Raw genomic sequence first — 123415 nt, 5'->3', positions numbered from 1 at the left:
CAGCGCCGCTCGGGACGGGACCGCCCAGCAACGCCCCGCTCCTCTCGCAGCGGTGGGCAGCGCCCAGGGCCCCGTGTATGCGGGCAGTGCGGGGAGCCGAGTGCAGCTTTTCCCAGCAGCTCTCATTTCCTTCTTATTAAATAGGGAAAAACGAACAAACAGAATTAAGTTCTCTAGTGCAAAGAAACCGAAGCACTATTGATGTTTTATCTAGCTGCCCACCTGGCGTTACAATATCCATTGCACTTATGCGTGCAAACCCAGCTTCCCCACTGAACGGTGAGGCTCACAGCTAGTTTACCAGTAGGTGCATCAGAGCGAGGTGTACACCAACTCCTGCACCCACACAGCCCTGGCACTGCCTTACACCATTAGGAGCTGCACTGCTGCTCACTGCATTTTAGACATCCAAATTCAACACAAAGGCACAGGTCAGGGCAGCTGTGCAGGGACTGCAGCGGGCTTTGGACCCTCAGCTGGGAACAAGTTTCAAATTCCAGCAACCCTTTGTTTATCCAAGGAGATAAACCACGCCGGCTGCTGGACACGCCAGGGGCTGTCTGCAGGGGCTGGAGAACAGCAGGGCTCTGCTCAGAAGGACACCATCACCCCGGGACACCATCCCATGACCAACCAAGACACTGCACAGCCTTTTCCCCTCCCTGTTGCCCCACAGTGCCAGAAGTGGGCAGCTGGGAACTCCAGGAGATCCCAAACCCCTCTGCTACTTGGTGGGGGCCACAGGCCAATGAAGGGTCTAAGAGATGTCTCTGTGCAGGGCTATAAGGGCTGCACTCAGCTCCCTGTCTCCCTGGGGTGCAGTTGTGTCCCCTTCTGTGCTCTGCTGTGCATTAACGGCACGGTGTAACTCACTGCACTGCCCTCAGTCCCCCTGAGGGCCAGGACTGTGCTCTCTCAGCCCACCCACTAAGGTGCCACAGAAGCACAGCCCTGCACAGAGATGCCTGGGTGAGGACACCATGTCTGGGAAAGGCCTCCTTTGGGTCCTGTGCAAGCACAAATAATATCTTTACACTCTTTCATAAGCTTTCCAAAGGGGAAAAAAAGTAAAAATCAGAAACAATAACGCTAGAACTTAGCAGTTGAGATACATGCTTCTGTAGCTTGGAGGATGGCGGTGTGCTGTGGTGCAGCTGATGAATGGCATTTGGACAATGCTCTCAGACACAGGGCTTGCATTTCCGATGGTCCCTTGTGGAGTCAGGGGTTAGACTCAATGACTATTGTGGGTCTCTTCCAACTCAGGATATTCCGTTTCTGTGGTCACTAACATTTGGAACAGCCACCTTTGGCACCACATGGTCAAGAGGACACAGCTTCCCTGACATCCCCAGTATTAAGACAACAACACTCCAGGATGGACATGGGCAAACCATACCCCAACAGCCCCAACCTGGCAGATTCCCAGCCAGGAGGTGAGGCTCTCCACTCACCACTCACCACTCACCACTCACCACTCACCAGCACAGACTGCTCTTCCCAGGCACAAGACTGAGCTGTGTTGCTTAGGTGTGCACAGTGCTCCTGCAGAAGGTCAGGAGACTGCGAGATCCTCAAAGAACATAGTTGTATAATTCATGTGTGGAATCCAGAGTAAGAAAAGAGGAGGACGTAGTTGTATTCCATAGCCCCCCTCACTTTTCACACTGATGGTTCCTGCAACATAAGGCCGTTTTACAGTAATAGAGCAAAAGAATCATTTGAAAAGAAGCCCAACTTCTAATGGCACCCAGGACAAGATGCACCTATATCCTACAAACTATTCTGACTAAACATGTCTCATCTGTGAGAATTTTTGCTAGACACAGTCTCTTTTTTTTATATACACTAAGTACAGCAGATGAGGAAAGCACACCATTTCCATGGCTGTACAAACATTCATTGGCATTACGTTTCTCCTTTCTCTGATGGACAACAGGTGTGCTTTGCTGTGTTCTTCTGCAGAGGTATCAGCAGCTCAGCACCCAAGCCCCCAACCTACAGCAACTTCTGGGCCAAAGCAGAAGGGCTTTGCCCCTGCAAAGATCTCACACAAAGACTGATCTAGGCTGCAGAGCCTGTGGGCAGCTCAGGTCCTTACCTAACCCCACAGCAGCACACAGCACCAGATGACAGGCGATGGTGAGCCATCTCCCACTCCACAATGCACAGAGACGGAGCCCAGGCTGCACCCTGTGCACTCTCTCCCTCCCCCATGGCACGGTGCAGCCCCAGGGCATTCTCCACTCCGATTCTGCTGTAAAATGCACAAGTGAACTGCTAGCCCTGATTTCCGCCTGTGTTTTACTGCCAGACTGTTGTGTTTGTTTACAGCCTGGGGAAGAGGTTTATTGTTTTAAATGTTAATATCCTCCTTTAAATAAAATATGCCCATTGATAATATCTAGAGCAAACATTTGCAGAGCTAACAAAGTGGGAAAACATTGTCATCCTATCCAGAGAGAAAGTTGCAAGCACCAAAGTGCTGTTTGACTTGGAGGTGCACCAGGGGGCTCCGAGGCTGCTTATGCAACACGCAACCTTCAGCTATTTATTTTATTCCGTGCGTGTGCAAGCGAGCTGTTGGGCTTCTTTCCCCCTCTGTTTGCTTTTTCTCTTTAACTTGAGCATGCGTGGACAGAGACTTAAGGCAGAGCCGCACTGTGTGTAGCAAGGGAGCCGGGCTGCGGTGCCACCTAGTGGGAGACGCGGCAAGACGGCTGGGCTCCGGCAGGGCTGCCGGGCCCTCGGGAGGAGGTGGAAGACATCACTTCAAGACCAGGAGCTGTGGGCACAAACCTGCTTTTGCACCTGCTTCTCCTGCAGTAGGGCTTCACAGACGTTGCACATCTTGCAGCAAAGATAAGGGAATTCAAAACATATGGGGCTTCGGTGGTTTCTTGCCTGATGACAGAAAAGGAGGAGAGGGAGAAAAATCCCTCTCCTCCAGAGGATCTGATCCTGGGTGTTTTCTGTCCTACCTGTGAAGAGAAAGAGCAGCTGCAGGGCACTGGGTTGGCGGCTCCAGTTCTCTCACATTGCTCTTCCTTCTTCAAGGAGGCAAAACTGTGCTGCACAGCCACAGGGACTTCAAGCTGCCAGGATCTAAGAAGACAGAGAAAAAATTTATTCCTAGGCTTTAGCCTAGAGAGGACAAACCCCACGGAATTTAGGACAATGTTTTTGGCTTATCTTGCAAATATCTCTGCAATTTTTTTTTTGCACAGCATTCTGTAGCCAAGTGCAACATGCAGGGCGCTAGCTGCTAACAGTGCGCTCCATGCCTGCATCCTGAGAACAGCATGCAGTTGTTTATTTATTCAAATAACACCAGGGGTGAGGTTGCTCAAAACAAAGCAAATCTACTTAAAAGGAATGAATATTCCTTTTAAATTCATTCAGCATTTAGTGATTCATGTAGCTATCTTCAAAAATGAACTTTTCAGTTCATTATGTCTGCCAGGCGGTAACAATGTAGGATTTATACAAAGATACTTTGATTGCAACCTCCCAACTGGCAAGGCTGTTTTAATAGCTTGCAGGAGAGAGCAATGCTAGCACATCTGTCCTGCTGGCTCTGGATGACTTCCTCATCCTTACACAGATCCTTACAACATAGAAAGAAGCTCTGATCCCTCACAGTCAAGTAAGCAGAACTCCTTCAGGACAGAGGAGGCACACTGCTGCTCTCAGTGTGACACAGTGCCACCTCTGGCAGTGGCAATCCTTTGCCCTCAGCCATCTCTGGAACATGGTGCTCCATAGCTGCCTCTTAGTGTTCAGGAACACCAGCATGGTGCTGACTGCAGGCCGCTCAGTACCTGGGGACTGCCACCCCTCACACAGCACAGCCATCGCTCCAGCCAGCAGAGCCCCATCCTGCCAGCAACATCACTGGATCTGATGCAAAATCCATTTGGAGGCCAGCACACCCTTGTGCTGCATCACTCGAGTACTGACACGAGCAATGAATGTTCAAGACCAGGCCATTGCTTTCTCGAGAGAGTGCATCTGCATCCAAACTTTGGCAACGAGATTCAGTTCTTATTTTGCTTCTTCTCATTGAGGCTTCTTGGAGGGAGAGTCACAGAAGTTTGAAGAATATTTACTGTATTCAGGGTCACAGTCTTTCCATCTCTCTGCACATTAATGATAATCTAAGATCAAGTTCCAGTCAGCACCAGAGAATCAGAAATTGGGTTCATTTTTTAGGTTTGAATACTTACTGCCCAGGACATTCATGTCCTCTACCTCCCAGGCAGAGAGACACAAGAGACTGTGGTCTTTTTCACAGCCCATATTTCATTTTACCCTAGATTCAAAGACACCTTGTACTTTGAAAACAGATTCCAGTAGAACTCATTCGACTGGAAACAATCACAAATGTTTGTTTTGTCACCAGTTCAACCCCATATGGCTCTCCCACTCCTAAATTTCTGTTGTGTCCTGCCAAAACTCACTTGAAAGCATCTTGTGACAGTCTAACAAGAACATCAGCACTGCTACCCCTGAAACACCAGGACAGCTTTGCTAAGCTTGGAATGCACCACAGGCACACCACTTGCCCAGGAAGTCAGGCCCTTGGGCTGTTCCCAAGCGTCCCATACTTGTCTTCTCTACCACACCTGTGCAATTAAGTACTGCGTTTTAGTCACCTCCCACTCCTCAGCCAGAATTTGCAACTTTTACACAATATTACACAGTAATTCAGTCAAAAAAAATTCACTTTAAAAACATATAAGTCTTCTCCTGTGGGACATAGTTTGAATTTGTCAGAACTGTTAAAATTCTTGGTCTCTGTGTGTTCGAGAAAGAATGACAGGAGCTGCATGTGTTTCAACAGAACAAATGCTTGAGTCTGAAAGCAATGGAACATGGCACATGCCATCACAAGCAAAAGCAGGGAATCCCACTCATTCTGCTCCAACTTACTTTAACAATTATCTAGACATGTATCAGAAATAACAAGCCAGGCCACGTTAACCTAGCTTCTAACAGATCTCATTTTGTACCAAGACAAGTATTTAAAATACATACCTGGAATCATTTGAGTTGGAAGGAACATTTAAAGGCCATCCAGTCCAACTCCCCTGCAATGAACAGACACCGACAGTTCAATCATGTTGCTCAGAGTCTCTTCCAGCCTGACCTTGGATGTCTCCAGGGATGGGGCATCCGCATCTCTGGGTAACCTGTTTCAGTACCTCATCACCTTGATTGTAACTTCTTTACGTCTAATCTATTTCTCCCCCCTTTTTAGTTTGAAACCATTTTCCTTTGTCCCATCACAACAGACCGTGCTAAGAACTTATCCTCTTCCTTATTACAGACCCCTTTAGATACTCAAAAGGCTGCTCCCAGGTCCCCTCTGAGCCTTCTCTTCTACAGGCTGGACAGCCTCAGCTCTCTCAACCTGTCCTTGTAGGAGAAACTTAACCTGCAAACTCACTGATCTTCCCCAGGGAATCTGCTTCTTTACCCGTACCATTCTCAAAACAAAGATTCAAAGCTCTGAGCACTTCTAGGTTCTTGATACAGACCTACTGCGGTGGTGCAGTGGAGCTTCTCTTGCTCCAAACAGGAGGGATGAAGAAAGGCAAAGCTTAATAGATAAACAAGCAAATTACTGGACGGCAGATTCACAGGAGAGTGTTGCAGGGGAAGAAAAATATGCTGACTTCAGATTTCAAGACAACAAAGAAATATCTTTGCAGGCATTGCAGAACTCTTCTCCGTTAGGAAAGTTGAAATTTAACCTACAACATAGTTTTCTTCTTAAACCAGGCTCTTCCAATTTCTCCTACTTAGTGACTTATCTTAATCCAACATCCTAATCATCATATCTATTCTTTTTACCAACCAAATAGACCCATTTATACTGTCTGTACATTTTTCCAGTCTATCTGCTATGACAGCTGACATATTATGCATTTTAAGTCTCAATTCAGCATTTTGAAGTTGCTTCATTTTATGCTTCTCTTAAAACAGCTGTGATTAACTTACCTGACAGTCCCTGGAATTCTACAGCTAATGCATGCTTTTCTTACGCAACCACACAACCTGAATTTGTGCTTACTGCATAGTCTGTGTGTGTGTTGGCCTGAATGACGTGCCAGTGTTGTTGTTTCTTTTTCTGGATCAGAAAATTCGCATCTTAAAAGAAGTGCTACTACTTAAGTAACATTTCATTCTTTCACTGCTGAACTATAAATGCTAAGAATACAGGGTTGTCTAAGTGACAGATACTTCCAAATCATATCCTCTAAAAAAAAAGAAGAGGAAGAAAAAGAGCAAATCTTTTTTTTTAAAGTAGGAAAAAAAACCCCAACACACAAGAAGTCCCACCCCATAACCATGAAGCTGCCATGAGCACCGTCCTTAAAGCCAAGGAAATCTCTATTATCTATGTTATGCTTCCCTCTACTGTTTCATCTAGGAAGTGCAGTCACCCCCTTTAGAGTGACTACGAAAAGATAATTTGCAAAAAATTATGCATGTTCATTTATTCCTTTATATATAAATCAAACTGAACCAGAAAGGTATTCATGCATTTTGTAAACGCCGATTCGAAGAAACAGTCAATTTGACAAAACAAACTATTCTTTTAGAGCTGGAGCGTGACCTGCATCATCTTTGTTCTTTGGATGTTAGATGTCTGGAATTACCTTGTCCTGAATCAATGTCAGAAGATTCTATGATAAAGATCATACTTCAAAGATCCTGCACCTAAACACCGTATACACATTTCCTCTGAATATTCCTTTAAAAAAAAAAAAAAAATTTAAGTTACTGGTAAAACTTGTAAATCAGCTTAATAAAAGTTTCATTTTGTTCATGAAAAATGAAAGGCATGGAGTAAAACTACTCCCACCTATCTCATGTTAATTATTACATGAAAAATCACCTGCAACATGCTAACATTCCGATGTAGTTATTTACAACCTATGACAAAAAAAACCCAAAACAAAGGGTTTTTTCAGGCAAAAAAGATTCAAAGGCAAAGAAACGTAACTAAATATTAAAAAAAAAAAAAAAGTGAAGCACCAAAGAATTATCGTGGAAACAATTTGTCATGCGTCGCAAAGCAGTTATGCATGTCATGTAACTGATTCCAAGGAATGAATTCCACAGACACATTAAAATCGTCAAAACAGTGGTGGTCTTTATTTCCATCAGACATGTTAACAATTAGGTTAATATGAATTCATTTCACCATCTGTGAGATATGGAAATTAATGATTATTAAAAAAGTGAATAAACCGCCTTCCAAAAATATACTGGATAATACACGTGTCTGAATTTTACACTACCCTCCCGATGAGCCCTTTATGCTATGTGACATGACATACAGCTCTACCAGACAAAATAATTTGTGGACTTCTTCAGCCTCTGATTTGTGAGCCTTCAAGGTTCCCAGGAAAAGCAAGCTTGTCCACCCTATGCAGCTAAGCACATAGATTTCAGAAGGATCTCACCTCAACACAAATATCTGGAGATTTGCCAACCAAACCAAGGTAGAAAATAACATACTGGAACAAACACTTAAACCTTGGTGTCCTGCAGGGAAAGTAAGCCTTAGCTTAAAAACAGAAAATGCATTAGCAATAATCTGTCTAACTTTAGAAACTGGGCTTTGGATAATGCAGTTAACGCTTGGTTTTGATCACCAGCAACTTAGAAATCACAGACTACAGAAAAGTCTTCAAATAAATTGAAGTAATCTCCTCCCTTTCCCACCTATCACCAAGTACGTACCATATAAATAACTACTGTACTACAGAGCTCTTCAGACAAATCACTTTCAACATTAATGGGATTTCATTTTAGTGTCAAGTTAGCAGCCTGTTCCTGATTGTGAAAATCAGGACAACTGAAGAATTAACTTTTCACCACACACTCTCTCTCCTAAAGTTCTCGTGCATTCTTGCCAAGAAACTCACGAAGTCACAGGAAAGCCTGTATTTTTATTTTTATTTTTTGACAGGATGAGGGGAAGGTGTTAAATAAAAGCGACTCATCTAAAGAGAAAAGGCAACAAATCAACAACTAGTTTTCACAGTAAAAATGCATCAGCTTCGTAGTTTCATTTGAAACCAAGAACAAATCATGAAACGTCATGAAAATAAGAAAAAAATCTCCTAGAGTGATTACTAAATGAAGTTAAAATTACCACACTATGATCAGTAAACCCCAGAAGAAAAGCAGATGCCTTGTATCACAGATCCTACATTAAACAGTATACAGTTAAAATAATTCCATAAACTCTGTATGTTTGGCAACGTTGCACATTTTCCCCCTAAAAAATACAGTGTACAGAAAAAAAAAAATCTCAGTATTCCCAGTATGAACTCCGAAGTGTAAGCTCAAAACCCAGAAGTTAAAGATCAGCTAAAAGGATTTTAAATTATTTACAAATCCAGCAGTTAGAACTATCATAATGGCTTCATTTCCATCCTTGTAGTGGCTTTCACTCTTATCCAGCAGCATCTGCAGTAGATATCTCTTGAGACATCTTCATCATTGATCATCTGTCATTTTAAGCAATTCTAAAAGCGCCCCAACAGCTCCAAAATAACCCTTTAAATAAGACCAGAAAAACAAAACTAATCAAACTCCCAAATCAGACATATGCATGAACATGTAAAGCCCCCCATCTTAGTAAAGCAATTAAAAAGACCTTTCTTGCAAGATTGAACCTTGATGTGCCAATCTTTTCAGTATCTGAACTACAGCATAATGTGATCTTCTTTAAGTCCAAGAGAGCATTATATCAAGAAAAGTCTTATACAGTTCTCTAAAACCATTAAAAAATAAATATAAATATATAAATATATAAATATATAACTACAGAAAAACTATAAAGATGCTGTATGAAGGCAGTGTAGTTTCCCTTATAAACACAGCCATCTGAAAATCCCCTTAAAAACATCTGCCAAAATTCATTCTAGTTGAGGTTTATATGGAACAGCCCACAGAAGAGCACATTTGGTACTAGGACCAGGAAGCAGATTAAGATGTGCAACATTTAGTGCAACATAAATACCACAAGATTAGTGGTCAACCCAGGAAGTTAATGAGGGGTATTTTCCAATGAAATCATAATGAAATTATGCAGAACTCAGCTTGCACTTTGAAGCAACATCGTGGAAATTCTCCCCTTCAACTCCCTCAAAAAGTCAAAAACAATAAGACCTTCTCCTTACCAACAGAAATTCAACATATATTTCCTTACCTCATGTTCCAAAAACAGAGCTTTCAGCTGTCCCTTGGACCAGTAATCCATAGCATATGCTAGCACCTTCATTGAAATCATATTAATTCTGAGAAAGTTTCCAACAAATACCACTTTGTCGATGTTCTGTAAAATTGAAAAGCAGATCAGCAAAAATTAGATTCAGCTACGCTATTTGTCTCATTCAACATATACTTCTACCTCTACTATAAAGTCACATGGGTATTTTGAGATACGTATGTTCTCCAGACAGAGAAGTCTCAAAATAATTCTAGTTATTGACCACTACACATTAACGTTGCACGAAAAGAAGTTTTATTCCAAACAGTGAGAGACTGGTAAAACAGATGGGGAATTTTTGCTTAGAAGCCCATGACCTAAGCTTCCACAGGAGTATCGAGGGAACATTAGAAACGTATCCTCCAGAGTCCTCTAGTGAAGACTAACAGCAAAATCCTGCCAAGATAGGAATTACCAAGGGCTATATTCATACAACTCTATAAAGCCTAGCACTTTGTACACTTTGCTCTGCAGCAATCATTTTGCTACGAAGTGCAGTTCTGTGGTGTCCAGCAAGTAACATACTACACAAACACCTTCACCTGAATGCCTACTACTGGAGAGCAGGGATACCCAGATGCAAACATTTATTTAATCTCCAATGACTTGGAGTCACAATTGTGATTACAGTTCTCAAATCAGACACAAGATTACACATTTATTTACATAACTCGGGGTTATAGTAATACATCCACTTAGACCCTGCAGTCTCATCAGCATGCACCTGTATGCTTTCCTAAGGATTTACATTGCTCATACTAGGAAATTCTCAAGCTTCACAAGGCTGCTATTAAAAATGGCCAAAAATACTCTGCATCCTCAGACAAGAAAGATAGAAAGAAAGGATACACATGAAACTATTTTCCTGCAAGTCAACACCACCAGATTGATTAGAACTTGTCTGAATTTCATTCTCATCAAAATTTTTTCTAATGAATATACACAGTAAGCTACTGTTATTAGAAATTCAAGCAAGAAGAACTCAACACAAAGAATTATTAAAAACTTTAATAGTCATATTTGTCTACTAGAATAGCAGCGTGTATTAACATGCAAGTTTCCTATCAGCTCTATTTTCCAACATTAACAATCTTTAACTGCGTGAAATCAAGGAATTTCCTATATGCTAGAATTGAAAACAGCTTTAGCATTTTTTAGGACTTAGAAAAATGAGCTACTTTATCTCTTAAGAGAGTCTTGCCATCTTACTTTCAAATTGTTCACAGCTGAAGTATCTGAAGTTGAAAGAAAGAAGCCTTAAACTCATAAAGGCTAGTGATGAAATGCTTGCCTACGCTAACCAAATATAACATCCTGGCAAAAATATGCACTCTTCCATTCTGGGGTTTTGGCTCTACTATTCAACAGCCTTGCAGTAGAAAACTATAGCATACCTTTGAGTAAAGTACATATTACATACTGGCCAATTTAATTGAACACTGGAATTTATATCAATGATGCAATAAGAAAATCCATCCTGCACATATTTTTGCAAGAAGGCTTGTAAAGATGTCTACATGCTCTGCTAGTATGAGAAGCATAAACCAAGAAGATTGGTTTCCTTTACGTTTATCTGTTGTGCCTAGAACAAACTGTTTCAAATGGTGTGCAGCCAAATAGTTTCAGACTATGGAATTTTTCTACTCTCCTGCCAACTTCGTGCAAGTAAACTTTCCTTTGAAGTTCTGCAGGCTGAATATTTTATTTATTCCCCAGCCTCATTTTTTCCTGCACACATGCAAGTCATTTTCAACACAACATTAAGGATGCAATCACTGAAAAAAAAATTATGAAAACCCATGCTTCAGGGCATAAATTGATTTTGTCAAAGTGAGCTTCAACAAAACCCTAATCTAATACATACAGCATTTCACAAAATAATATCAAATTCAATTGTTTTCTAAGCATACAGCTCCCACTTGGCTATTTCATTCACCAGACTTCTGGCAAGTTAGAGCTGTATCTCACAAAAACAATTTAGGTGTCTGGAGTATTTGTTAGAACAATAGCTTTCTTTGAGGAAAAAGTAACGCTATCTAAAGTAGCTGCCTTGCAACAATATACTACATTTCAAGTATTTTCAAAGGATATATAAAGCCATTGAATTAAGTTTTCTTTTGTTAAAGTCACAGAATAAATTTATTTGTCAAACGTTAGGCAAATTTTACTTTGATGTTGTCTAGGATGTGAAGCATACTTAATATATCACTTACTCTCCTCCATAAAACGCTATGGATCACATCTAGTTTTTATATGTCTGTCCACAAAACATAAGTGTTAGCAACTTTTTCATCATGACACAGAAGCATTAGTTTCATTAGTAGCCTATTTCCTTCTCTGAATGCATCGCATGTGGTTCCCTGCTGCAATTCTCCATGCTTTGATAGCCCTGTACAATGCTGCTTGAACTCCATGCCACAAGGCAACACTGTAAAGAAGCTGAAAGCAAAGAGAAGACTTGAAAGAGAATCATCAGGACTGAAAAACTGCCAAAAACGTACGGAGCCACTTTTCACAGTGAAGCAAGGTCATCAGTAACAATTGATATGAGCACACACAGACGTTTGCCTGTTCAAAATATTTTATAAGTGGCTCTAGAAAGGATATCAGCAACAAACATTTATCGGCATATGAATTTAATCATCAGAATCAAACCAAGAAGTCAATGGTACAGAAATGCTGAAGAGATTTAGCAGCTTGAATCAAAAACGGTAGATGAAATTTGAGATTAAGGAAATGGAATGAGATGGAGACGGGAGAAAGACTTTGGTACTCAGACAAGTTCTAGATCAGCCACTACCATTCAAGAGAGGCTGTGATTAAGTGAGAAATTATTAATTACCTGCTATTTCTCAAAACAACAATGAAAAAAGCACTCAATGAAGCAATCAGATGGCTTATCAGATGGTCTGGGAATTTGTTTGGGATTTTGGATTACCTCTTTTAAAAATAAAAAAAGCACTTTTTCTTTTTAATAGAGAACACTGCAGAGCTAAAAACAGCAGTGCGTGAAAAAAAATCAGACAAATTTCTGGAGATCAGACAGAAAGAGAACCGTTACCATATAATAATGAAGAATGGAACTTACAGATCAAAAGAAATTCCTACATATTTATAAGAAGCTGTAAAGATGTACTCAACAGCCCATCCTTAGTTACCATGTCTAAAGAAAAGAATGCAACAAGCAACTAACAGGGGTCTTAAGTTAGAATAAACTGTATTTTCTTTCGATCCAATATAGTAAATACCATAACTACGACAAAATTTAATACAAAATACAATTCTAATCCATCACACTATGGAAACAAGCCAAGTAAAACAATCTGTCATGGTATAACAAGGTCTGTTATTAGAGGTGATATAAAAGCATTAATTTAGATTACAAAGGCATGCATATTTATCACAGTTTGAGAACAATTGGGCATCTCCAAGTACCAATAGATTAAGCAGAGCTTTAAAGCCAACTGTTCTGCCCTCTTCTCTACTTCTGAAAATCAAAGTACCTTATGTTTTGCCTCAAAGCATACGTGACAAATTCAAAGAGCTAGGAGAGATCATTAAATATATACCTATTTTCCAAGGTACATACCTACCATAAAGCAATTTGAATTTTTGTATTCTGATAACATTACTCCATTGTTGCTAAATAGCTTAAGTTCATAGTAAATACACCATCTTACCTCATTCAGTGCACACATGCGAGCAATAGAACCAATGTTGTTGGTGATAGTAACCAAAGTAGCTCTGGCCAAGTCCTCTTTACTGATAGATTCTCTCTTTTCTTTACTCATCATATGGCCAAAGCTGTGGGAGAAAAATCATTCCTTTTAACATGAGGCATTTAGGAGTGCTAAAAGCCCTTAGAAACATTATTTAATGTTTCGCTTGGCTTTGATATCCGTTATCCTTAGACATAATGAAACTTGAAAAGTGATCATACTGAAAATAGAAAGAAACAAGATGCCTCTTCATTAAGTAACTGCAATTCAATGAAAACAAACTGCAGAGTACTGCTTGTATCTGCTTAAAAAAAAAAAAGGGTAAGAAGTAGGTGAGAGATCCAAGGACAAACTACATGATACATTCAGAGTGACAGTTCCACATGGACACAGTGCATAGTTCAGGGACTATGCACTCAGTTCAACATACACAGTAAGTTTCCTATAAACTCCTTGAAAACAGCTTATTTAAAGTGTACCTTGAGGCTACAGCAGACCCTTGAAGGCCAAACCGCTCATAATCTCCTCCGTAAATATCCTTCACCAGTTTATCCACATTGGTGCTGTCTCCTTTCGCAGCCATTTCTAGTGCTTCTTCAAACGTCTCACAGCCAGTCAGCAAGCAGCAGAGGCCCAGGAATGTTCCTCCTCCCAGGCTAGAAAAGCACATTTCTTTCAGATCAGCAGCTTGAACTAGCTTTCAACAGTTCTTCAGATTCTTGCTTTCAAAATGCTCTACACAGCTACCAATGGTAATACTGCAGCTCTTGAAGAAATGAAGAAAGAACCCTTTACTGAGCTCCTGCTTGACAGACATTCATAGTTCTAACTGAACCACTCTTTCTAATATCTAAATAGAAATGCTTAGTTGACAATATGGCTCAATCCAACTCTGCAGTTATTTGTCTGCTATTGGTGGCACTCTAGCAAGTTTTCTTTGAATAACAATTAGCAGCCAGCAGATCACCTGAGTCAAGATAAGAGAATAAATGGCAAACAAAGCTAAGCATCTCTGCTGAAGTAAGTAGCTAAGATGGATCTTGTCCCCCTGGTAGTGGAACAGTCTAGTTGGATCCTGTTCAAAGCAAAGCATCAGCCCAGAACGTCTGCCTTGGCTTCCAGAGAACTTAGAATAAGGAGAATCATATCATTTGAAAAACTTGCACAGGATGAAGTGCAATATTTACAGACTTGAGCAGGGAGTGTTCTAACAGATTATTAACTCACCATTAAAATCCTACTGTGGACTCTGCTGTCTTTACAGACATGAACTTCAACTTACTAACCTCTAGATACATGCTTACTCTTAACCTTTGATAAAGTTTACTTATTGGCACAGATCACAGTCATGCTGACTGGAGCCAGTGTAAACAAGAGGACCAGTGAGACACATTTGCACTTCACAAAAATCACAGAAGGTTAGACAGGAACACTGTTCAGTCAGTGCTGTTAGATCATTAGGAAGGTCTTTCAGAACACAGCCAGTAGTGCTCTAATACATTCAATATCTGAACAGTGGGAAGCTGACATCAGCCATGAGACAGTATTGATTTCACCATCTGTAACAAGTCAGCAACCCACTGCACTCATGTTTTCCCTTTTATAATGGAAAGGACTAGAAGCTCATCCACTCATACTGAAAGGGCCATGGTTGAAAAACAACCAGAAATGCAAGAAAATCAAAGCCTCTTAAGTTTGTGTTATTTTGTATTATACAGAAAATGGCTCACGTCTACATTTATGTTAAAGATATTTTAAATAATGCAACAGAAGTCACATGTACAGTCATTTGCAGTGAATATACATATGAAAAACTTTATTAATACATACCACGCCCTGAAGAACAGAAAGCAGCTTTGGAAGGGGCTATAACAAATCCAGAGCTCCTCTGGTTGTTGCTTTTGAAGTGGACTTTTTGTTTAAAGTCCTCATATTACTAATATGAAGCATACCAATGAGGAAAAAAGTGCATGGATCCATGTGTGCTTTTAATACTAGTTGAAAACATGCACACCCAGACTAAAATGGTTCCTACATCTAAGCATTTACTGTGGTCACATCTGTGAGTCAACTTAATCATGTCTCAAGCTGTTTTGTGACCTCAAGAGCAAAATTCTGCACCTACACCATTGAAGGTATCCCAAGCTCTTCAACAGAGAGACCACATCTTAATCTTCTACTGAACACAGGCCAGAGGCCCTTTCAACTCAGCTGCATCTCACAAATGATTCCAGAGAGCACTAGCTGACACCAGCAGAAGTCACACCAGTGCTCAAGAACACAGATAATCAAATTCTAGTCTTTATACACTGGCATTCGTTAACCTACCAGCATCATCCACAGTCTACTGCTATCAATAAGGAAGCAAGATCCACTAAGATCCCTCTGCCAAAATCCAGTGGTAGGAGGCAATTCTACAAAGTTTTGCTGTACTCTGGATACACATTCTAACTATTAAGCAAGAGGTTTTTGCTCAGCCCAAATGTTTTTACTTTACTGCTGTGGCTAATATGGAGGATCAAAGCGTAGGGAGAACATTTATATACCAAGACAGCTCTACTTCAGTAACTCACAGCAAGAGACAGGAAGTAGAGAAGAACACCAAGAAGAGATTAAGGCAGCTCTGAAGCTGAGGGGATAAAATATTTCACTGACCCAAACCCCGTTCTGACAAAAACCTGAGCTATTTCCAGTCTTATTACTACTGAGATTTAGAAGGCATGGGAAGATGAACACAATTTGGAGCTGCATACACAACCACTGTCTGCTTCTATCTGTTGAATTTACTGAGCAAATAAATATTTACCTGGATCCTGTAACTCTCTTGTAATTGTCCTTAGAATACACAGCTAGGATGCTGACTCCTGAGCCCATGTTAACCAGCAGCATAGGATATGGATTATCAAGGCAGTAAGGCTTCTTCTGGCACTGTTCAGGATCTGTAGGATTTTCAAAATAATAGCACTCTGGTTGGCCATTGAAACCAACAGAATCAACATAAAGCAGGCCCTGGATCAAACAGTCCAATTCATCCAGTTTGTGGAGTTGCAGATCAGCAATCTGGAGCAGAACAAGAAATTAATAAATATTTCTTAGTATAATCCTACACTGAGAAGGAGAGAAAGCTCTGATGAAGCATTTTGATCACTTTAATAAAAAAGCATCACGCTATTTAAGCAGTGCAAAGGGCTAAGCATGAAATCAAAAGGAAATGGTATCGGCCTGACGACAGGTTCCTCTCAAAACAACGTGCGATGCAGCACTGCCCTTCAGTTCCTTTACCTTCAAAATATTCCGTGCTTCTCAAGCAGTCCAGGAAATATCTCCCTCTCATTTGCTGTCTGTGGTAGTAAATGTCTTTCCCTTTATCCCCATCCCAAGAGAGATGCCCTCTGAAACTTCAGGATAGCATCTGACACTGGTGGGCAAATAAGCAATCCTCAGGACACAAAGTGCTTTAACTCATCATCCAACTACATATTCCCAGCAATTTAATGCAGTGTTTGATAGAACGAGTGAGGTCAGGAAATTGCAGTTAGACAAGAAGATAATTCAAGCTTTACAAAGTACACATTCTTATAATAATATGAATTAGGTATGCAGTGGATTATGCACACAAAACGTTATTTTAAAGCATTTCACCAGTGATATGAAAGCTGTTTCTTTGAATTTCAATCAGTATTTTAAAACACCTCAAGAAAAAATACAGTTTTCCACCAAATGTTGGGAATGCTATCTAAAAAGCAAACAAAAACAACCTCAAGCACATGCCCCCCACATAATGTTTATAGAAATTAAACACTATCAGAGGGCAGAAAAAAATTCTAAGGGCTTAAAACAGAGATTCTTTCAGATCCCACAGGTCACCCAGGACTGTGCTTCAGCGGACAGTCCTACAAGTCACAGCACTCTGTTTACCAGAATTAGAAATTAGACTCATTTCTAGAAATAGGATATGGTGACAATCTGTAGGAAGCTTCCTTTCTAGATGACACTGAGTTCAGAATAGAAAAATTGCTCATCCAAATCCTGAGGTCATCTGTGTCTTCACATCTGCACAAAGCATCTCATCTGCTCCACTTCTACCAGAAAAAGCAACAGGGCACTGGCAGCAAGAAGGAGCTGTACAGCTTGGAGCTGCTTCTCAAATATTTGCATATTACTACATTTTTTTTTTTTTAAACAGCTAATGGTTTATGAGGCTACTTCCCTCCTATTTCTAATTCTGGAAGCTGTATTAAGTCACTATAAAGAGAAGTTATTTCTGTGGAACAGGCACAGCCAACAGGTTACATTCTTTTGAGCTATTTAAAATCTCTCCCCTCAAGTTTTCTCACTCATGAACAGCTCTAACTTGTCTGGACTGAAAGCTGTTATACTGTTGAGGTCTGTCCTTCTTTTGTGTGTGCCAGTACTCAAAACCATAGAAGAGAAATAATACAAGACAAAAACTAGCAAAAAAACCCCAAGCAGATTAAAAGACCTCAGTGCAAATCCAGTTATTCATAGGACAACAGACACAGATGGGGGTCATTTCTTGTGCATCAGCATTTCCTCTGCAACATTTCAAATATCTCTGTGGTTTTCTTTGTTACCATAGGCTACACAAATTTCAATTGCAGAAGTGCAGTATAAAAGACTTGAACTATTCACCAGGCAAACAAAAGGAATAAGCACAAATGGAGAGGTGGAAATTAAAGGAACATTACAAAAACCTTAGGACTATTTTTGCAAACACCTTGGATTTCAGCTAATTCTTGCAATTAGAGGAAAAACCTTCAACTAAGAGTCCTGTGGTAAAAGGGATTAACACAGTAAATGATTCACACACTTCTTCCACAATGTTACACACAGTCCATAAAGTCATGACTAGTTAGAGGCTGTATTTGTTTTATTAAAACCCACAAGCGTTGCAAACAGAATCTTGCTCCCAACAGCTACACCGGCTACAGTAGTTCTCTGGTTGAAGTGCTTCAAAAGCCCCACTTCCCTCATTTACTCTATTAAATGTATGAACTAGATGCAGCATGACAAAGCGTGATCTAACAGAGATGCATTACACACAAAGATGCTGTGAAACAGAAGCCCACAACACGAAGAGTCATTAACAGATTTATGGCCCTTTCTGCCTAAAGCTCTGTCTGCCCTGTGGGCCATACAACCACAGCCACAAGTGTTACACTTTCACCACTACGGAAGCATGAGTGCTTGCACAATACCAACAAGCAATACAAACCTAAAAGAAAAACACTTCTGGCATCAGAGCAGAAACAGACAAAATGCTTGTTTCTACCAACTCTCTGCTCTGCCCACAACAGAGCAAGAAGTTCCTTTCAAGCATAAGTTTTATTAGGTCCAATCTTCCATATACAAAAGACATTAAAATTTACTTTGGTTTTCATGGTTCTGTGCTACATATAATAGCTGATATACTTTAAGGAGAAAAGCCATATGGTGCTTTTTTTAATGTATGATTTGCTAGAAAACAAACCACCTTTCCTGCACAGTTACAACAATCTGTTTCTCATTTCTGGAAGGCTGGAGTCTGGCATCAGCATTCCACACATATGCCTGCCCTCAGAGACCCACAGGCTCTTCGCCCATCCCATCTCCGAGGCTCTGGGCACAACAACAAACCACCAGTTCTTTCCTCCCACAGCACCAATCAGGACACAGTTGCAAGAAACACAGTAACCCAGCCTCATACAAGGAGCCTTGCTGGAGCCAGGGCCACAATCACTTCCCAGTCCCTTTCACTGTGTATAAAACTGCTTTTTCTCCATTCATTCTTTGCTCACAATGACCGAAGCAGCTCAACTGCATCACAAAACAGATGTGCCTGTAAACATCATAACTAAAAACTTACGTTTTTTGTTTTTTTTTTTTCCTGCTACATCACCTGACCTCACTCCACTCTCTTCATCCATACCTTTCAGCTATACGAACCATCTCCCTGAAGGGAGCTGAAGTTTATGTGCAGAAATGCAGAAGAAAAATAGAAGTTCTTTAATTAAGCCAATTTTCATTGGATACTTTTCCTACAACTTCTTACAAAAATGTATTTGTAGATATTTTCCAGGCCTTTACATCCGTTGGTATGAAGGCAGACAGCATACTGTTCTACTTCACCTGCTCAGCACTCCTGCAATCGTATTCAGCATGCATCTCCTCTAGAAGAGTTTTATGTCAAAGTGCTGTGAGAGGAAAAACAGCAAAACAGAGCAGTATGCTGGGTCCTGAAGGGAAAAATTAACATAGGAAAACCATATATACATTTTATAACTGAACTATTTTTCTGCCTTATGGCTCGACCATAGAAATTTCTCTTTCAGACTGCTTTTAAATACTGGGGGAAAGAAGGAAACAGAACACAGTGGACCTCAAAGAATTCCTCAGGACCTCCAAAAGCAGGAGACTCAGGACTTTAACTATTTCAAGATCTGGATGAAACACAGTAAGGGAGTGGTGATTGCTTCCAACTGACAGTTTGAGCCTCAGCAACAAACTCCTAAAACAGCTTATTTCAAGGATGTGCAAAAGGTTCCTTGTTACCATGCACAGACCAATCCTAAGGAAAATGAAAGCCTGCCTCTAGTTTTAAACATCTGAGGAGCACTGGAAAACAACACTGCCTGCTCAAGGCTTTTTTATAATACGCTCAGAATCAAGCCAGCTTTAGCTGTATTCACATATCAGACAGTATGATTGCAACTCAAACCTAGTAAGATCAACATCGTGGTGATGACAGCAGGACAGCTGACAAAGCCTTCCTGACAAAAAAAAAGCCACCAGTGTCAACTTGCTGCTCCTTTCAAGTGTGGAATCACAGGAGGGAAGACTTGGGTCATGTTTGTTTGTTTTCATGAGCATGCAAATATTTCGACCTCAGGCAAGGAGAACACCAAACATCCCAGCTCATCTTCAGATGAGCTGAGGGCAGCCATGACCTACATGCAGACTGGAAAAGCTTCATAAATCAACATCAGTACGCATAATCAGTATGCATACATCCCCTCAGCTTGTGAAAGGCTTCATCTCGTTGAAAATTCAAATTCCAAGCTCTGGAATTTCAAAAATTACGTGCAGTTTTGAGTTCATCTGGTCTAGGAGTTCAAATGAGGAATAGGAAAATACTTCTGAAAGAAACTGTTAGAACTGCAAGAACTTGCAAGGTTTTAATTATCAGTTACAACACCCTTGCTCACTGCATCACCTTGGCTTTTATATTTGTTCCAGGCTTTGCTCCCATTTTTTTTTTATTATATATAATAGTTCAGTCTATCTTTGCTTTTCATCTCCCTCCTATTACCGCTCGTCCACTTTATAATATGTACTTTGCTTTATGTTTTGATTGCTCTGACCTCAAACAAAACCCCTGCTCCCAAACCTGCTCCATTTTGAGCTCTGATGCAATACTCCTCCCAGCTTGTTCCACACCCCGAGGCTGGAAAACATCCACTCAGAATCAAGAAAGACAAAGACTAATGCAACTAAAAGGTCACCATAACATCCACTGAGGCAGAAGAGAATGCAGGACACTATATCAGCTTTGGGCAGTAAAGCACCAGCTTTACTTTACATGCTCCACAGCAGACTCCTTGTCCAGGTGGCTGAAAAGATGTATTCCCTCTTTCAACAGAGAAAAGATGCACTGCCACTCCTCCACTGCCCTTTGAAGTTTCCTAGATTCCTGCAGTGGCAGTAATGGAAGGTATCATGGCTACTTCACCTGTTCTCTAGATCCAGACTCTTAACTCCAGCCCAGTTTCCACACTACAGTCCAGCACCTATAACCCCCAGCAGAGGTTTCCAACCTCCTGAAACAAGTGAGATGCAGCATGATCCTTGCTAGTCTTATGCCAACCTAGAGTTACATAGCTCACATATCCTACAAAACAGGGCAATGAGTTTACTAATAAAGATGAATACTGGAGGGCAGGTTGCAAAGAAGACTGAGCGAGGCTCTTGTCAGTGGTGTCTGGCATCAGGACAGGAGGCAAAGGGCACAAACTAACGCAAAAGAGATTGCATCTGCACATCAGTAAACTCTTCTGTGCTGTGCGGGTTGCCTACAGACGTTGAGTAGTCTCCCTCCTTACAGATCTTCAAAAGCCACCAGGACATGGTCCTGTGTACTGTGTGCTCTGGGTGTCACTGAGCAAGGCATGGACCAGATGAGCCCTAAGGTCCTATCAACTTCAACCACCCTGTGAAATACAGTCTACTAATCACAGAATCACAGAATCACAGAATCACCCGGGTTGGAAGGGACCTCAAGGATCATGTAGTTCCAACCCCTCTGCCTAGCAGGGCCACCAAACGTACACATTCAGATCAGGTTGCCCAGGACCCCGTCCAACCTGGCCTTGAACACGTCCAAGGACGGGGCATCCACAACCTCCCTGGGCAGCCCGTTCCAGGGCCTAACTACTCTCCTTGTGAAGAAACTACTCTCCTTGTGAAGAAACTACTCTCCTTGTGAAGAATCATCCATAGACACTGTTTACGTCACAAATGCTAAGGAAGGAAAAAGTTCTTTTTCTCACAAGTTTTTTTTCTTATAGATTATAAGGAAGTTCAAAATCCAAATTTGCGCTGGTAACAGACTTCCTCTTCCACCTTCCAACTTGCTTTACTAAGTGACTGGCTTTTGGCTCAGGTCCTGCTTCCACTGAAGCCAGCAGTAAAATTTCAGTGGAGCCAAGTCAGGCTCCCCAGTTATCAGGCAACAGGGATTTTGCAACAGGGCAGGCTTAGAGAGAGATCTGAAGGGTCTTTTCTTCCTTCATCCCCCAGCCATCCTTGATCTGACTTCCTTTACAAATCTAAGTGAAGGCCTAAGAGTTTATTTCTCACAATGGCATGTGGAAGTGTGAATGGCTGTGAAAGTAACGTGACTGCTATCACAGAAGATGCAAAGAGCATAAGAGCTTTATATTACAGGTACATGGGGGAGTAAGTCCATGTCCTTTCCAGACCTAAAGAGGCAATATGGCTTAAACATTTATTCTCCCCTATGAAGAAAGGCTAAGTGAACTGGGTCTGTTTAGCCTTGAGAAAAGAAGACTGGGGAAGGGGACCTGATCCAGGTCCATAAATATCTAAGGTGTGGGGGGCAGAGTGGCAAGGCCAGACTCTTTTCAGGAGTGTGTGGAGACAGGACAAGGGGACACGGCCAGAAATTGGAGCACAGGAAGTTCTGCACAAACATGCGCAAGAACTTGTTTATGGTGAGGATGACGGAGCACTGGAACAGGCTGCCCAGGGAGGTCGTGGAGTCTCCTTCTCTGGAGATACTCAAGACCTGCCTGGACACCTACTTGTGTGACCTGGGGTAGGGAACCTGCTTTGGCAGGGGGGTTGGATTAGATGATCTCTGGAGGTCCTTTCCAACCCCTATTGATTCTGTGATTTATATAGAAGATGGGAAGTGACAATAAACGGTTGGAGAATCACACAGAATCACACAGAATTGTGTGAGAATGGAGGGAGAATGATCAGAATAAGCTGACATTCATCTACGGCTTAACTGTACTGTTATCCAAACGTGACATTGAGCCATAAAGACCAGTTACAAAGGGAAGGAAAAAAAGAAACAAAGAACCCCCTCACATATACACAAGAAAAAAATAAGCTGGAAACAGTTTTTTCAGTGAATTACTTGTTGGTGCTCTTCAGTGAGCATTAAAGTATAACCACATTACTGGTAAAATTATTTCATTGGTCTACTTTAATGAATGCATTCACTTTTCCTACTTCTGAGGGAAGCATTCAGGTCTTAGGAGTGAATTAAGTGATCTGAAGGCTACTGATCATTATTGCTAGCAGTCATCACACAGTCTTTGACGACTTTTCCAGGTCTGTTTCTTCCAACAGCATGCATCACAAGACAAGGAGGTCAGTCAGATGATCAAACCTACTTGGCTCTGTAGGTTTAGCTGCCTTCCTATGACAAAATGCACAGTCTTCAGGAAAACAAAATTTTAATTTTTACTTTTTAAATACACAAAAGCAATAGAGGTGTCTAGTAAAAGCTATTCAACTTACTCAGAGATCCAAAATAAGACACCAAAATAAAAAAGTATGGAAGTATTTGCTTGTTTATTTTAAGGAGAAAGAGAAACTGCAATTTTAGAAGCAAACTTTTGGGTTTGAGTACATTATTTTATAATACTTGGATTTTTTCCATCCTAAATCTACACAATCCTAAAAGCCTTGCAAACATTTAGAAATACTATGAAAGACAAACAACTTAAAAGCACGTGCATAGGGAAAAGGAGAACTAGAACAAAACTACATTATCTCTCCAGCCTTTTCATGAGTTTCTTTGCACTTCACCAGATTTCTTCATGAAATTAACTTCTAGAACCATGCTTCAGTTTTTCCACATTCTTCTAACAGAAACAGTAAGATTTAAAGCCTCCTCACTATAAGGTGCTATATAATATCGAGTTCTGCAGCAGCAGGATATTAGGCTTGGCACTTGTCCTCTACTTCTGTAGGTACATTAAAGTCACCAAATATTTGGATTAAGCATTTTAAGACTTTGAGTGCACTTCTACTGACGAAGTTGACACTGGACAACAGCTTCAGAACACACTGAGATGGCTAGCTATTTTAACAGCAGCTGATCTGGCATGACAATTTAAGTGCTTGTACCCAGGCCACTTCGCCCTTCCAGAGATACTTAACAAGCAAACCCTCATGTAGTCGACAGTATTTTGCTTCTGTAATACTCCATGGATATCACAGCTTGAGTCAAGAAATGTTTGTTTTAAAAGACAGTGTGGACTGAGTAACTGCAAGAAAAGGTGTCCGAAACACTCACCTCAGGTGTAAGTGCACTCCACCAATTGCACAATGCTGTAAAATATTCCAGACAGCCTTTATTATAGTGTTTTTCCTTAAACTATCTGCACATAAGCGCTGTAGCACACAACATACGATTTATGTCCATAAGTAATCAGATATGAGACCTCATTTTTGTACAACAGCTAGCCACAACTTCAACTAAAACTTCCAGCACTGCATCCAGCTGAACTTGGTGAGACTGGTGCCTCACTGAAAATTGCCTATTTTCAGCAGATAAGGTCAAAACTATGCAGAGAGATGTCTTGCTGCAACAGTAACCAAGTAACTTCCAGTTCAGTTCCACAGCTAAGGGAGCAAGGTACGCACAATTTCTTATTAAGGAAGCTACTCCAGCTTGCATTGCATGACACGAAAAAGAAATTTGGTAATACTTAGCACTCAAAAGGAATAACCAGCCTCTCCAGAAAGCCATAAAATAACCTCTGATTGTTACTAGATAATGTGATCTGAATCATCCCTGAGCATATGCAACTGGAATTAAGGCCACACTAACTAGTGCTAAGATTCACCTCAGCCTATGGTGCCTGACATTACCTACACAATGCAAAAAAGACAAAACCTGTCCCTTTTGAGAACTCAATCATCAGTAGAGCCTAACACATGACCTGCAACCAGCCTAAAGGACAAAAAACCTGGTACTAGCAGCAGACAGCTACAGCAAACTGGCTTCTTTCATGTCAAATACATCACTTACTGAAAATCACTGCACAACAGAGTTGGAGTTCTTGCTCATCTCCTGTAGAACTCTCTTCCCTTGAGGAATTGGAGGCTCTTAGTCAACTGATAGGTGTGGGGTATTAAAGAAAAAACCTGCTTGTATTGCAGAATGCTTGGAATTAAAAGTAAGCACAAAGTCAAAGTCTGTAATTCAAAAACAGATGTTAAATGGGCATGATAGCTGTCTATACAGAAGCAGTTGCAGATAAACAGCTGCTGTAACTTGTCACCCCCAGCAGCTACCCCTCACCATCAACATCAGGTTGGAAGCAAGCAACAGAAGTGTCAGAACTGTCTAAGTAAATAACTCACATTAATCTTTGCAAGAACACTCTGGCACAGGATAACTAGCATGATAGGCAACTGCCCCCCCATAACTTCCTCAATGAAGTCTCAAAGCTATTGTAATACACCCTCAGTTGATTACAAGGCATCTGATCACCACAGCAATACTCTTCTGTTTACTCAAGACACACAACACAGTAATAATTCAGGTAGGATACACATTAATCTCCACATCCTCTCTTGCCTTCTCCATGTTCTCAGCAATTCCAGCAATTAGCAAATATGCATTGATACTGTTAATCATAAGAATTCTGATGAGTAAAATGTGTTTTCTCTGCAAGTTTTAATTGAGAAAAAGAATCATGATTGGTTTTATTTTTTTTTTTTTCCTTTGCAGTCAGGTGCTTCCCATTGAACTCACACAAACTGTTCACTTACCGTTCTAAAGTCCTCCTCAAATTTGTAAGCTCCTCCTCCTGTGGCACAGAGCGTAGTATGCAAACTGGAGAAGTTCTTTTCACTACCCATCTGTATGAACCTGTGCATGGCACAGCTGGGAAAGCGGATGAAGTGCAGGTTTCCTTTGCGTCCACACATGGTCAAATTTTTCAGTTCTAGGTGGACATCACGAATGCCAGTTTTACCATAGGCTGTATTGGAGGTCAGGTATTTCCTAATGCTTTTCAGGTTTTCCACCTCCTCTTGTTCCTCTTCTGCAGTAATGTCCTTAGGTTCAAAGTAGACCAGTTTAACCAACGTTCCACCAATATCCATTCCAAACCATGGAAACGCTAAGGATGGGGAGTGTGAGGAAGAAGAAAGAGAAAGCCACCATAAATACACAGGTTAGCCACAGCACTTAAAATATTTGTTGAATGACTATTCAGTGACAGTTACAGTATCAGCATCTGTACCTGAAAGCCTGTGGTGACTTACGTGTCCAATTCACATGTACTACATCATAAGATAAGACTCTATTAAGCCTCAGTTAACAAAAAGAATAAAGACAGTCCCAAAAAATCCTTCTCTGAGAAAGCAGGTTTGTAGCAATACAAAATACTTTTCCCAAGAAAACACTTCAGTCAGCACCTTTTGATAGTGCACATCCACAGTATTCATCCAGCCTGATTCTCAGCTCCAATTCTTAAAGTAAACTAGGAAGGACACAAACAAAGAGGAGAGCAACATTCCTTGAGTCACATTCCTACTGCTTCACGCCTACAATTCCCCCTCTGATACCACAGAATCACTGAATACCGATCGGAATTCCCACAACTGCAGTGCTCTGAAGAGCAGCACTCTGTAACTCTCCTGTTCTGGCGGGAGTCTTTCCAACCCACCAGAACTAGTATCTCTGTTACAACTCTTGCACACACTGGCAGAAAGTTTAAAACCAAAGTTTAAAATCCAGAGACAGTCATCTTCTCTGCTGGTGTGTGCATTAGATTATCCGACAGTTACACAAGAAATGCCATTATTTGCTTCTCAGCACGCACGTGCCACAACCTGAATCAGGTTGGTTTGCCTGCTCTGCTTATAAATACACAAGTTACCTGGCTTACTATTTAAAACTTCATTAAGCAACAAGAAGTGAGAATCTTGCACAGGTACTGCAGAAAGAAACAGCTAGCAGCAGTTAGGCATATTTAAATCAAGTACTCAAGAACAGCAGGCATGCAAGCACCTCCCTGCTTGCACCAAGAAGCAGGCTGACATGATAGAAATGCAATCTTCCAAAGCAGGGCATCCCAAATTAGTGCTGAAGTGAACTGCAAACCATGGACACCACAAGCATTACTGTTTTTTTTCTGCTGGTGAACCCAGCTATAAACAACTTGGGAAAGGATTTGAGCAAGCATATCAGATACTGATCACACTTCTTTCTCAGGTGATCACAGAGCAGCATTAAGTTACTAAATTTCAGGCTGAAAGAAGCTTAAAGTCTTATTTCCCACCACAAAGAGCTCAGCCAATGTCTCATTCTTGGCTAGCTGGCTGAGCAGCTCATACGTCTCAGGATATTCTATGTTTCTAAATTTCACAATTGTTATTACAAACAGAAGGAAAAAAAAGTGAAAAACCTTTCAGTGCCAGATGCTTAAAACAGCTGCTTTGTTCCATTATTGTATACCAAATGATGGAATCATCAATTTCTCCCTGCTTTCCATCAGTACAGGGAGAACATACAGAAAGAAGCTCCCATGAAGTCACTTGCTTGCTGTTCACTATCCTTAAGAGCACCAACTGCTATCTATTGTAAAGCCTGTTTAATTTCATTTTCCACTCCCAGCAAGCTGCAAGATGCGAAGACACTGATAAGAAGCCCAGCTTGAGGTTTGGTACGTGGGGTCCCTGAACCATAAACAAGTGTTTTAAAAACAGATTTCATTTTGATGATGCAAAAGACTTCACCATGCAGTAACCTGTAACTCAATCACTTTTAGAATTATAAGACAAATATTTAAGTAAAAATAATCTAGTCACACTGTACTGCATTATAATGCAGTGGAGCTCAGGACATCAATCCCATTAGAGATTTGCACAAATCTTTGCTTAAGCTGCTGAGAACTTTAATTACTTGTCACACTGGAACAGTAAGTCTCTTCCACATAGTATGCATCTTAACTATACAAGTAAAAAGTTTAGTGTTCAAGTGCAGCATGACTGGATTATGCCATGCAGACCTAAACTAATGCTAACTAGAAGCAACATTCCAGTATATTACCTTGCGAACATAAATTCTGCTACAATCCATCTACATCAACAGCTGCAGATGGATTGTAGCAGAATTTATGTCCACATATTTAAGATTTAACCTTTGAGAGGGAAGAAGCATTCCTTGCTCTTACCAAATACAAATCCGGCAACAAAGGCGTGAGCACTACAAGTTAGAGTTACCCATAAATGACTGCTAAGACATTTACATCTTTGCTTCCTGAGAAGCCATAGTTAAATCATTAACAAGTAAGAACTACCATTAAAAAAAAAACAAAAACCACAACTACTCTCAAGTTATTTCAAGCCAGTACAGTTCTTGGCACAGGTACATGATGCTCATCTAGAAAAGAAATGGAAATACAAAGACTTTTTTTTCCAGTTTATTCTCTGTGGATCTAAAGTCCTTTCATTTTGAAGTGAGCTAAATGGTGAGCTGCAGAGAAAAAGGACATCGCTCCTAAAACAGCAGCAGTTTTCTTCAGCACAAGTAAACAAAGAGCACAAGATCAGACAACAACTGTTACTTCAGTCACATGGGGTAACAGCTTAGAATCCTTCACACAGCTGTTAACACTGCAACCTGGCTCCAACTCCCCTGCAATAAAGGAGACATTTTGACTCATTAACCAATTAGGAAATAAACCAAGTGTCCAAGTTGCTAATAAGCTCTGGTGACATTCACATAATTTCCTCATAACTGGAATCACAGTAGAAACACTCATGTATCCCAGTGATTATTTTAACTCTTAGTTCATTGTAGCTTTTGTAACCAATATACCTCTAAACAAAACACACCACTCAAGCACCATTAGGTCTCCTCAGCACCTTCAGACAACTCTCTGTGTACCTGCACACTCACTGCAGCTAATCTTCATCTTCTCAAAGACAGTCTGCAACATGCACAATGGCCCAATGTAACCTATGACTGTGGAGAAAACAAAACTGCCTTACTGTAATTTTGTACTGCAGCAAGCCATAAAAAGTGGTAACACTAAAATGTAGACCTGTATCTCATAGAACTGACACAGAAAGCATCAAGATGAACCATGTGCTCTTAAAGCCTACCATAAATCAAAGGCTTTGCTTATCTTCTTGTGAAAATGCGTTCTCTTTATGTTAATAAACAGCACCAACTACTTATTGGTTTGTTACTGACAGATAAAATTCTTATTAGTCTAAAACCTAGCTGCAGCAGCACGTGACAATGCAAACTGAAGGTATCGCCAGCATTGCATAATGAGGTAATCTGATGCACACTAACAGCTGTGCTATCTAGGGGAAAGGTCCACCCATGAGAAATTCCACGACACACTTCACCTAGTTTTTTCAGCAAACTTTGAACAGTGTGAACCCATAAAGCTTTTCTTATAAGGCATATTCCATCCAGAATTGAAGACGTTTCATTTTTCAAAACCCTGCAGTTGACATACTGCTTAAGGCAGAGAAGAGGGGAAGGAGCATCAAATCCTAACCTACTCCTCATTCACAATTCCTCAGGGGAAGAGAACTCCTGTGTCACTCAGCAACAGTGCCCTGTTAAACGGGTTAACAAAAGGCAACCTCCTTCACGCATTTAAACAACCACAACACAAAGTTGGCTCAATCTTTTTACTCTTCAAATCTTACAATGAGATTATGCCCGATTCCTTCTTCCTATCAATATATTTGTGACCGATTTCCAGCAATTCCTCTTCTGCTAAAGCTGTCTCAGCTCATACATTTCCCCTTGCAAGACTGGCGTAACACCTCTGCAGTCCTCACTGGGCACACCTGGCCAGCTTCACTCAGCCTTTCACTAATTAGGAATTTCTTTCCCTTTTCCCACACTTGTTTTATTTATTTTTTTTTAAATCTCTCTCAAGCAAAGGTACAGTATCTCAATATTTTATCAGTATCTTAAATGGTGCTATCAGCACTCTTTGCTATCTCCACCATGAATATCTCAGATAACAGACCTTAGGTTCAGCTGTCTTTTTTCCTCCCTCCCTGACTCATGTGATGAAATCCTATGATTTCATTTCCATCTCATTTCCATAGCTTGATACACTGGCAAGCTAATAACTTTCCTGCTTTAAATGGGGCTGGAAGAGTGGAGAGAAAGCCAAAGCTAAAAATAGAGGGGGGGAACAAAAAACAAAACAAGAGTCATGGGTCAGATGGGCTAACATTCTCACTGCTGCTTTCCACTTAAGACATTGCTAATGATTTACACATGTTTCAGTTATTCCTTCCCATTATACAATTATTTTGAGTGATTCAAACCTGGCTTAAAATGGAAGTTTTTGTTTTCCTTTGAATGTAAATAGAATATACATCTTTAAAGATTAATTTCAGCTGCTTAGCACAGGAAGTTTTTCCAAACACTGCAGATCTACAGCTAAATAAATTCCCCAAATGTTAAATGACACCTTCCAGACCATTTTCAGCAGTGAAGTCTTGCAGAACACCTGCCTGCTCAGCAGCAAGGGAAAGAAAAACCTTCGTAACAGAAGGCAGAACTGTTTGCCAGGCAGGTGTGACCATCCACACATATGTACTCATTACCACAAACTGATTTCTGAAGATAGCAGTGAGAGACTGGGTCACTACCTGATCAGCACAGTTTCATGGAAAACCAGCTTACCAAATGCCAACCTCACAAAGCTATAAGAAACAACTATCTGCTGAAGAGAAATTCCTCACTAGCAACCAGCTTGACAGCACCCAGCCCAATGGCACTGACAAGATCTGTATACATTTCCCATTCCTGCTGGCAAAGCACAACCTTGGCAGTACAGCTGGAATGCAGTTGGATCTCACAGTAACGCAGGCCACACCAACCAGCTCAAGTGTTTCCCATCAGCCCCATTCTTCAGGCAGCCCTAGCATCCATCTACATGAAAACCAGCTGGGGACCAACATTAAGCAGCACTGCACCAGAAGTCATTCTTAAGATTAAAATCCTGTGGGATATTGCTCTACTCCAGACCAATTTTCAGTTGCCAACACCACATTCACTGTGCTGACCAAAACCATCTCATTTCTGTACTCTCCATTAAAATCTAGACCATAATTGTGGCACTCCACATTTAACATCACCACTAGGTCTTACACAACAAAAAATCCGGGCTTAAGTAACACTGCACAGTTATGCTGCACCCAAGCATCACAGATGTAACAATGTCAATATTGGCCAAAAACATTATTTGCTGAGAAGCAACAACTAATTATTCATAAATTGACCACAGAAGCTACAACATGCATTAGCTGTGAAGCCATGACACCCCTGAGCACGCATTCTGTGACCTCTACCTACTGCCTACTGACTTGGGGCGAGATGCCAGATATTGCTCTGGAGAGCAACCCCAAAGTTTCACTCTCATCTAAGAAAAGCAATCCAATTAAGGCATACAGCTGCTTCTTTCCTATGCCTGTCATAGATCAGAAGGACAATGAAGCAGACCCCAGGCTCTCCATGAGCACAGGCTGAGCAGACAAGAACATGGGCTCCAAAACGAACATTCCCTTCTCTGAGAGGAAAAAGGCCTGAGAATGTAGAAGACTGTCTACAATACTCAGTATTTCATCTGTAAGGATTTAAAAGAATTGTTACTACAGAAAGATAACTTCATGTGTTGGAATATTGGGAAATACTAATTATCTTCCTCCCCACGCAAAGCAAACCCCGCAATCAATACTCAGGGCTTACACATCATGTGGCAACCGCACTGCATTTTGCAATGTGTCCCCGAGCACAGAACAAACATCAGCAGAGGGTGCAATTAAATACAAAAAACCAGAAAAACGGGACTATATAGTGTTCTAGAGACGGATACACCTACAACTTCACAACACCAGAACTGGAGTCAGATTTAATTAACTTTTTCAATCTAAACAATGCCTTGTCACGCTTTCCTGCAAGAAAATGAATGAATGGCAAATTTACTCCTGCACATAAATGAAAAACTACAAAATCAACAAGAACTTATGTCTCTTATTTAGCAAAGAAATACTCCACACAACAGCTTTTAAGAGTTCTGCTCTCACCTGCTGCTCCCATCCCCACCTTCTCCAGAACGCCTACAGCCGAGGGCTCAGCTGTTGCACATTTCAGGCAATACAGCCACCGTCATCCGGCTCTGCACCCTGATTAGCTTTTTCCTTCTCCCCTCAATATATGAAAGAAACCAAATTCCTTGTTCTATCTGGCTTGAGTAACTACACAAAAACATACAAGTCTTTGCTTTGCAACGCTAAAAACTACTCTAAGTTTGAAATGCAAGTTTATATCCTCTTACTTGCATCAAATAAACATGCAGCTTAATCCAAGAGCTGCAGCTTTTCTTCTTGAATGGAAATTTGAAGCTACACAAGAACTCCATAAGAACAGTTCACGCTAGAGAATGATGTGGTCACCAACACGTTACATTTCGTAGGAGCCCATAATTTTCCCCAGGTAGTGCAAGAACTATGCAATTCTGCAACAAAAGAATGTGTTGAGGTGAGGGGCATGCAGAACTTAGCAAAAACTAATCTGACAAGCAGAAGGCACTGATGAAGTGGCCTTGGGAAAGTTGCATCCCTCCAAAGCTATTTCGGACTTTTTATTCTTCTCAAAGAGATGCCTGTGTACATTTGTTTCAGTATTAAAGAAAAAAACAAGCAAACAAAAACCAAAAATCCACTCTGAGTAGTGGAACACATAGTGCTTCATACTGAACAGAGATGTCCCCAGGTTTGGCAGCAGGCAGCTGCAAGCATGCCTCTATCCCTCATTATCCTTTCAGAACATGCTGATCTCGGAAAAGGAAGGAAAAGTGCATTGGTTCTACTTGAAGGAACAGAAGGAACTTGAAGGAACAGTAGTGTGTCCACAGCAGGGTGCTCCCTAGCTGTGCTGCTCTGCTGTTGGTGCCTGCCCGGGCACTGCACAGCAGCTCCATACCTGTATACATGTTAACCACGACCAAGCAAATGAAGCACATTGCTTCCTAATCGCCGAGCCTAACACAACGAAGCACATCAGAAACATAGATGTCACAGCCTTAAATCACGAGGCGAATCCACTGACACCTCCCAGACCAACGAAAAGCCAGAGGCAACGCTCATAAGCAGCACATCACCAAATCAGTTTCTGCTTGTGCGTTTCTCCAGCCCGACGAAGTAGTGCAGAGCTCCCAGCACCGCTCTCGCCTCCGCCCGCGGCTCAGCGCGGCCACTACTTACAGCGCTGCTTGTGCGCTATGAGCTTCATGGGCGCGTCCGGGAGGCTGCTCGGCCGGCGGGACCCTGCTGCCTGGCTGCTGCCTGGCTGCGGGGGTGCCGTCAGCCCGCATTCGTGCCGGGCCGCCGCTCCCCGCCCGCCGCCGCCCCATTGGCGCAGGGCGGGGCCGTGCCCTGCCTCCGCCGCCGCATTGGCCGGCACCGAGGGCCTTCGCTCCGCCCGGCCGGAACGGGAGGGGGGGGGGGGGGCATGCTTGGGGCGGGGGAGAGGGGCTGGGGCAGCGCGGGGAGGGCTGCGGTGCCGGGGGGGGTGGGTGGGCGCCGAGCCGCGCCGCCGCGCCGCCGCGCCCATCACTTACGTGGCCTGTGCCGCCGTCCCGAGTCTACCCTGCGGCGCAACCTGCATTTCTTGGCCGGGGAGCCACGTCCGAGCGGCGGCGGCTCCGGGCGGAGCAGCAGCGGGTGCGGCGTCTCCCCGCAGCCACCGTTGCTGAGCGTCGGGCCCGCAGGGTGGAAGCCGTTGTGCAGCAGCCCGCCGCGCAGCGAGCAGGAGGCGGCGGACGGTGCCCCCGTGGCGGCCGCGGGCTGCGCGCGGAGCTGCTCCCCCATGGCGGCGGTGTCTCTCTCCCCTTTGTCTCCCAGCTCAGCTCCAGCGGGGCGCGGCGGAGCCGCCGCTCACGCCGCCAGCAGCTCCGCGCGCCGAGGATGCGGCGCCCGTCCGCCCTCTCCCCCCTCCCTAGTGGGGACGGCGCAGGCGTGGTGGCGGCCGCGGCGCGCTGCAAAGGGGCGGCCGCCGCCCTTCGGCGGGAACGCGGCGCCCCCAGCTCACGCGACCCCGGCACCTGCGGGCCCCGGGCGGGCGGCTCCCGGCGCCTGTCCCCGCCCCGCGGGTTCGCCCCCCGCCCGCGGGCACGCCCTGCCTCATCCGGAGCCATCGGGGCAGCGCTCCACTCTGTGCCCGGCGTCACGTGTCCCGGAGCGGTCGGGAGCGACGCGCGCGACCTTGAGCGCGGCCGACCTCGCGCGTTTTCCCTATCTCGGCGTTCCCTGCGCAGCGCTGCTGCTCGTCCTCTAACCGTGATTTATGGCCCGGCGGAAAAACACATTTTCTGAATGGAGTGTAAAAACATCAAATATCCAGTGGCTACAGATATACAAATACACAGTGACTACGCTGCGGCATCGCGTATCCAGCCGCACAACGCTCGGTCGGTTCTGCCCCATGCACGAAGGTCACTTCTACACAGCCGCCCGTCGCCGCATAGATGACGGGCCATTATAAGAGCCGGTCGCATAGCGGCTTCTCCTCACACCTACCACTGACACAGGACACGGGCCCTGCACTGCACACCAACCTCACCACAGGAAGGTTAGTTGTACCTGGCCCCAGCCAAGGATACAGCAGTGCAGCCCAACGGAACAGCCTTGAGAGGGATAATGTGAAGTTATCTCCACTTCTCAGCTGAGACCAGAGCACTGTGCTTCAGGAATCAAGAACAAGTCACAGGCAAATGCATGCATGAAACTGGGGAATGGAGAATGTGTTTGGGAACAAAGAACATATAAAGCATCCTTCCTAAAGCCAATAACTAACATTTTGAAGATGATTAAAACACTCTGATTTTTTCTCACAATAGATGAGCAGCTGCTGCAAGTGGCACCCCAAAAGCGGCTGCCCTGAAGATGGTGGGAAGGACCACATGAGCTATGGGGCATCCTAAACTGCACAACTCACTGAGAATCTTACTTACTGAATCACATTTAAGTAAAACCAAGAGCTGTGCTTTTAGGACTAGTACTCAGGGACCATCAGCTGTAGTCCCAGCAGCCAGCTGGGTATGGTTCATATATGGTAACACAGGTCACAAGGAGTCCTTGCTGCTTATGCTCCTCAGTTTGCCCTGGCTCTTGCCTTCTCCATCCCTGACAGTCTGACTGCACACACAGTGAGACTAATGCACAGCAGACGATCATTCCTGCAAACCTGCTTTTCTCTTGCAATTGCAGCATAACTGGGAGTAGATACAGCAGCACTTCATACAACTCAGCCAAAGGGTGGCAACTTTTAACCTTCCTCCATAAAAGCAAACCAACTTTTAATTGTACACTTAGTTTCTGTGTGGTAGGATAAGCAGCCATTCCATTGACTGCAATGGAATGCAGCATCTGTTTCAAGTATTGCAACTAATTTTAAGCATTAAACTTCTGGAATAACTTAAAAAAAAAAAAAAAAAAAAAAAAAAAAAAAAAAGGTAAAATCACAACAGCAAGGTTTTGTCTAGGCAAGAAACGATCTAAAAGCATATTCAAATCTAGAATAAAAGGATAACAGTGAAGGAAATACCCTGTGGCTGCTGAAACAAGAAAAAAATATGAGTGCAAACTGCAGCACGTGAATTTTGATTATGCCTTCAGGCAGATATTCCCTAGCATGAAGTTAGAGAAGCAGTAGATGCATTCAAAGATTGAAGACTGTCCACTACTTCAAGTCTTTTATGAAAGGTTAAACAACTACAAGGAACAGTTTGGGTAAAGCTGATCCTGCCCTGGCATAAAGAGAAGGCCTGGCCTCACACCTTTCTGAGAGTCATTCCCATCTTTGGCATTCAGTGGAAAGTGATCCAAGACTTTTGCATGAGCGAAGTTGAAACTGGGAGCAGATACACTGTTCATCCTACATCATTAGGATGCATCACTACACCACTACACCACTAGCTATGCATCAGCTATGAGCCACATCACCACACTTCAGGATCGCATTGCTTGATGTAGCGATGCAGGCATTCTGTGCTCCTCTAATAATCTGCCAAAGGGCTGAATTGGTGTCACAAAGGCCTCACGTTATTAACTACAATAGTAGTAATATAAATTTATTTTGAAAATCTGGAATGTCTTAGAAAATACAACTCAGAAGAAATGTGACAGGATTAGTTAATCTCCTCAAAACAGTACAGGAAGCAGAAATAAACTTTCCCACTACACCCACAGCTTTGCAGCTAGTTCAAAGACCTGCTGTACAACAGCAACAGGCTGAAGGCACACACTGCTTTTGAGAAGTGGCATTGCCTTCTCTTCTCTTCACACCACACGTACACGTTACTGCTCTTGCAAAGCTCTTGCGAATCAAGAACTAGGTGTGGAGTCTGTAAGATGTCAGTAAGATCATGGCATGTTATTACAGGCTCCGTTTTCCTTTTATCCAGGCTTTCTAAACAAATCCTAAGAGTTAGTTCAGATTTGAGTTCAACCCACAAGTCAACAACACAGGTAGGGGTGCAATATTGACAAACGCTATCTGGGATGCTTGCAGTTCTTTCAATACTAATATTTACACTATATTTCTGTCTTCCTTTCTGAAAAGGCAGGTGTGGAAACTACTTGTTTACTTTAACTCATTTCTTACATATGTCACTGCAAACCAGTAATCTGTGGGAACAGAACGACAAACACAGCATGCTGAAAGACCCAGGACACAAACAAACTCAGAACAGTCAACTTTCTACTATCACTGACCCATGGCATACTACACACTTGCATGGCAAACATTTCATGCCTTATTCTATGCCTGCCTACGCTGCAGGTACCCAGGTTTCTATTACGTCTGTTTACTTGCTTATAAACACACAGACACAGGCTGTAACACTCTGAGCCAATTCCATCAAATTTTAAGATAGTTTGAGATGGGATTGAAAGCACTATTTTAGATCCTATAGTTTCAACCTCAATGGAAATGGGGGCAGGGAGCATGAAAACCACATGTGTTATCATCAGACAATCTTGCCTGAAACCCATGAAGCTCCATGCTCATTTTGAGGAACTCGTATTATTCCTGTTTGGAGGCAAAGCTAAGGGAAGCATCAAGCAGATGCAGTCCACATGTAAACCCGCCACCCAAGAACCCCTCAAAATGCTACAGAGCACTGTCGCTGTTTTTCCTATTCAAAGCCAGCCAGCTACAAAGCTTTGGTCACATTTTGGAAAGTGGTAATTAGGAGTAATAACCTTGATAAGGAGCAACATCCTTCTCAAATTACATAAATCATATTACACAATGCAAAGAGTGTAACGAAACAAACCTCGTTTAGCTGCCTGCAGATTTGTGTTCTAGGGATTGCTGGCACTTTGCCATTCCTGCTTATACTTCCATTCCGGTTACTTCTGTTTTCATCATGCTTCTATATTAGAGGAACACATCTGAGACGAGAAGCTACAACTTACAGAGAGAACAAAGAGCATAAATTTAGTCATATGCCTGAATGTTTGCCAGATTGAGGCCAAGAAAGATTGCATTGAAACCATTAGTGCTTTCCCTCCCCACCCACATCTTAGCTCCTTTTAATTATGCCTGTTGTGACACTTAGTAAAAACTACTGATTTTAATAACTCTTGAGTTGCTTTGTTCCCCTGCAGAGGCAGATCTCATTTCCCCTTTGCTTGCATCATGGGCAAAACAAAGAGAGGCACTGTCTCTAAGTAGCTACCTAACTTGGGTGGTCTGAAGAGGTTCAGGAGGCATGTTCTTATACTTCACTGACGACAGATACCTCATAGATAGACCTCTAAGCCAAGTGCCCAAGCTCTTGTCCAGGTGAGGCAATAGGAATGCAGCCTGGAAAACTTTCTTGAGTAGGACATGACCTGTATATCTAACAACACCAGCTAAGACACAGGAGTAACAGTCAGAAGAATACATAGGTGAGCCTGGCCTTACCAGTCTGTCCCTTCCTATGGACAGATTCTGCACTGGTCCACATGGTTTCCACAGCTCAGGATATTCCTGAGATGAGGTTAGTTGGTGGCTGCTCTCTTTCAACCAAACTGATAAAAGCATGAAGTAGTCACAGAAAACCTACAACCTCTACTTTCTAAAGATTTCTCTGCTAATATCTCTTTTTCTCCATGCCCAGCTAGACAAGTACAAATTACTTTATAGGTGTGTTTCCTCTTCACATTTTCAACTGATCCTTGTTGAAGCTGTTGGTGACCATCTTACACAGAAAACAAAACCTTCTGTGCCTTAGTTCAAACATTTCAAATAAAACTCCTTAAGTCTGTAAAGATTTAAAATCTAGTTTTTGATTATTGCTTTGAAGAACAAGTCAGTGATGATGAAGTAGGCATTGGAGATTAATCATCTTTTAACATGCTATGATCCCTATTTTGCAGAGCTTGTAAAAAAGCCAAAATCAGGTAGCATATTTGAACTATTATATATGTAAAAACCTAAAAATACACTCTTCTTTGCTCCCATCAGTCAATCCACAATCTCTCTCCCTAAGCATTTGGATCAACACACTGGCACTTACCTTAGTCAAACTTAAACACACAGAATTGGAAAGCATATAAATTGAGAACTCACTGATTGGGAAACACTGTTCCTAATCATTAAAAAAAAATGATTGCAACAAGTAGTGAGCATTTGGTAGGGGAAACAATGGCCCTTGCTCCACAACTGTTGCCCACAGACAATTACCCTCCTGTACATACACATACTGGTTTTGCTTGGCTGAGTATCTTCACGGTGGATTTTTTCAACTCAGCGCTCTTTAATGATGGCATTATGAAGCACCATATAAAAAGTGACAGTTTCGAAACAAGCTCTTTGAAATACAACAACTGAATAGTTGACAATTACAACCAACAATTACAAAAGACTTTATTGCTCACTCAGCACTACCAGATATGAAAAGGAGAAACTGGTTCTCCTGTCAGTACTCAGCAAGATTTTCCACTTGCGTTAATTTGTATGCCCAGAGCTTCAATGCTGACATGAAATTCCTGTGGATATCAAGGATTATAGATCAAGTTAAAACAAGAGACCAGACCTATGCCTGCAGGTGGAAGAAAAACAAACTCCTCTCTAAAACATCTATCTAGACATACCTCCAACTGGATTGCTTCTCCAGCTCAGGAGGGAAGGAGCACAGAGTGCTCAACATCTCTTCAAAATTAGTTCACAGACAGGGATCACTGCAAAAGGGAAACAGCACACCTTTGGCAACCACCTTCAGTAGTGGGGAGATGTGTCTCAATGATCATTTAAATACAGAGTTAAGTCCAAACATCACAACTAAGTCTGGAGTTAAAGCTTCAGTATCTCAACAACATGACTTCTCCTTCACACAAACACATCAAAGTCTTATGATGCTTTGATGCTGAAAAAAAATTTAATTTGCCCTTGTGAGATTAAGCTAAAACCACAGACGACAAAGCTCAAATGCTAATCTTTTAAAAATACCTTTTAAAAGTTCATGTTTGCAAAGAACTAGAGACTCTTGTGTAGGATGGAGCTGTGCTATTAATGACAAATTTCTCCCTAAAAGCTCTAGCTACCTAGTAACAAAGGAGGGAAACAACTAAATATTATGCTAAGGCTGGGTTGTTTTGCTGCAGTTATATCCTCTGATATTTCCAGAATTGTTAACGTTTTAGAGTAAATAATACCATGAATAATCTGTTGTGTGCAATGATTTTTTTCCCCCTGGAAGTCAATTTAGAAATTCCAGGTTTTCACACGGTCAATAAGAACTATGTACAAACAAATACAAAGAAAAAAAAAAAAAGAAAAAAAAAAAAAAAGAGACTTCTATCTACCAACTGGATACTCTTTGAAAAATAGATACAATAAAATACAATAACTTGCAGGGTCATTCCTGCATAGGCAACAATTTACATTTCACAGCAGGAACCTTAGTGTTACCAAAACATTTATTTTCGCGTAATAAAACATAGCATAACTGTACATACACATACTTGTCTAACGAAAATAAGATTCAAAGAGACGTATGGGTCATCTAAACACATTCCCTGAATCAAAAAATTAATCTGAAAGTGTCAGAGACACAAGAATCATAAGCCACAAAAGATTTTCGAATATCCTAGAATCATAGAATGGCTTGGATTGGAAGGGACCTCAAAGATCGTCTAGCTTTGACACTCATAAATTATTATCCTTTTTGACTCACAAATGGTAAATCAGAATCCTTAATCTTACCAACATCACCATGAATATGAATACACATTTTTTACCAATAGAATCCTTAATCTATCCAAATTTGTTGCTTCCGTCCTTAGTTTTAACACAGAAGCCAGATAAAGAAGCCACAAAGTTAGTTTTGGCACCAGCCTATTCAGAGATGGGAAGAGAAAACAAAAGCATTTTTTCTCTCTCATACAGCAGGAGAAAAGGACTTATTTTATCTTTTTGTTCGCTTGTTTCCAAAACATCTGTATACTGACTGAAAGCAGAACTGATGGGCCTGAGATATCAATCTCCAATGGTTTTTCTCTGATTGCTCTAAAAGGAGAAGGAACCGATTGATTTGTTTTGTCTCCGTTTATAAAACTTATTTAAAATATCAGAAGAGATGTGAGTTTTCATTCAATTACCTCTTACAAGGAAGGAAGAGGGGAAAAGCATAGTACACAAGCCAGAATGAATGCACAGCTACTCCATAAAGCAAAGATATGGAGAAAATACTGCTGCAGTGATTATGAGGCATCAGTGGTCAACAGTTACTAGGACGAGAACCCCCACAGATTACACAATCTGGTCTCCATTCACAAGTGTAAAACAAGTCTAATGTAAGGTGAAATAGATATTTCTGACCTGAAATTCTAATGGAAGAAAAACTGCCTGATTTCTAGCCTTATTATGCCAGTTTTCAGACCTTAATCCTCCCAAAATACATAAACTAGCAAATTCACGTTTAGAGGGGATTAAATATCATTTTGATACGAGAGCTAACAGCACTGAACTGACATATCATGACTGTTTTTCACAGGATCAGCAAAGACTACTTAATTAATTAATACTTCATTAACACTTACTAACAACAACAACAAAACTTAAATGGTATCTCTTTCCTACAGGGAGAAATTAGCCTGGAGTTCTAGTTTCAGTGAATTACACAGCCCGTGGTTAAGAAAAATAAATACCAAATCTTCTATCTCTATTCGTCAATCAAGTTTAAATTTGATTACAAACAGATTTATTCAGACCACTGCATGGACTGACATAAAGGAAAGATGACTTAATACAGCTCTAATTTCAGTCCTTTGCAATTAAGGAGTGCTTTGTATCTGCAGATCTTCAGATATTTCACAAAACGAATAATTGCTCTTTTCCCCTCCCATTTAAAGAGACAACAGCGGCAATCACAAACAAAAAGTAAGAGAAAAGACAGCTCTCACTTCTACACTAAAACAATTACTTAGATCAGCTGGACAAGAAGTCAAAACGAAAATACCCATGCCCTCTCAACTGTGAAATTTAATAGTAGCCTTCCACAGTCATTCTTAGACTTTTAACCCATTTGCTGTGACAGCAAAATGAAAATTTGGAAGATCTATGTCAGAAAAACATCAGAAGTAAATATCTTAATTTTCTTAAAAAGAATTCCCCTTAATTTCAGCCAATCACAGAACCAACAAGCTGCTTCAGTTCCCCAGAAAACCTATTCTCAGCAAGCTGGCTATTAACCTAGCAGAAATAGTATTCACAGCTGTTTGACTATTAATCTAGCAATGCTTTGGACTGACTGATAAGCAGTTAAACTTACATTTCATCAGACAAAACATGCTGTCTTCCACTTGATACAGGAAGGCCTTGGGAAGACTCCTCTTTCATGCTGCTTGTTGAAAGCAGAATCCATTGAGGCTTTGTTGTCTGGCGTTGTTCATTATTTAAATATAAATAAACAACACAAAAAGCCCATTCCTTGCAGTTTCAGCAAATTAATTCATCAGTATGAGCATTATTTGTTGAAGCTCCTTAAGCTTATTAGAAATACACATTTTCACCCCACTAACATTTTGCTGTTCTGCTTGTAACACTGAGTGTAAAGCTACTTGTTTATATTTGCCCGTATCTCCACCAAAAGTATGTCATTTGGTTGCTACCACTGCGATCAAAGTTCTAAGCACACAGGTTACTGACCTCAAAGCACTGTTTCAAGTCCTTGTTTGACATGTGTATTTTCTACGTCAATAGTTATTTGATCCATGCCCAGTACATTTACAACTGAACAGAAGTAAAAGAATGGAATCTACTCCTCCACGCATTGCTCTTAAGACATTCACTTGTCTCAGTACAATTCACTTATGAATAAAAATGCATATTCATATTGTATGAGAACTGCTGAATCACAGCTTGAACCTCTGATTGACCACCTGAGGTGAGCAATGAGTTAGCCCTGTGAGCACAGGTGAAGAAAATTCTCCTGTGCTACTGGAAGGGTGGGAGCTTGGCTCCGCTCTCCTAGACCCCATTTGAAAGCTGACTACGATGGGAGAGTTTTTCTCCAAGAGGTTGGAGTCTTCTCAGCAAGCTGGATAAGCTTTCCATCTGTTCTTCTTTAGCATGATAACCTGTTCAGCATAACTTTCTTGTATATTTCTTAATTATAACATCTGAATATTTACTGATTACATACACGTATAATAGCTTCTAATATAATTGTCTGTTCAACAGTTTAGGAATTGTAGCTAAGAAATGTTAACATCAAACTTGCTAAACCTTCTTTTTCATTACTTCAACTAAAAATAATTCAAAACTGTTACAATGCAATTGTGTTCTACGCTTTCTTTGCATAATGAATATCTAACATAGATGATAACATCCAACTTCTTTAGGGAAAAGTGTATGTACAGTCAAGTGAGACTGGATTCCATGCAACTAATAACACAGAAATCTGACATGAATTTAGTGATACAAAGAAAGGACAGGAACACAGGAATTGGGCAGGGGTGGGAAAGTGAGCAACAGACTCACCTAATGTGAGGTCAGCATTCCACAGTCTATGGCCCGTGTTGTCTTCCAATCATAGGTAGGCATCAGTAGTGGTTTTGCCTGCTCAGACCAGTATCGTGATAACACTTTACAAGCTGTAGCCAAAGGGAAAAGAACAAAGAAAAGGGTAGGGGGGGGGAGAAAAGAAAAAGAGACACATTTATGATTAGCAGCCTCTCATAACTGCTTTTCATGAAACACTTGATGAGGAACTTCGCAAAGCTGTGTACTCCTTGTCTTTCATTTGTGCTTCAGTAGTTCCTTCTCACCTTCTCCTTCTGTGAGGCAGAGATGTCTAAATAACATACTCTGGAAACATTCACAACAGTAACATTCACAACTGGTAACGTGGAGACTTGAACAAAGTGGATTTGGGCTGAATAGCAGAGGGCATATTTCTGAAAAGGAATAGAAGTGCCAAGAACATCCATACCCGTTTTATGACAGACAGAACACAAAGTTATTAGCAACCTCACTACTTCACTACCTCATGTTCAGAATCATCATATTACCAGAGTGCCACTACAGATTCTACATCTGGAGGCTGAGCTAACTGATAATAAGCAAATTTATTGAAATTAATATATAGTTTAAAGCTTCCGTGAGTAGAACCTAGCAAATATTTTAATGGTTATGGCCTACCGAGAACATATGCAGTTAGTAATACCCAATAAGCATAGCCTTACAGAGAGGTCTACAGGTGGAAAGCATTATTATTCCAAATTACCAAACAGTAAAATCAGGATAAAACAATTTAAAGCTATTTGCTCAAACACAATCTTATCTATATGAAAGTTATGATTCCATTCTCTCTCAAAACCTTTCAAAATAAGCTAAACCAAAACCAAATGTATAAAGCACAACTCCCTTAAGGCATTTAGATTCTTACTGATACAACACTAGATATCTCTATAAAGGGAATTTTACCAAGGTACTCTATCTACCCCAAGCAAAGGTGGGATGAGAATTTCACATATCAATGTTTTCCCAAATCATCAATTTACTACAAATTCTGGGGTGAGAAAAGTTGATTTATATGAATGTTCCTGTGATAAGGCTTCATACACCATCATTCATAGTTCCCATAGGCAAAGAAATACATACCATATTCATTTTTTCTTGTTGAAGTTCACTGCTGAGATTTGTAGTGGCCATGTTAAGAGCTGCTTTACACACCCAGTTGCTAGCTATACTATCCACCAAGAACAAAAAACAAAACATCAAGTCAGTAATTTTGGCCTGTGCAGAATATCCTCATGCATAATTTGTAGGGTTACTTGTAACAGCAATAGCCATCTGATTAAAACAGTAACAATGCTACAGCATCTATTTCTGAATCACTTGTCTTGGAAAATTGATCTTCTGAGAGCATAAGTCATCCAGTTTGAAATTTATTAATTCACTAACTTTATACTAATATTACCCTTAAAATAACAGGATTCCTTCTCACCTGTAAATTGGTGCATTTTTTTGTTCTTTTTACAATGCCAAAATGCTGCTTTGTACTGACTATTTTGATCAACTGTGTAGCATCATTTTATAAAACAACATCCACACAAAGATCTTAGGGTGCTTTTCAAATGTGTATATATATCAAATTTGCGTAGGGGAACAAGTTTTTTGTATTCTCATTGGCACATATATATGGTGGCATGGGAGTACCTGGGCAAAACCATACAAAAGCATCCCAATAGAACTGCAGGTAGATTCTGTAATCTTTTGAAACAGCAAAAAGGAAAATCAGAAGCACAGAAACAAATTACTGATGATGGAATCTAGTTATTTACATATGTATTTGCAAAATGGGGTTTATATTAACTACTGAGGGTCAGATCAGCCAGTGCTTGATAAAAACATCATTTCAGTGAAAACCTTTCAGTTAGCTGTGACCAAACTCTGAGAAAGGAAGTCTGGTTTGTTTCAAAACTCTACGCGTCCTTGGCTGGAAGATTTTTTTTTTTTGCCAGCTTGAGGTGGGACAGCATCGAATGAAGAACACAACTCCAGTTGGAAATTCTCTAACAAGCAGTTCCAGGTATGCTCAAAGGTAAGAATAGTATGCTGTACACCAACCAGTTCTACGAATATTTGACTCCTCTTTAAAGAACTGTCAACGATGCCACTTGACAAAGCAATTTAGCCAATCAATGGGGGCCTAATAAAAGAGAATCAGTCCTGCCCTTTTCTCTCATCAGCGTTTTTGCCTGCTGCTCCAGCATCTGTTTGTTCATACAGATTGGCTTGCCAATCTGGATAAAAATAATGGTGTAAGATTGTGTTTAATCAACCAGCTGTACCATCTTTGTTTTGACAAGCAATTGAAACTTTGCAACTTTTTATCTCCTTTAATCTGTTGGTTGGCTTTCAGCAAGACAAGTGTGACTCTTCAGCACTGCAAAGAGCACTGTAGTCTGACTGCATAGCACAGTCTCTTCAGAAGTATGACTATGCAGCACAGATGTTTTCCATCTATTAAAAATCCCTGTTTTGTTTTTCCTATAGGATGAGCACTGTCCATCCTGAAATATTTATAAAGTATAAGCTTTTAACAGGAGGAAAAAGTGCTCAAAGCAAAACAGGAAACGCCTTGAGCCATTTTCTATTGCCAGAGCTATTATTTTCAAGTACTTTATAATAAGAAATCTGATTTATAAAAAAGCAAGGAATGCACATTCCTAATATTTTAGGATAATAGCTTACCTAACACCAAACACTTGACTTTTAGGTTAGATATAAAAAATTAAGTGGGAAGCTTCAGTGGGAAACTCAGATTGCAGTTATATTGTTTAGTTCTACTACCAAGTGTAACTGCACTTTCAGAACAAGAACTTAACATGTCTGAAGCAATTCTGAGTGCCTCACTGACTTCCCTGAAGGCTCAAACTGAACATCTGAAGGCCACTGGTGCAACTGCCCTATTCCACTTGTGTACTCCCATGAATTCAAGAAGCACAGAGTGCCCAAAGCCTGACAACATTCTGAGGAACAGTACATAATGTCAGAGAACAGCAATGGCTCCTGAGGTCAGGACACAGCTGATGCTGCTGAGTATAAAAGCAACTATGTCTTGGGTGTCAGAGCCAGAAAAATGAGTAATGTTACACAGAAACACTGTAATGGCTACACTGCATCCTGGTCCTTGTATATTGCCCATCTCACACCAGTAGTAAGCTTCTTGTCTTTGAACCACACCTTTTTAAGATGCCTTATATCCTTGAGACACTTCAGTGGCCAATTTTGTGGCATCTGCATGGAACCAAAACATACATAATATACATACTCATATAGAGATGTATTTTAAGCCAGTTTCACTTCTTTCACTTTGTGCTACTCTGGATTCATACTGACTTTGTGCTCCAATGTATTAAGCTTATCAAGTTTCCAGTAAGGTGATGGAGCAAAGGTTGAGAATGTTACAATCAACAGAACGACTTCTATTGGAAACACTTTTTAGGGCTGTTTTGAGGGCTCTGGGACTATTAGACCACTACTTGTAGACTAAAGTTTATATAACACTACAGAAGAAGAACCAGTATTCTCAATAAGAAGCCATCCTGATGATTAAAGCTCAAGTTTCTTGCACCACAAAGCATTTCCATAAGAAGCCTAGAATTGAGATAAAGCTTCTTAAATCTCTACTGAAATAAAACTGAAACATATATTTCATTTTAGGGAAGCGTGTCCTCAGGTTTTATCATTAAATTACAGCTGCCTATGTTGGTATTTATAATGCTCTATGGATGATTGAAAATGAATCAATAGAAATAGAAATAAAGAGAAATAAAATTTCACTAACAGGATCTGGAATTAATTCCCTCTCCTCCACCTGGCTTAACTTACAAGGTAATACACAGTCCTCAAGGAAAATAATTAGCATCTTGCATGGCAAAAGGCCTAGTCTCCAACTTGGAACTAGGAAGACATAAATACACTTGCACAAAATACTTTGTATATGTTAAACAATTGTTTTGAGATACATGATATAAATTTTAAACACCTGCTGACCAACTAAACCATTTGCTACATGTATGGGAACTGCTGAATCACTGCCTGAACCTCTGATTGATTACCTGAGGTGAGCAATGAGTCAACCACGGGAGCACAGGTGAAGGCAATCCACTTGTGCTGCCGGAAGGAGTGGAGCCTGGCTGCACCTCTTCTAGACCCACTTAAGAGTTGACTACCAGTAGGGAAGAATCTCTTCTGGAGATCTCTCCTCTGGAGTTTTGTAGTGAGCCCAGGATGTGGGTAAGCATTCTATCTAGTCTCTTTTTGTTATTGTAACCTGCTTAGCCAAACTCTTGTTTATTTCATAATTATAACATCTGTATATTCATTGATGATACACTACATGACTATGAACCAGGCAGACAACAGCAAATGCTTGTATTAATATGAAAACAGCTCTTACCATTTTCTCCAACAAAGGCCACTTCTGCTATTATACCAACTAACATGGTACTGTGCTGTTCAGCCTGATCAGCTGACCAAATGCTCCAGCTCCTTTCACTAATTCAGCAACAAAATACTTAGCCACTGCAGTGGTCTCATGGTGCTTGTTGCCAGCTACAGAAGGACCCTAGAGAAGGCAGAACAAGACAGTATAGAAAGTAGAACTTTGTTACATGTGCTCATTAAAGAAGGAGCTGCTCAAACTGAAATAACCCCAGAACCCGAGTACACTCATACAGTTAGTAACCATAATGATCCAAGAGACAGTTGCAGCTTTACGTACATTTCGAGCCTGTTGAGAAGAGGCAGAAGTTTCTAATATCAAAATGCTAGATCTAACCTTCAAAGCAGTGACTATTTTTGTTATTGTATAATAGAAAACAATCGATTTTGAAACTGTGTTGTTTAATTACAAGATCAAAGAGTTGATTACAGTTCAGATGTTCTCTTTAGTTCATCAAAGGTTTGAGTAATAGCAAGAAGGTACAGAAGGAATAACGAGAGGCTGTCTGTCTCAACTGCGCTCTTTCCTAAGACAAACTAAATCTTGAGTTATGCAAGCTGAACAAAATACATCTCAGTAAATATATTTCATACCTTCTCCCACTTCAGTTCCCTTGGAAGAAGTAATACTATGTTTTTTCACACACTGGTGTTCATAAAATCCTTCAAAGATTTACAAACAGTTATCCTCATGGCCGGGAGTGCTGTCATGCTCAGTGCCTGCTGGAGGGCAAGCTACATGAGTCATCTGCAGGGGCCAGCCTGTTTGGCCTTGCTGGGCTGCAGGTGGCTACTTCGGTACTTCATGGATCCAGAGGAAGCTTGGACACACACATGCTCAAACACAAAATGACACTGAGGAACCCAAAACATTTTTCTCTCAAGCTTGCGCTTTTAAAGCTAGTCGTAAGATCTCTGGTAACATGAGACCACCTCTTAAAGGAAACCAAATTGAGATGTTATAAGGAACAAGTAGGAAATAGGTAAAGAATAGCAAACCAATATGGACAAAGCTAGGAACTACAAACTCGAGGAAGCAGCTCGTTGCAGTCCAATCATCAACCTGCTCCCATGATGCCCGCTAATCACGCTCCTCGGTGCCACATCTCCATGTTTCTTGAACGCCTCCAGGGATGGTGACCCCACCACCTCTCTGGACAGCCTGTGCCAGTGCATCATCACTCTTTCTGAGAAGAAACGTTTCCTATATCTGACCCAAACTTCCCCTGGCACAACTTAAGGCTATTACCTCTTGTCCCATCACTATTCACATGAAAGAAGAGGCTGACCCCTGCCTCACTGCCACCTCCCTTCAGGCAGTTGAAGAGAGTGACAAGGTTTTCTGAGCCTCCTCTTCACCAGACTGAGCAATCCCCGTTCCCACAGCCACTCCCCATAAGACCCATGTTCCAGGCCCTTCATAGCTTTGTTACCCTTCTCTGGACACATTCCAGGATCTCACTGTTTGCCTTATCCTGAGGGGCTCAAAACTAAATACATACTTGAAGTAAGGCCTTACCAGTGCCACGTACATGGGGATAATCACCTCCCTGCTTCTGTTGGCTGCATTATTTCTGATACAAGCCAGGATGCTATTGGCCAACTAATATCCCCAGATTCTTTTCCTTTGTGCAGCTTTCCAGCCAAAATGAAGATATGGTAAAGCAGAACATACCTATAGCACTATATGAAAATCAGAAAATGAACCATCTGCAAAATGAGTTCATAGAATGAGCTGCATGTGCATTAGACATAATGACACTTGAAGGCCACTGGCTGTAGTGAGGGAACTTCTATATGGAGTCACATGAAAGGCAGTGAGAAATACCTCAACAGCAATGCAAATGATGGGGAAAGGAGTTCATGCAGCACCTACCAAAGAGATAACTCAAGAAATGCACCATTTTCTGCAAGGACACTTCTGTGCCAATGAGCTCCAGACTAGCCCTGCAAGAAGGACCTTCCCTGAAGCAGGGCCAGAAAGTCTGTACGGAGTAAATCCAGGCACTGAGGGTACACAGAGGTGGCTTTGTTAATTTTCCTGGCAAAGGTGAGACTACAGAGCTGCTGAAGCCTGGCTTGGTTTGCTGCTGCTCGACGTGTTCAGAGTGCTGGGCTGAATCCCAGCAGTGCTAATTGTGTCTCTAATTACTTCTGATGGCAAAGCAAAGCTAACTGACACAAACTGTATTGTAGGGCATCTTCCTGTCACTCAGATGAGCAGACTGTCCACAACTTTTGAATCCTGTCCCATATACAGGGAGCATGTGTTTCCCAGGATAAGTGGAAGAGTTCTACTACGTCATTTACAAAAACCATAGGCCCCTGGAGAGCAGTAACCTTGCTCCACAACTTACAGGCAATTTTACAAGAAACGACCAAATTTCAGAGGCAGAAGTTAACAGATTTGGCAACAGATAATTTTGTTGTAACTGGCTGTCCTTGCACAAACCACTTAAGGAAAGCGTATTGGTTGAAAGCCATAAAGTGCATATACATAGATGGAGCGTCATCATAGAATCATGCAAAAGCAGGCTGGGTTATGCCATGCTAATGTTTTCTTTATCAGTGTTTGTATGAGGCTAAGAGCACGTGTTTGCTCTTTTCACATGTTGGTGGTAGACCTCTGAGATGCTAGGTTAAGTTATGCTGCATATGCAGTACAATAAAAACAGCTTTAGAAATCCAGTACTCAAAGAAAACGAAAATGTTGCTTGTTATGTGTTCTTTATTATGTCTCACCTTAGCAGGGTGGTTTTTTATTGTTGTTGTTTTTAATACAGATAGTCTCCAACCTTTCTAGGACTGTATCTTGCAAAATTGTCTGAGATCTTCAATTTACCTTCTCAGCTACTTATACAAAAAAACTGTCAGGTTTGCCCTAGAAGCAAATTTTTCCTTTCTTTCTCAATTGTTCTCAGTCCTCTCCTGATAAAAAAAAAATACAACTTGGAATTAGTTTACATAGAAGATACGTTTAAAAATAACCTTTAACAGAGCCTACAGGAGCTTGTTGGTTTTGCTTGACAAACAATTTCCAATTCAAAGTTGCATGATCTTACACCATTAAAACAGAGCAACTCTTGCAACATGGCCAGCATCCAAATAAAAATCAAGTAACATTTATTACCAATATGACATAACTTCTGTTTAAAGAGAGAAGGGATTTCAAACAGGTTAGCTGAAGCAGCAGGATCTGCACAGAAGGATTTTATACAGAACTGCCTGCACTATACAGCATTCTTTTCTTCAGATGAAAAACAAACCTTTCTGTTTGATAGTTACCAACTACTTCCAAGATAGTTTTCCTTTTATTTCAGCGTAAGACAGACAATTCTCATTGCAGATCAGAAGATTCCTGTCTGAGTCTAAAGGGAAGCTCGTGGCAATTTTTGTTAGCAAAATGCACAAGTTGCCATGCTGCAATTCTGGAACACGATAATCAAATAAAGTAGCCCGAACAATAACTTCCAACAGAGTAAGGTTCCCAACACAGACAGCATTACCCGCAGCTGTATCAGCGCTGTACCCGCAGTGAGGAAGAGCCGAAGTGACACGAGGCCGGCAGTTCGCCAAGCGGAGCGCCTTGGCCTCGGTGCTCCCTGCAGGCAGCGATCAGACCGCCTGCACGCAGCGCACCGCAGCGCAGCCTCCGGGCCCGTGGGAGCAGCAGCACCGCAACCACGCGAGGATCGACGAAAGCGGACTTACAGACATCCTCACAGGCCTGGGGACGCGCGGTGAGAGAAGGGGAGACGAAGGACCCAGGCGATATGCCGTGCAGCGGGAGTCCCGCTGCCCCTAGGCGTTCTGCGCGGGTATGACAAAAAAAAAACAACAACCCAAACTCTGCGTGAACAGCCGCGCAGCCCAGCGCCATCCTGGAGCCGGGCGGCTCTCACGAGGAGCCCTCCTACGGAATCAGCATGACCGAACCACCGCATGCCCCTACGACTACATCTCCCGTCGGGCACTTCGCCACGGCACCGCCAGCGCCGACAGCCAATCCTAGCTCGAACCCAGAATGCGTCGCGGCTCCGCGCAATGCCATTGGCTGAATTTGAAAACAACGCGCGAACGTTAGCGGGCGTGCTCTTTGGACAGCGGTGGCGCTGCGCGCAGGTGGGCGGCGCAGGGGGGCGCTTGGCACGGGATCTGAGGGTGCGGATGGCCAGCGCGGTGCGGGCACGGGCCTCCGAGGGCCGTGGGACTGAAGCGAGGGGCGGTGGCGGACCGATTGGCGGGGTACTGCTGTCTCCTCCCGTGCCACGAAGGTCCTGATGGCGGGTGAAGGCTCGCCGGAGGGGGTGGGGCTGAGGTCTCCTCCAGCCCCCTGCGGCTGCCCTTGCATCCACTGGCAGCCCCTCCTGGCGAGGACAGGCCGACGGGAGAGCACTTCTTCCGCGGTGGTATCTACAATTTCCGCCTCGGGACGTCCGAGGTGTCCACAGCGCAGTCGTGCCTGACAGGGGCAGCTGGGCGTTCGGCATTTCGCAGCGATACCGATGCCAGCGTAACTCTCACATGTAGGGCTACTGTTCCAGCTCTGCGTGCGGCGCACCGCTTGCTTCTGCTTCTCAAACGAGAAATCACAGCACGAGAGCAGGATCCTGCTAAATGCCGCTTTGCGAGCAGCCATCGCTGAACATGAAGCGGCGGTTATGAGACGTGCGGCCCCTTTGGCGGCGTCGGCGATTTGCGGTTGCCTAGCGACCTGCGGGAGCGACCGTGCATGGCGCGTCCTGCTTCAGACAGCGTTTGCAGAAGCTCGGCCGGTATTTCAGGGCGGGCTTTCCCCTGTTTGAAAGCTGTAGGGAGAGGGAAGGGAACGCCTGGCCCGTTCCCTTCAGCGTGACTTTCGGCGATGTCTGCCTAGCCCTGTCCGACTCGGTAGCTGCGTTTTGCTGGTCGGGTAGGAGGGCTGAGCTGTGTGTTGCTCCATGCCGGCTTTTTGTGCTGCTCGCGGAGATCAAAAACGTGACTGCGTGAGAGGCAGCGCTGTCAGCGAGCGAAGGGCCGTGCCCCAGCGCTGGTCCCATCGGCCGCTTTAACCGCTGAAGTTTATCAAACGTTTCCTATTCCCTATTAGCACTTACGGACACTGTATGTGCGCTGCTGGAGCTTGGCGTGAGGGTTTAGGGTTGCAAGGCGGCTGAATCGCTGTCCAAGCTGTAGGAAGCCGGGCAGCACCAAGCGTTAGGGTGCTTTTTGCCGTGGTAGATGAGTGATATCCTGACAAGCTATTTCAGAGGGCAAATATAAACTGCAAAGATGGCACCTGTGGTATCAGAGGAAGAAGTAGCAGGAGAATGAAGTGTGGGCAAAATGCGCAGGTATTTGTATGTCAGATGTGCGTCTTAAGGGTTATTTTGGTGTCCTGTCACGCTGAATCAATTACACTTTCCTTTTCTGTAGCAGATCACTGCTGAGACTGAGATGCACTGAAGGAGTTAAATTGCGGATTTAAAAGCCAACAGTTGTACTCTGGCATGAGGTTTTCTGATGTTTAGTATCCTCTTAATACCAAAGCTACCTGTTAGACTTCACAGTGCCTCTGAGTCCTGCCTTGTGTTCAGCTGCATTGGGCTATCCTTTTTCATACCAACGATTGATTAGGTGCCACAGGGATAAGCCATTGCAATGTTCTATTGCGATAAGCTTTTATTCCAAAAGGAGACTCGAACTGCAAAATGAGATGACGGGAAAGGTTATGTGGAGCGGCCTGCTTTTACTAAATGGTATCTGTGACTATTTCCATCAGCCATCATGGCTCTAGGAAGGCGGTGCTACATGCAAAAGGCTTTTTCCCAATGGGCGGTTGTGGTGTGATTTAGTCTGACAGGCAGCTCGGCACCACAGGGTTTGCTCCTTGTAGGGAGATGGAGGGGAGAATAGGAAAAAGGTTACACTTGTGGGTTTGAGATAAAGAAAGTTGAGTAGAACAGAAAAGGACGACGAAGCAAGAGTCAGTCCACACACACAAAGCAAACTGCAGATATCACTTAGTCTCATATTTCCTAACTGAGCTTAGGAACTCTGCATCATGCATTGAAAGAGCAAAGAATAATTTCTTTTTGTATCATCTTGCAGAATGGAAACAAATTCAGAAGAAGATAAAATTTTGAGACCATCCTATGTAGCTGGCATAGAGCTTCCAGAAAGAACAGGACTGGTAAATGTGGAAGACATAAAAACAAATCTCTCTGATGAGTTTAGTTCAGTTTCTTCAAGCTCAGACATGAGCCAGGTAAGAAAGCTTCAATATTAAAATTAAATGGAACTTGTAAAAGAAACTTCATTCTTTTCATGGTAGAAGAATTAGAATCTTGAAGAAGAGATGACAGTCATCTGTGCCTTTAGACTATGCGTAGATACGTGTGTGTGTGTTGCTTTGATACCTTATGAGGTGCACCAGTCTCGGTGCGTGAAGCTGACGTCACTTCAGAGAAGCAGAGTGATGGAAGACTTGTGCTTATAGTTGGCCTGAATGCAGTACATGAGTGTACTGCAGTATTATTTGTTTTGAAACTCTAGGCTCTCACAAGGAAGTTTAGCTGGGGCCAAAGCACTTGTGAAAACAGAGTGAAATATTCGTGCTTCCTGTGTCATCAAATGAGTCTGTTACAACAGGCTGATGAAAAGAATGCTGTGTAAATGTGCTAATCATCAAAGAGAGGATCTAGTCAGATTTGTAACTTCCAGCTCTTTCAATTTTAGACGTCTAGTTTGGAGCCTAGGGGACACATACAAGTTTGCCTGCGCATTAAGCCCTTTACAGCACTGGAAAGAGCAAATGGATCACAGGTAGGACATTTACTTAATCTTAACACTAAAAACAAACAAACAAAAAAAGCAAACTACCAAACAAAAGAAAACAAACAACCCTTAACGTATACTTGTTTACTTTTCCCCTTATGATGATCTTTTAAAACACTTTTGATGCCTACATTACTTGTGCTTCCTTTTAATAGGGGTGTGTTTCACTTGAGGACTCAACAAGCGTTATACTGAAACCCCCTAAGAGCTCCTGGAGTCGACCGACTGAGAAAACTGCAGGACAGGCGATACAGAAATTCACCTTTTCACGAGTAAATGAATTTTCTTTAAATGCCTCTAAGTTATTTGTGGAAGATGTTGCTTGTCTTCTGTTACTTAATATACAACAAACAAGTTTTTCTTCAGAATTCTCTGTATGATTATAAGCGTGTATCTGACTGCTACAAGTATGTAAGGATTGCTTAAACAATCTAAAGAGATTAACCAGCTTCTTGGTAACGTTCAGGTGTTTGGACCTGAAGCAACTCAAGAAGAATTCTTTGAAGGTACAGTGAAGCAGCCAGTGCTAGACTTCCTAGAAGGATGTAATCGCCTTGTTTTTACGTATGGCATTACAAATGCTGGGAAAACCTACACATTCCAAGGTAAGAGTAGAATTTTGTTTTTTTCCTTGAATTAGTTTCTTAAAGCAGGATTTACTTCAGATTATTTCAGAGAGGGGAGGAAGCCTGGAAAACAGTTGAAAACTTGCATATTTGTTAAATGTGGGATTTTGCTGCGTTTTCTTTTCCCCCTTCTCTTATGGCTAAGCTGATGCAGTATATCTTGGCTGTTTTCAAGTGATGCCCTGTAATGTCTAAGGAATGGGTTGTGTTTCACTAGTAACACTGCAAACGCTGCTTCAGACTGTAACTGGCCTGTACATTTTTTGTGTGTGCCTTGAGATTCAAATCAGTTATCTTTGTCTTCGTTTAGTTTGTACGTTGCTCATGATAATTACTGGGGCCTTTCTTTTGCTTACAGGGACAGAAGATGATGTTGGTATTTTGCCAAGGACGATGGATATGTTGTTTAAAACTATTGGAGGAAGGCTATACACAAAAATGGATCTGAAACCTATTCGGTGGCGAGATTACATAAAACTGACTAAAGACCAAGTGAGAGAAGAAACTGCTCTTAAAAATTCATTGCTTCGTCTGACAAAAGAGGTAGGAGACTACTTCATAAAGAAACGATGAGTACATGCATCTTGAGGGAGCTCAGTGTGATCCTGTGCATTGTGTGATGAAAGAGGCTTGTGTGTTCTCATGTAGTTGTTTATTCATCTTTCTGTTCCTGTCAAAAAAGAATGAAGCATCTTCTTAGTGGCATGCCACACCATAGTGGGGTATTTCAGTTGTGGAGTTAGATTGATCTTATTGAGGAGTTAGTTAAGTGTGCGTCAAAGGCAGGTGGCAGTCAGGTTCTTTCTGAATAACTTTGAGAGCCCAGGCACGTGTTAAGTCTGGCTGCAATGATCTGTAAGTATGGCGGGGGGAAACAACACCTGTCTTCTACATGTGCATGAACCAAAGCTGTGTAAAACTGTTCCAGGTTTAGTGAGGATGTGGAAAGAAAATGCAGTGAACAGCTGTATGCTGATCTTAACTCTGTAATGGAGTAGGATGAGATGTGATCATGTGCTAGAGGTGCCTCCTCTGGTTTCAAGAGCCATGTTTGTAGGTAGATCACTTGACCTGATAAACTGAGTAGCTGCAAGCTTTGCTGCCTACCCAAAGCCAGATCTGTGTGTTGTGTTGATGAAAATTTCCCAATTTTTCTTCTTAAGCATACTGTGTCTGGTAGGTGAGACTCCTCGTCTTCACTTTGGTTAATGGGAATTTCTTTCTACTTCTGTGCTTTAATAGGAAAAAAAAACAACACTCAGAATCTGAAGCCTGGGAACTGATTATATGTGTGTGAACATCATAAGTTCTGGATGTTGGGAACCATTTTGTATTATTAAGCAGTTTGGACAAAGAAAATAGTATATTTACAATGTTTAGAGTTAATTTCAGTTGTGTAAGACTTTGACAGCCTGTGTTAAGAAGCAATGAGCTGCTTACCTACACTAAATGATCAATTATTCTACCTTAACGTTAGTTTCCAAGAGTTGACCTAATAAGCCATAAGGTATGGAAGTCCTGAATTATGAAAATGACAAAAAGAAAAATACTTCAGGAACCCTAGTTTGATGAAATCGAGGGTAATATGCAGACTACAACCGGGCTGTTGAAAATCATTCTGTTAAGTAACTCCTTCCAGTTTGGGATTCTCCTCCATTTTTTCTTTTTTCCCCCTGTATCGGCGAGCTGTAGTATGTTATAGCAAAGGCAATGCCAGGAATGAGTAGTAAGGTAAAAACACAGGAATGTATGAGTGCACTGAACCAATCATAGTGTACAGCCAGGATTTTGGTGTTGGCATATTGAAGCTATGCTGTATTGCTTTCTGGGAGGGCCATATAGCTGTATTTAAAAAAAAAAAAAAAAAAAAAAAAAAAAAAAAAAAAAACAAACAGGCAACAGGTGGTGTGTTGGTGCTGTACTTCAATAATAAATCCAGAAGTCTCTGTTTTCTTTTGCAGGTAGACCATTGCAATAGCCCTAATGGCAAAGCACCGGCTGATTCTAAGGGTATGTTTTGTATTAAACAGTACAGAAGCTTTTCTAACTGCTAAGGTCAAGAACTGGTTCCTTGCTAATGTTAATAATAGAAGGATTATTTGGCTTTTATTTGTGATGGATTGGAATAATGGGCAGGACATCTGGGCAGAAAACAGAAGGGATGAAGTGGTTAGGAGACTACTTGGACATCTAGCATAACCTGGTGTTAAGCACGAGGTGTAAGTAAAACGAAGAGAAAGAGTATGGCTTGTGATAAGATTCCTAGTGATATTCTGACAGGCTTTTAGGGCATTTAAGAACTACATTAAAAAGCCTTTGAAGAGTTCAGAATATTTCTAACCCAACTAGACACGTTAGATTAGGTTTTGGAAGTGAAAAAGCAAGCTCTAAGCAGATGTGTCTTTGCAAAGATGTAGGGCAAGCATATGACTTCCAGATGCTCTGTGTGTGTATGGGAGGAGGGGGATGTCCGTGGTTTTTGCCTGGGAAAAGTTTTCTAATTAACATGGCTGCTGTAATCTTAGTTGTTACTAATTTTAAATGCAATTAGTTTTGCTGTCTCTAGATTGACTTGTAATATTTTCTACTTTGCAGGTGTAGGAAATCTCTCAAAAGGATCAGAACAATCTAGCAGATTATTTCTAGATAATTTCTCAAAGTTCTCTGTTTGGGTTTCATTTTTTGAGATTTACAATGAATGTTTTTATGATTTACTGGCTCCTATGTCAGATGACAAGAAAAAGAAGACACTTCGCCTTGCTCCAGACATCAAGGGATATTCTTACGTGAAAGGTAACTGGAGTGCTTTGCAAATCACCAAGCTTGTCATGGAAAAGTGTCATTTCTGTAATAAAGTTTCTTCTGAGATAGAAGACTCTTAAATGTGTTCAGTTTAGCTCTGGAAATGTCTGCTTGAATGCAGAGGCATACTGTATCTTGTCCTTTTCCATGGGAGGAAGAATCTTAGTCTTATCTCTCATCAGCTTATCGTGTGTCTGAAGCAGACTTAATACAATATTTTCTTGTGTTGACTAAGTGTATTATTCTTTGTTTGTATACCTCATTTCTTGTTCACTTTTCCTTTTGCTAATGAAGCTCACAAAGTCACTTTTCCTTCTTCTGAAAGGTCTGCAGTGGGTTCAGGTCTCTGATTGTGAAGAAGCTTTTAGACTTTTTAAACTGGGACAGAAACACCGGAGTTTTGCAAGCACAAAGCTGAATGCTTGCTCCAGCCGAAGGTGGGAGACTTTGACTGAGGTTGGGTATAAGATGGTGTGGGGAAGAGGGATAAGTGAAAATACTGCCTGTGGCTTTTGTAGGGCAGAAGGCTTTAGAAAGGCTTGATATCGAGTGTTCCATTAGATATCCTGTAACTGCATGTGATTCTAGTGCTTGAAACAAGATGGATTAGTCCTTCAAGCAGATAAGCGTGTACAAAAGCCAATTGTTTTATCAAAAACTCTCAGCAGAATAACTAAGCCTTCTTCCGTCTAAGCACTGGTGGTTTGGGGGAGGGAAGAAAAGCAAAACAAGCTGAGATAAAAGCATCTAGCAGAATTATGAAGTTAATTGAATCTCAAGTAGATCCAGCAGCATTTTGACTAGATGTTGTAGATTTTATTAAATATATGTATTTCTGACTGTTGATCTTCCTTCATTTCTCCTTACTGGTTTTAAATTTCTCCTTTTAGCCACAGTATATTTACCATCAAGTTACTAAAAATTGAAGACCTTGAAATGCCACGAGTGACACGAGTCAATGAGTAAGTTCAGAGCAAAGTTCCCTTCTTCTATTGGGGTGAAACTGTCAGTTGTTTTCAGTGTTGGTGTATTGATACTAGGCTACGTACTCAGTGTTCCCTGATGGAGCCTCGTGTATGAGTGGTGGTTCCCCATTTCCTATCGTCATACGGTACTAAACCATCCAGTTGCAGTGCTGTTCTGCATCTTGTGCCCTCTGTTCAGCACAGTGTTCCTCTATCCTGCTCCACTCGATTTCTGAACTAACGTTAAGTCCTCAGAAAGAAGCGCATGGCAGAAAAATGAAGCTTTGTTGAAGAAGCGTTTGGCAGGAAGTAGCGTGCAGCTTTGCTAGGAAAGCAACATTAAAAAGCATGGGAGAGTTCAAGAAATTCTTCTGTTGGGAGGAGTGGTTGTGTTAGAAATGAAAATAATCAGGGCACGTTCCGAGGCAAGAAAACTTAATTTTCCTTATCTGCCTTCAGGTTATCCCTGTGTGATCTTGCTGGTTCAGAAAGGTATACCAAGACGCGCAATGAAGGTGATAGGCTGAAAGAGAGTGGAAATATCAATACGTCTCTCCTGACTCTAAGCAAGTGTATTAGTGCACTCAGGATCAGTCAGCAGTCAAAGTAAGTCCTTGTACAAACTGGAAACCAGGTGTGGATTTCAGGTATTGCGTGCAACGTTTAAGATATTGTCTAAAATGCAGAGTACCAAACTAAGGCATGAGTGAAAAGTATACGTAGACTTCTGCAGTTGTGTGAAGCCTTGTTGATCTAACAAAGTGGTGTATAAACTTGCCGGCTTTGTTTATTTTTTACTTTTGAGTTTTTTAAGTAAACCTTTGAGTTCTGAATCTTTGAACTTAAGTTATCGTGGACTTAAGCAACTTAACATTGTTTCTTCTGGCCTTGCCTTCTCAAAGAAATCCTGGGATAAGATAGACAATTTCTCTTCACTATTTTCTCTACAATAATGCAGACAGAAGAGAAGCCTACGTGCTATTTTTGCCTGCGGTTGGGCTCTAAGTGAGTGCAGGCAGAACTTTCTGTATTTTAAAAGGATGTAGTATTTATTTAGAGTCACAGCTGGATGCAACCGCTCAGGAGCAGCTTTCTCTGTAGATTCTCATTTGAAGATGTCTTTCTCCCACACAGATTAAGTGTGCTCTGTGCTTGGGAAATGCCATTGTGTGCTTTAAGAAATTCTCTTATTTGCTAACACTCTGCCTGGTAGCCTACTCAAATTGTGTTGTGCTTTAAAGAAGATGAAAATAGGCCTAGCTAGAGGTTTAGTCTCTCGTCGGTCCTTCCTTTCTAGGTAAGAAGGGTGCCGTTAAAGTTAGCAGCTTCTTGAAGAGCTGTGGTGTGTTCAGAACTGTTTTATGTTCTGGTCCTGATCACTTGACATCTTAACAACTCAGAAGAAATGTACTGAAGCTTAATCACTTATAATATTGATAGATGACTTTGATAGTCATTTTCTTAACACGACTCTTGTTTAGCACTCCTGCAGTAGAGCTGCTTATGGGTCGTGTGTGTGTTGTGACAGCAGTGTAACTATCTGAAGCTGTCTTGCACTATTTGCAGAATTCAGTAGCTGTCAAGAGTGCAGTGGGCAACCTCACCAGGGAGGTGAGGATTTCGTACAAGTAGAAACTGTTTTCTGAGAAGTAGATAGGCCGTTTTTGCAAAGATGGTAAGGGAAAGAGAAAGGCGAGAGAGAATTGAAGGTAATGTGAGGCCGTGTGACCTAACATAGGCTAAATGTTGAACGTACTTTTTGTTTTAAATATTCTCGTGCGTTGTCCAAGAAGATAAAGGCTGCGTAGTAGCTGGAACAACCACACAACCTGTCTGCCGACTAGCAAAAAGCGATAGCATTAAAAACAGCCCACAACCCCAAATGATGTAAGGACTACTGCCGCTATTAATATGCTGTCTTCCACTTGGATAGCTCGTACACTGAACTGAAGTGGTTAACTTGTGGGCTTTGCTGTGGTTTTTGTCTCCAAAGGGTGCAGCAGCACATACCGTTTCGGGAGAGTAAGTTGACGCACTTTCTTCAGGGATTCTTCAGTGGAAAAGGGAAGACACACATGTTAGTAAACATCAGCCAGTGTGCTTCAGCCTATGATGAAACGTTCAATGTGCTGAGGTTCTCAGCTCTTGCACAAAAAGTGAGTGTGCTGTAGTCTCTCCTGGGGTTGTTGTGTTTCTTTGGGGTGTGAGGGCAGAAGCCCTTCTCTTCTGAGAATCTTATTCCTAAAAGGTATTCAGCCTAACAAGAAGCCGCTTGTTATATCGGGAGGAAATTCTCCACTATTTACTTAATTTTTCTCTCTTCCCAAAATATGATCCCACCCAGGAAAGCAAATCCAGCTAGCCCATACGTGTTGTAATTTTGACTCTTGTTCAGGTCAAGCCCTGACAATATAAATGGAGCAGCAAAGAGTTTGAAAGGCTGTGTTATGGCCGTAAGAGGCTTCAGTGGGGAAGCGGAGGTTAGTCAGAATGGGTAGGAATGAGAGTCATGATATAAGGATGAAGAAGTTAAAGTGTCTGATCAGTGCTGCAGGCTTGATGGAAGTGTTTGAAGCATTGGGAGTTTGTTGTCTGAAGCGTGATTGGTGGATGTGTGCCCTCGGATTGTGGCCGTATCTAAGGAGGTTAAGTGGGAAAGTAGAAGGAGCAGCCTATGAGGGTGATGTGGTTGTGCAAGCGAAAGACCTGAAAAGATGATGTCCAGTTGCATTGAGTGCAACTGGAAACTGAAAGCAAAAGCAGAAACCTGTGGCTTCGTGAAGCGGCAGTTCTTGCACGTTGTTTGGCTAGTGATAGTCTTGAGACTCAGGGGAGGATTGGAGCCTGCAGTAACTCCTTTCTACTTTCTTGAAAACTGGTTGAAGTAGTGACCAAACAAAGGCTATAGGCCAGGGGAGTAGTAAGCTCTGGAGAGGAAATGACAGCAGGTCCCTCTTGGAAGTACTAGTCAAGGTTGAAGGAATACTGATGGCTTTGTTCTTTTATTTCCTGGGCAGGTTATAGTAACGGATGCATCTGTTCCTCCTCGTGATGAGTCATTTGGCCAGAACTCAGCCAGTGGGTCATCAATGCCTCGTTGCTCTAAAATGACGGTCCCAAGCAGAAGCGCTGGATTTCTGTGGGACTGGACCCTAGAAGATGTAGTGGAAGATGATGACTATGAGATGGAGCAAGAACATAATAAATCAGGAGAAGAAACAGTGCTGAAATACGAAGAAAATAAAGTCCTGGTAGGGAAAGAAGAATATTCAGTAAGTGCCCAGACTGCTTTAAGAGTTAGTGCATCCCTGAGGCTTGTAACAACATCCTTCTTTTCTTCCATCTCCCTCCTCTTCGTTCTGAGCACCCTTTCTGTCCCCAAATTCAATGTTAAGAACTAAGTGGAATCTCAGAATCACAGAATGGCCAGGGTTGGAAGGGACCTCAAGGATCATGGATCTCCAACCCCCCTGCCGCATGCAGGGACACCAACCTCCCCATTCAATACCAGACTAGGCTGCCCAGGGCCCCGTCTAATCTGGCCTTGAACACCTCTAGGGATGGGGTACCCGTAATCTCTCTGGGCAGCCTGTTCCAGCACCTCACCACTTCCTCTGTAAAGAACTTCCCCCTGACATCCAACTGAAATCTTCCCTCCCTCAACTTAAAACCATTTGCCCTTGTCCTGCTGTTATCTGTCCTTTCAATGAGTTAATTCCCCTCCTGTCTATGTATGAATTTGGAATGACTCTGACTTAGTGTCTTGTGTGGGGAAGCTGTGTGAAATGTGTCCAAATTGAAATAGAGCAATGAGGCATGCAGATGTGTTATTATTTTCTTGTGGTCAGTACATAGCAAGAATACAGGTATTTTATTCTCTTTTAGGACCTTGCTTTGCTTCTTTTAAAAGTAACTTCTAGAGAGGGCAAAGAGGCAGGAACAGAAGGCTTGAGAACATTTTGGTAGCATTTAATTAGTATTATCTCTCCCACCACCCCGTTCCCCCTCCCTCCCCCCAACCCCCCCAAAAAAAAAGGGCATCTGCAAAGTAGCAGCTGAATTCTCTATGAATTATCTGCTTTATATTTCTTGGGAAATGACTTATCTGAGCAAGCCTGTAAGTTATTGAGCTAGGACCAAATGTGAAGGCTTCTGTTTATGAATAAGTTAATAAAAGAAGTGGGAGGTCATTTTCAACTAGAGTGAAGGGAGAAAACTCAGTTCTAGGGAAACCACTGAAAAACTTAATACCAAACCAAACATGGGAAACCTTGAAAAACTTAGTAGTGCTGTTATCCTAGGCACTGCTGAATCTTGTGGAAGACTTGAAGAACAAACTTATTGCTGAGAAGAAGGACAAGCTACTGCTGGAACTGAAAATTCGTGATGAAGTGGCCCAAGAATTTACCCGATATTTTGCTCAGCAGGAAACAGAGTTCAAGTAAGTTAGCTTTAAACGCTCTTAAAGTTATTGGTTGAAAAGGAAAGGTGAGGGTGTCTTCCCGTGTTGCTGAGAGTTGGATTGGATGAAAGAATAGTCTACTATTCTGCTGGACTTGCTCTTTTACTCTTACTTGGTCTCAGGTAAGAAATCAATGTCTACCTGGACGGTGGATTTTAGGAGAAATACAGCGTAGGAAAGGCTTTGATTTGGAGGCTGAGGAGAGGAGGGTATCTTTACTGACTGCTCTCTTAGTGGCAAACAGAATTTTTCTGGCTCGAGGAGCTCAGGAAGAAGTCTTCTAGTAAACATTTGCACCTGTTGTCACCTGCTGCTGCTCTCCCTCACCTCCATCAGATCTTGGGGAGTGGGGAAATACATTTCTATGTCAGTGTAGCAGTAATATTCTGTGTATTATTCTGTGGTGCCAAAACAGAGAAACATCTTTGTTTTCAAGAAACTGCGCTAATAACGTAGCGGTTGAGATGGGTTGGCTTTTAGCTGACGTATGTTCTGTCTTTTGTTCTGCAGAGAATGCCTTTCCCAGGAACGAGAACGGCTTGAAGAAAATTCTGAAAAGCGCCTTGAAATTTTCAAGGAACTTGTAAGTGGTTGTGCTGACAACCCAGGCGAAGAGAAACTAAAGAATCTGCCTCGCAGCGAACAAGCTGAACCCCTGGTATTTTTTCGTTCTTGCTTTTTCTTAAATATTTTCCTTTTTACTAGTTAAGTGGTATGGGCACGTCTTAGGGAGCTGAAAGGCTGGTCACAAGGAAGCGCAGGCTGTGTTGCTGTATGATGAGCAAGATGCATCTATTCTTCATCTAGTACGAATGGTTGCTGAGCCTTTCAGAAAGCTTTGGGAATTTGACGGCTTTTCTTTCTGTTTCTGCAACAGAGAATGAAAAATTACCCTGTGTTCAAGGAAAAAAGGAATCCTAGCTTATAGGTTAAATTTGCAGGAGTTGTATCTGTGGTAATATAAAAAAGTCGGGTCGTCAAATACTATAAAATATAATAGCTGTTGCTAGATTGCCAATTCATACCTCCCACTCCCCGCGCCCCCCGATACAACTCTCTGTTAAGTTGCATGTGAACTTGCAAGGTGGGCTTTGAAGGTGGAATTGAAAACTGTTTAGGTGATTGACTTCACAGTGGCTATCCAAACTATCTGTAGAAGTAACAGCTATTGCGTAGGTAGCTTTCCACCAACTGTAACTGACAAGAAATTGTGTTCCAGGGTGGAGAGCATAGCGCAGTGCGTGACACCTGTGCTGATCTTGAGGGCATTCTTGATTCTCTGCAGCGTGATGTTATGGATATTAAAAAGCAAGCTGTGGCAGCACATAGTTACATTGCAACCCTGGAGGATCCACAGGAAGCTATTGGTCGGCTTGAGGAGCAGCTGGAAAAAACTGGCTTTGAACTCATGAAGACCAAGGAAGAGCTGACAGAGAAAAACACCAAACTACTTAAAACTGAGGAAGAGCTGAGACAGAAGAACAAAGGTGAGTTGTGTGATGCCATGGGTAGAAGAAAGAAATAGTTCACTAATCCGAAGTAGAAATAACCAATTTGAGCTGGAAGTAGAGGAGATGTTCTACGTTTGGAACCATCGCCTGTACATAATACAAAGCCTGTGTGCAATATGAAGTGATTGTTTGTTCTGTGCATGTGTTCAGGTTGAACAATTGCACGATTCTTGGTTATTTCATGTTTTTTCCACTTAAGCTGCAGCTAGCAGGCTGAAGCTTTCAGAAGTATGGGGTTAAATGTCTCTGTGTAGATTTTGCTGTTTTATTGTAATCCCTGCTCTTCTTTACATCTTGCTGATGCAACCTTTTCATTCCAACAAATACAACTTTTGAAACACTCCTATAAGTGCAGGCCACGTGCAAATGAATTAATTTCTTCACATCTACTCCAACATCAGAATGTCTGGGAACATCTGGGATTACTGAATAAACTACCTATTGGCTACTTATTAATGCCAGTTTTTCTGTGTGTTACAGACTTTGAAATGCAGGTGATTCAATTGGATGAGTCTGTTGAGCAACTGAAAGAAGCAACCGAGGTAACTTTATCAAGAAAATCCTGTGTAGGATTATTTGATTAAAACCAAGTTGTGGTAGCTTAAAATGTTGTTCCAGTAGGCTCCAGGAGTAGCTTTCTCACCAAGTTTAGCAAAACTGAACTTGCGTTTAAAATGCATTGTGCAATTCGGCTACTTAACACTGCATTGGAAGCTGATGACTGAACTATTTTTTTTTTTTATTATTTCCAAGAGAATGAATGTGCAAAACGAAAGGATTCAAGTGCTAACAGACATCGTGGTGCAGAAAGATGCCATTATTACAAAGCTACAAGACTTGAGATCTCATTTAGAAGAAAAAGTGAAGGACTATGTGAGTTTTGCCCATCTCACTATCTTTACACCGAAACAACCCATCCCGAACCCTATGCTTGTAATGCATTCACTTCTGTAAAAGTGATTTTCTGTATGAAGCTGGTACTGTTTGACATTGTAAACAATTCAGGTTAATCTGAAGATAGTTGTTGTTAACACAAGCAACAAAAATATCAGTGTGTTCCACCAACTGCTACCTCACGCTCCTACATCAAAGGAAGAGCAGGAGTAGGAGTATATTGAGCGGAGTTAGAAGTATGAGTGGATGGCCAGGATACCTCTACATTCTCTGCAGTTAATAGAAGTCTCCTGACTAATGTACTGCAAGCTACTGAGTATGCGAAGAGCAGCTTGGCTAGAAGTGTGTGTGCATACCACTTCTGGTGGCTTTTCTTCATTTTCTACCTTGATGTGTGGTAGCCTGAAGTAGCTCTGAAAGCATTTATAGTTAATTCTGTCACTCTGGTAAACTCCTCTTGATTGTGTGCAAGTCTTTTGCTTTGTAACCTGCTAGGCTCTTGCTCTCCCTTGCATACTGCACCGAGTACTGTGCTCGTCCTTATCTGAAGGTGTACCTGTTCTTGCTGTTGCTGGGATTTGTAACTGACATCTTTAGGGTCACTGGATAAACGTTGCAGCTGTGTAGTTTTGTGAAAATGTTTGCCTACAGAAGATTACTGTGCATTAAGTGGTCCTTTTGTTCAGCTTCAATGTAACTGGTCTTATGTCAATACAGGAAAAGACTATAACTACTTTTAAAACAAAGCTGGCAAATGAGAACTCTAATAAAGCTAGTGAAAGCAGCCGATTCAAGGGACGTGAGGAAAGTGAGTTGGAAGTGGGCAGAAAGCGCTGTTTTGAAGATAAGCCTCCTGTGGAAGAGCCACCTCCAAAGAAAGGTACAGTTTCTTCCATCGCTGAACCAGGGGTCTTCCAAAAAACCAAACTGATTCCTATTCTGGAATGGAAGCAAAAGGTTGTGAAGCGCAACCTTATGGTATGAGGAGAAAATCCCGTGTTATTCTGTAAATAGAAGTAACTGTAATGTAAATATCCCTTTTGCAGAAGGTCCTATGCTGTTCATTTTTGAATGCTTAAAATAAAGGCTTTTTGCACTATTTATTTCCTTTTTGCTGCTTTTTCCTCATCCACAGCTTAGCTGTAGTCCCTTCCTTTCTTGCCTTTCTCTTGCGAAATATGTGCAAGAGAGGAAAGCAATGCCTTGTTTGTACGAGAATGCTTGTCTTGGATGATCTCCCTCTGCCATCTTTAGGATCCAGTATTTATGCCAAATAATGTGACCACTGAATGGTATACGCATATTTGTATTACCAGAGACAGAGGAAGGGAAATACAGCTGATGTGGACTTTGTCGTACTTCAAATTGTAGTAGGCTTGTTATAATCATATGACTGAAGCTCTCATTTAAAAAGTTAATGCTAGTACTCTTGCAGCTAGGAATTAAAATGGATAACTGATACTCACAAGGTCAGCCTTGAGTTTTCTGTGAAGAAATACTGACTATTCAATCATGTTGAATGTTGTTTTTTTAATTTGTATTATAAGTGTCCAATTACTGTTTAATATATTTTCTTCAACTGTATTAAATATACACAATGTAACAATGAGCACAGGTGTGTTGTGCCGATTCTCTTATAGAATTTAGTTATCCTAGTAGCGTGAGCAAAATTTCATTAGAGACGATAGGTTATCTTGGTTTGAAGTTCAGGGTATTTACACCATTCACTGAGCTTTACGTCTCGTTTCCCACGTTTTGGGATCATGCTTTTTCCTTACGTGGTGCATAAGGAGCTTCTAGACTAAACATCACATACCTTCTTCCAGTCTTACTTCTCTTGCTTTAGTGTTTGCTTGTACATTTCAGCACAAAGCATTTAGATTACTTCTAAGTCTTCCAATGGAGGATTTTACTCTCCTTTGCTAGAGGTGCTGGGAGCAATTAAAACCCAAAACCTGGTTTGGGATTGAAGATGCCACTGCTGTTGCTTCAGAACGACTTCTAAATCACTTGGGGGCCATCTATGGAACTTGTTGGATGGGTTAAGAGGCCGTTTCCATGCAATCCACGTGTATCTGTGTGTAACGCTGGCTGTGTGTGGATGCTACAAAGTTCTGCTTTTCTGTGGTTGTAGCAGTAACAGGACTCTACAAAATTTCTGTGGAATATATTGTGCTGTCACAATCCCTAGTCATTTAAGTCTTGACTTATTTTTTAAATGCTGAAGCAAAGTATGCATGTTACTTAATGGACGTAGCTGGATTCTAAAGCAAGGAAGAAGTACAGCAGGAGTCACTTCTGATAGGAAGAAAATGCATGTAATTTTAGTTACTGCTCACTAGTTAAGGAAAAACCAGCCCCAAGCTAATGCAATGCTTATGGAAACTTGAGTCTGCAAATGTGTACCTTTTTCTGAGCAAGCTTTCTATGCAAAATAGTAGGTGTGGACAGAAGTAGGAATCCTCATAAGTTGTTTAGAGACCAACTGAAAAAAAGGAGACAGCAGATACCCACGCTGAAGTGATCAACTTTTCCCGGATTTTATCTTTTTAAAGTAAGAGCACCGTGAGTTTAAATGAAACTTCTCAGAGAACTGTCTAATACCTCTTAGATATATCTGTGTTATAGGGATTGCTGAAGCAGGGAAGGTGGAAGCAATATAGTTGAATTATCTATTTCATTCCCATGTTTCTTAAAACTAACCACATGTTCTACTAGTGTGCAGTGGAAGGTTGGAGTAGTGCCACGGTAAAAGCGTTCTTGCGGACTGAAAGCTCATTGCTGCAAACTATGTCTAGAAGTCTGAGGCACGTGATTACGAGTTCAGAGGGCTTTAACTCCATTTGTACTTTCAAATACCACGAGATGTGAGGGTATGGCTTTCATGTTAAGACAGTTTTTCATTTAGCAGTTGATACTTGGTATTGTGAACTATCTGATATTGTTTTTACTCATTGTGAGCTGCATTCCTTTTCTTGGTTTTTTTTTGCAGTTGTTGTGAAGGAGAGAAAGAAAAAGAGCACTCTAGAGCAAAAGAGAATTGAACACGTGACGCAGAAGTGCTCTGCGTACCATATGGAAGTACTAGCACTGAGGGAAAGAACTGAAACCTTGGAACGTCACTTAGCTGTGCTTGAAGAGCATTGCAGGAGAGAAGAAAATAAAAAAGAAGGTCTCAGTAAGCAGGTCACAAGCCTGCGTACTAAGCTCTCTTTTTCTGAAGAAACAGCTGCTGACCTCTGTGAACAACTTCGGCAGTGTCAAGCTGAGTATCGGGAAGTTGCTTCTGAGCTGGATGAACAGAGATCTGTAAATATGGGGCTAGAAGAAAAAAATGTTCAACTAAATAACATCATAGAAGTTGCCAAACAAAACATAATTGATAAAGTGTCACAAGTAAAAGCAGTGCAGACCAAATTAGGTGACTTATACAAACGTCACTTAGAGTCCTACGCTATCGATACTGACTTAGTCAATGTAGAGGATTCCTCAGGCTCTGAGGAAGATGAACCAGAGAGATCTCAAATTAGTTCTGCATGCCTTCAGTCACAGGCTTCTTCTATGTCAGATCTTGCACAGGACCGCTCCTTTTACCACGGTCTTGAAAGGATTTGGGAAGCATGCAAAAGTATAATTGATGTTTCCTCACAAAAAAGTCAGCGGATCGAAGCACTGCTTCAAGATGTTGAAAGCCTAAGGAAGGGACTGAAAGATGCTGAGAATTGTAATAATCAACTTGAAATGAAGCTAAGCGAGGTTACAAATCTAGATAGTCAGAAAGAAGATCTTATGCATCAGTTACAAGAGCAAATAGAAAAGAAAACCAGGGACTTTGAAAAAAAGGCTGCGGAAGATCACAGAGTAATTGCACAATTTGAGGAGGAAGTTGCCAACTGTGAGGTAAAAATAAGAGAGCTTGAATGTCTCCTGGAAGCTTTCAGAGCAAAGGAAGGCAGCGTGACAAAACTCGAAGAGTTACTTAAGGAAAAGGAATCCATTATTGTAAATCTAGAAACAGTTATGGCAGCTCTGCAGGAGAAGTCTGCTAATGAAGACACAAAGGTTGAAGAGCTAAATAATGAAAAAGCAAATCTGATGGAAGAAGTTGTGCAGCTGAAAAACAGCTTGGAGCAGATGAAACACTCTCTTTGGGAAAAGGAAAAGAGTGAAAAGGAGAAAATGCAAACTATAGAATCGTAAGTAACTCCTGAGATAACTTACAGCCCTTTGAGAACGAGCTAGAGTTAAAACTCGTTCTTGTGAACATCCCTTTGACTTAATGCTTTTGCATGTTTATCAGTAGCCAAGCTACTACTTTAGGATGCTTTGGTTTGCTACTTGAGTTCAAAGGGAAAACAGGAGCGTGCAAGGAAGCAAAGAGTAACTTGGGGATTTCTGGTGGTTTTGTTGTACATCCCTCAGAACAGAATCTGAAGTATTTGTAGCTTCAGAATCTGATTATGAGAGGCAAGCTGAAATTTGAAAGTAATTGTTTAAATCTTGTCACTGATCTAGATAGATCTAAGATTCTATTTTCAAGTAGAAACCAGCAGGCAGGGCCTGGATTAAGGCACAAATGCTGTTTCCATGAGATGCGTACAGTAATGTTCTTTGTCTCTTTATTTTTAACATAAGGCTTAAAAAGGCTGTTGCTGAGAGCTCTGTCCTTGTGCGGAGTTTGAAAAAAGATTTGCAGAGGAAAGAAGAAGAGTATGCAGACTTAAAAGACAAACTTCCTGATGCCAAGAAACAAATTCTGCAAGTACAAAGCGAGGTTTGTAGTCAAGTTTCTTCTGGAAGATTGTGCTTGGCATTCTGTTGTTAGAACTTGTTTGCTCAAACCTTACCTACGAAGCTTAAAAATGTGTCACGCTGGTGGGGCAAGCAGCAACGCTTAGTGAATGTTGCCGTTGAAGCTGTAGAGGAGACCAGAAGTCAAGACATGGTTTCATAAAGATAACAAACAGAGGAAAGTAAACTTTGTTTGTAGTCTTGAATAATGTTTGTGAAAAGAAAGGCTAATGGGCTTCTGGAGGGGGACTTGTGGTGATCTCTGTAGTAACTGTAGCCTTGCCTCTGCTATTTGTGGCAACTCCAAAACCTCAAACCTGACCCTTGTGAAAAGTGCTGATAACTGGGAAGAAAAATAGTGTTTACCTGACGAGAAATAGACTGATTTCCAGAGGCTCTTTAATATTAGGTTTGGGTTTTTTTCTTTATATTCATCTTTATGATATTAATGATTATAATTTAGTCATTAAGCGGGAAGGTATTTTACAACCGATTTTACTGGAACTTAGTTGGAAATATTATGGGAAGTGTTTAGGGTGGAAAATTGAGGCATAAAAATGGTTTTTGGTAACTTGGTTTACAGAAGTCTTAAAATAACTGTGTGCTTTACTTATGTTACAGGTGTCATCATTGCGTTCTTCGGAGAAATCTCTGAGGAACAGAATTGATGAACTTGAAAAGATTAAAAAACAGTTCAGTGAAGAGCTGGATGTCAAAAGGCTTGCTATCCAGCAACTTAGACAGGTACATGACTTTCATTAAGATTTCCTTGCTCATAATTTTTTTAAACCAATGATGCATGTTTTCCAAGCAGCAGGAACAAGTTTGCAGAAATTGGGGTAAAATAAAAGTAGCCAACTGAAATTAGTGATAGACCATGAAAGGTGTTCAAATAATTTCTCATCGCAGAGTGCTGGCAGATTGCTTTAAATACAATAAGCTGCATAGTAAATACATGGTTAATAGCTGCATATAACCTGATTCTGATGAGTGACAACTGTGTACGTTAATTGAAATGTCTCATCTCAAACCCTTCTTATCAGTTTGAATGCTTATTTGTACTTTATGAAAAACTGACTAATTCTAGACTGTCTTAAAAATTTGCTTGTTTCTACTGTGTATGCTTTTCTCTCAATGTGAAATATAGGAGCTGTTGAATAACAAGAAGTTGGAAGAAGTCACCAGACAATATGAGAAAATACGTGAAGGTCAGCCATTATTTTTCCTCTCTCTCTCTCTCTCTCCCTCTCTTTCTCTCCCTCTCTCTCTCTATCTCCGTGTAGTATCCATGTCAATGTTGTCACATCACTAATGACTCTGGCCAATCTTACACTTTTATATTTTAAAACGTGATTTGAAAACTCCAAACTAGATGTTTAGTAGTTAAGCACTGCTTTAAATGTTATTGTATGACTATTATCAAGTGAACTTGAAAGTAAAGCAGCAGATTTGGGAGAAGTCTCCGAGAAAGTGCAGATTTGCAGTGCTTTTTAAAAAGTCTGCTGCTCATGTGCTGTTTTAGTTGACCTTCTGAAGTAAACTCAACCTCTGAAATGTCAAGTTCTGCAATAACAGATTCTGTAGGCTGTAGGATGAACTTAGAGCAGTTGAACTACAGTCATTTTCTCATGTAATAAACTCCATATTCTGATTGTCCCTAGCACTGGAATTCTCACCTAAAACAAGTTGGTAAGACTCACTTAAGAACTCTGTATGTATCTGTATGTGAATATTTCAATAGAGATGCTCTATTTCTTTCAAGAGAGCTTTTGGTCATGGGGGAACCTCGACTTGAAAACTCCTCGGGAGAGGATAACGGGAACTAATAGGGAGTTCATCTGTAAATTTTCAAACCTCCAGATCTGTGTGCAAAAGAAAAAACAATTGAAGTTATGAAGATGACATTAGAAGAACAAGAAGAGACTCAGCTTGAACAAGATCAAGCGCTTGAAGCTCAATTAGAAGAGAATGAAAGATTAGCTTCAGGTAATCTTTCAGTGGAAAGGGAGCAGTGATGCATAAGTGCTTTAGATGTATTGTGATAGCCACTTCCATTTTCATTTGGCTTGGGCATTAATGTTCCATAGTAAACAACAAATTTGTACTTGTTAAAAGCTTCTGTTATTTCTTTGTTCTACAGCAGGCAAAACCTAAGTGGCTTTAGTAAAAAGTCATTAATGTGGTGTTTCAAATACACATTTGAAACGATAAGGTGTCTAACCTCTTTTTGTGTATTGAGTAGAACTGGAGACGTGGAAACATAGATGCAGAGAACTGCAGAACCAGAGCAATATTGACCGGCAGCAAAAGGACAGGGAAAGGGAAGAGGCAAATGTGAATGAAATCCATACAGAATTAATAAAGCTGCAAAAAGAGCTGAAGGTAACTTCACTTTAAAGTTGTAACTTCAACTTAGGAGACTACTTATAACATGATAAAGTAAACTGTTACACTGATGAAAAAATCTTCCTTTACAACCTGCAGTGCAGTGTGCAATAAGGACGAGGTACAGCTAGAAATATTAACTCAAAGCAAATTATAACTTAACATACATTTGTCCAAGCTTTTTTCTATTAGTTGCTTGGGCTATTTGTATAAGCTATCCAAATCAGCACCTAACTTTATCGCCGGGAAGCCTTTTTTTGTTGTGCTGAGGGTCTAATTTTAATTGGCCTTGGTTAAAAGAATTTTTTTTTTTCAAGTAGTTTCTCAGATGCTCTATGCTATATGTGAGTGTGTCTGACAGTAAGGTTGATTGTGATAGAAAAGGAGATAAAGTTGTTGTGGATTGGAGTAACGTTCTTGAGTACACATGGACTATTCCTACAGCATAAATTGTGTTACGTTTCTTTCTTTCAGCCCCAAAGGAGGTGCAAGTTTTCTACATCTCCTGCAAGGCAGCATAAAATATTAGACACTTTTAAGTTAAAATAGTTTTTCATGCAGTGACTTTTGTTGTAAGTTCTATAATGCTTGTGAGAACATTTATAAAGAGAAAAAGTTGTCCTGTGGAGTCCCTCCAGTCTGAATAAGAAATACTGAAAATTATTATTATTAAATGGAAAAGAACTGATGAGTATACAATACATGCACTGGGAACATTCTGTAGTAAAAACTGCTCATGTTTCTGTGATTTTGTAGAAACAAGTCTATTTAATGACGTCCTGGCTTTTAAGACTTTTATTCCTTAACCACTTAGTTTTTCATTTCTGATTCCTTTGAAATAGGCAAATGAGGCCAAGTATCAAACTGATAGAAAGAAGTGGCTGGAGGAAAAAGAAGGACTCCTGAAGCAGGTAAAAGAAGCTGAGAATCTTCGCAACAGAGAAATGAAGAAGTTTGCTGAGGACCGACAACGGCACGGAAAGCAACAAGCAGAAACTGTAAGTGACGAGGTCTTGGCAGAGTCATCCAGAGTCTGTAGTTTGGAGACAACTTCACGCCAAGTACTAACAGTATGGGAACGTAAGAGTAGCTTGTCCAAGTCCCCTTGCTTTCTTATGAAGCCTGTATGAGAATTGCTTGATTTGGAAAAGGGAGGAAAAGGAGGGTCACAAAAAGACAAAGCTTTCCTAACTACGTAATGAAATGTAACGTACGTGGGACTTAAATAAGAAAATTACAGTTGAAAAATAAATTACTGCTTGATGAGTCTAAGAAAACATTTTGAACAATAGGATTTGTTTGTTTTCTTTTCTGGAACACAGAAGGCCTCTAAGCCTTTATAAGGAAGAAAAAGGCAATGGAGTTTCCAAAGGAACCCCACAAACTTCTCTCCAGATACTGAATAAAACTGCTGGGTCAATCTGCTTCCTTTTTTTTGCTCCCTTATCACTTTCCAAGAAGTGACTGATAACAAAGTGGTTGCTTGAGCTGTTCACTGAGCTGTTGTCATGTAACTTTTCAAACATGTGAATCTGTATGGTGCACAAAACCTTTTTTTGCATCCGGAAGTAGTTAGTCCTGACTTTCTGGACCTGCAAGCAGCACAGAGGATGTGAGGAGACTGGTACTGTTAGTAATCACTAAATGAGCAAACCGAAGTGGAGGTTCTTAAATAATACCAATGATAATTTTTCACAAGGAGAGTTACAGAGATTGTCTAATAGAAGCATGGTTTTGCTTCTGTAGTTTGTAGTGCAATAGTTCTAGAGCTCCCGTGGATCTTGAAGAGATCATGCATTTACTAAGACTGTAAAACAGTGCTACCTACCAAACTGTAAGAACCCTTCAGTGTGTGCTAGTGCTGTTCATCGTTAATCTTTTCTTTGTTTAGGCAATACTTGTTGCCCAGCTGGAGGAAAAGGACAGCAATCTTCAAAAGTGGCGTGAAGAGAGAGATCAGTTAGTAGAAGCTTTGGAAGTGCAGCTCAAAACGTTGGCTGCTAATGCCGTGCAAAGAGAGAGAGAAATAGCAGAACTGAAACGATCGGCCTTAAAGGATTCAAGCAAGGTCAGCTCTTTTTTCTTCCTGCCTGATTGGCTACCCATAAATTCTGCAAAACGCTATGCCTGCTCTCTGTATTTTGGGTGTAGTTCTGTTCTTAAACACTGTCGTATTGACATCGCGTGCAGTGCAGCTGACCAAAAAAGCACCAGATTTTACTTCCGTTCTTCAGAAACAGGATTTCTGTTAGTGCTAGAGTTTCAAAATTTTTAGTAGTTCAAATGAACGGACGTCAGTTTGATGCTTTTGATCCCAAGGTTAGTCTGGACGTCTGTAACTTTTTCCCATAATTCCCAGCGTTTCTTGGTCCCAAGCTAGGCTCAATACTTGGTCAGATAGTAGTTCTGTCTCAGGTTTCTTACTTTCTTTGTTTTCTCTGAGCTAGTATCTACAATGGCATGAAAAGACGGAAGGAGATGTGAAGAGAGATGCAGGGAAGCATCAAAGGCAGAGGGGGAATGATCTCTGGAAGTTGCCTTTTTTATTTCACTGTCCAGCTTTAAATCAGGACAGCCAATCTAAGCAGTAGCTTAGATGGAACTTCAGAAGCTAAACAGAAGACTCTATGAGTTGTGATTTTTGAGAATGTTTGGATATCTCCTTCTGTGGGATGAGAGCCGTGCTCATAGCAAAACTTCCCCTACAACTGCTGACAATTCTCACAGTACAGAGGTCTTTGTGAACAAATAAAAACTCTTTTTATTCTTGTATCTTAAGAGAAAGGCTGAAGCACAAGAGTAGAAGAAAAGAAAAGAATTCAATACATATTGTAATACATCTTCCCAGGCAATAAGGTGACTACTGCACTTGTAGCAGTGACCATACAAAACCATGAAATGTTATTGCTCTTGATTAGCTTACTGTCTTAGCCTGCAATTCTGAAACGGTTGCTACTAAGTAACTGCAGTGCTGCTTGTGTGTGTTAGCTCCTTTTGCCAATCCTGCAACTCAACAATTTGTACGGTGTTTATTAGGATAATGAAACTGTGATAGAAGAGTTAAGAAAAGAACTGGCTGACAAAGATGACTTTATAAAGGAATTAAAACAACGCATCAGCCACAATAGCCCCCAGGCTTTGTCAGAAGTACCTTTACTTGAAGAAAGACAAGGTAGAATGGATCGTCCTGTAAATGAAAAGGTATGATTATATTTATAGAAAATATGTACTCAAAGTCTTGTTCACCCCTTTTTGTTCTGCTGCTTTCCTAGAGATACTGGAAATCTCCCAAGAGTTAGAATCACTTTTCTTAACATAGAGTCCTTTAACTACATATTCAGTGATGAGTGTTGGTTCTTTCTGTCTTTCACTCAGGCATGTGCTCTCATCCTCTCAGAAGCATTTTATTTACTGGAACTAAACCTCTGTATATATGCAATGGAACTTTTCCATGTGTTCATGTGTGGACACTAAAGATTAGGCAGAGGTTTAGTCTCTGGCATTCTAACATAGCAGCTGTGAGCGTGCGGAGAGTATGGGCTGAATGGATGACAAGATGACCAGCATTACAGATTTTGTCCCTAAGTAACATCTGACTTGGTCTCTTTTGGAGGTAGAGTACTGAATGAAGCTGTTGGAGAGACCCAGTAGGGTGAATCTGAAGATTACACGATGAATGGATGTTACTACCTTCACAGATTTGTGCTGTGTTTCAACTTACTTGTTCATGTGGTGTCTGGGCTTGAGATTCTACACTGGAACTTTAGAAAGCTCAAAGTATTTTGGAGGTGTGCTGCACAGCCTGATCTTCACTGATTTTAAATGTTCACAGGCTATGAAAAAAGAAAGCAAAACTAAAATCGGAGATGAAGAAAGTATTCCAGGAAGACGTGAAGCTAAAGGGAATTATTCATCAACTCGACGTCCTAGCAGTGTCCCTTCATTAAATGAATCTGAGGTTAGTATGCAACTTCAAATCTGAAAATGTGGTAGTTGTACTGATCTTGATAAAGAATGAGTAGGAAAAGGTCTCGAGTTCTCTACACAATTCTCAAGCTTTGTTTATCCCTTTCAAGGTGATCAGATCATCTGTTTTCATAGCCTTTGGTAGGAATAAAAGCTGTTGAAAGCATTGTGTGATGAATTCCTCTTATTTGCTGTTGAAAACTTTCCTCTCGTTGATGCTTATGACGTGGCTCATGATTAAATGAGTCACCTGGAAAGCAATTTACAGAGCCACTGAAATGGGCACAGCAAATTGAACTTGTTTTCTTCCCCTGCAGGATTTCTAACTTTGCTAGCTTTCGCAAAGTAGCAGTTCTATGTATTTACGGCAGTAGTAGCAGCCATCTGCCATTTCCTGATGTCCCCAGCAGCCCGCCTTCCATGTTCTGTTCAACATCTGAACTTGCTTTTGATGTGCTAGCTACTAGCTGAATTCCTGCCATAGAGAAGGAGGAGTCCAGGTGATCACAGCTCTGACTCTGTTGTTCCTGCCGAGAAAAGCAGGGTTGGGTGGATCTCTGCAACTCTAGTGTAGAAGAGGAAGGGCAAACTGCCTAAAACTAAGCTGCACGATAATAAGGCACTTGAGTCAAAAGCTTCTGTTCCTGCCCAGTTCTGCAGCAGCAGAGTTGAGATGAAGAAAATCCTGTCAGTTAATTGTGGAAAGAGAATGGTTGTCTGTGCCCTTGAGAAAAATGACCTGTAAAGCATCAGGCTCAATGCAACATGGAAAACTTTTTCTGTTACCTTAGATTGGAAACAATAATTTTAATTGTAACAGGTTCTGGGAAAGAAGGGCTAAACTCTGCTGTAACTGAAAGAGACTTCTTCTTCTGTTAGAAGGGTTCTGTAAGCTAACAGCTGGGATACTGCGTGTTTGCATATCCTTTTCCAGATGCATGATTGTTTTTTAATCTCATGGCTTCCCTAACACTTGCACTTCAAATTTCTCTGTGCTATCAGGAGCATTTGGAAACTGACCTCAACTCTTCTGAAGCATCCACAGAAAATGGAAAAACTAGTCGGTTCCCAAAACCAGAGGTGGAAATCCAACTGTCACCTCTGCAACCTGATAAGATGGAGATAAAGCAGCGCGACAGCATGTTACCTGCAAGGGTGAAAATGCCTAGGACAAGAAAGAAGAGAAAAAGTGATGACATGGATGAGGTATGACCTACACCAAACAGAAAACGAAATATCTGATGCCTTTCTACCATTCCTCATTTAAGCTTTAAAAAACGCTACTTCTATCTCAGGAATGTGGTTGAAGCATTTAATTGATGAACCTTGGCGTGGAGAGTCGAAACTTTAATGAAACTAAACTAATAGCCAAACTGGGTGATAATGATTTAAGAGAAGGGAAAGAATTTATCTCAACTCCATTGTGAATTTTCTTTGAAAATCCGTAGACATCAGTCAGCTTTTTAGACTTCTTATACGTTTGCTTTCTATTTTGTCTGAAATATCTGAGTGTCTCCTCTGACTTGTCGACATGCAGTTTTGCTTCTTATGAGTCTTGGGGAGAAAAAAGTGCACTCTGTATGGGGATGGCATCGCATCACAGGATGTCTAATACTGATATCTTAATAAGGCTACCAACCCGTTTGTGCACTTGAAAGTTTGTTTAGTATTTGATTCGCATTGGAATTGTTACTACTTGCAAATACCTCCCTACTACTGAATGCAATAGCGTTGAAAGTGTTTGCTTTTGTGATACACCTAATGAAAAGTGAATCTTTCTAAAAGACTTGTGGCTAAAACTTGTCTTATTTTCCCAGGATTTTGTGATAAGAGAGAACTCGAAAAACACAAAGTCTGCCATGGCTTGTAATTCATCCTCTACAAGTGACGAGAAAATGGTTGGTTTTTGTTCTAGTTTGGAAGCTAGTTTGGGACTTTCTGTCATAGTGTGGCCATTTGAAGGGAGTAAACATTCTTATGCAGCAGCGTCTTATCCTTATTTGTGTAGCTGAATGGGAATCTTTAACTCTTATGACCTCCTCCTATTAAATCCCATGAGCTTATCATAGAGCAAGTCGGTCTGTCCCAAGAGTGTATAATGGCTGGGCTGTAGTGTGGAATGATTTGGTGGAAAGCATATCGCAGACTGAGTAGTTGGGAGGAGAAGTCTGAGCGTATTATCATGCGCTTTTGTAAGTGAAGCCCTTGTATTAAGCTGAGATTCGTGTGATTTATATGCATGGGAATTACTAAAAAGAGATGTTTTAATGTCTTAGCAGTATCCTTGGCATTGTCAGAGTGTGAAGAGTAGGTTTTTCCCAATCTGTTTTCTACCGTTTTGTATTTTTGTTTATTTTTTTATAGTTAGAACAGCTTATGTAAGAAACATCTCCACAGCTTGGGATTAACTTTTAAAGAAACTACTGCTTCTTCAACAAATGTTAAGAAACTTATGCCTTGGAATTGCTGAGGCTTTGACAACTCCCTAAAGGGTATAAAATTGTCTACGTTACTTACAGTTGTAATATCATTAGCATAATAAACAGAGGTGTCAGTAGCAAAGCTCAAAATGTCGGCTTAAGATAACACGGACCTAAAATAAAGCTTAAACAATGCTCTTATTTCTTGTTCACGTGTCTGTTAAACAGAAATCCAGAAAAGAGTACTTCCTAAGAAAGCGAGTGTGTACTTACAGTAGAAGATTGACTAGCAGGAGTGATGGAACTCTACAAAAAGTTGGAGATTTTCTTCAAAGTACTCCTTCTTTTATTCACTCTAAAGGTTGGTGTAGAACAAGTAAGATTTATTCCACCTTCTGTAGGCACTGCAGAATGGCTTGTTTCTGCTGTAGGCTATGAATGTATATATTCTTAGAGAACTTGTCTGCCATGTTACGTTGCTCTTCAACTTATGAAATAAATGCATTTATTCATCTCTTCTGAGATTCATTACTACTTGAATGAAAATCTGCAAGTATGCAGAGGAAGTTGACTCCACCTTGTGCTTCTGTCAGCACAAAAGTTAGGCCTGTTGTTTAGCTCCTGCCAAAGTTCCTCACTTCCAGCAACTTCTGAGTCATGTTTGTTTTTCACACCCTTGATGGACCATTGCAATTTCTGAATATTTTAATTTAAACTTGATGTATCACTTATAAACCAAGTTTATAATGAAGCTTTTGGCATTTGTTGATATAAAGACTCACAAAATCTGTAAGTTGGTTAGTTTATGAATCAAAACAAATTTCTTCTAGCCAAGAAGCTGATGGCAGCCGTAAGCTCCCCAAAATCTCCTGAACCAGAAAGTCTTGGAAAGGAGGAGTTGAAGCCAAAAAGATCCAAAAGGAATCTGTATTCAACTGACATTTCCTGCCCTCTAGATATACCTGCTTCTTGGGTGAGCGATTACACATTACTATTCTGTCCAATGTAATGCATTGCTGTAGTCTTGTCTCAACATAAACTACTCAGGAGTCCAACAAACTTGAAGATTTCACCTATTTGCAGGAGGAGGTTGAAAGTGCTGAGCTATTTCTTTGTTCGACCTAGTCATTCTTGTTGGTCTTCCTGCAGTTTTATTTTATTTTCTCTTTGAAGATCTCTGTATTTGGCTGCTGGCTTACAGCAGCCTATGTAGGGAATGTAGCAATCATGGAGACGTCTTCCAATTTGGAATCACAGTTACTTACAGTGTGTTGGGTTGGGATTTCTCTACTACAGCTATGCTTTTCTAAAGCACAACTTAAACAGCTCTTTAGGTATGCTGAAACTGCGTTGTCCTGCCTAAGCCAACTTGTCAAGGATCTGAAGTGCCAGCACTTGATGCACCATTTCAGAAAGCAATTTTGTGACTCTGCCAGCAGCTATGGTGCTGAGAGTTCTTGCTCTGTTGGAGCCACATCCTTCAATTATGTTAGAGTCCTTTTTCTGTTCAAGATAGTGTTCACTTGCCCACACTGTAACATCCCACTGAATTTTCTGTTGATTTGATGGATGAGGGGGGGCAGAAACCAAAATGGGTTTTGTTAGAGCATGAAGGAAATGAGACAATTTTTTCTCTCACTGTACTTCTGAGAGCATGGAACTGAACAGAGAAGTGAATTGCTGGGCAAGTCATAGCTACAGGGATTTAGGCTAGAAATGTTTTCTGAACACCCCATGTTTCACAAAACGTGCATTAGAATGCTCATTGGAAAATAAGTATTTTAAAGTGAATGCTGCCTTCAGGTTTTCTTTGGGTGTGGGTATTTTTTAAAATAAACAGCATTTTGTACATTTGTCTTATTTGTTCCTTCTGATTAAGCTGCATTAAAACAATCTCTGTATCCTATAGAATCTCTGTATCCTATAGAATTCTGATTAAAAGATAATAAGCAAATGCCATTCTGAAATCCATTTAGGGGAAGAAATATGTCTGCATGGGTCATTGTCAGTCCTGTGTAAAAAGATGAGTAACTTCTGAAATATTTTCTTCAGGTTTCTGTGGAACAGAACAAGAAGGAAAGCGACCATGTAATCATCAAGCGACGACTACGATCCAAAAAACGCTAAATAACCTTGAAGAAGCATGTTTGTTCCACTTAGTCAGGACTTAGTTCTATTATATTGTTATTGTTATACCTGGTTGTTATTGAACGTTAACAGTTGCTTAGTTGTGCTCTTAGGTTTGTATATAGTATAGTATATATAGGTGTATAGTGTCTTCTGACGTTTCAAACTGACTCTTGAAGTTGAAATAAATACCAGTTTTCTTGAATTATGTGTTTGGTGGTTTGTTTTTTTGTTGTTGTTGTTGTGGAGGGGAGAGGGGAAGTTCTTTTTTTTTTTTTTTGCTTCTTTTGTTTTTTGTTTGTTTTGCCTGCCCTGTATAGGAATGGTGTCTTTAGAAGTGTTTGTTATTTACCCATTGTGCAATAGTAATAACATACTTGTTCAGGATGGCCTGAATTGCTGTTTTCAGGTGACTGGTGTACTTAGCAGAACTTTGTGGGAGAGGGATGGGATGAGCACATGATAATGCTTGATTTTTGAATCTTTTTAAAGAATTTTCTTTGGAGAGAAGATAGTGCCAGTTCCTCAATGTGGAAGACAGGCGCCATCTTCTTTCTCACCTCTTCATTCAAATACAACAGAGAATAAGCTGCCCGTCTCTCAAATTTGGCTTTCCTTCCTAAGTAGAGATGAATGCATTTGTCGTGAAATCTTGTTTAATGTTTTCATAGGTGGTTTTACGCTTTGAGGTCCTTTGTCCTTCTGTCCGGATCTTCTGCTTTCTCCCACCTGTGGTTTGGTTATCTATCTAGACTGACCTTTTTCAGGGCTAGAGTTGAGCTCTTTCAGGACTTGAGAAGAGTGCATCGCTGATGACTCTTAGCGAGGTGGTAGGTGAGCGTTTCTGCATTTTATGCAAGTGTCATAGCTGGAGGCATAATAAATACACAAAGTGAAAGTCATGGCACAGTCTTAAACAGTGGGCCGTACTTAGCGTATTGCTTCTTTGCCTTTCTCAGAGTTTTGTCTGCTTTGTTCCACGCTCAGCACAAGTTCAACCAGCTGCTCATCTTGCCCCCATCTTGCTCTTCTGTACAGTTCAAGTTAATTTTAGAACCCATCAATACATGCCTGTCGAGCCGGACTGTTCCTCCCGTTGGGCAACCTTGCTCTTGCCTGCAGAGAGATTCACGGTCCATCACGCTGCTTTGAATGACGGCTTGATTGCTTGTCATTAAATCACCAAATAAGCTTTGAAACCAAGAAAAATCTACAAGGTAAGTGCAGGATAGGAAGCACGTTGAATTCCTTGTGGTATGATTTCTTTGTTGATTTGATTGTTCTTTTCCCCACCAAATGTAAAATGTCGTAGTTTCCAATATTTTCTTCCAGCTCTTGTGGGCAAAAATGTTGCACGTGGAACAGCTGTAACAGTGGGTTTTCCTTGTTGGGTTTTTGCTCCTTTCCATGAAAGGAGAGCCGAATATTTTGGGGAGTCTTCTTTGTGATAGGACAGCTTTAAGTAGGCATGCTAATACCTGAGCTTCTTGGGGCTCGACTTGTGCTGTGACTGAAGAAAAGTCGAGCTATAAACAAGAAGTGCGTACGTGGGTGAGCACGTGCGTCTGCATGCGTGTAGGCCAGCCGGCGCGGCGCCCGCACGATGGCGCTGCGGCCCTTCTGATCCCGAGTCAGCAGCAAAGAAGTGCTTTGCTCCTTTCCGACGCGCCCGCATCTCGGCGCGCTTAGCCGAGCTTCGTGGAGCTATGCTGCTGCTAGTGGAGCTCCTTCAGCTCCTGCATTTCCCTGTCACCTGTAGGGAGCGTCTGTACTGCAGCGCATTCCATGTCTCTCCCCTCTGTCACTTCTGGAGCTACATTTCGCACACTCGCCCTGCTGAAGAGATGTACTGCCTATACAGTGTTGTTTCAGAACGGTGCCCAGCACTTCTTGGGCTTCTGTGCCATTTCCTGTACCTGGAAAGGATTGAAAAGTACATAGCAAGCTCGTCTGAACCACCTGGGGGCAAAGGTTGGGCTGCCCTCTGCGCGCTGGCACCCAGTGCCTGCATTGCTTGAAGGTTTTCCGGTTTTCTCATGAACATCTAGTGTTGTTCCTCAGAACATCTGTAACAGTCGCTAAGGCATCCTCTTGAAAGCTCTCTGGAGAGTGGAATTATTACCAAAAAGTGTATATTTGCAGAATATTTACTTTACCTCTTTTTGGGATCCTCTCAAGTTGGGAGGATTGGCTGATACGCCTGAAGGCTGTGCTGCCATTCAGCGAGACCTGGACAGGCTGGAGAGCTGGGCAGTAAGAAACCAGATGAGGTTCAACAAAAGCAAGTGTAGGGTCTTGCACCTAGGGAGGAATAATTGCATGCACCAGCACAGGCTGGGGGATGAGCTGCTGGAGAGGAGCTCTGCAGAGAGGGACCTGGGCGTCCTGGTGGACAACAGGTTGGCCATGAGCCAGCAGTGTGCCCTCGTGGCCAAAAAGGCCAATGGCATTCTGGGGTGCATTAAAAAGAGCGTGTCCAGCAGGTCGAGGGAGGTGATCCTCCCCCTCTACTCTGCCCTGGTAAGGCCTCATCTGGAGTACTGTGTCCAGTTCTGGGCTCCCCAGTACAAAGAAGACAGGGACCTCTTGGAAAGAGTCCAGCGGAGGGCCACAAAAATGGTGAAGGGCCTGGAGCATCTCCCCTATGAAGAAAGGCTGAGGGAACTGGGTCTGTTCAGCCTTGAGAAAAGACGACTGAGAGGGGATGGAATCCAGGTTAATAAATACCTGAGGTGTGGGGGCCATAGTGGTGAGGCCCGTCTCTTTCCAGTGGTACGTGGAGACAGGACAAAGGGAAACGAAGCTGCAGCAGAGGAAGTTCCTCACGAATGTGCGCAAGAACTTCTTTACGGTGAGGGCGACGGAGCACTGGAACAGGCTGCCCAGGGGGGTTGTGGAGTCTCCTTCTCTGGAGATATTCAAGACTCGCCTGGATGCCTACCTGTGCGACCTGCTGTAGGGAACCTGCTTTGGCAGGGGGGTTGGTCTCGATGATCTCTTGAGGTCCCTTCCAACCCCTACAATTCTGTGATTCTGTGATTCAGAACTTCAAGCTTCATATCAGGATCGTGATGAAACAGTTCATACGTACCAGTGCCAGCTATAACTTGTTTGCCTGTTGCTGCTGACTGACATCTCAGAGGAGCTTATGGACCTATCCTTTATCTTACATGCTGGGGAAATTCCTGCCGCTGAAAAAATAAATAGGCAGAAAAGAGATCCTCTGTAGTTTAAGATCAAGTATGGGAGATCACCTTTGCTAAGGAAGAGTTTGTTTTTGAAGTTGCTGAATTTAACATTCATAGATCCCCCTATTAAGTTCATCTCTAGTTTTTCCCAGAAACATTGATGTAAAACAAAAATGTGATTCTACTCTGGGAGCTTAGAATGCATGTCTAGTAAATGCTACAATCTCCTTTTATTTCTGAGTCATCTACGGGATTGAGATTTCTCCTTTTGAGAAACAAAGTTTGGATGTGTTATGGTACAAAAATTCCAAATTGCACCTTTCCTGCTGGATGCTGAAGACTTCCTGTGCTCTGCGATTTACTGTTGAAAGAAGGTGTCATTGTTTCCGGTGGGATGGAATTGTGTTGCTTCACCATGTCTAGTGACTATGCTATGTTTTGGCTCTATGAGAGAAACAGTGTTGATAACACATTGATGTTTCTAGTTGTTGCTGAGCTGCGCTGCACAGAGCTGAGGACCCCTCAGTCTGTCCCACTGTGCTGCTGATGAGGAGCTGAGAGGCACAGGGTGCCCAAGGAGCTGGCCAAGGCGATATTCCTTGCAGAAGGAGAGTTTGCAAAGGAGGAGGAGTTAATCTCTGGCTCTCTCTTCAAGTGCTTGAAGACTTGCCGGGCACCTGTTGGTGGGTGGTGAGCGATTGCTTGCTTGTGCATCGCTTGTTACATACATATATATGTATGTCATAATTATTTTGCTGCTCCTTTTCTCCATCTTCGTACATAGTTTTATTTTCACCCATGAGTTCTACTTTTTTTTTTTTTTTTTTAATTCTCTCCCCCATCCCACTTGGACAACATTTCCAACTGCTTGAAGTGTGTTCTGTATTAGTCTTTTTCATTGTAAACGTGATGTCTTGGTGTCACTGTGTGCCAGATGGGGGAGCGTGAAAATACGGGGGGAAAAAAGCTGGAAAAGGACAGGTGTACTATCTATTAAGGTGAAGTATTGTACCTCATGCGCAGGTACGGCTGAGAGACCTCATTGAACGTGGGTAATTTTGACCGTATCTGGGGAAAGCTGTTCAGTAATGCTTTCATGTGCCTGTGGTTAACCAAGAAAGATGTAGGTGTTCTTCTCTGCTCCTGTTTGAAGCGTTCTAGCCTGGAGTACACATTTCAGAGTCTTTTCTATCCATCAAGTCCCAACTACAGCTAGAACAGGTAATATTGAGGCAGAGGAGGCCTCCGCAGCGGGGTGCTGTGGTCTCCTGAGCTCCCCGTGCCACGAAACGGCAGGATAAGGGTCGCCGGGTCCCCGGAGGGGGGGAACTGGCAGAGGGGCTGCCCCTGCCACCCCAGGCTGCCCCTCGAGGCGCAGCAGGCGCATGCAGGCCTGCCTTCTGCTTCTCAAGCGAGAAATCACAGCGCGAGAGCAGGATCCTGCTAAATGCCGCTTAGCGAGCAGCCATCGCTGCACGTCAGTGAGGCGGCGGTTATGAGACGTGCGGCCCCTTTGGCGGCGTCGGCGGTTTGCGGTTGCCTAGCGACCTGCGGGAGCGACCGTGCTCGGCGGAGGTCCGTTTCTTTCCCGTAAGACGGCGTTTGCTGGAGCTGGGGCGGTATTTCAGGGCGGGCTTTCCCCTGTTTGAAAGCTGTAGGGAGAGGGAAGGGAACGCCTGACCCGTTCCCTTCAGCGTGACTTTCGGCGATGTCTGCCTAGCCCTGTCCGACTCGGTAGCTGCGTTTTGCTGGTCGGGTAGGAGGGCTGAGCTGTGTGTTGCTCCATGCCGGCTTTTTGTGCTGCTCGCGGAGATCAAAAACGTGACTGCGTGAGAGGCAGCGCTGTCAGCGAGCGAAGGGCCGTGCCCCAGCGCTGGTCCCATCGGCCGCTTTAACCGCTGAAGTTTATCAAACGTTTCCTATTCCCTATTAGCACTTACGGACACTGTATGTGCGCTGCTGGAGCTTGGCGTGAGGGTTTAGGGTTGCAAGGCGGCTGAATCGCTGTCCAAGCTGTAGGAAGCCGGGCAGCACCAAGTGTTAGGGTGCTTTTTGCCGTGGTAGATGAGTGATATCCTGACAAGCTATTTCAGAGGGCAAATATAAACTGCAAAGATGGCACCTGTGGTATCAGAGGAAGAAGTAGCAGGAGAATGAAGTGTGGGCAAAATACGCGGGTATTTGTATGTCAGATGTGCGTCTTAAGGGTTATTTTGGTGTCCTGTCACGCTGAATCAATTACACTTTCCTTTTCTGTAGCAGATCACTGCTGAGACTGAGATGCACTGAAGGAGTTAAATTGCGGATTTAAAAGCCAACAGTTGTACTCTGGCATGAGGTTTTCTGATGTTTAGTATCCTCTTAATACCAAAGCTACCTGTTAGACTTCACAGTGCCTCTGAGTCCTGCCTTGTGTTCAGCTGCATTGGGCTATCCTTTTTCATACCAACGATTGATTAGGTGCCACAGGGATAAGCCATTGCAATGTTCTACTGCGATAAGCTTTTATTCCAAAAGGAGACTCGAACTGCAAAATGAGATGACGGGAAAGGTTATGTGGAGCGGGCCTGCTTTTACTAAATGGTATCTATGACTATTTCCATCAGCCATCATGGTTCTAGGAAGGCAGTGCTACATGCAAAAGGCTTTTTCCCGATGGGCGGTTGTGGTGTGATTTAGTCTGACAGGCAGCTCGGCACCACAGGGTTTGCTCCTTGTAGGGAGATGGAGGGGAGAATAGGAAGAAGCAAGAGTCAGTCCACACACACAAAGCAAACTGCAGATATCACTTAGTCTCGTATTTCGTAACTGAGCTTAGGAACTCTGCATCATGCGTTGAAAGAGCAACGAATAATTTCTTTTTGTATCATCTTGCAGAATGGAAACAAATTCAGGCAAAGATAAACTTTCCAGACCATCCTATGTTGCCAGCATGGAGCTATGTGAAAGACCAGGACTGGTAAGCATGGAAGATATTAAAACATGAGTGTACTGCAGTATTATTTGTTTTGAAACTCTAGGCTCTCACAAGGAAGCTTAGCAGGGGCCAAAGCACTTGTGAAAACAGAGTGAAATATTCGTGCTTCCCGTGTCATCAAATGAGTCTGTTACAACAGGCTGATGAAAAGAATGCTGTGTAAATGTGCTAATCATCAAAGAGAGGATCTAGTCAGATTTGTAACTTCCAGCTCTTTCAATTTTAGACGTCTAGTTTGGAGCCTAGGGGACACATACAAGTTTGCCTGCGCATTAAGCCCTTTACAGCACTGGAAAGAGCAAATGGATCACAGGTAGGACATTTAGTTAATCTTAACACTAAAAACAAACAAACAAAAAAAGCAAACTACCAAACAAAAGAAAACAAACAACCCTTAACGTATACTTGTTTACTTTTCCCCTTATGATGATCTTTTAAAACACGTTTGATGCCTGCATTACTTGTGCTTCCTTTTAATAGGGGTGTGTTTCACTTGAGGACTCAACAAGCGTTATACTGAAACCCCCTAAGAGCTCCTGGAGTCGACCGACTGAGAAAACTGCAGGACAGGCGATACAGAAATTCACCTTTTCACGAGTAAATGAATTTTCTTTAAATGCCTCTAAGTTATTTGTGGAAGATGTTGCTTGTCTTCTGTTACTTAATATACAACAAACAAGTTTTTCTTCAGAATTCTCTGTATGATTATAAGCGTGTATCTGACTGCTACAAGTATGTAAGGATTGCTTAAACAATCTAAAGAGATTAACCAGCTTCTTGGTAACGTTCAGGTGTTTGGACCTGAAGCAACTCAAGAAGAATTCTTTGAAGGTACAGTGAAGCAGCCAGTGCTAGACTTCCTAGAAGGATGTAATCGCCTTGTATTTACGTATGGCGTTAGAAATACTGGGAAAACCTACACATTCCAAGGTAAGAGTAGAAAAGTTTTTTCCTTGAATTAGTTTCTTAAAGCAGGATTTACTTCTAGAAGAGAGAGATGTTTTGACTTCTTACCTAGTGACTCAGCAGGCTTTGTACATTGCCTTCTATTGAATATTAGTAGCCTTGAACAGTCTTCTTCCATGACATATATTACTAAAGTGACAGCTGTAGTCACTACCCGAATTTGCGTATACGTGCAGTGGTAGTCCTTTGTAAGCCAGCAGGAATTTCAGAGAGATGTGCATGACTTCCTTGTCCAAGTACTCCAAATCTCAGGGCGAAGAGAAAGCTGTGAAAACAAACGATCAGTCTGTGAGAAGGGTGCAAATCAGCAACTTTGGTTTTGGTTCCTACAGTGACATTATGCATCTTAGATGCTGTTTTTTATTTGAAGAAAGTATGTCTGAGTTTGTTGGATTTATCGTAGGCAGAGATTAAACATTTTGAAACATTTGAGCAGGCTATTTCCATCTTTTTTCAAGTTTCTGGGTTTAGTAATAACAACGTCATAGAAGCTTGTCTTTTTTGAGCTCTAAGAAAAGGCAGTGGGGAAAGAAGTTGAGTTCCTTGAGCAATAGTTACAAGGCTCCCAGGTATTGGTTAGTAAGGTTGGTGGGATGAATACAGTGGTGTTACAGAGATATCTCTCTGGTTGTATGTCAGGATTATTTCAGAGAGGGGAGGAAGCCTGGAAAACAGTTGAAAACTTGCATATTTGTTAAATGTGGGATTTTGCTGCATTTTCTTTTCCCCCTTCTCTTATGGCTAAGCTGATGCAGTATATCTTGGCTGTTTTCAAGTGATGCCCTGTAATGTCTAAGGAATGGGTTGTGTTTCGCTAGTAACACTGCAAACGCTGCTTCAGACTGTAACTGGCCTGTACATTTTTTGTGCGTGCCTTGAGATTCAAATCAGTTATCTTCGTCTTCGTTTATTTTGTACGTTGCTCATGATAATTACTGGGGCCTTTCTTTTGCTTACAGGGACAGAAGATGATGTTGGTATTTTGCCAAGGACGTTGGATATGTTGTTTAAAACTATTGGAGGAAGGCTATACACAAAAATGGATCTGAAACCTATTCGGTGGCGAGATTACGTAAAACTGACTAAAGACCAAGTGAGAGAAGAAACTGCTCTTAAAAATTCATTGCTTCGTCTGACAAAAGAGGTAGGAGACTACTTCATAAAGAAACGATGAGTACATGCATCTTGAGGGAGCTCAGTGTGATCCTGTGCATTGTGTGATGAAAGGGGCTTGTGTGTTCTCATGTAGTTGTTTATTCATCTTTCTGTTCCTGTCAAAAAACAATGAAGCATCTTCTTAGTGGCATGCCACACCATAGTGGGGTATTTCAGTTGTGGAGTTAGATTGATCTTATTGAGGAGTTAGTTAAGTGTGCGTCAAAGGCAGGTGGCAGTCAGGTTCTTTCTGAATAACTTTGAGAGCCCAGGCACGTGTTAAGTCTGGCTGCAATGATCTGTAAGTATGGCGGGGGGAAACAACACCTGTCTTCTACATGTGCATGAACCAAAGCTGTGTAAAACTGTTCCAGGTTTAGTGAGGATGTGGAAAGAAAATGCGGTGAACAGCTGTATGCTGATCTTAACTCTGTAATGGAGTAGGATGAGATGTGATCATGTGCTAGAGGTGCCTCCTCTGGTTTCAAGAGCCATGTTTGTAGGTAGATCACTTGACCTGATAAACTGAGTAGCTGCAAGCTTTGCTGCCTACCCAAAGCCAGATCTGTGTGTTGTGTTGATGAAAATTTCCCAATTTTTCTTCTTAAGCATACTGTGTCTGGTAGGTGAGACTCCTCGTCTTCACTTTGGTTAATGGGAACTTCTTTCTACTTTTGTGCTTTAAAAAGAAAAAGAACCACACACTCAGAATCTGAAGCCTGGGAACTGATTATATGTGTGTGAACATCATAAGTTCTGGATGTTGGGAACCATTTTGTATTATTAAGCAGTTTGGACAAAGAAAATAGTATATTTACAAAGTTTAGAGTTAATTTCAGTTGTGTAAGACTTTGACAGCCTGTGTTAAGAAGCAATGAGCTGCTTACCTACACTAAATGATCAATTATTCTACCTTAACGTTAGTTTCCAAGAGTTGACCTAATAAGCCATAAGGTATGGAAGTCCTCAATTATGAAAATGCCAAAAAGAAAAATATTTCAGGAATCCTAGTCTGATGAAATCGAGGGTAATATGCAGACTACAACCGAGCTGTTGAAAATCATTCTGTGAAGTAACTCCTTCCAGTTCGGGATTCTCCTCCAATTTTTCTTTTTTCCCCCTGTATCGGCAAGCTGTGGTATGTTATAGCAAAGGAATTGTCAGGAATGAGTAGTAAGGTAAAAACAGGACTTAAAGCAGGAGTGTATGAGTGCACTGAACCAGTTGTAATGTACAGCCTGGATTTTGGTGTTGGCATATTGAAGCTATGCTGTATTGCTTTCTGGGAGGGCCATATAGATGTATATAAAAAAAAGAAAAAAAAAAAGACAAAAACAAAAACAAAACCAAACAGGCAACAGGTGGTGTGTTGGTGCTGTACTTCAATAATAAATCCAGAAGTCTCTGTTTTCTTTTGCAGGTAGACCATCGCAATAGCCCTAACGGCAAAGCACCGGCTGATTCTAAGGGTATGTTTTGTATTAAACAGTACAGAAGCTTTTCTAACCGCTAAGGTCAAGAACTGGTTCCTTGCTAATGTTAATAATAAAAGGATTATTTGGCTTTTATTTGTGATGGATTGGAATAAGGGGCAGGACATCTGGGCAGAAAACAGAAGGGATGAAGTGGTTAGGAGACTACTTGGACGTCTAGCATAACCTGGTGTTAAGCACGAGGTGTAAGTAAAACGAAGAGAAAGAGTATGGCTTGTGATAAGATTCCTAGTGATATTCTGACAGGCTTTTAGGGCATTTAAGAACTACATTAAAAAGCCTTTGAAGAGTTCAGAATATTTCTAACCCAACTAGACACGTTAGATTAGGTTTTGGAAGTGAAAAAGCAAGCTCTCAAGCAGATGTGTCTTTGCAAAGGTGTAGGGCAAGCGTATGACTACCAGATGCTCTGTGTGTGTTTAGGAGGAGGGGGATGTCCGTGGTTTTTGCCTGGGAAAAGTTTTCTAATTAACAAGACTGCTGTAATCTTAGTTGTTACTAATTTTAAATGCAATTAGTTTTGCTGTCTCTAGATTGACTTGTAATATTTTCTACTTTGCAGGTGTAGGAAATCTCTCAAAAGGATCAGAACAATCTAGCAGATTATTTCTAGATAATTTCTCAAAGTTCTCTGTTTGGGTTTCATTTTTTGAGATTTACAATGAATGTTTTTATGATTTACTGGCTCCTATGTCAGAGGACAGGAAAAAAAAGACACTTGGCCTTGCTCCAGACAACAAGGGATATTCTTACGTGAAAGGTAACTGGAGTGCTTTGCAAATCACCAAGCTTGTCATGGAAAAGTGTCATTTCTGTAATAAAGTTTCTTCTGAGATAGAAAACTCTTAAATGTGTTCAGTTTAGCTCTGGAAATGTCTGCTTGAATGCAGAGGCATACTGTATCTTGTCCTTTTCCATGGGAGGAAGAATCTTAGTCTTATCTCTCATCAGCTTATCGTGTGTCTGAAGCAGACTTAATACAATATTTTCTTGTGTTGACTAAGTGTATTATTCTTTGTTTGTATACCTCATTTCTTGTTCACTTTTCCTTTTGCTAATGAAGCTCACAAAGTCACTTTTCCTTCTTCTGAAAGGTCTGCAGTGGGTTCAGGTCTCTGATTGTGAAGAAGCTTTTAGACTTTTTAAACTGGGACAGAAACACCGGAGTTTTGCAAGCACAAAGCTGAATGCTTGCTCCAGCCGAAGGTGGGAGACTTTGACTGAGGTTGGGTATAAGATGGTGTGGGGAAGAGGGATAAGTGAAAATACTGCCTGTGGCTTTTGTAGGGCAGAAGGCTTTAGAAAGGCTTGATATCGAGTGTTCCATTAGATATCCTGTAACTGCATGTGATTCTAGTGCTTGAAACAAGATGGATTAGTCCTTCAAGCAGATAAGAGTGTACAAAAGCCAATTGTTTTATCAAAAACTCTCAGCAGAATAACTAAGCCTTCTTCCGTCTAAGCACTGGTGGTTTGGGGGAGGGAAGAAAAGCAAAACAAGCTGAGATAAAAGTCTCTTTAAAATTCTTACTGCATCCAGTGGAATTATGAAGTTAATTGAATCTCAAGTAGATCCAGCAGCATTTTGACTAGATGTTGTAGATTTTATTAAATATATGTATTTCTGACTGTTGATCTTCCTTCATTTCTCCTTACTGGTTTTAAATTTCTCCTTTTAGCCACAGTATATTTACCATCAAGTTACTAAAAATTGAAGACCTTGAAATGCCACGAGTCACACGAGTCAATGAGTAAGTTCAGAGCAAAGTTCCCTTCTTCTATTGGGGTGAAACTGTCAGTTGTTTTCAGTGTTGGTGTATTGATACTAGGCTACGTACTCAGTGTTCCCTGATGGAGCCTCGTGTATGAGTGGTGGTTCCCCATTTCCTATCGTCATACGGTACTAAACCATCCAGTTGCAGTGCTGTTCTGCATCTTGTGCCCTCTGTTCAGCACAGTGTTCCTCTATCCTGCTCCACTTGATTTCTGAACTAACGTTAAGTCCTCAGAAAGAAGCGCATGGCAGAAAAATGAAGCTTTGTTGAAGAAGTGTTTGGCAGGAAGTAGCGTGCAGCTTCGCTAGGAAAGCAACATTAAAAAGCATGGGAGGGTTCAAGAAATTCTTCCGTTGGGAGGAGTGGTTGTGTTAGAAATGAAAATAATCAGGGCACGTTCCGAGGCAAGAAAACTTAATTTTCCTTATCTGCCTTCAGGTTATCCCTGTGTGATCTTGCTGGTTCAGAAAGGTATACCAAGACGCGCAACGAAGGTGATAGGCTGAAAGAGAGTGGAAATATCAATACGTCTCTCCTGACTCTAAGCAAGTGTATTAGTGCACTCAGGATCAGTCAGCAGTCAAAGTAAGTCCTTGTACAAACTGGAAACCAGGTGTGGATTTCAGGTATTGCGTGCAACGTTTAAGCTATTGTCTAAAATGCAGAGTACCAAACTAAGGCATGAGTGAAAAGTATACGTAGACTTCTGCAGTTGTGTGAAGCCTTGTTGATCTAACAAAGTGGTGTATAAACTTGCCGGCTTTGTTTATTTTTTACTTTTGAGTTTTTTAAGTAAACCTTTGAGTTCTGAATCTTTGAACTTAAGTTATCGTGGACTTAAGCAACTTAACATTGTTTCTTCTGGCCTTGCCTTCTCAAAGAAATCCTGGGATAAGATAGACAATTTCTCTTCACTATTTTCTCTACAATAATGCAGACAGAAGAGAAGCCTACGTGCTATTTTTGCCTGCGGTTGGGCTCTAAGTGAGTGCAGGCAGAACTTTCTGTATTTTAAAAGGATGTAGTATTTATTTAGAGTCACAGCTGGATGCAACCGCTCAGGAGCAGCTTTCTCTGTAGATTCTCATTTGAAGATGTCTTTCTCCCACACAGATTAAGTGTGCTCTGTGCTTGGGAAATGCCATTGTGTGCTTTAAGAAATTCTCTTATTTGCTAACACTCTGCCTGGTAGCCTACTCAAATTGTGTTGTGCTTTAAAGAAGATGAAAATAGGCCTAGCTAGAGGTTTAGTCTCTCGTCGGTCCTTCCTTTCTAGGTAAGAAGGGTGCCGTTAAAGTTAGCAGCTTCTTGAAGAGCTGTGGTGTGTTCAGAACTGTTTTATGTTCTGGTCCTGATCACTTGACATCTTAACAACTCAGAAGAAATGTACTGAAGCTTAATCACTTATAATATTGATAGATGACTTTGATAGTCATTTTCTTAACACGACTCTTGTTTAGCACTCCTGCAGTAGAGCTGCTTATGGGTCGTGTGTGTGTTGTGACAGCAGTGTAACTATCTGAAGCTGTCTTGCACTATTTGCAGAATTCAGTAGCTGTCAAGAGTGCAGTGGGCAACCTCACCAGGGAGGTGAGGATTTCGTACAAGTAGAAACTGTTTTCTGAGAAGTAGATAGGCCGTTTTTGCAAAGATGGTAAGGGAAAGAGAAAGGCGAGAGAGAATTGAAGGTAATGTGAGGCCGTGTGACCTAACATAGGCTAAATGTTGAACGTACTTTTTGTTTTAAATATTCTCGTGCGTTGTCCAAGAAGATAAAGGCTGCGTAGTAGCTGGAACAACCACACAACCTGTCTGCCGACTAGCAAAAAGCGATAGCATTAAAAACAGCCCACAACCCCAAATGATGTAAGGACTACTGCCGCTATTAATATGCTGTCTTCCACTTGGATAGCTCGTACACTGAACTGAAGTGGTTAACTTGTGGGCTTTGCTGTGGTTTTTGTCTCCAAAGGGTGCAGCAGCACATACCGTTTCGGGAGAGTAAGTTGACGCACTTTCTTCAGGGATTCTTCAGTGGAAAAGGGAAGACACACATGTTAGTAAACATCAGCCAGTGTGCTTCAGCCTATGATGAAACGTTCAATGTGCTGAGGTTCTCAGCTCTTGCACAAAAAGTGAGTGTGCTGTAGTCTCTCCTGGGGTTGTTGTGTTTCTTTGGGGTGTGAGGGCAGAAGCCCTTCTCTTCTGAGAATCTTATTCCTAAAAGGTATTCAGCCTAACAAGAAGCCGCTTGTTATATCGGGAGGAAATTCTCCACTATTTACTTAATTTTTCTCTCTTCCCAAAATATGATCCCACCCAGGAAAGCAAATCCAGCTAGCCCATACGTGTTGTAATTTTGACTCTTGTTCAGGTCAAGCCCTGACAATATAAACGGAGCAGCAAAGAGTTTGAAAGGCTGTGTTATGGCCGTAAGAGGCTTCAGTGGGGAAGCGGAGGTTAGTCAGAATGGGTAGGAATGAGAGTCATGATATAAGGATGAAGAAGTTAAAGTGTCTGATCAGTGCTGCAGGCTTGATGGAAGTGTTTGAAGCATTGGGAGTTTGTTGTCTGAAGCGTGATTGGTGGATGTGTGCCCTCGGATTGTGGCCGTATCTAAGGAGGTTAAGTGGGAAAGTAGAAGGAGCAGCCTATGAGGGTGATGTGGTTGTGCAAGCGAAAGACCTGAAAAGATGATGTCCAGTTGCATTGAGTGCAACTGGAAACTGAAAGCAAAAGCAGAAACCTGTGGCTTCGTGAAGCGGCAGTTCTTGCACGTTGTTTGGCTAGTGATAGTCTTGAGACTCAGGGGAGGATTGGAGCCTGCAGTAACTCCTTTCTACTTTCTTGAAAACTGGTTGAAGTAGTGACCAAACAAAGGCTATAGGCCAGGGGAGTAGTAAGCTCTGGAGAGGAAATGACAGCAGGTCCCTCTTGGAAGTACTAGTCAAGGTTGAAGGAATACTGATGGCTTTGCTCTTTTATTTCCTGGGCAGGTTATAGTAACGGATGCATCTGTTCCTCCTCGTGATGAGTCATTTGGCCAGAACTCAGCCAGTGGGTCATCAATGCCTCGTTGCTCTAAAATGACGGTCCCAAGCAGAAGCGCTGGATTTCTGTGGGACTGGACCCTAGAAGATGTAGTGGAAGATGATGACTATGAGATGGAGCAAGAACATAAGTCAGGAGAAGAAACAGTGCTGAAATACGAAGAAAATAAAGTCCTGGTAGGGAAAGAAGAATATTCAGTAAGTGCCCAGACTGCTTTAAGAGTTAGTGCATCCCTGAGGCTTGTAACAACATCCTTCTTTTCTTCCATCTCCCTCCTCTTCGTTCTGAGCACCCTTTCTGTCCCTAAATTCAATGTTAAGAACTAAGCGGAATCTCAGAATCACAGAATGGCCAGGGTTGGAAGGGACCTCAAGGATCATGGATCTCCAACCCCCCTGCCGCATGCAGGCACACCAACCTCCCCATTCAATACCAGACTAGGCTGCCCAGGGCCCCGTCTAATCTGGCCTTGAACACCTCTAGGGATGGGGTACCCGTAATCTCTCTGGGCAGCCTGTTCCAGCACCTCACCACTTCCTCTGTAAAGAACTTCCCCCTGACATCCAACTGAAATCTTCCCTCCCTCAACTTAAAACCATTTGCCCTTGTCCTGCTGTTATCTGTCCTTTCAATGAGTTAATTCCCCTCCTGTCTATGGATGAATTTGGAATGACTCTGACTTAGTGTCTTGTGTGGGGAAGCTGTGTGAAATGTGTCCAAATTGAAATAGAGCAATGAGGCATGCAGATGTGTTATTATTTTCTTGTGGTCAGTACATAGCAAGAATACAGGTATTTTATTCTCTTTTAGGACCTTGCTTTGCTTCTTTTAAAAGTAACTTCTAGAGAGGGCAAAGAGGCAGGAACAGAAGGCTTGAGAACATTTTGGTAGCATTTAATTAGTATTATCTCTCCCACCACCCCGTTCCCCCTCCCTCCCCCCACCCCCCCCAAAAAAAAGAGCATCTGCAAAGTAGCAGCTGAATTCTATATGAATTATCTGCTTTATATTTCTTGGCAAATGACTTATCTGAGCAAGCCTGTAAGTTATTGAGCTAGGACCAAATGTGAAGGCTTCTGTTTATGAATAAGTTAATAAAAGAATTGGGAGGTCATTTTCAACTAGAGTGAAGGGAGAAAACTCAGTTCTAGCGAAACCATTGCTTGATGAAAAACTTAATAGTGCTGTTATCCTAGGCACTGCTGAGTCTTGTGGAAGACTTGAAGAACAAACTTATTGCTGAGAAGAAGGACAAGCTACTGCTGGAACTGAAAATTCGTGATGAAGTGGCCCAAGAATTTACCCAATATTTTGCTCAGCAGGAAACAGAGTTCAAGTAAGTTAGCTTTAAACGCTCTTAAAGTTATTGGTTGAAAAGGAAAGGTGAGGGTGTCTTCCCGTGTTGCTGAGAGTTGGATTGGATGAAAGAATAGTCTACTATTCTGCTGGACTTGCTCTTTTACTCTTACTTGGTCTCAGGTAAGAAATCAATGTCTACCTGGACGGTGGATTTTAGGAGAAATACAGCGTAGGAAAGGCTTTGATTTGGAGGCTGAGGAGAGGAGGGTATCTTTACTGACTGCTCTCTTAGTGGCAAACAGAATTTTTCTGGCTCGAGGAGCTCAGGAAGAAGTCTTCTAGTAAACATTTGCACCTGTTGTCACCTGCTGCTACTCTCCCTCACCTCCATCAGATCTTGGGGAGTGGGGAAATACATTTCTATGTCAGTGTAGCAGTAATATTCTGTGTATTATTCTGTGGTGCCAAAACAGAGAAACATCTTTGTTTTCAAGAAACTGCGCTAATAACGTAGCGGTTGAGATGGGTTGGCTTTTAGCTGACGTATGTTCTGTCTTTTGTTCTGCAGAGAATGCCTTTCCCAGGAACGAGAACGGCTTGAAGAAAATTCTGAAAAGCGCCTTGAAATTTTCAAGGAACTTGTAAGTGGTTGTGCTGACAACCCAGGCGAAGAGAAACTAAAGAATCTGCCTCGCAGCGAACAAGCTGAACCCCTGGTATTTTTTCGTTCTTGCTTTTTCTTAAATATTTTCCTTTTTACTAGTTAAGTGGTATGGGCACGTCTTAGGGAGCTGAAAGGCTGGTCACAAGGAAGCGCAGGCTGTGTTGCTGCATGATGAGCAAGATGCATCTATTCTTCATCTAGTACGAATGGTTGCTGAGCCTTTCAGAAAGCTTTGGGAATTTGACGGCTTTTCTTTCTGTTTCTGCAACAGAAAATGAAAAATTACCCTGTGTTCAAGGAAAAAGGGAATCCTAGCTTATAGGTTAAATTTGCAGGAGTTGTATCTGTGGTAATATAAAAAAGTCGGGTCGTCAAATACTATAAAATATAATAGCTGTTGCTAGATTGCCAATTCATACCTCCCACTCCCCGCACCCCCCGATACAACTCTCTGTTAAGTTGCATGTGAACTTGCAAGGTGGGCTTTGAAGGTGGAATTGAAAACTGTTTAGGTGATTGACTTCACAGTGGCTATCCAAACTATCTGTAGAAGTAACAGCTATTGCGTAGGTAGCTTTCCACCAACTGTAACTGACAAGAAATTGTGTTCCAGGGTGGAGAGCATAGCGCAGTGCGTGACACCTGTGCTGATCTTGAGGGCATTCTTGATTCTCTGCAGCATGATGTTATGGGTATTAAAAAGCAAGCTGTGGCAGCACATAGTTACACTGCATCCCTAGAGGATCCACAGGAAGCTATTGGTCGGCTTGAGGAGCAGCTGGAAAAAACTGGCTTTGAACTCATGAAGACCAAGGAAGAGCTGACAGAGAAAAACACCAAACTACTTAAAACTGAGGAAGAGCTGAGACAGAAGAACAAAGGTGAGTTGTGTGATGCCATGGGTAGAAGAAAGAAATAGTTCACTAATCCGAAGTAGAAATAACCAATTTGAGCTGGAAGTAGAGGAGATGTTCCACGTTTGGAACCATCGCCTGTACATAATACAAAGCCTGTGTGCAATATGAAGTGATTGTTTGTTCTGTGCATGTGTTCAGGTTGAACAATTGCACGATTCTTGGTTATTTCATGTTTTTTCCACTTAAGCTGCAGCTAGCAGGCTGAAGCTTTCAGAAGTATGGGGTTAAATGTCTCTGTGTAGATTTTGCTGTTTTATTGTAATCCCTGCTCTTCTTTACATCTTGCTGATGCAACCTTTTCATTCCAACAAATACAACTTTTGAAACACTCCTATAAGTGCAGGCCACGTGCAAATGAATTAATTTCTTCACATCTACTCCAACATCAGAATGTCTGGGAACATCTGGGATTACTGAATAAACTACCTATTGGCTACTTATTAATGCCAGTTTTTCTGTGTGTTACAGACTTTGAAATGCAGGTGATTCAATTGGATGAGTCTGTTGAGCAACTGAAAGAAGCAACCGAGGTAACTTTATCAAGAAAATCCTGTGTAGGATTATTTGTTTAAAACCAAGTTGTGGTAGCTTAAAATGCTGTTCCAGTAGGCTCCAGGAGTAGCTTTCTCACCAAGTTTAGCAAAACTGAACTTGCGTTTAAAATGCATTGTGCAATTCGGCTACTTAACACTGCATTGGAAGCTGATGACTGAACTATTTTTTTTTTTTTATTTCCAAGAGAATGAATGTGCAAAACGAAAGGATTCAAGTGCTAACAGACATCGTGGTGCAGAAAGATGCCATTATTACAAAGCTACAAGACTTGAGATCTCATTTAGAAGAAAAAGTGAAGGACTATGTGAGTTTTGCCCATCTCACTATCTTTACACCGAAACAACCCATCCCGAACCCTATGCTTGTAATGCATTCACTTCTGTCTGTTAAAAGTGATTTTCTGTATGAAGCTGGTACTGTTTGACATTGTAAACAATTCAGGTTAATCTGAAGATAGTTGTTGTTAACACAAGCAACAAAAATATCAGTGTGTTCCACCAACTGCTACCTCACGCTCCTACATCAAAGGAAGAGCAGGAGTAGGAGTATATTGAGCGGAGTTAGAAGTATGAGTGGATGGCCAGGATACCTCTACATTCTCTGCAGTTAATAGAAGTCTCCTGACTAATGTACTGCAAGCTACTGAGTATGTGAAGAGCAGCTTGGCTAGAAGTGTGTGTGCATACCACTTCTGGTGGCTTTTCTTCATTTTCTACCTTGATGTGTGGTAGCCTGAAGTAGCTCTGAAAGCATTTATAGTTAATTCTGTCACTCTGGTAAACTCCTCTTGATTGTGTGCAAGTCTTTTGCTTTGTAACCTGCTAGGCTCTTGCTCTCCCTTGCATACTGCACCGAGTACTGTGCTCGTCCTTATCTGAAGGTGTACCTGTTCTTGCTGTTGCTGGGATTTGTAACTGACATCTTTAGGGTCACTGGATAAACGTTGCAGCTGTGTCGTTTTGTGAAAATGTTTGCCTACAGAAGATTACTGTGCGTTAAGTGGTCCTTTTGTTCAGCTTCAATGTAACTGGTCTTATATCAATACAGGAAAAGACTATAACTACTTTTAAAACAAAGCTGGCAAATGAGAACTCTAATAAAGCTAGTGAAAGCAGCCGATTCAAGGGACGTGAGGAAAGTGAGTTGGAAGTGGGCAGAAAGCACTGTTTTGAAGATAAGCCTCCTGTAGAAGAGCCACCTCCAAAGAAAGGTACAGTTTCTTCCATCGCTGAACCAGGGGTCTTCCAAAAAACCAAACTGATTCCTATTCTGGAATGGAAGCAAAAGGTTGTGAAGCGCAACCTTATGGTATGAGGAGAAAATCCCGTGTTATTCTGTAAATAGAAGTAACTGTAATGTAAATATCCCTTTTGCAGAAGGTCCTATGCTGTTCATTTTTGAATGCTTAAAATAAAGGCTTTTTGCACTATTTATTTCCTTTTTGCTGCTTTTTCCTCATCCACAGCTTAGCTGTAGTCCCTTCCTTTCTTGCCTTTCTCTTGCAAAATATGTGCAAGAGAGGAAAGCAATGCCTTGTTTGTACGAGAATGCTTGTCTTGGATGATCTCCCTCTGCCATCTTTAGGATCCAGTATTTATGCCAAATAATGTGACCACTGAATGGTATCACGTATATTTGTATTACCAGAGACAGAGGAAGGGAAATACAGCTGATGTGGACTTTGTCGTACTTCAAATTGTAGTAGGCTTGTTATAATCATATGACTGAAGCTCTCATTTAAAAAGTTAATGCTAGTACTCTTGCAGCTAGGAATTAAAATGGATAACTGATACTCACAAGGTCAGCCTTGAGTTTTCTGTGAAGAAATACTGACTATTCAATCATGTTGAATGTTGTTTTTTTTAATTTGTATTATAAGTGTCCAATTACTGTTTAATATATTTTCTTCAACTGTATTAAATATACACAATGTAACAATGAGCACAGGTGTGTTGTGCTGATTCTCTTATAGAATTTAGTTATCCTAGTAGCGTGAGCAAAATTTCATTAGAGACGATAGGTTATCTTGGTTTGAAGTTCAGGGTATTTACACCATTCACTGAGCTTTACGTCTCGTTTCCCACGTTTTGGGATCATGCTTTTTCCTTACGTGGTGCATAAGGAGCTTCTAGACTAAACATCACATACCTTCTTCCAGTCTTACTTCTCTTGCTTTAGTGTTTGCTTGTACATTTCAGCACAAAGCATTTAGATTACTTCTAAGTCTTCCAATGGAGGATTTTACTCGCCTTTGCTAGAGGTGCTGGGAGCAATTAAAACCCAAAACCTGGTTTGGGATTGAAGATGCCACTGCTGTTGCTTCAGAACGACTTCTAAATCACTTGGGGGCCATCTATGGAACTTGTTGGATGGGTTAAGAGGCCGTTTCCATGCAATCCACGTGTATCTGTGTGTAACGCTGGCTGTGTGTGGATGCTACAAAGTTCTGCTTTTCTGTGGTTGTAGTAGTAACAGGACTCTACAAAATTTCTGTGGAATATATTGTGCTGTCACAATCCCTAGTCATTTAAGTCTTGACTTATTTTTTAAATGCTGAAGCAAAGTATGCATGTTACTTAATGGACGTAGCTGGATTCTAAAGCAAGGAAGAAGTACAGCAGGAGTCACTTCTGATAGGAAGAAAATGCATGTAATTTTAGTTACTGCTCCCTAGTTAAGGAAAAACCAGCCCCAAGCTAATGCAATGCTTATGGAAACTTGAGTCTGCAAATGTGTACCTTTTTCTGAGCAAGCTTTCTATGCAAAATAGTAGGTGTGGACAGAAGTAGGAATCCTCATAAGTTGTTTAGAGACCAATTGAAAAAAAGGAGACAGCAGATACCCACGCTGAAGTGATCAACTTTTCCCGGATTTTATCTTTTTAAAGTAAGAGCACCGTGAGTTTAAATGAAACTTCTCAGAGAACTGTCTAATACCTCTTAGATATATCTGTGTTATAGGGATTGCTGAAGCAGGGAAGGTGGAAGCAATATAGCTGAATTATCTATTTCATTCCCATGTTTCTTAAAACTAACCACATGTTCTACTAGTGTGCAGTGGAAGGTTGGAGTAGTGCCACGGTAAAAGCGTTCTTGCGGACTGAAAGCTCATTGCTGCAAACTATGTCTAGAAGTCTGAGGCACGTGATTACGAGTTCAGAGGGCTTTAACTCCATTTGTACTTTCAAATACCACGAGATGTGAGGGTATGGCTTTCATGTTAAGACAGTTTTTCATTTAGCAGTTGATACTTGGTATTGTGAACTACTACCTAATGTTGATTTTCATCAACGTGAGCTGCATTCCTTTTCTTTGTGTGGTGTTTTTTTTCCAGTTGTTCTGAAGGAGAGAAAGAAAAAGAGCACTCTAGAGCAAAAGAGAATGGAATACATGAAGCAGAAGTGCTCTGCGTACCGTATGGAAGTACTAGCACTGAGGGAAAGAACTGAAACCTTGGAACGTCACTTAGCTGTGCTTGAAGAGCATTGCAGGAGAGAAGAAAATAAAAAAGAAGGTCTCAGTAAGCAGGTCACAAGCCTGCGTACTAAGCTCTCTTTTTCTGAAGAAACAGCTGCTGACCTCTGTGAACAACTTCGGCAGTGTCAAGCTGAGTATCGGGAAATTGCTTCTGAGCTGGATGAACAGAGATCTGTAAATATGGGGCTAGAAGAAAAAAATGTTCAACTAAATAACATCATAGAAGTTGCCAAACAAAACATAATTGATAAAGTGTCACAAGTAAAAGCAGTGCAGACCAAATTAGGTGACTTATACAAACGTCACTTAGAGTCCTACGCTATCGATACTGACTTAGTCAATGTAGAGGATTCCTCAGGCTCTGAGGAAGATGAACCAGAGAGATCTCAAATTAGTTCTGCATGCCTTCAGTCACAGGCTTCTTCTATGTCAGATCTTGCACAGGACCGCTCCTTTTACCACGGTCTTGAAAGGATTTGGGAAGCATGCAAAAGTATAATTGATGTTTCCTCACAAAAAAGTCAGCGGATCGAAGCACTGCTTCAAGATGTTGAAAGCCTAAGGAAGGGACTGAAAGATGCTGAGAATTGTAATAATCGACTTGAAATGAAGCTAAGCGAGGTTACAAATCCAGACAGTCAGAAAGAAGATCTTATGAATCAGTTGCAAGGGCAAATAGAAAAGAAAACCTGGGACTTTGAAAAAAAGGCTGCGGAAGATCACAGAGTAATTGCACAATTTGAGGAGGAAGTTGCCAACTGTGAGGTAAAAATAAGAGAGCTTGAATGTCTCCTGGAAGCTTTCAGAGCAAAGGAAGGCAGCGTGACAAAACTCGAAGAGTTACTTAAGGAAAAGGAATCCATTATTGTAAATCTAGAAACAGTTATGGCAGCTCTGCAGGAGAAGTCTGCTAATGAAGACACAAAGGTTGAAGAGCTAAATAATGAAAAAGCAAATCTGATGGAAGAAGTTGTGCAGCTGAAAAACAGCTTGGAGCGGATGAAACACTCTCTTTGGGAAAAGGAAAAGAGTGAAAAGGAGAAAATGCAAACTATAGAATCGTAAGTAACTCCTGAGATAACTTACAGCCCTTTGAGAACGAGCTAGAGTTAAAACTCGTTCTTGTGAACATCCCTTTGACTTAATGCTTTTGCATGTTTATCAGTAGCCAAGCTACTACTTTAGGATGCTTTGGTATGCTACTTGAGTTCAAAGGGAAAACAGGAGCGTGCAAGGAAGCAAAGAGTAACTTGGGGATTTCTGGTGGTTTTGTTGTACATCCCTCAGAACAGAATCTGAAGTATTTGTAGCTTCAGAATCTGATTATGAGAGGCAAGCTGAAATTTGAAAGTAATTGTTTAAATCTTGTCACTGGTCTAGATAGATCTAAGATTCTATTTTCAAGTAGAAACCAGCAGGCAGGGCCTGGATTAAGCCACAAATGCTGTTTCCATGAGATGCGTACAGTAATGTTCTTTGTCTCTTTATTTTTAACATAAGGCTTAAAAAGGCTGTTGCTGAGAGCTCTGTCCTTGTGCGGAGTTTGAAAAAAGATTTGCAGAGGAAAGAAGAAGAGTATGCAGACTTAAAAGACAAACTTCCTGATGCCAAGAAAGAAATTCTGCAAGTACAAAGCGAGGTTTGTGGTCAAGTTTCTTCTGGAAGATTGTGCTTGGCTTTCTGTTGTTAGAACTTGTTTGCTCAAACCTTACCTACGAAGCTTAAAAATGTGTCACGCTGGTGGGGCAAGCAGCAACGCTTAGTGAATGTTGCCGTTGAAGCTGTAGAGGAGACCAGAAGTCAAGACATGGTTTCATAGAGATAACAGAATCACAGAATCACAGAATCACAGAATCACCCGGGTTGGAAGGGACCTCAAGGATCATGTAGTTCCAACCCCCCTGCCTAGCAGGGCCACCAAACGTACACATTCAGATCAGGTTGCCCAGGACCCTGTCCAACCTGGCCTTGAACACGTCCAAGGACGGGGCATCCACAACCTCCCTGGGCAGCCCGTTCCAGGGCCTAACTACTCTCCTTGTGAAGAACTTCCCCCTAACATCCAACCTAAATCTTCCCTCCTTCAACTTGGATCCATTTCCCCTAGTCCTGCTGTTGTCAGCCCTTTCGAAGAGTTTACTCCCCTCGTGGGTGTAGGTTCCCTTCAGGTATTGATAGGCTGCAATGAGGTCACCCCGCAGCCTTCTCTTCTCCAGGCTGAACAAGCCCAACTCCCTCAGCCTGTCCTCATAGGGGAGGTGCTCCAGCCCCCTGATCATCTTAGTCGCCCTCCTCTGGACCCTTTCCAAGATCTCTATGTCTTTCTTGTACTGAGAGCTCCACACCTGGACACAGTACTCCAGATGGGGCCTCACAAGAGCTGAGTAGAGAGGGACAATCACCTCCCTCTCCCTGCTGACCACCCCTCTCCTGATGGAGCCCAGGATCCCATTTGCCTTTCGAGCTGCCAGAGCGCACTGCTGGCTCATGTTCAGTCTCCCGTCCATCAGGACCCTGAGGTCCTTCTCTGCCGAGCTGCTCTCAAGGACCACTCCTCCCAGCCTGTACGGGTGCCTGGGGTTCTTCCGGCCCAAATGCAAAACCCTGCACTTTGCCGTGTTGAACCTCATTAGGTTCACCCGAGCCCAGCCCTCCAGCCTGGCGAGGTCCCTCTGAATGGCATCCCTTCCTTCCACCGTATCAACCGCACCACTCAGCTTGGTGTCATCAGCAAACTTGCTGAGGGTGCACTCAATTCCCTCATCGATGTCATTAATAAAGATGTTAACGAACAGAGGAAAGTAAACTTTGTTGGTAGTCTTGAATAATGTTTGTGAAAAGAAAGGCTAATGGGCTTCTGGAGGGGGACTTGTGGTGATCTCTGTAGTAACAGTAGCCTTGCCTCTGCTATTTGTGGCAACTCCAAAACCTCAAACCTGACTCTTGTGAAAAGTGCTGATAACTGGGAAGAAAAATAGTGTTTACCTGACGAGAAATAGACTGATTTCCAGAGGCTCTTTCATATGAGGCATATATATATATTTTTCTTTATTTTCATCTTAATGATCTTAATGATTATAATCTAGTTATTAAGCAGGAAGATATTTTACAAGTGATTTTGCAGGCACTGAGTTGGAAATATTATTGTTAGTTGGAAGTGTTTAGGGTGGAAAACAGAGGCATAAAAATGGTTTTTGGTAACTTGGTTTACAGAAGTCTTAAAATAACTGTGTGCTTTACTTATGTTACAGGTGTCCTTATTGCATTCCATGGAGAAATCTCTGAGGAACAGAATTGATGAAATTGAAAAGATTAAAAAACAGTTCAGTGAAGAGCTGGATGTCAAAAGGCTTGCTATCCAGCAACTTAGACAGGTTCGTGACTTTTATTAAAATTTCCTTGCTCATAATTTTTTCTTTTTTTAAACGAATGATGCGAGTATTCCAAGCACAGGAAAAAGCTTACAGAAATTGGGGTAAAATAAAAGTAGCCAACTGAAATTAGTGATAGACCATGAAAGGTGTTCAAATAATTTGTCACTGCAGAGCGCTGGCAGATTGCTTTAAATACAATAAGCTGCATAGTAAATACATGGTTAATAGCTGCATATAACCTGATTCTGATGAGTGACATCTGTGTACGTTAATTGAAATGTCTCATCTCAAACCCTTCTTATCAGCTTGAATGGTTATTTGTACTTTATGAAAAAATGACTAATTCTAGGCTGTCTTAAAAATTTGCTTGTTTCTACTGTGTATGCTTTTCTCTCAATGTGAAATATAGGAGCTGTTGAATAACAAGAAGTTGGAAGAAGTCACCAGACAATATGAGAAAATACGTGAAGGTCAGCCATTATTTTTCTCTCTCTCCCTCCCTCTCTCTCTCTCTCTCTCTATCTCTGTGTAGTATCCATGTCAATGTTGTCACATCACTAATGACTTTGGCGAGTCTTACACTTTTATATTTTAAAACATGATTTGAGAAACTCCAAACTAGATGTTTAGTAGTTAAGCACTGCTTTAAATGTTACTGTATGACTATTATCAAGTAAACTTGAAAGTAAAGCAGCAGATTTGGGAGAAGTCTCCGAGAAAGTGCAGATTTGCAGTGCTTTTTAAAAAGTCTGCTGCTCATGTGCTGTTTTAGTTGACCTTCTGAAGTAAACTCAACCTCTGAAATGTCAAGTTCTGCAATAACAGATTCTGTAGGCTGTAGGATGAACTTAGAGCAGTTGAACTACAGCCATTTTCTCATGTAATAAACTCCATATTCTGATTGTCCCTAGCACTAGAATTCTCACCTAAAACAAGTTGGTAAGACTCACTTAAGAACTCTGTATGTATCTGTATGTGAATATTTCAATAGAGATGCTCTATTTCTTTCAAGAGAGCTTTTGGTCATGGGGGAACCTCGACTTGAAAACTCCTCAGGAGAGGATAACGGGAACTAATAGGGAGTTCATCTGTAAATTTTCAAACCTCCAGATCTGTGTGCAAAAGAAAAAATAATTGAAGCTATGAAGATGACATTAGAAGAAAAAGAAGAGGCTCAGCTTGAACAAGATCAAGCGCTTGAAGCTCAATTAGAAGAGAATGAAAGATTAGCTTCAGGTAATCTTTCAGTGGAAAGGGAGCAGTGATGCATAAGTGCTTTAGATGTATTGTGATAGCCACTTCCATTTTCATTTGGCTTGGGCATTAATGTTCCATAGTAAACAACAAATTTGTACTTGTTAAAAGCTTCTGTTATTTCTTTGTTCTACAGCAGGCAAAACCTAAGTGGCTTTAGTAAAAAGTCATTAATGTGGTGTTTCAAATACACATTTGAAACGATAAGGTGTCTAACCTCTTTTTGTGTATTGAGTAGAACTGGAGACGTGGAAACATAGATGCAGAGAACTGCAGAACCAGAGCAATATTGACCGGCAGCAAAAGGACAGGGAAAGGGAAGAGGCAAATGTGAATGAAATCCATACAGAATTAGTAAAGCTGCAAAAAGAGCTGAAGGTAACTTCACTTTAAAGTTGTAACTTCAACTTAGGAGACTACTTATAACATGATAAAGTAAACTGTTACACTGATGAAAAAATCTTCCTTTACAACCTGCAGTGCAGTGTGCAATAAGGACGAGGTACAGCTAGGAATATTAACTCAAAGCAGATTATAACTCTTTGTCAAAGCTTTTTTCTATTAGTTGCTTGGGCTATTTGTATAAGCTATCCAAATCAGCACCTAACTTTATCGCCGGGAAGCCTTTTTTGTTGTGCTGAGGGTCTAATTTTAATTTTCTTGTAGAAACAAGTCTATTTAATGATGACCTGGCTTTTAAGACTTTTATTCCTTAATCACTTAGTATTTCATTTCTGGTTCCTTTGAAATAGACAAGTGAGGCCAAGTATCAAACTGATAGAAAGAAGTGGCTGAAGGAAAAAAAAGGACTCCTGAAGCAGGTAAAAGAAGCTGAGAATCTTCGCAACAGAGAAATGAAGAAGTTTGTTGAGGGCCGACAACGGCACGGAAAGCAACAAGCAAAAATTGTAAGTGACGAGGTCTTGGCAGAGTCATCCAGAGTCTGTAGTTTGGAGACAACTTCACGCCAAGTACTAACAGTATGGGAACGTAAGAGTAGCTTGTCCAAGTCCCCTTGCTTTCTTATGAAGCCCGTATGAGAATTGCTTGATTTGGAAAAGGGAGGAAAAGGAGGGTCACAAAAAGACAAAGCTTTCCTAACTACGTAATGAAATGTAACGTACGTGGGACTTAAATAAGAAAATTACAGTTGAAAAATAAATTACTGCTTGATGAGTCTAAGAAAACATTTTGAACAATAGGATTTGTTTGTTTTCTTTTCTGGAACACAGAAGGCCTCTAAGCCTTTATAAGGAAGAAAAAGGCAATGGAGTTTCCAAAGGAACCCCACAAACTTCTCTCCAGATACTGAATAAAACTGCTGGGTCAATCTGCTTCCTTTTTTTTGCTCCCTTATCACTTTCCAAGAAGTGACTGATAACAAAGTGGTTGCTTGAGCTGTTCACTGAGCTGTTGTCATGTAACTTTTCAAACATGTGAATCTGTATGGTGCACAAAACCTTTTTTTGCATCCGGAAGTAGTTAGTCTTTCTGACTTTCTGGACCTGCAAGCAGCACAGAGGATGTGAGGAGACTGGTACTGTTAGTAATCACTAAATGAGCAAACCGAAGTGGAGGTTCTTAAATAATACCAATGATAATTTTTCACAAGGAGAGTTACAGAGATTGTCTAATAGAAGCATGGTTTTGCTTCTGTAGTTTGTAGTGCAATAGTTCTAGAGCTCCCGTGGATCTTGAAGAGATCATGCATTTACTAAGACTGTAAAACAGTGCTACCTACCAAACTGTAAGAACCCTTCAGTGTGTGCTAGTGCTGTTCATCGTTAATCTTTTCTTTGTTTAGGCAATACTTGTTGCCCAGCTGGAGGAAAAGGACAGCAATCTTCAAAAGTGGCGTGAAGAGAGAGATCAGTTAGTAGAAGCTTTGGAAGTGCAGCTCAAAACGTTGGCTGCTAATGCCGTGCAAAGAGAGAGAGAAATAGCAGAACTGAAACGATCGGCCTTAAAGGATTCAAGCAAGGTCAGCTCTTTTTTCTTCCTGCCTGATTGGCTACCCATAAATTCTGCAAAACGCTATGCCTGCTCTCTGTATTTTGGGTGTAGTTCTGTTCTTAAACACTGTCGTATTGACATCGCGTGCAGTGCAGCTGACCAAAAAAGCACCAGATTTTACTTCCGTTCTTCAGAAACAGGATTTCTGTTAGTGCTAGAGTTTCAAAATTTTTAGTAGTTCAAATGAACGGACGTCAGTTTGATGCTTTTGATCCCAAGGTTAGTCTGGACGTCTGTAACTTTTTCCCATAATTCCCAGCGTTTCTTGGTCCCAAGCTAGGCTCAATACTTGGTCAGATAGTAGTTCTGTCTCAGGTTTCTTACTTTCTTTGTTTTCTCTGAGCTAGTATCTACAATGGCATGAAAAGACGGAAGGAGATGTGAAGAGAGATGCAGGGAAGCATCAAAGGCAGAGGGGGAATGATCTCTGGAAGTTGCCTTTTTTATTTCACTGTCCAGCTTTAAATCAGGACAGCCAATCTAAGCAGTAGCTTAGATGGAACTTCAGAAGCTAAACAGAAGACTCTATGAGTTGTGATTTTTGAGAATGTTTGGATATCTCCTTCTGTGGGATGAGAGCCGTGCTCATAGCAAAACTTCCCCTACAACTGCTGACAATTCTCACAGTACAGAGGTCTTTGTGAACAAATAAAAACTCTTTTTATTCTTGTATCTTAAGAGAAAGGCTGAAGCACAAGAGTAGAAGAAAAGAAAAGAATTCAATACATATTGTAATACATCTTCCCAGGCAATAACGTGACTACTGCACTTGTAGCAGTGATCAAACAAAACCATGAAATGTTATTGCTCTTGATTAGCTTACTGTCTTAGCCTGCAATTCTGAAACGGTTGCTACTAAGTAACTGCAGTGCTGCTTGTGTGTGTTAGCTCCTTTTGCCAATCCTGCAACTCAGCAATTTGTACGGTGTTTATTAGGATAATGAAACTGTGATAGAAGAGTTAAGAAAAGAACTGGCTGACAAAGATGACTTTATAAAGGAATTAAAACAACGCATCAACCACAATAGCCCCCAGGCTTTGTCAGAAGTACCTTTACTTGAAGAAAGACAAGGTAGAATGGATCGTCCTGTAAATGAAAAGGTATGATTATATTTATAGAAAATATGTACTCAAAGTCTTGTTCACCCCTTTTTGTTCTGCTGCTTTCCTAGAGATACTGGAAATCTCCCAAGAGTTAGAATCACTTTTCTTAACATAGAGTCCTTTAACTACATATTCAGTGATGAGTGTTGGTTCTTTCTGTCTTTCACTCAGGCATGTGCTCTCATCCTCTCAGAAGCATTTTATTTACTGGAACTCCACCTCTGTATATATGCAATGGAACTTTTCCATGTGTTCATGTGTGGACACTCAAGATTAGGCAGAGGTTTAGTCTCTGGCATTCTAACATAGCAGCTGTGAGCGTGCGGAGAGTATGGGCTGAATGGATGACAAGACGACCAGCATTACAGATTTTGTCCCTAAGTAACATCTGACTTGGTCTCTTTTGGAGGTAGAGTACTGAATGAGGCTGTTGGAGAGACCCAGTAGGGTGAATCTGAAGATTACACGATGAATGGATGTTACTTCCTTCACAGATTTGTGCTGTGTTTCAACTTACTTGTTCATGTGGTGTCTGGGCTTGAGATTCTACACTGGAACTTTAGAAAGCTCAAAGTATTTTGGAGGTGTGCTGCACAGCCTGATCTTCACTGATTTTAAATGTTCACAGGCTATGAAAAAAGAAAGCAAAACTAAAATCGGAGATGAAGAAAGTATTCCAGGAAGACGTGAAGCTAAAGGGAATTATTCATCAACTCGACGTCCTAGCAGTGTCCCTTCATTAAATGAATCTGAGGTTAGTATGCAACTTCAAATCTGAAAATGTGGTAGTTGTACTGATCTTGATAAAGAATGAGTAGGAAAAGGTCTCGAGTTCTCTACACAATTCTCAAGCTTTGTTTATCCCTTTCAAGGTGATCAGATCATCTGTTTTCATAGCCTTTGGTAGGAATAAAAGCTGTTGAAAGCATTGTGTGATGAATTCCTCTTATTTGCTGTTGAAAACTTTCCTCTCGTTGATGCTTATGACGTGGCTCATGATTAAATGAGTCACCTGGAAAGCAATTTACAGAGCCACTGAAATGGGCACAGCAAATTGAACTTGTTTTCTTCCCCTGCAGGATTTCTAACTTTGCTAGCTTTCGCAAAGTAGCAGTTCTATGTATTTACGGCAGTAGTAGCAGCCATCTGCCATTTCCTGATGTCCCCAGCAGCCCGCCTTCCATGTTCTGTTCAACATCTGAACTTGCTTTTGATGTGCTAGCTACTAGCTGAATTCCTGCCATAGAGAAGGAGGAGTCCAGGTGATCACAGCTCTGACTCTGTTGTTCCTGCCGAGAAAAACAGGGTTGGGTGGATCTCTGCAACTCTAGTGTAGAAGAGGAAGGGCAAACTGCCTAAAACTAAGCTGCACGATAATAAGGCACTTGAGTCAAAAGCTTCTGTTCCTGCCCAGTTCTGCAGCAGCAGAGCTGAGATGAAGAAAATCCTGTCAGTTAATTGTGGAAAGAGAATGGTTGTCTGTGCCCTTGAGAAAAATGACCTGTAAAGCATCAGGCTCAATGTAACATGGAAAACTTTTTCTGTTACCTTAGATTGGAAACAATAATTTTAATTGTAACAGGTTCTGGGAAAGAAGGGCTAAACTCTGCTGTAACTGAAAGAGACTTCTTCTTCTGTTAGAAGGGTTCTGTAAGCTAACAGCTGGGATACTGCGTGTTCGCATATCCTTTTCCAGATGCATGATCGTTTTTTAATCTCATGGCTTCCCTAACACTTGCACTTCAAATTTCTCTGTGCTATCAGGAGCATTTGGAAACTGACCTCCACTCTTCTGAAGCATCCACAGAAAATGGAAAAACTAGTCGGTTCCCAAAACCAGAGGTGGAAATCCAACTGTCACCTCTGCAACCTGATAAGATGGAGATAAAGCAGCGCGACAGCATGTTACCTGCAAGGATGAAAATGCCTAGGACAAGAAAGAAGAGAAAAAGTGATGACATGGATGAGGTATGACCTACACCAAACAGAAAACGAAATATCTGATGCCTTTCTACCATTCCTCATTTAAGCTTTAAAAAACGCTCCTTCTATCTCAGGAATGTGGTTGAAGCATTTAATTGATGAACCTTGGCGTGGAGAGTCGAAACTTTAATGAAACTAAACTAATAGCCAAACTGGGTGATAATGATTTAAGAGAAGGGAAAGAATTTATCTCAACTCCATTGTGAATTTTCTTTGAAAATCCGTAGACATCAGTCAGCTTTTTAGACTTCTTATACGTTTGCTTTCTCTTTTGTCTGAAATATCTGAGTGTCTCCTCTGACTTGTCGACATGCAGTTTTGCTTCTTATGAGTCTTGGGGAGAAAAAAGTGCACTCTGTATGGGGATGGCATCGCATCACAGGATGTCTAATACTGATATCTTAATAAGGCTACCAACCCGTTTGTGCACTTGAAAGTTTGTTTAGTATTTGATTCACATTGGAATTGTTACTACTTGCAAACACCTCCCTACTACTGAATGCAATAGCGATGAAAGTGTTTGCTTTTGTGATACACCTAATGAAAAGTGAATCTTTCTAAAAGACTTGTGGCTAAAACTTGTCTTATTTTCCCAGGATTTTGTGATAAGAGAGAACTCGAAAAACACAAAGTCTGCCATGGCTTGTAATTCATCCTCTACAAGTGACGAGAAAATGGTTGGGTTTTGTTCTAGTTTGGAAGCTAGTTTGGGACTTTCTGTCATAGTGTGGCCATTTGAAGGGAGTAAACATTTTTATGCAGCAGCGTCTTATCCTTATTTGTGTAGCTGAATGGGAATCTTAAACTCTTATGACCTCCTCCTATTAAATCCCATGAGCTTATCATAGAGCAAGTCGGTCTGTCCCAAGAGTGTATAATGGCTGGGCTGTAGTGTGGAATGATTTGGTGGAAAGCATATCGCAGACTGAATAGTTGGGAGGAGAAGTCTGAGCGTATTATCATGCGCTTTTGTAAGTGAAGCCCTTGTATTAAGCTGAGATTCGTGTGATTTATATGCATGGGAATTACTAAAAAGAGATGTTTTAATGTCTTAGCAGTATCCTTGGCATTGTCAGAGTGTGACGAGTAGGTTTTTCCCAATCTGTTGTCTACCGTTTTGTATTTTTGTTTATTTTTTTATAGTTAGAACAGCTTATGTAAGAAACATCTCCACAGCTTGGGATTAACTTTTAAAGAAACTACTGCTTCTTCAACAAATGTTAAGAAACTTATGCCTTGGAATTGCTGAGGCTTTGACAACTCCCTAAAGGGTATAAAATTGTCTACGTTACTTACAGTTGTAATATCATTAGCATAATAAACAGAGGTGTCAGTAGCAAAGCTCAAAATGTCGGCTTAAGATAACACGGACCTAAAATAAAGCTTAAACAATGTTCTTATTTCTTGTTCACGTGTCTGTTAAACAGAAATCCAGAAAAGAGTACTTCCTAAGAAAGCGAGTGTGTACTTACGGTAGAAGATTGACTAGCAGGAGTGATGGAACTCTACAAAAAGTTGGAGATTTTCTTCAAAGTACTCCTTCTATTATTCACTCTAAAGGTTGGTGTAGAACAAGTAAGATTTATTCCACCTTCTGTAGGCACTGCAGAATGGCTTGTTTCTGCTGTAGGCTATGAATGTATATATTCTTAGAGAACTTGTCTGCCATGTTACGTTGCTCTTCAACTTATGAAATAAATGCATTTATTCATCTCTTCTGAGATTCATTACTACTTGAATGAAAATCTGCAAGTATGCAGAGGAAGTTGACTCCACCTTGTGCTTCTGTCAGCACAAAAGTTAGGCCTGTTGTTTAGCTCCTGCCAAAGTTCCTCACTTCCAGCAACTTCTGAGTCATGTTTGTTTTTCACACCCTTGATGGACCAATACAATTTCTGAATATTTTAATTTAAACTTGATGTATCACTTATAAACCAAGTTTATAATGAAGCTTTTGGCATTTGTTGATATAAAGACTCACAAAATCCGTAAGTTGGTTAGTTTATGAATCAAAACAAATTTCTTCTAGCCAAGAAGCTGATGGCAGCCGTAAGCTCCCCAAAATCTCCTGAACCAGAAAGTCTTGGAAAGGAGGAGTTGAAGCCAAAAAGATCCAAAAGGAAGCTGTATTCAACTGACATTTCCTGCCCTCTAGATATACCTGCTTCTTGGGTGAGCGATTACACATTACTATTCTGTCCAATGTAATGCATTGCTGTAGTCTTGTCTCAACATGAACTACTCAGGAGTCCAACAAACTTGAAGATTTCACCTATTTGCAGGAGGAGGTTGAAAGTGCTGAGCTATTTCTTTGTTCGACCTAGTCATTCTTGTTGGTCTTCCTGCAGTTTTATTTTATTTTCTCTTTGAAGAGAAATTTCCTTTCTTTTCAAGGAGAGTGGTTAGGCCCTGGAACGGGCTGCCCAGGGAGGTTGTGGATGCCCTGTCCTTGGACGTGTTCAAGTCCAGGTTGGACAGGGTCCTGGGCAACCTGATCTAAATGTGAATATTTGGTGGCCCTGCTAGGCAGGGGGGTTGGAACTACATGATCCTTGAGGTCCCTTCCAACCCGGGTGCTTCTGTGATTCTGTGATTCTGTGAAGATCTCCGTATTTGGCTGCTGGCTTACAGCAGCCTATGTAGGGTATGTAGCAATCATGGAGACGTCTTCCAATTTGGAATCACAGTTACTTACAGTGTGTTGGGTTGGGATTTCTCTACTACAGCTATGCTTTTCTAAAGCACAACTTAAACAGCTCTTTAGGTATGCTGAAACTGCGTTGTCCTGCCTAAGCCAACTTGTCAAGGATCTGAAGTGCCAGCACTTGATGCACCATTTCAGAAAGCAATTTTGTGACTCTGCCAGCAGCTATGGTGCTGAGAGTTCTTGCTCTGTTGGAGCCGCATCCTTCAATTATGTTAGAGTCCTTTTTCTGTTCAAGATAGTGTTCACTTGCCCACACTGTAACATCCCACTGAATTTTCTGTTGATTTGATGGATGAGGGGGGGCAGAAACCAAAATGGGTTTTGTTAGAGCATGAAGGAAATGAGACAATTTTTTCTCTCACTGTACTTCTGAGAGCATGGAACTGAACAGAGAAGTGAATTGCTGGGCAAGTCATAGCTACAGGGATTTAGGCTAGAAATGTTTTCTGAACACCCCATGTTTCACAAAACGTGCATTAGAATGCTCATTGGAAAATAAGTATTTTAAAGTGAATGCTGCCTTCAGGTTTTCTTTGGGTGTGGGTATTTTTTAAAATAAACAGCATTTTGTACATTTGTCTTATTTGTTCCTTCTGATTAAGCTGCATTAAAACAATCTCTGTATCCTATAGAATCTCTGTATCCTATAGATTCTCTGTATCCTGTAGAATTCTGATTAAAAGATAATAAGCAAATGCCAGTCTGAGATCCATTTACGGGAAGAAATATGTTTGCATGGGTCATTGTCAGTCTTGTGTAAAAAGACGAGTAACTTTTGAAATATTTTCTTCAGGTTTCTGTGGAACAGAACAAGAAGGAAAGCGACCATGTAATCATCAAGTGATGACTACGATCCAAAAATGCTAAATAACCTTGAAGAAGCATGTTTGTTCCACTTAGTCAGGACTTAGTTCTATTATATTGTTATTGTTATACCTGGTTGTTATTGAACGTTAACAGTTGCTTAGTTGTGCTCTTAGGTTTGTATATAGTATAGTATATATAGGTGTATAGTGTCTTTCTGACGTTTCAAACTGACTCCTGAAGTTGAAATAAATACCAGTTTTCTTGAATTATGTGTTTGGTGGTTTGTTGGTTTTTTTGTTGTTGTTGTTGTGGAGGGGAGAGGGGAAGTTCTTTTTTTTTTTTTGCTTCTTTTGTTTTTTGTTTGTTTTGCCTCCCCTGTATAGGAATGGTGTCTTTAGAAGTGTTTGTTATTTACCCATTGTGCAGTAGTAATAACATACTTGTTCAGGATGGCCTGAATTGCTTTTTTCAGGTGACTGGTGTACTTAGCAGAACTTTGTGGGAGAGGGATGGGATGAGCACATGATAATGCTTGATTTTTGAATCTTTTTAAAGAATTTTCTTTGGAGAGAAGATAGTGCCAGTTCCTCAATGTGGAAGACAGGCGCCATCTTCTTTCTCACCTCTTCATTCAAATACAACAGAGAATAAGCTGCCCGTCTCTCAAATTTGGCTTTCCTTCCTAAGCAGAGATGAATGCATTTGTCGTGAAATCTTGTTTAATGTTTTCATAGGTGGTTTTATGCTTTGAGGTCCTTTGTCCTTCTGTCCGGATCTTCTGTTTTCTCCCACCTGTGGTTTGGTTATCTGTCTAGACTGACCTTTTTCAGGGCTAGAGTTGAGCTCTTTCAGGACTTGAGAAGAGTGCATCGCTGATGACTCTTAGCTAGGTGGTAGGTGAGCGTTTCTGCATTTTATGCAAGTGTCATAGCTGGAGGCATAATAAATACACAAAGTGAAAGTCATGGCACAGTCTTAAACAGTGGGCCGTACTTAGCGTATTGCTTCTTTGCCTTTCTCAGAGTTTTGTCTGCTTTGTTCCACGCTCAGCACAAGTTCAACCAGCTGCTCATCTTGCCCCCATCTTGTTCTTCTGTACAGTTCAAGTTAATTTTAGAACCCATCAATACATGCCTGTCGAGCAGGACTGTTTCTCCCGTTGGGCAACCTTGCTCTTGCCTGCAGAGAGATTCAAGGTCCATCACGCTGCTTTGAATGACGGCTTGATTGCTTGTCATTAAATCACCAAATAAGCTTTGAAACCAAGAAAAATCTACCAGGTAAGTGCAGGATAGGAAGCACGTTGAATTCCTTGTGGTATGATTTCTTTGTTGATTTGATTGTTCTTTTCCCCACCAAATGTAAAATGTCGTAGTTTCCAATATTTTCTTCCAGCTCTTGTGGGCAAAAATGTTGCACGTGGAACAGCTGTAACAGTGGGTTTTCCTTGTTGGGTTTTTGCTCCTTTCCATGAAAGGAGAGCCGAATATTTTGGGGAGTCTTCTTTGTGATAGGACAGCTTTAAGTAGGCATGCTAATACCTGAGCTTCTTGGGGCTCGACTTGTGCTGTGACTGAAGAAAAGTCGAGCTATAAACAAGAAGTGCGTATGTGGGTGAGCACGTGCGTCTGCATGCGTGTAGGCCAGCCGGCGCGGCGCCCGCACGATGGCGCTGCGGCCCTTCTGATCCCGAGTCAGCAGCAAAGAAGTGCTTTGCTCCTTTCCGACGCGCCCGCATCTCGGCGCGCTTAGCCGAGCTTCGTGGAGCTATGCTGCTGCTAGTGGAGCTCTTTCAGCTCCTGCATTTCGCTGTCACCTGTAGGGAGCGTCTGTACTGCAGCGCATTCCATGTCTCTCCCCTCTGTCACTTCTGGAGTTATCTTTTGCACACTCGCCCTGCTGAAGAGATGTACTGCCTATACAGTGTTGTTTCAGAACGGTGCCCAGCACTTCTTGGGCTTCTGTGCCATTTCCTGTACCTGGAAAGGATTGAAAAGTACATAGCAAGCTCATCTGAACCGCCTGGGGGCAAAGGTTGGGCTGCCTTCTGCGCGCTGACAACCAGTGCCTGCATTGCTTGAAGGTTTTCCGGTTTTCTCATGAACATCTAGTGTTGTTCCTCAGAACATCTGTAACAGTCGCTAAGGCATCCTCTTGAAAGTTCTCTGAAGAGCAGAATTATTATAAAAAAATGTGTATTTACAGAAGTGACATCAGTTTCACCACTACATTCTATGAAGCTTATACAAATGTCCTTCACCCAAAGCAGAAACCACATGCCGTGTTTGTCAGAAGCTCTCAGGAGATGTTCTCATCAGCTTATAAGCCAGGCCTTCACCCTTTAGCCTTATTTCAGCTCTGTAGCCTTATATGCACACTGCTTGCAAGCAAAAGCTACAGCAAAAGATCTCCTCCCTCAGCTTCACTGAGCTTCTCAGATGCCTTTTTCTCTTTTTCTTTTTTCTTTTTTTTTTTTTTTTTTTTTTTTTTTTCCCATGGTTTGAAGCCTCTGATGTTATCTTTCATCTTGAGCCTCCACTGCCATCCTGGTTCACTCAGGGTTTGCCCTGAAGTGTCAGCAGCAGGCACATAAAAACTGCTGCCAACTTATTGTTGACAGGCTTGGCACCAGTTGGTGGGTTGTGAGCGATTGATTGCTTTGTGCATCACTTATTATGTAGATATATATGTATGCCATATTTTTTTTCCTGTTCCTTTTCTCAATGTTCGTAAATAGTTTTATTTTGACCTGTGAATTCTAAGTTTTTTTTTTTTATTCTCTCCCCGATCCCACTTGGGGGGGAGTGAGGGAGTGGGAGGGGGAGGGGGAGAAGCGAGTGAACAAACAAACGCCTGTGTAGTGCTGAGCTGCCTGCTGGGTTAAGCTGCAATAGATGACTTCTGAAGTTGCAACATTTCCAACTGCTTGAAGTGTGTTCTGTATAAGTCTTTTTCATCGTAACTGTGATGTCTCGGTGTCACTGCATGCCAGATGGGGGAGAATGAACATACTGGGAAAAAACTGGAAAAGGACAGGTGTACTATCTATTAAGGTGAAGTATTGTACCTCATGAGCAGGTACAGTTGAGACCTCATTGAATGTGGATAATTTTGACCATATCTGGAGAAAGCTGTTCAGTAATGCTTTCATGTGCCTGTGGTTAACCAAGAAAGATGTAGGTATTGTCAGCTGAAGCTGCCAGTCTTAAACTAGTATTTCTGTTTGGATGTTGGCTGCAAAACAATACCAAAATGATTATGCAGGTTCTGTGCAAAATCCCAAATACTGTTCCTCCACTCAGCGAGCTTTGAACATTTGGATGCAGTTGGAAGAGTTAACTGAAAGGTTTTCAGCTGGCAGTTTGTCCTTACGTCATCTCCAAGTCCAACAGTTCCATAGATTCAATCACTCAGGGGGTAGAAATGTGGAAGAAAGCTGACTTAGGTGAATATTTGAGAGTTTGATGGGAAGTGAACTGCCTTAAAAGCAGCTGGCAATAGAAAAATATACTTCTAGTGTTTGAAAAAAAACCAGTCATATTATTTGTTGTTGTGCAAATAAGCTTTTTCCTTGCTTGCAGGCTTGTGAGATCCAGGTTTTTGATTTTGAAGGAAATGATTAGTGAAAGATCATGAGAATCATATGGTTTTATGCTTAGCAATCTTATTAAAAACTTGAACTGACCTTTAGAAGCTTTTCTCCATGGTGTTATCTGGACAGATCTGCAAGTGGATGTCAACATGGAAGTTTGTATTGATCTTGAGTAGAAAACAGCATTCATACCTACCAGGTGAGACAGGCAGCTACTGCACACTGATGAAAGCATGAGTACTTTAAATCAGCCTCCTTCCCATTTATTAACCTGCATATGTGAATGCCTCACAGATATGCCTCATGCCCAGATGTCAAAATGAAACACTGCTGCCTGTAGTGATTGGCGACATCATGGAAAATGATTCTGATTAGCTGCAATTTGCAAAGTACTTGCAAATATTTCATTTCCAGAAGACTGCAAGTTATTGACCATGTGACATCGGAGAAAAAGTCATAGTGGGAGGTGAGAGTGAACTTCTCACTATTGTGAGAACTATTCTTGTTCCAGAAGCTATTAACAGAGCTCCCGTTGGTACTGGGCACTTCATGATATGCACTTAATTACACCACAGAAGTGCTACTTTTAAAACGGTATTTTTGTGAAAACAGGCTCATTGCTGCCTTCTCCTGCGTGGGAGAAGTAGTTGCACACTTGGTGTAATCTTATGTTGTTCTTGCTGCAAAACTGACCTTTTTCAAAATGTCATGTGTTTGGTGTTTGGTGAGTCTCAGACTTGACTTATTTCTGTGCGTTTTCATAAGTAACAGCAAGTGAAGAAAACAAGTTGCTTTGTTTAGGGAAAAAAAAAAACAACCACAAATTTTTAACAGCAGTTCTATCAATTTCACAATCCCTGGCGCTTAACCACTGTGTCTTAAATTATCTCAAAAAGCTGTTGACTTTTGAAGGCTCAGTTATCACCAGGCTCCATCCGAGCTTAGGCTTTGCTGAGTGGCAAGGGCAAGAGGCACGGTTACTGCATCACTTTTCAGTACAAATCTTTTGCTGCTCAGAATTCCTAACCAGATGGATGGTGGTGTCCCTTCTCTGTCTGCAGCTTTTGAGTGCTGTCACCTGAAGCCTGGCTGTGGGCCTGTTCAGTTATTGGGAAAGAAACAGACTTCTTGGCTCATTTCTTCTGCAGTCTGAGCTCTCTGTTGTACAGTGGTAAGAGGAATAAAATAACTAGCATTGGCTCCCAGCTCCTCTGGCAATCTTTTGGGAGAAAGTGTAGTGCAGGCACTGTCCAAGTTCTTCAGGAGGCTGCTTCACAAAGATGCCTGTGCTTGTGGGTATTTGGAAAAGACACATAATCCTCCATTGGCAGGGATGGATCTCACTAGTCCTGGTCTGCTATCATGAAATGTGAGGCTGAGTCAGGTAGTTAAACATTATGTGTTCTTCTCAGGAGTATAAAACCCCCAAAAGAAACCGACTCCCTACAAACAGAAAACCACAGCACGAACTTCTCAGGAAAGCTCCACTGACACATTCTGTCATCTCTCCAGTTAAAGAATTTCTGCTGAAATGTGGTGAGAGGTCAGGAGAAAGTTAAGATTTCCCCCTACAATGCGTAAATCCCTTGGAGTGCAGCTTTCCAAGCACTAAGCCCTTTGCAGTTGCTGAGAAACCAAAAGTCTTGGTTTGCTTTCAGCTGTTCAATGAATAATTCTGGAAAGAGGGGGAATGATTGCTTTGTGTGCAGGGATCTCTGGATGTTGCAGGGTTCTCTGGATGTCAAAATTTCCAAGTAGTTTAGCAAGCAGAGTCACATTATCCAAATAATATATTTGAGTAATCTTTGTTTTTTTGAAGTTATTTTCAAACAAATTCTGGAGGAAAGGCATTGAGCTCAATTCATGTCATCTTAAGCACATGATAAATACACAGAATGATGATGATGATAAAGGAAAATTTTCTTATATACAGACAGTGCCAGAAGACAAAGTACTTCATAAGTCAAACACTTCAGTGTTGTGGGAGGTACACATCTACATTCCAGCATGAGGTATATATCCTTCATGCAAGCTGTTTCCTAATTTCCTAAACTTTTGTGATTTATGTAAAATGAAGTATTCTTCTTGATTCAAACATGTTATATGTATAATTCTCAAATAATTTTGAAATATCCAGTTTACTTCAGAAGAAAGGTTTGGCAATCAGTGCAAAAATGACCTTTCTCATCTCTGCTATTGTACTCTTTCAGCTATTATGGAAAATACTTTATTTAGAACTTAATATTCTACTGATAAAAATGGAGGTGGACCCTAACTGCTAGGGTTATGCACTCCCTGACTGACAAACAAGATGAAGGTATAGCAAAAAGATATCTCTATAATTAGGGAGTTTTCCAACACTGTAAAGCTTACATGTTGCATCAAATTATACCTGTGACTATATTGAGTGCATTTAAGTATTGATTAATTTTGATTTTTACTGTTGCCTTGCTGCCTTTATTGTTTTGACTTTTTGTTCTTCCTGTTGTGCATTGTTTTTCTGCTCCATACAATACTGGGACTTTAAATATATTTTTAATGTCTATCATTCAATTTGTTCTCCCTTTCATAGAGATTAATGCTGTACTGTGTGCTGGTTTCGTGTAATTTTACTCTCGCTTTCTTTCTCATAACCGTTACATCTGAGCAACAGCTATGCACAGTTCCAAGGGTCTGTTACCTGATTCATTCCAGACACTTCAAAAGTTGTTATCAGCACTATAAGGTAAGACAAAATTGCTTGGAATTAGTAGATGGAATTAGTAGATTGGAATTAGTAGAGGATGTGATATTTGACTGAACTTTGAATCACATGCAGTCAATAAAATTATGTCTTAGCGCTGACAGTAAAGGCTTGTTGCTTGCATTAAAACATGAAAGAAGTGGGCTGCAGTGGCATTATTGCCACATGGAGGGAGGGCTGTCCTTCTACACTGCACCCTTCAGAACAGCAGTCAGCACTGTGACGTGGTGCCAAGACTGTTACCAAGTATGGGGAGAGGGGAAAGATGGAGCTCTGCAGGTGCTCTGTCAGTCCCCTGGCACTTCTCAGCCTTCCTGGGAAACTGTTGTAGTGGTGGGGTCAAAAGGAACCCCCGTATACACTGATTACACATCATGGTCAGCAGGATGTACAGTGTCAGTTGGATTGCCCTCTAATATCCTGTTGTTTTCTAATGTTTCACAACTTAAAAAAAAAAAAAAAAAAAAAAAAGTAACTGTATTCCACTCTCCTGTTCTCTTGTGCAGATCTATGCTCTCTGTGAATATTCTGTAGCTCAAACCTCATCTGAGTGTTCCATTTGCTACAATGGAATTGGGCTGATGACCCTTAGTTTTCTGTATAATCAGTGTTAATTCATTTCCTTTCTTCCAAAAAATCAGTATCAACTTTGATTTTATTTTTACTTTTATTGACCTCGTTGCTAGAGAAAACACAGGGACACTTTTCACTTTTTGTTAACACAGTTTTTTCAGTTTTTGTGAACAGTTAGTTTAAAAAAAAATCTTATCATTTAAACCAAAATCAGAGAATCATATGCAATGAGTCACTAAATAAAGTGAGTTTTTTTTGCTTGTTAGTCTCAGATGATTGAAACTGAATTAATTTATTACCACCTGGAAAAAAGTGAATTAAATTTAAACTACGGGTGGCGAAATTCAAAATTACTTTTTCCATTACTTCCTTCTGACGTGTTTTTCTCTTATTTACTGACATTTTTGCCTTTCATTAACTCAAAACATGAGCCTACGTAAGTGGGACTAGTTGGTGGTGTTTTGGAACAGTTATCGTAGAAGCAATGATGGAGAGGAAAACAAAAGTATGTTCAGAACTATGGCACGGTAGGGCATGGTGTATTTGGCTTTTGGACTAGCACAGCAGTGCTGTAGAGCATACTAATATGAGATGTACCAGTTTTTAGATTTTAGGTAATGAAATTTTTCGAGACTTTACAGCTTTACTCTTCATGACTGATTCAAAGATGTGCACGCTAAAGGCTAAAATGGCAAGTGGAGACTTGTCATGGTTGGGAGCTCACGTACCATTTTTAATAGAGTATCCTGTCCTGGCTTGGAAGGTAATCTAATTTGTAAATTGAATTGGAATGAATTGGCCATGTGATAAATCAAATTTCTGTATTAGCTGCCCTATTGTTCAAGTTGCCCTGACTGACTGTTAACTGAAACGCGCCAAAACCTGTTCTTAAAGGCATTCCTAACTGATTGCTCTGGCTTCCGTGAAAGCCTGT

At 41.4% G+C, this 123415-nt stretch overlaps 2 protein-coding genes and 1 long non-coding RNA gene across 9 annotated transcripts; 1 reads left to right on the top strand and 2 right to left on the bottom strand.

Annotated features, from left to right (window-relative positions):
* Positions 1–3000: 3000 nt before the first annotated feature.
* Positions 3001–5646, bottom strand: LOC128077821 (uncharacterized). The gene is made up of 3 exons (XR_008205199.1): positions 5541–5646; positions 5038–5090; positions 3001–3105 (listed from the first exon to the last, which is right to left on the bottom strand). It is a non-coding gene; the product is annotated as an uncharacterized LOC128077821 (long non-coding RNA).
* Positions 5647–7142: 1496 nt separating this feature from the next.
* PANK1 (pantothenate kinase 1) lies at positions 7143–47144 on the bottom strand. Of its 4 annotated transcripts, XM_052677364.1 has the most exons (9): positions 47007–47144; positions 43700–43782; positions 42578–42690; positions 25324–25676; positions 15818–16071; positions 13491–13667; positions 12973–13096; positions 9233–9358; positions 7143–8577 (listed from the first exon to the last, which is right to left on the bottom strand). In XM_052677364.1, the coding sequence occupies exons 4-9, from the start codon at positions 25657–25659 to the stop codon at positions 8518–8520; spliced, it is 1077 nt and encodes a 358-aa protein (XP_052533324.1). In that variant the 5' UTR covers positions 25660–25676; positions 42578–42690; positions 43700–43782; positions 47007–47144; the 3' UTR covers positions 7143–8517. The 4 variants fall into 4 exon arrangements, with proteins under 4 accessions (XP_052533324.1, XP_052533323.1, XP_052533321.1 ...); XM_052677363.1 differs by lacking the exons at positions 42578–42690; positions 43700–43782; positions 47007–47144 and adding an exon at positions 41367–41673; XM_052677361.1 differs by lacking the exons at positions 42578–42690; positions 43700–43782; positions 47007–47144 and adding an exon at positions 33165–33515.
* A 3918-nt stretch (positions 47145–51062) lies between these two features.
* Positions 51063–115839, top strand: KIF20B (kinesin family member 20B). 4 transcript variants are annotated; one of them, XM_052677352.1, is made up of 34 exons: positions 51063–51172; positions 53141–53297; positions 53768–53854; positions 54022–54138; positions 54333–54471; positions 54851–55035; positions 56454–56502; positions 57088–57285; positions 57620–57731; positions 58185–58256; positions 58719–58865; positions 60253–60415; positions 61277–61531; positions 62561–62700; positions 63232–63379; positions 63941–64208; positions 64713–64774; positions 64986–65105; positions 65844–66006; positions 68119–69322; positions 69762–69900; positions 70539–70661; positions 71065–71125; positions 71778–71903; positions 72160–72299; positions 73145–73300; positions 74194–74370; positions 75339–75503; positions 76135–76260; positions 111841–112044; positions 112656–112736; positions 113487–113619; positions 114089–114231; positions 115560–115839. In XM_052677352.1, exons 2-34 carry the CDS (start codon positions 53142–53144, stop codon positions 115608–115610), a joined length of 5610 nt encoding a protein of 1869 aa, XP_052533312.1. In that variant the 5' UTR covers positions 51063–51172; position 53141; the 3' UTR covers positions 115611–115839. The 4 variants fall into 4 exon arrangements, with proteins under 4 accessions (XP_052533312.1, XP_052533314.1, XP_052533313.1 ...); XM_052677354.1 differs by lacking the exon at positions 111841–112044 and adding an exon at positions 77271–77474; XM_052677353.1 differs by lacking the exons at positions 111841–112044; positions 112656–112736 and adding exons at positions 77271–77474; positions 78086–78166.
* Positions 115840–123415: the final 7576 nt, after the last annotated feature.

This window comes from Tympanuchus pallidicinctus, unplaced genomic scaffold (genome assembly GCF_026119805.1).
Source record: "Tympanuchus pallidicinctus isolate F22 unplaced genomic scaffold, pur_lepc_1.0 scaffold16, whole genome shotgun sequence".
Lineage (NCBI taxonomy): Eukaryota > Metazoa > Chordata > Aves > Galliformes > Phasianidae > Tympanuchus > Tympanuchus pallidicinctus.
Note: the sequence above shows the minus strand (reverse complement) of the source record. Positions and strands in the feature narration are given on the sequence as shown.

Excerpts from the sequence above, each read along its gene's own strand:
- PANK1 (XM_052677361.1), bottom strand. The coding sequence starts at position 33,414 with ATGGGGGAGCAGCTCCGCGCGCAGCCCGCGGCCGCCACGGGGGCACCG. Across the intron at positions 25,677-33,164 it reads GGGACGGCGGCACAGGCCAC|CGTTTCCATGGTTTGGAATG; the intron begins GTAAGTGATGGG and ends CCCCATCCTTAG. Across the intron at positions 13,097-13,490 it reads GGGTCTGCTGTAGCCTCAAG|CTTTGGCCATATGATGAGTA; the intron begins GTACACTTTAAA and ends TTTCTCCCACAG.
- KIF20B (XM_052677351.1), top strand. The coding sequence starts at position 53,142 with ATGGAAACAAATTCAGAAGAAGATAAAATTTTGAGACCATCCTATGTA. Across the intron at positions 74,371-75,338 it reads CCTTAAAGGATTCAAGCAAG|GATAATGAAACTGTGATAGA; the intron begins GTCAGCTCTTTT and ends GGTGTTTATTAG. Across the intron at positions 76,261-77,270 it reads CTTCATTAAATGAATCTGAG|GAGCATTTGGAAACTGACCT; the intron begins GTTAGTATGCAA and ends CTGTGCTATCAG.